At 37.7% G+C, this 144,179-nt stretch overlaps 3 protein-coding genes across 7 annotated transcripts; 2 read left to right on the forward strand and 1 right to left on the reverse strand.

The window, feature by feature from the left end:
- Window positions 1-851: 851 nt before the first annotated feature.
- LOC125232704 (RNA helicase Mov10l1-like) lies at window positions 852-41,939 on the forward strand. 2 transcript variants are annotated; one of them, XM_048138461.1, is made up of 20 exons: window positions 852-938; window positions 1,307-1,424; window positions 5,981-6,095; window positions 7,118-7,277; window positions 8,327-8,454; window positions 9,034-9,140; window positions 9,371-9,490; window positions 9,997-10,093; window positions 10,452-10,554; window positions 11,097-11,202; window positions 11,529-11,699; window positions 29,523-29,670; window positions 30,632-30,777; window positions 31,569-31,703; window positions 34,566-34,759; window positions 37,603-37,757; window positions 39,705-39,823; window positions 40,201-40,312; window positions 40,989-41,162; window positions 41,407-41,939. In XM_048138461.1, the coding sequence occupies exons 2-20, from the start codon at window positions 1,318-1,320 to the stop codon at window positions 41,632-41,634; spliced, it is 2,625 nt and encodes an 874-aa protein (XP_047994418.1). In that variant the 5' UTR covers window positions 852-938; window positions 1,307-1,317; the 3' UTR covers window positions 41,635-41,939. The 2 variants fall into 2 exon arrangements, with proteins under 2 accessions (XP_047994418.1, XP_047994419.1); XM_048138462.1 differs by lacking the exon at window positions 852-938 and adding an exon at window positions 1,046-1,185.
- Window positions 41,940-51,688: 9,749 nt separating this feature from the next.
- LOC125232876 (dihydroxyacetone phosphate acyltransferase) lies at window positions 51,689-70,210 on the forward strand. Of its 2 annotated transcripts, none has more exons than XM_048138690.1 (11): window positions 51,689-52,104; window positions 52,419-52,595; window positions 53,164-53,293; window positions 58,347-58,550; window positions 59,249-59,400; window positions 64,380-64,869; window positions 65,660-65,797; window positions 65,927-66,006; window positions 67,091-67,255; window positions 67,724-67,737; window positions 67,946-67,992. In XM_048138690.1, the coding sequence occupies exons 1-11, from the start codon at window positions 51,922-51,924 to the stop codon at window positions 67,968-67,970; spliced, it is 1,758 nt and encodes a 585-aa protein (XP_047994647.1). In that variant the 5' UTR covers window positions 51,689-51,921; the 3' UTR covers window positions 67,971-67,992. The 2 variants fall into 2 exon arrangements, with proteins under 2 accessions (XP_047994647.1, XP_047994646.1); XM_048138689.1 differs by lacking the exon at window positions 67,946-67,992 and adding an exon at window positions 68,462-70,210 and having other exon boundaries at window positions 51,691-52,104; window positions 67,724-67,872.
- A 4,458-nt stretch (window positions 70,211-74,668) lies between these two features.
- Window positions 74,669-96,800, reverse strand: LOC125232524 (alpha-mannosidase 2). Of its 3 annotated transcripts, XM_048138229.1 has the most exons (23): window positions 96,625-96,800; window positions 93,776-93,929; window positions 92,971-93,285; window positions 91,842-91,989; window positions 90,952-91,126; window positions 89,771-90,072; window positions 89,201-89,286; window positions 88,157-88,257; window positions 87,575-87,752; window positions 86,815-86,999; window positions 86,408-86,486; window positions 85,326-85,420; window positions 84,207-84,471; window positions 83,412-83,584; window positions 82,145-82,363; window positions 81,133-81,310; window positions 78,825-78,983; window positions 77,792-77,944; window positions 77,181-77,303; window positions 76,704-76,707; window positions 76,332-76,519; window positions 75,895-76,008; window positions 74,669-75,221 (listed from the first exon to the last, which is right to left on the reverse strand). In XM_048138229.1, the coding sequence occupies exons 2-23, from the start codon at window positions 93,905-93,907 to the stop codon at window positions 75,063-75,065; spliced, it is 3,531 nt and encodes a 1,176-aa protein (XP_047994186.1). In that variant the 5' UTR covers window positions 93,908-93,929; window positions 96,625-96,800; the 3' UTR covers window positions 74,669-75,062. The 3 variants fall into 3 exon arrangements, with proteins under 3 accessions (XP_047994186.1, XP_047994185.1, XP_047994184.1); XM_048138228.1 differs by lacking the exons at window positions 74,669-75,221; window positions 75,895-76,008; window positions 76,704-76,707 and having other exon boundaries at window positions 76,332-76,525; window positions 92,977-93,285; XM_048138227.1 differs by lacking the exons at window positions 74,669-75,221; window positions 75,895-76,008; window positions 76,704-76,707 and having other exon boundaries at window positions 76,332-76,525.
- Window positions 96,801-144,179: the final 47,379 nt, after the last annotated feature.

Raw genomic sequence — 144,179 nt, forward strand, 5'->3', positions numbered from 1 at the left:
CTTGGTCAATCTATGTTTCTGGTTCCCCCACTTTCCGCTTTTTCGTTCCACTGACCCTTACGGCTCAGCCACGACATTGGTCTAAGCGCGACAGCGGCGAGCGGCGGCCATACATTGAAGCGAGACACAGCGATGGGACTTTTCATTCGCACGTATGGCCGCCGCTCGCCGCTGCCGCGCTTAGACCAATGTCGTGGCTGGGCCTTTAGGGTCCTTTTTGAATAATCGTCATAGCATAATGTTAAAAATATCGTCTGTCAAACAAATTTGTCTATAGAGAAGGAAAGGCTCAATATCAATATTTTTAAGGCTGTGATTCCCAGCTTTAAAGGTACCAACAAAATTCGGAATTCAGATGCATTATACCCACATAAAGATATGCTATATGGAAAGTCACACTTTTTAGTAGTTACCTAGATTTTCTAGTTTGGTGGTATATTGGAAATATACCTATGGTTTTTAACCTACCTGCCATCCTTTTGTAGTGAGTTGAAACAAAACAAGATAGTACTATAAAAATAATTCAAATACCTCAATTGACTTTCCATCCCATTGATAATTACATCGGAAGTGTTCTCTGATTGGCTATGCGTCACGTGGCTAAGAAACTTGGCCTTGAGTCCAGTCCTACCTAGCTACATCCCCTACCTCAAGAGTTACCAATTTGCGATTTTATTTTACTTAAGGCAGAAAGATTTGGTTAAACTGAAAGCCCGCTTCTTTATAGTTCTACGTAATTTTATTGTGTTTTTTTCATGTAAATATGACAACACTAATCTCTGAATTTGGGATTTACTATATTACCAATCGATAACTTGACTCATTTCATTGAATAGTACTTATCATTCAAGCTTCAAGCGATCAGCCGTTGTCGACTTGTCGTTACTTTACTACTTCATTTGGCTTTTAGAACTGATCGTGGCGTGACGTCTGACGAGGTATTGTTTGTTTACATCTTTTGTTTTTGTTTCTTTACATCTTTTGTTTTGTAAAATAGCTGTTAAAGTTTAATGATTGTCTAATTGACATTAAAAACGGTATTCTAATTCTATGCACCACGTGTGTGTTAAAACTGCATATGTAAACAGGCGAATACGATACCTACGATAGCCGAGAGTTCCAGGAAATTAAAGTAGAAACAGTTGTTTTCCTGGTCAATACTGAACCCTATATTCTTGCAATAAGGTACACGAATTGTCCTGTTGTCATTTTAACTTACCTTCGATATTATTGCGTAATCATTCTGGACAACGCTTCGGCGCGACCGGTAGTTTGTGATTTTCTCATTTTTGTTTTTATTTTGTAGAAAGTGCCGAAATGGCTCCTCGGTGTGGGGTGTGTTTGGAAGATAACGTAGAGGCAGGCCATGAGCAATCGCAGAAGCATTTGAAGAACTTACTCTTGGATCAACTTGGGAAGATCAAGTGAGTACCTGTACCTATCTACTTACCTACTCTTAGAAATTCTTTAAGACATATTTAGCGTAAATATTTTATTCAAATCATATTCAAATGTATTTTTCGCGAGAAAAGTAGTTACCTATGTCAGTAGGTATGTGAAGTCAAGGTCATATCGTAAATCGTGTCGTAGTTTCGTGTCTAGGTACTAGGGTATGCAAACCGGTTAACCGAAAAACCGGTTAACCGAGACTTTTTGGTCTCGGTTAAAAACCGGTTTTCAAAGTCTCTAACCGGTTAATAACCGAAACTATATTTATATCCCAAAATGACCAAATTAGGCATAAAAAAGGGTCAAAAGTACGTAATTCTTCAATGTTTTGTAACAATAAAGATTTATTTATTACTTTTTATTGACAACATTACGCACCTGCAATGAATTTCTTAAAGAAATCATAGTATAATCATGATTTTATAATCTAACTAAACGTGAAGATTAAACAATAGTCCCGAGTCCACTCAAATATACATTTTATACAGTAGAGTCCGGTTAGTATTACGATTCCGCATATACCTAACGTCCAACCGCTTACAGTAACCGAATTTACCGAATAACGGAAGCACAGGTATTTGTTTGGTTTTCATATGTGATGTTATGAAAGTACATCCGTTTATTACGACTCCGGTTTTAACGACCAACCGCTTTTTACGACATAATTTTACACAAAATCCGGTTACAACGACGAGCGACAACGTTTTTACTAGTAAATTGAGGAAACAAAGCCATTTCCGCCCCAAGCACGTCCCCCTGTCTTGCCTACAAGTAGCAAGATGATATTGTGGCCATGTGACTTTTTGGAGCATTGGTTTTAATAATTTTAACCATTGGTTCGCCTGGGGTCTAATCTTATGAGCTAAATAGAACCCACTTTTTATTTTTCGATTGCGTATAAACTTTTTACTTAATAAAAAAATCGATTGTCGTATTAATTACGTAAATCGAGGTTCAAGGAATGCGACTATTTATTATTACGAAATACGACAGTAATTTGCCGGTGATGAGCAAGCACGCATACTAAAAAATGACATATCTTTAAACTGAAATGAAATTCGTTTTGTACGACGTCCAGTTAGTACGACGTAATATCAGCGGTCCCTTGGGCGTCGTTATAACCGGACTCTACTGTATATTTCTTATATACAACTGACAAATATTTAGTTCTTAAAGTGATTATCACAGTAAAGTCACGACAGTTTTAAGCGCCATATGGGCACTCAAGTCCTTTATGGCAACTTCTGCATTTTACAAAATTTCCAAAAACTGGATAAAATGATCTTCATCGTGCAAGTAATACCTGCTACGATATCATAAACAACAGAATTCTTGAAGGTAATGGTAATATTATTGCTTAGTACGGTAATTTACTAATAATCCGCAAAACCGGTTAAAACCCGGTTAACCGGTTTTGAAGGTACAGGTTCGGTTATTAACCGGTTTTTAAAGTTAACCGGTTTTTGCAAACCCTACTAGGTACCCACTTAACTTAGGTTTAAAAATGTAGGCTATATATCAATAATATGAATCCAACTATGAATATTCAATCTCACCGTGTCAGTGTTAGTCTTGATAAATGCCTGAAATAAATTACATACTCGTAGGTAGGTACACACTAGGTACCGAATTGTTATTCCTAAAGTAAATAATGTATGTATGTATGAATACATCTATATAATTGTGAATAGCTGCTTTGATTTTATAAATCTTAATGGATTTAGAGCATTAGTACCTAATTAGCTATAATACGGGTTTGTATTAATGTATGGTTTGGCTGCATTATGTAATAATGACATATTTTTCTATATTGACGTAACTTAACTTTTATACTTGTTATATAGATATGTGCCTACATTCCTTCACAAACTTCGGTTCGTAAGACTAATATGTTATTAAATTTGTTTCATATAAATATCTAGTCAGTCTAGTAAAATAAAGCCGCAATACGAGATCACAGAAAGGACTTTAGTTACATTGGATTTCCAATAATGTGACGCATCATAGGTATTATGCCAAGATGCATAGATATTGCATAGATATTATGCCAAAGCGCGATACAGGTGGAGGTGGGATTAGCTAACACTTTGTTCTAAGTACGAGTATGAATGAAGTACGTAGTTAGTTACTTTACGTACTTTGATTTGAGGTGTAGACTGTACACCTGTTAGGTAGGTATCATGAGTGATACCTCTGGAATTGCAAGCGTCCATAGTCTACGGTGACTGCTTATCATCGTTGCCGCTCATTTCTATGGAAAAGCCAAAATTTTTTTCGCGATTTTAGCATTGGTCCTATAATAAAAGTTGTTTATTTGATCTCAAAAGTTACTATGCAAAGTTTGAACGGTCCTTTATTTCACCCTGTATACCTCAAGGCGATATCGAATACGTTAGGTACCAAATATCTCATGCCACCGCTTGAATCCACTTCAGAAATGTTTATTACGGCACTGAACACAAAGGGTCGGATACTAGTTTTTATGGCAGTGTACCAATCAGGCGACCATAAAGAATGTAACTTTACTATGACATTTGACATATTTATTAACCAAAAACTATGCCTTATTCCTGGCGCGGGCTAGTGTGTGGCAAACGAGTATTCGAACAGTGGATGCTTATTGTCTTATCGAATATTTCGTTTGTTTACTCCATTGTCCTCAGACAGATGTGGGACAGTTGGGGTCAGAATGGCTACCTCGCCTTGGAACTAAGTCTTTGCGTATCTCGCTTTTCCAATATTTGAGTGACAGAGACGCAGTTAAACACTTATCGATGTGTGTGGAACGTTGGTGTGGAAGAGTCACTCTGAACCGTTTCGGGTCCAAGGGTGCATGACAGATGTTTTTAATTAATCTTTTGTTTTTACTTGACTTTAGAAAATATTAGGTCCCTATTTAATGTATATACCGTACGAACGGTATTTATGGTCCTTAAAATGTATTTCCAGGCCAATATTTAGATGAATAAGAAATTACGATTATACGCGATATAATCCGTTTCCATAGTTTTACTTCATGAGTAACTATCGCGATAACCGAAGACAATATTATGTAAGTACTTATAAGAAAAAATAGAAAAATATTTTTAAGGATAGTTAATTATATATTTTTAAATTATAAATGTCATATCAAATTCTTGAATTCTAAAGGGCACGATCTTCGTCGCATCATTTATTTTCGGCAAAGCTGACTTTTACGATTCATAAATTATTACGATAATTTTCTAATCCGTAACGCGTAGACTCCGTCTACCTATACAGAGTGTTCTAGGATTTACAAATCTTTTTGCTAAAAATATATTTCGCTGTTTACGTGTTTTTGCCTAAGTTATACTTACCCTCAAGAAATCTCAGTCATAGTAATATTCTTAGATTTTTCTTAGGTATGACAGATATCGACGTAATCTGACACGCTCGGCCCCTATACAAATAGATGAACTTGTTTCTTCTATCTAAATCTAGTTCTGTACCGTATTTGTATTTCTTGGGACACACTGTATACGAGTCGCTTTCGCTGTTATGATTATGACCCACAAAAAAAAACTTATTTAAGCATTTTTACTTTTACGATTCATTTTATTAGGATGTAGTACCACATCTGACAAAAAACATAGGAAATAACTGTATTCGAGTATGTTTTATATAATAATAGATATGTACTCCACTCGTACTAGGTAAGTAGGTAGAACATGTTTAAAACTCGTACTTCAAAAATTGCAATGGCCTTTTGGTTCGGCGAACGAATTTGTAATCTGATAAATCTGACTTCCTATACGATTTGTTTCCACGAAATAACTTGTGTAGCTGTAGACCCTATTACTCATAGTGGTGTATTCCTACCAGTAAGTAAGGTGGCCAGGCCCCGTAGCCAAATGGCATTTCTACGACGCGAAACGAAAACGAAACGCCGCGAAAGGTAGTCTGGCTCTGTCGCGCCAATATGCAAGAGCGATAGAGATAGATGTCTACGAGCCTTTCGTTTCGTGAGCGTTTGTGCATTATTGTTAGGGTCGGCAACGCACATATAACATCTTCGGATTCTCAGACGACCATAGCCTACGGAGACTGCTTACCATCAGCAAGGCCGCGTGCTTGTTTGCCACCTACGTAAAAACACACGATTAAACCATGTGCTGCGATAGAGCTTACTCAGTGGTGACGCGAGAAATCTACCCGACCCACTCTAATTAACTTAAGACCCACTCTAACTAACCTAACCACAAAATTAAATTTTTGAAAAACCCCCGACCGTGACACAGTGGACCGATTTTCATGAAACATGGCTAAGAACACTCCCGACATACTTTCAGACAAAAAAAACTAAATCTAAATCGGTTCATCCTTTCGGGAGCTACGATGCCACAGACAGACAGACACGTCAAACTTATAACACCCCGTCGTTTTTACGTCGGGGGTTAAAAACACGGGCAGTCAATCTCGCGGGTGCAATATTGTCCCTCCTACTATCATGTGATTGCCCTGCAGTAGCTACTGTTTTCAGTCACCATCATGTCTCATCAATTGTTCACAGTAAGCAATACGCAGACAACAGAAACGGCATAGTGGTCACTAGTACAGTGACCCCAGTAGCATACAACGCAGCACCGTTTCACGTGGATACAGATCAGTCTGTACTCAAAGTATCTGTAAGTACCTACATTTTCATTCATATCTGCCATTTATCGAGCATCTCTGCGAGTATCCGGGCCCATTTAAACGGTACGAGAACTCTCATACGAGTTTTATTACATTGCGGTATTTGATGGCTGTGCAAAATTGTATGTAACCTCAACAGCCCGCAATGTAACTAAAATCGCATGCGAGTTCGCACGCCGTCTAAATCAGGTCTAATTATCGCGGTCCTGAGCCAGTCTCTTCCAGAAGTGACCAGCGGGCCTATTAGCCGAAACGACAATCGTTGACGCTAGACGTCGATCGATACGCAGTCTGGCTGTGTCGCCAATACGGAAGAGCGATAGACATATTTAGCTAGCTATGATAACGATGTTATCATAAGGGTTCGTGTATTTGGCCACGTACCCTGCAATTTTCCGTGTGCGTGTGGATTGAGTGAGCACCTTCCGAAAATAAAAAAAAATATGCTGATCATTTAGTAAAAGTTCTAAAACAATTGTAAAACGAATCTCTGAATTTGTAAAAAGATAAATCAAAAGATACAGTCATTAACATGTGCTCACTCAGTTCTCACAAACTACCAACGAAAACAGTGAATGTATTCATTTAACATATAATATTTATATACTAACATTTAGTAACAAATATGCCAACTTACCTCTATAAATTTTAGATCACCTAGTGACGTATTTAATTTTTTACAAATAGTTTCTTATGCTCACTCAATCCTCACACTTTTGAAAAGCCGAATTTTGATGAAAAACTTAAGATTTAGACCGCTATTATATGTGTATAGTTTAGTAAAAGTGAAATGGGAATTTGTAAAATACAAAACGAACCACTAACGTGTCAGGTTTTTTTTATAATAAATTTTTGTAAGTGCTCACGCAGTCCACTCGTTTTGAGAAAGTTAAAAATCTAAATATCTTAAGATTACAAAGCACCACAGACACTCGAAAATACTTCAACATTTAGTAAAAAATTTTACTAAATATCCACCATCTAATATTTTAGATTCGTTGTATACTTACAGGTAAAACCGCGCGAAGGGGTCAACTTTACGTTTAAAATAAAGAACGACAATGAAGCCGACATTATCTTCAGAGGAATCTCGATTCCTAACAACAAGTTCAACTTTACCCTTCTCGACGAAAACTTAAGTTTCGGTTCTGTAAGCTGCCGTATACATCCAAGTAAGTACAAAAATGCTTGCTTTTAAAACTGTGACTTAAGAATATTTAGGGTACCTAAAGGTGTTTTTCGAACATGTTTATTTAACAGGCTATACATTTTAATTGCATAGGAGGGTGTAAACTTAAAGTCGTTTCTAAACGATGAACGGAATCAAAGAGTAATTACGAAACCTGTTTTTATTTGTGATACCTACTAAACTGGTAATAACACTAATCCGTAATCGTATTTAAATATCATCACTCATCAGACCTAAGGCATCAGACATTATTGTAATGGCAAAGTAAAGACCTATCTATTTATATTCAACTAACTTTTGCCCGCGGCTTCGTTCGCGTTAGAAAGAGACAAAAAGAAGCCTATGTCACTTTCCATCCCTTCAACTATCTCCATCTAAAAAATCACGTGAATTCGTCGCTCCGTTTTGCCGTGAAGGACGGACAAACAAACAGACACACACACACACTTTCCCATTTATAATATTAGTATGGATATACCTACTTTTACATTTGAATTTTGATTGCAAAACAAACGTTAGCCACTAGTAGCTATACGCTTTAAGGATCTGGGACTTGGGAGTCTAGTGCGATATGTAATAAGTACATATAACGGTAACGATACATAACATCCACATTGTTATACATAGTCCGATAGACATAATTATACCTATTTGCAGTGACCTGTCATGTACCCTGTACCTAATACTTCTGTTGTAATACCTACAGTATTGCATTCAGGTGGTATCGATGATATAAAAGAATAAAAAAATTATTAACGACATGAGTATGTAACTAGATTTCCCCTTAATGTATTACCTATTTTTGTGGGTGTAATCGTTTCATTTTGATCAACTGATCATATAAGTAAACACTACTATTATGTCTGTTACTATATTATTGAATTCGCGGCTCACGCTTTGTGTTAGGTACTACAACTACTACACTTGACTATACCTGTCTGCAGTGAAAATCGCTTTATCAAAGTAAGCTTATTATTGTACCTATAGCTGTATATATGTATCCATTATTTATTTCCAACTATCTTCTCCCAGGAACATTCATGGAGGAAGAAGTATGCGTGACTTTCGAGAACAGTATCAACGGCGTGTACAAGCAGCCAGTATACTTCATATTCATCCACGCGGACACTGAAGAGTACACTGTGATACTGAAGGAGATGGTACGTCAACTATTCATGTACCTATAGTATTTTGACTTCTTTGTCAGGCAAAGTGACATGTATGTCTAATTGACTACTTCGTCAGGCAAAAGTGACTTCGTAAGGTGACGTTCGGGCGTCAAAATTGTGCATTTGCACGAAAGCGAGCCAAACACTATTCTTGCCGCGCATATCACTTCACATATCACTAAATCACAACTTTCGCTTCCGAAGATAAGAACTTGAGCTCGTACCGTAAGTAAGTAGTTAAGTAGGTGGCACTTATCTATACCTACTGGACTGGAATTCGACAATCTTCGATGTTTTTTATAAGCTGTTAATGGTGGTAGGATCTAATGTAAACAGAGAGAGAAAAGTTTTAACATTTTAAGACACATGATGAGAGCAAAATGTGTGTACTTATAATTTGATGTTTTATAACAGAGAAACAAAAAATCTACAGCTGCGTTGTGATAGTAGACATAAATAATTTGTAAGATGCAGATGCAGTAGGTACTTACAACTTATGTAGTGGAGAAGTTACCATCAAGCGGGCCGTATGCTTGTGTGCCACCTTCGTAATGAGGAATGTTGTTTCAGCTGGTGTACGTGGAAGCTGTGAAGAGGAAGCATGAGAAGGTGGACAGCCCGTACACGCTGCAGCCAATATTGGCCGATAAACTGGAGAGGACCACTGCGCACAAGAAGTATTTTTTTAATGTCTTATACACCGTGGTTTTTTGTTTTCCGTTAAATTCGACACGCAGTTACATAGGTTCATCATCAGGAACCTGCATGTCGAATTTAACGGAAAAAAAAAAACACGGTGTATAACAATGTGCATCTTAAGCACCAATTGTAGACCTATTCTTTACAGTCTATAAGTTATCACTATCGTTTCTACTGTATAATTATTATTTTCTCTGTCTTTATCCAGGGGAGAAGATGACGTATTCGTGATACCATCAAAAGTTTTGAAGAAAATATTCTTCAGAGACTTGAAAGTCGACGAGGAAGATGGCACCGACGAAGAGAAGGCGCTGGTCGCTAAAGTCAAGTAAGTAGGCTTTAGTGAACCTGGATAACTATGTAACTACCTACCTACTAAAGTTTTTAGTCAGGTTGCCTATATTGCCATGCCTCGTTTGCGCCGTACTAAACGGTATATCTCTCAATCTCATGCTTCCGCGTCTTGCCAATTGCGTCAACCACAGTTACAGTCTGACCAAAAAGGGTAGAGATTAAAAAGTGGCAACATCGTAGTGTCGTCCCGTTTTCTCACACATATTTATTTGAAAGGGATGATACGACAATGTTGCCACTTTTTAATGTCTATTCATTTTGGTCAGACTGTAACAGACAAATCAACGTCACGCTGCAGAAGTCTATGGAAAATCCCATACTTGTAAACAATTTTGCGAAGGCGAATTCGGTAACTTCAGTAAATACATCGAAAGCCAAGTTCCACAAAAGGCAAAAAGTTACTTCAAAAATAAATTACTTGGAATAATGATATTTAACGAGTTCGATACAGCGGTTTTAAAAATGAAACGTTCTCCACAGGGCTATTTTCGAGGCTGGACCGCACGAATTGAACTATGTACAGTTTTTCCATAATTTATTGTGGTACGAGGAAACAGTTGTTGGAGCTAATTTGAAGGTTTGTAATTTTGAATAATGTTGTAACATTTCGAGATTCATAACAATCATAACTAAACTAAATTCATATTATGGGTCCATTTAACTTCTAATATACCTTTATCAGCAGTATTTCGGGAGCAATTTAAATATTAGAGAAACCTAATTTGACACAGCTTTACTTGTGATTTTAATGCGACCCTCTAACGGCCCGGCCAGGACATTGGTCTAAGCGCGACAGCAGTGAGCGGCGGCCATACGTTAATTGGAGCGAGACACAGCGATGGGTCTTTTCTTTCGCACGTATGGCTGCCGCACACCGCTGTCGCGCTTAGACCTATGTCGTGGCCGGGCCGTAAATTGGCAATGTATATTTCCAGAATTATAACATGTCGGGCGTGACGCTGAAGCGCAGTCACTCAGGGAAATCATACTCTCTCGTGGTACCTGGTCTGGCCGAGAAACGACCATCACTAATGCTAGGTAAAACATCAAATTCCTTAACCTCTTGAATGCCTTGTACCGTATCCGTCACAGATCATTTGGACTTTAATTAACATATGAAAGGTTATGAATTTAATAGCAAATTTATGATATCAACTTTCCAGGAGCTAAGTCAGTACCTACGAGTATACCCAATAAGTTAGTCTTATCCCCTTATCCATAAAAAGTTACTCAACTCTGATTAGTTAAAAAAATATTTTGTCCTATTCTCACAAATAGATATTTCTACATAACAGAAAGGGACAAAACACTTTTTTAACTAATCAGTTCGGTAACTTTTTTATGAATGAAGGGGGTTAGTCTCAAAATTTATAAAGTCACCCTGTGGTGACTTCTGCGGCCGAACTATGACCTATGGTCGTATATTATAAAACACCGCCATTTTATGATCTGAATAACGGTTACTACCATTTAAACCCAAGCGTTCAGCATTAATACAATAACGGCCTAAAAATTGTATGGTGAATTTTTCGATCAGCCACTTTTAACGCTGCCATATTTTATGCTGTCGTTGTTTGCAGGTGATTTGGTCTACGTCAGGCCACACAACCAAACGGAGGTGATGTATGAAGCCATCATCACTGACATCCAAGACAGTCTCGCGCAGTTCAGCAAGATATCTGACAAGTAAGTCAATTTGTTTCGAGAAAAACTGTATTGCCTCACCACTATATCAACCAAAATACCTACATAAAAAAGTAAACTTTGAAAAAAACCTCGACATAGATACATAGTGGACCAATTTTCATTACACATGGCTAAGAACACTTCCGACTAATTCAGCTTTCGAACAAACAAGCTCCCGAACTGATGAACCAATTTAGATTTCGTTTTCTTTGTTCGGAAGCTGAATAAGTCGGGAGTGTTCTTAGCCGTGTTTGATGAATATCAGACCACCATATCGGTTTTTTTTTTTTCAAAATTTATGATACTTAAAGATACTTTTGTTTTAGGTTCCACAAGCTCTATAAGAAGGAGTCAAAGTTCGACATTCGCTTCTGCATGTCCCGCATGCCTCTGGAGCGCATGCACGTGGCGGTGGACAACATGCGCCGCGAGCATATGCAGACCAAGACCTTTCCCAAGGGCAACGAGGTGGTGCCTGCCATCAAACGCATTACCAAGTGAGATATACAGAAATTCTGGTTCCGTGATTATTATCGAGGAGTTTACTGGTGAAACCCGATAAGTTGAGCAAACTGGTTTTTGAAATTCGAACTATGTGCAATTTCCACAATGTTGTTATTTCAAGGACAAATTATCTCGATTTATCGGGTTTATCGTTATGTCCATGTAACCTTAATATTAACCCTTTGACCGATGAAATGTCAACTGATGTTTGCAACCCAATAATACGAGTTTAAGCTTCAGTTTAAGGTTCATAGTTCATCATACACCGCGCGCCGCGTATGATAGCTGTGGCGTTCCGAAAGTTAAGATACGTAATACGTACAGTAGCAGGCTGACATATTCTCATTGAATTTGAATAACCCAGAAACTAGAACAGGCGGGCAACTTGTGTCCTCGCGCGTGAGTAGTAGTAGGGTACCCCCGATACGGACCCGGGTCTGGGGCCTGCTCCCAGGACCCCACCACCGCCCATCCATGGCCTTACTGAACCTAAAAAAAAAAAAAAACTAATAGCCCCCCATTTAGATTCATTGCGCTGGGTCTCGACGCTCTCAGAAGCCTCCTTCTAGTATTTACAGAATACGTTCTTTACACAATACACCTTGTGCACGACGGTCACAAAAGGATTACCGACCCTTTCTATTGTTCGATCTGGACTCGGCGCTAGACCATTGTTACCCTACCCAGCTACCTGGCAGTGTCATGCACACCTTTTCCTTGTGTGTCATACTGATAGGTATTTTATAATTATTTTTAGTATAACTTTGTGATCATATGGATTGCGATTCTAACCTAACCTAACCTAATTAAAATACCTAACTTTTCCATTCGTAACCTAACCAAATTTAATTAAAACCTACTCTTAGTTAACCTAAGTAGTCTAGACTTACCTTTATGAAACCTAACTGAGTTTCACCTACTTTTACTTTTATTTCTATAAATGTAGGTATTTATGAAATGTATTATAATTACGTTTTAACTTAAGAACTTCTGAGTTACATTTAAGTTTATCCAAATACCTAAACTTAACGATCCTATCTAGCGTATCTTTCTTTTTCTCGAATATTTATGATATCTTATACCTATTTCTATCATACATCTCTTTGTTGTATTACCAAATTTGTACATATGATTAATAAGTCAATTTTTTGATTACGTCTTAATAAAAGTTAATTTCCCATCTTATCAAACTTTTTTTTTTACATATATTTCAATGTTTTGTATCTGAATAAACCTCGGTAATTTTGTGAAGTTGCGTTTTTGCTTTATTTATTGTACCTTCTTTGAATAATTTACTTACCTATGTCTATTATTATTTTTTATGACTTGTGTATTGTTTAAGAGAATGCATACTTTCAATAAACTTGTTAAGACGTGAGAAACTGAGAACCGGTTAAAACATGTTTAAGGCTAATTCTATGTGAATAAAAATGTCTTTTGTGCATTTTTAAAGATAACATATATTTATTGTTTCCGTTTATTTGAATAATTCGGGTTTTGGGTAAAGAGATCCTTCGACGAACATGTCAAGGCATGATACTTTGTATTCATATTTAACAAAGAGCATTAACTGGTGTAAACATGTTTTAGACTAACGCACCGGTAATTCTTGTGACTTGAATTTTTTATTATAACAACTTAGTTGCTTTATTATAGATGTTTATTGTATTGTAAAATGACAAAAAGTTTATTGTTTGCGTTCAGGTATAAGATGAACTGGTTGAAACAAGATTTATGGTACGTTCCCCTGCTCTCTACCATATTACGAGTATAAAAGCCAAAGAGAGTCGAGGCTGAATAAGTATTCCTGTAGAGGCAGCCTTCTGTACCAGAGCTCCTTGTATCTAGTGTGGTATATAGAGAAGTGGTGTGCGTTCAAAAGTGAAGTGTTTATAGACAGATCCAACAATGGACGTGAGTATGTTTTTAATTACTGTATCCTAGATAGAGCTTGTGTGTACTGTGTTTATTTATTTCTCTTCTGTTGTTTGTATTTAATCCACAATATTGTAAACAGTGTATTAATTATTGTTTTATATTGTTTCAGTTCTCTGAAAATACATTCAAGAACTATTACTACCCTGAAAATAAAGATGAATCAAGCGATGAAGAAGGTACAGCTGGTTTCAAAGTAAAACAGATCCTCGCAAAGAAACGTTCAGGAAATGATATCGATAGCTTTTTCGAACGTCCTAAAAAGCAGAGTAAGATCCTGAAACGGTCTTCGATTGTAAGCAAAAGTTCGGAGGACGGTGTTGCAAACTTATCATCGGGGCAAGACGACGGAGCATATGCATCCCATTTTATTAAAATTGAGATTTATGATGCACAAAAAATTAAAAAAATACCACCCATGGAACAATGGAAGCACGCGGACATCAGATTAAAATATTTTGCGTTGGAAGATGATGCAGAACTACAAAGTACGCGAAATATTATATATAACATTACAAAACAATTAGCTTCTAAGGATAGTTGTGTGAAATATTTTATAGACAATAAGAAAATGTGATATTTATAATTGTTAATGATAGTAGTAATCTTAAGTTATAGTGTTTAGGTATTCTTATCTTTCCTTATAGTAACTTGAATTCATTTTCCTTGTAAGAGATTCTTTTAAAATGTTTTGTAATTTCCGTATGTCATAAAACAATAAAAATGTTAAGAAATAAATAATATAATAGCTTGAGAAATTCGAAAAGTAACATTTTTAAATTGTATACAAAATTATTAAGAGATAACAATAGCTTTTGTTATCTTTCCTAGTTACGAGTTAAGTAGCTCCATTTTTCTTTGTAAAAGATTATTTTGTATTATACCCAATTACAAAACGTTATAATTAGGTGAATCCCTGGTGTTATCTTTCCTGTTAATGAGTAAAGACCATTTCGCTGTAAAAGATTATCTTGCATTGTATCGCAATACAACACGTTTTAATTTTGATAATTTTTATATGGAAAGTATTGCCAAACTGTTTATGACTTAAGTAAATTTCCTTGTAAGATATTCTTTTACATTGTTTCATGTTCCAAACAAAATAAATATGAACTAAAATTGTATCAAATGTCTGTAGTTTTATTAAGGTTACTATGTGAGGCTTAAAAATAAAAAACCTTATTACCAATACACGTATTTTTATTTATTTCACAAAAAAGGTCTTAAACATATTTCGTAATACTAGATCATTACATAAAGAATTATCAGAAAACAAGTTAAGCATATGTTTCATAGATTTTCCATGAAACTTAAAATACAAATAAACTAAACAATATTCACCACAAACAGAAGTGAAATGGTTTTGAAGTGATTTATTATTGTAAAACCACCGTCTCGTATTTCTATCTAGAAATGACTTATGATAACCAGAAGGTTTCCTGCCAAAGGAGTCAAAATATTCACCTACACCATTTACATCAATGTGTATAGCAACCCAGTGGGAACCCGGTTTTGAATCAGGGTCCAAATTACTGACAATAAAGGTAGGTAGATTAACCCGAATAGGTATTTTGTTGGCAGCAAAAACATTTGAATTAAACAATGGGTTTAGTTTCCTCATACAAAATTGAATTTCTTTAGTATCCATAGTTAAGTAACATATACAAATTATTGATGATCATGCAAACAATGATGAATTCCAAATAAAATAAATTAAAGAGAACGGGGTATTTATATGTTTCTTAACTATTGTAATCTACAGATACATCACGATTTTTATTTATTTCAATTATATTATCAAATTCTGCATACACAATACAATTAATGGTACTAGTTAGAGCGGAATCAAAACGTACTTCTATCCGAACGCTACCATGTCTAACAAGATTCCAGTGTGAAGTTGAATTAGCAGATAAATCAGGAGTTAAATCAAAACACAATAAACAATAACCTTGACCAAAATCTGTTCTGCTTATTCCATTACCCTCGTTATGGAAATGAATACCAGTTCCAGAAAATAGAGTGTGATATGCTGCTGCTATTGTACCAGAACTAAATGAAGGTTGTAATGTTTTAGAAGGAACTTCATGACCATCTACGAACAAACTAAATGAATTCATATTATAATGTTGAAAATTAAACGGATTTAATGCTAAATTACCATTAAAACCTGAATTTGATATAAATCCAATAATACATCTTTTAGGAATTTGTCCGAGAAATATATTATCTAATGTTTTACCCTGAACCCCCGTCGGTATTGTGAGAACCTTAACTTCTGCCCTCGTAATGGGGTACTTCGCAGTTGTTGTGGCTAATACTTTTTGATGGGCTAACAAAACACTAGGATTGATTCTCGTTCTCCTTACAATGAGGCTGGCATCCATTATTTGTACTTTGAATTTTTTATCTTGGTGGCAAATAAGATTGAATGATTCTTTTGAGCGAACTAACTTAATACGTAGTTCTACACCATTTATTAAGAATTTCTCTTGATTAAATATATCACCATGTAAATGACCAATCATTTCTACTTCCTTACTCTCCTTGATAAATTCCAGCCTTTTGTTAAACCCTTTGTTGTTAACGTCAACAGTATCCATATAGCCTGGCGTATCTTCATACCACAATCCACAAGTAAGATGAGTTGTTTTGGCTGCTGGTCCGTAGTTGAGAAGATTTTCCATATAAGCACGGTAGGCATATGTATTGTTTGGTGGTGATATGAGTTTTTGATTTAAATATACATCAAGTTGATTAAAAAGAGAATGTAACCAGTTATTGGTGGGCCCAACTGCAGCATCTGCTTTTAATTTAGTACCATCTTGGTTCAACACTTTAGCAGTAATGTGTATCATTGTGTGTGATAGATCTATGTAGTCATCACCTGATCCAGGTACTTGAAATTCGATTGGACCGTCATCGCTTAAAGATGAAATTGGTTTATAATGAATCCACTGTCCGCTTTCAATGCTTGTTTGAGTTGATGGAAGGGCAAATATATCTAATTCAGATTTCGCACACTCACATGAATGATTATGTAAAAATGACATTATTTAGTTTGAAAATATATCGTTATTTATATATTTTTTATTTTTTTACTTCCTCTTCGTCGCGATGCTTTTAGAGCAATGAGCGGTTCCCTTCTTTTATTGAGCATTTTATACCCAGATCCTGACATAAGGGAATCAATTTTTTCATCGGCCTTTCTTTTCAGGTTTGCACTTGCTTCCTTGAATCGTGATCGTATGGAACTGTCTATAGGGCGAGCATTTACCATATCAGATAAGAGCCCAACTCCTGCTCCTAAAGTTTCTTTTCCAATGGTTTTTAAACCACTAGATAATAAAGGGAGTACGGATCTAAATAGTCCTCCCAAAAAACTGCCTATACCATGTCCTCTTTGATATGGAACTCCCTTATAGACAATTCCTACACCAGAGCCGGCTTGGTGTGAATAATAATGTTCGTAAGGACAAGAGGTTGATGATCTGTTATACATCATTTTACACGTTGAAAGTGTAGTTTCACGCAAGAAGACCCAAATTGAAATGGTACTCTTACACCGGTTGTTGTTCTTATATCTATTTCAATTGTATCAAACTCTCTTCGTAAAACTGGTACATAGTGAGCAGGTGAGAAAATATGTGTTTTATAAGCTCCATAAATGAACTTAGTTGGATCTAAAGGTATTATTCTAAGTAACGATGTTATAACATCTCCAACTACTTGTGGATGAATGATATCTGTATAAACAAATATTTGAGATGGTAAACCTAAATATAAATTTGCTGGGTTTTTTCCCAATGTGATTTGTTTAAAATTTGTTCTTGGTTTAAAACCCATTTGAAGACTTAGTATTGGGGTTGTTATGATAGAAGTGATATCTTTATTTGATGTTGTTACTCCTATCATTTTTGTTAGTTCATCATAACGAAATTTAACATTATTTTTTAACTGAGGGTTTTCATTAAACGCTTGAAGAAAGTGATCTATATTATCGTAAGTAGTGGCTGGTATATGAGTTTTTATATCCACAATTTTTGAAGTCTTGTCAGCAGGTGAAAACACTTTTTTCTTTAAATAAATTATGTTTTCATGCTCTTGTACATTATACATAGAACAAGGGTATTGAAATTCCACCAAACCAACTACCCATTCTCCATCCAATTTAATGGTCTTTGGTAATTTTGTTAAAAAATGTGCAGTCGTATTATCTGTGTAATAATCGGATGAACTATTACTTAACAAAGTTAAATAAAAGCTATTATCACTCATATTTTCTTTAAGCTTGATTCAGGTATCCAAGAATTAAATTTATTAGGATAACCTTGCCACTTCACTAGTATTTCCTTTCTGCCAGCAACTCGACGTGAACGTAATATTTTATCTATTTTATACTCGTTGGAGGGGAGGTAAGTTACTTTTTGTATTTCTTTTGAATAAAACGTTCCAATTATGCGTTCGCCTTCCAAATCCCTTAGTGTATAAACAATCCGAGGAGATCTTTTAATAATTGAATTAATTATAAATATTTCATCACTCCAATTACTTTCGTAACCTTTTTGAAATATATGTTTGTATTTAGTGATTCTAACATGATCTCCTACGTTTAGTTTTGCAGTTTCTGGTGAGCTTTGTCTATCTGTATTGCGATCATATAAATTACACCAAACAGTCATAATATTATTAGAGTTAACATCAACTGGACACATTTTTATGCTTGAATGATAGCTGTGGTTGTAAGAATAAAGAAGATCTTGTAGAACATTTATGTAATTATATGTATTCTTATGAGTGAAGTAACGCCACATTTTCGTTTTAAGAGTTCTCTGGAACCTTTCTACTATACTTGCTTTAATATCAGGGTTATTAGTGGTATAATAATTAATATGTTTACTTTTGAAATAATCTCTTACCACCTTTGAAACGAATTCCGTACCTTTATCAGATTGGATATGACGAGGAACTGAGTTGGCTTCAGTAAATATGCTTTCAAAACAATGTTTAACTGTTGCTGAATCCTTCTTCTTCATGGCTCTTGCAAAAGCATATTTACTGAATACATCGATAACACAAAGAATATATTTGTAACCATCATTAAATTGACTATATGTACTCATGTCACTCAAATCAGCTTGCCAAAGTTCATTAAAGTTAGATAGAATGTATCTATTTCTAGTAAACCGCCTATGAACAGGTTTATGTAGTGTATACGTGTCTTGAGATTGTAACCATTTTTTTACATCTTCTTTATTCATTTGACCTTTCATATCCTTTGTTAAATTATTTAAACTGCTATAACCAGCGGGATGAGAGATATCATAGTAGATTCTGTTAATATCTAATAAGGAGTCCATCTTTCCCAATTTATAGTTTTTGCAGATGATTTTTGTACTCGTGTAGTAAGAGGAGTAGATGTGTTGTTTTCTTTATCTAACGAGGCTCGTGTTCTTATAGAAGTAGAGGGGGTAAAGGACTCAATCAAAGGAGTGTCATTAATAAATGCTAAATTTGTAGGATTACCTATGCATGACTTAGGAACTTTGATATCTTTTAAAAGTAAAGCAAACACTTCCCAGCCAATTGGTTTAGGACGTTTAAGACATCTAACCGTGTCGCTCACCAAATCAGTAATATTGCTATTTTGAATAGTCTGGTTGTTTATAACAACTTCACCAGTCTGCTTCCACCAAATTTTAGGTTTACTTAAAACAATGTAATCTAATAGCGTTCTAGCTTTTTTTTCATAAGATTTAGGTAATATCTCTATTATTTTTGATGGACTGATCGGCATTGATTCTTGATTTATTTCACCAGGTGTCGTGTTAAACAAAGATGGTGCAGCTATCTCAGTTACATCACCTTTCGCTGATTCCTTATATTCTGTCTCCTCCTTTTTGGGTATCTTTGAATTTATGATATCATTACTTTCTTTGTTGAATTGATCGAAACCCTCCATTACTATAGGTATCTTAAACGGTTTTCGATCTGTTTCAATAAAATGTAGAAACCGCTGCAATGCTTGAGAATAAAGCATCCATTTTTCACGATCGTTCATTTTACTTTTGAGAATTTTTTGCATCTCTTCATCTAGCCGAGACGAGGAATTTTCAGGAGGGTTCTCATTGCGTTTTAACTTTTCAATAAAGTCCGATTCAACTAATAACATTTTTTTCGTGTTTTCCATTTTGTTTATTTATGATAAAGAGTTAACTAAGGCACTTAGAACTGCCCCTAAAATAATAGGTAAAAAGGCACCTCCTTTTTGAATTATAACAGTTTTTCTTAATTTATGTTTACCTTTTGAAACTAATTTCCTTAATATGTCTTTGTACTTTTTTAACTTTGTTTTTTCCTTTTTTTCTAAAGGAATTTTCCCATTCAGAACGTTATAAATGCACTCGCATATAATGTTGATCTCTTCATCATCACAAGATTTAAGTAATGCAGTACGATATTTGGGTTTAAGCAAGTGCAATGCTTCTAATAAATGTTTATATGTGTTTACTCTTGCATGCATCATGTAGAACTGACTAAAATTTGTTGATTTTTATCATATTTAAATCCTTTTTTGGGTACATACACTATACAATGTCCGTCAAAAGGAAATATATTAGTTTTAAAACGACATATGTCATTTGTATTTTGTTTCAAATCAATCATAAGGTAACCGTGAGCATCCTTTGTAGCATCTTTGTAGGCTTCATCTACGAATTTTGAGTTTTCAGGATAAACTTGTCGTGACAAGTGTCGTATTTGGGTTTTATCTCTGGGGTTCTTAAAAAACACAATGTAGCTTGTGTTTAGTGAAATATCACGTTGACCTCTTCCTTGATGAAATATGTTTTGTGTTATATAAAAAACACTTAAATTTCTATGATGGCTACCTTTAGTAAAAATATCAACTATTCGTCCATCCGATTCTCTCATCAAATCATCTATTATTAGAAGTTTAGGTTTTTTCCATCGAAAATCGAGAAATCTGGTATTCCTTGACTATAATTTACATTTTCTAGATTATAGAGAGGTTGCATTTCATCGTAACACCAAATAATTTCATCAAACTCTATACTACATATCTCTTTAGTATTATTCAAAAAATTTGAAACAAATTGTGTTTTACCACACCCACTGGGCCCTGCAACAATGGTAGTGAAAGGATGACAAAAATGAATCATTATTAATTTTCAGTGTTGATATGAAAACGAGTGGAGTTAGAATGATGCTATTCATAAAAACAGTAACTATTTAAACATTCTAGGTAGAATTGACTAAAGAAAAAAAAAAAAAAAAAAAAAAAACAAATTGCAGAAAAAAAACATTTATTTTTTATCTTATGTTTAAACTTTTTTTTTTTAATCGAGTACGCTACCAGTGCTTCAAAAAAAATTATTGATGAGAAGAAGCACCGTAAGAAACTCATCAATACTCTTTTTTTTTTTTTCCAATTTTGAAATTTACAAATACATATACATTTAAAGCAACTTACATTTTTAACATGCATTCTTATAAAAGATAATAAAATAAACAAACATGACATGACATTCACATATATACAATTAATATCTTGAAAATACAGTGTACAAACAATAATTTGAAATCAAATGTTCTGTAAATCTATACGTTATAATATTAAAACTATTGTGGTATTTTATAATGTCCCCATGCAAGAGTATCATAGGAGTTTTCAATCAAATACCGTTTTGTGTCATCATGGGATAGTGATATTTTATTTATTTTTTGAGTATAAATCACATGTTTTAAAGATTTAAATCTCAGCATTTGAGCACGTTGCACACTTTTATCAAATAAACACGTCTTGTAATTATCCAGAGTAAACTTTTTTGTGACACATACATTGACCCCTTTGGCTTTTGATAGAATACCATATTTGTTTGGGTTGTTGTCATTCTCATCATATTTTGCAATATCTAGAGCATACATTTTAGATCGCAAACCTACAAATTCTTTGAAAATCCTACCGTTGTTTTCATCTTTGAAAAATCCTAATCTTTTTTATTTATTAACGGGAAATTATATTTATTGTTAGGGGGATAGTCAGATGTATCAAAATATGAATTAAGATCTGATTTTATATCTGCATAATAGTTTTCTGTAAAAATTTGGTATACTAAGCTATCAGTATCAGTATAAAGAAGCTTAAGATTCTCTGGGTATTTGGTTTTCATGTAGTCGTAATGAAAGTCGTACATTAATGTTTTCGATATATCTAATATACAAAATCCTAAATAAATTGGTTTATTATAAAAGATTTGAGTTTTTTTTAACTGAACGGCTGCTAAATTTTCAGAGAATATAGATAAACTGTGGAACTCAGGTTTTGCTATCAAAGACTGTACTCCCAGTGATTTTCCCCGTTTTTCCCAGTTGTTAACTAATTTAACATTTACACGCTTTGCCACATTCTCCATAGTTTTACCAAACACTGAGTTATTCATTAATTTAAAGAAGTCTTTTTCGAAATCAGATGATGCCCGCGATCGCATGTGGGTGTTCAAATCTATGTAACTTTTTAACCACTTAGATTGTTGAAATTTAAGAATGCGATGAATCTTACTTAACTTCAAACCATTTTTCAAACACTGCTTTAGATTCCTATAATGAATAACATAATTTATTTTTTTATTTAAATTAGGAATTAATTTTTTTCTTTTGTATTACCCAAACAAACATTTTCAGGGCAGAATGGTAAATCTGAATGAGAGTCATGCAATTCATTAGGGTATTCCAAATCAACTTCCAAAATGTAACCATAATCAGCGTCATCAGATATATTGAAGTCTGTATCTACATTAACCCATTCAAATTTACCGGTAGGAAGACATTGTGACATAGCCCACCCATAAAGGTTATTCGCATCAAAGTACATAAGAAATGACGAAGGGATATTTTCATTATAATCTTCTAAAAACTTGTTATTTGCTTTCGCATGTCTATTACTACACTGCGATATACCCCCCCGAATATTTTTCGCTATGAAGGCCACTTTGTCAATATCAGTTAGTAATTCAAGTTTTATTTTTGTACTCCTTAACATTGCATCCCAACTTAACCCCGGTGCAGTGTAATAATGAGCTGGATCTAAACCATACGTATCGATGCAAAGGTTTCTAAAATTTTCAAATATATCAGCTAGTAAGAGAACATCTGTTTTTAGGTATAAATCGGAATAATCACCCATGTTTTTGCATTGAAAATGGGACCAAACGTCTTTTGCGTGATTATAATCGTTTTCTGAAATGTGACTATCAGACAAAGAACTAAAGAATTTGTCTATGGAGGGAAGACAAGTTAATTTTAAACAATCATATGACGTCATGTATTCGTACGGATATACACCTTTCCGTAGTAGTCGTTTGAAATCCTCCGCGCGAGGAAAATTTAATTTTAATTCATGAAACTGTTCAGGTAACAAGTTTTTTGCTAGTTTGTCTAGACTACTAGACATAAATTTTAGTGAGTCGAGAAATCTTAATTTGAGTGTGCGATTATTTATTCGCAAGCACTTAGAAAACGAAATATATTTCTCTTTGTTTTCTGGAATCAATTCAATGTTACCTTCAGCCAAACCAAGTCCATGCACAATAAAGTGACTGTCATAATTACTCAAATTATGGAAAAATACCGGTACAAAATTAGGGGCTCTGTATTTTTCAGAACAAAATTTATGTGCTACTCCCTCATACACTCCAGTATGATCATTGTAGGAAATAACAGAATCATCATTTAAAGGTCTATTACAAACGTAACATGCAGTACTCTGAGCAATGTGTACATTATTGGCATTGGTTAAAGGCAACGGAGTTTTTACAAAAGTATTTTTCCTGCAAATATCCTTTAAGTCTTTTTCCATGTACTTCATAAATACCTGTGTGCAATCTTTACCTTTATATGTTCTATACACTGACAACTTATCATCATACGAACACTTAATATAGTAACCAAAACTATATACCTCATGTTTTTGTATATTTGTCGTTGAAGATGGCATAGATTTAGATGATTGTGTTTCAATTGGTTTTCCAGTTGTAGTAGAATTATCTGACTGTGTTTCGATTGGGTTTAGAAAAGCCTCAAAATCAGCATAAATAACAAAAGGCACCCGCAGTTTACGCTCGTAGTTATCAAATGTGATTTGATTAGAGGGGACGATTTCATTAAACCAGTTTTTAATTGTTTTCTGTTCGGAAGGTAAATGCGTACACACATGAAAACAATCGTTTTTTTGATGATTTGTTAAATGGTCGCGAGATGTGAAATTACATAAACAACCATCACAAATATGTGCGGCGTGCTGTGTATTCGACAATTGTTTGGATACTAACCTAGATAAGTTTTTAATAAAGCAATAATGACCCTGTCTGTCTTTCGTTATGTATAATAAGTTCAAGTGCTTTTGTTTTCTACATTTTGTTAAGTGTAACGGTCCTACTACATCATGCTTTTTACTTTGTGAATTAAATTCAAGTCCAAAAACATTTATACTTATATCATTCATATTTTCAAATTTGTGGATATCCCCAATCTTAAGTGGGAAAGGTAAATTTTTAAAATTTAATTTATTTTTATGTTCTTTATAAGAATTAGTTTCATTTGCACGATGATTCGCGGGTGGATATAAACCTGACAAAATAGCCCACTTAAAACATTCATGATCTCTATTTTTAACATTGATAACCGCATTTTTGTTCTTAATATCCCGAGGCAGTTCAATAAAAGATGATCCACACAACGGATTAAATTTATTTACATTAACATCCAGGTAGTTGAATTTAACTAAACTCCACCCACTATCTTTTCTCTGAAAGTTAGATAATTTAGTTAATATATCTTGAACCACTATCTCGAATATATCATCTTTGTTACTACCAGAATCAATTATATTGTTACTTAATTGAAAATCAAAAGGCTGTTAAGGCCGTGTTGCACGTTTATGCGTCCGTGGCACACAAATGGTCTCGCCGGAAGATCAGCGCTGACCCTGTGGTTAGCATTACGCTGAGGCGGGACCATTTCGTGGTAAACAATTATATGTGTTATATTTTTCTTCGTTTTTAATTATTATTTTTTCTTTTAACCTTTGAATGTGCTTTTATTGTTTTATATGACTGTGTTGTATGTTGTTTATCACGAATAAATGATTGATTTATGATTTATGATTTATGATTTATTTATAAAAGTGTTATTTATATGTTTACACTCTTGAGTGAAATCTGCATTAAGGATAAAGTTAACTTTTAACGCAAAATGATTAGCGAGGGAACGATCTAATAAAGCGAAGACCTTACGTTTGTTATCTTGTAAAATCACCTCGGGAACATATGGTTGATGAATATTTTCCTCGAATAGAACTCTGTAGGTAGCCACCCTATTCTTAAAAGCGTTTTCTATTAACTTTACGTTATCACATTCAAGATCTGCCTTTAAAACATTATTTTTGTGAATATTACTCCTCAAATGGTTTTGGTAATATCTTTTAGAAACAAACTTATTGCACACAGAACATTTGATTTCATCATTATTATTTGTACTCACAGTAATATTAGGTGCTGGTGCGGATGAGGTCGATGCTACAGGGGCAGGTGCTGGTGCAGCGGATGAGCTCGATGCTACAGGGGCAGGTGCTGGTGCAGCGGATGAGCTCGATGCTACAGGGGCAGGTGCTGGTGCAGCGGATGAGGTCGATGCTACAGGTTCAGAAGGTGCTGGGGTGTGGCGAGGTTTCTTTGTTACGACTTTTTCCACATCCAAAACTGCAGCGGTCCTCTTAATACCACGTCCTATTTGAGAAGATCTATAACAAAAAATAATAAACATAAACATCTTAATGTTAAATAATAATAAAAATGGTTGACTGATTGATACTAACTTAAATCATTTCGACACTGTCTACAATAAGCCTGCATTATCAAAACTCCATCAATTGCATCTATCGATTGATTATTTCCTTTAGATTTTTGAATGTGACCATCACATGGTGTATAATACGGTATAATATCCGAATCTTCCAGTAAGGTGTAAGGTAATTTATTTGCCATATACCACAACCTAATATTTCTATGAAAATGCTTCAAAATAAATTCTTTGTTCAATTCTTCAATATCATCACATGGCAAAGTGAGATCAATCAGAAAGGATGAATAAACCATGTTTTCTATTTGTTTAAAAGAATGATACAAAAGTCAAAGAAAAATCACGGTATCAAAACACTGAATGACGACATTGATGGGTAAACCGTTTATATAAGGAAACGTCCCCACTCTAACAATAAATTCAAGTTAAAACAAGTCGCGTGCACAACTTTTAGTTAGACAGGTATTGATACGATGTTATAAACATGTACAGACAAGAATATTTTCAATAAAATTAGTACTTACGCCTCTCGATGAAGTTGACTGACAAGTTGGGCAGCCTCACATAGTTCTTCATCTTCTTCTATTTCTTCACAGAGTCTCATAAGTTCAGGGTCATAGACATCACAGCTCAGAGAGTCCATTATGAAATGAGGTATCGTACAAGAAGGTCTTTCACTTAAATAGTTAAGAACAGGTATAAGGGTATATATTTTTAAAAGTGGGGACAACAACCTTTCCATATAAAAATTATCAAAATTAAAACGTGTTGTATTGCGATACAATGCAAGATAATCTTTTACAGCGAAATGGTCTTTACTCATTAACAGGAAAGATAACACCAGGGATTCACCTAATTATAACGTGTTGTAATTGGGTATAATACAAAATAATCTTTTACAAAGAAAAATGGAGCTACTTAACTCGTAACTAGGAAAGATAACAAAAGCTATTGTTATCTCTTAATACTTTTGTATACAATTTAAAAATGTTACTTTTCGAATTTCTCAAGCTATTATATTATTTATTTCTTAACATTTTTATTGTTTTATGACATACGGAAATTACAAAACATTTTAAAAGAATCTCTTACAAGGAAAATGAATTCAAGTTACTATAAGGAAAGATAAGAATACCTAAACACTATAACTTAAGATTACTACTATCATTAACAATTATAAATATCACGGTTTCTTATTGTCTATAAAATATTTCACACAACTATCCTTAGAAGCTAATTGTTTTGTAATGTTATATATAATATTTCGCGTACTTTGTAGTTCTGCATCATCTTCCAACGCAAAATATTTTAATCTGATGTCCGCGTGCTTCCATTGTTCCATGGGTGGTATTTTTTTAATTTTTTGTGCATCATAAATCTCAATTTTAATAAAATGGGATGCATATGCTCCGTCGTCTTGCCCCGATGATAAGTTTGCAACACCGTCCTCCGAACTTTTGCTTACAATCGAAGACCGTTTCAGGATCTTACTCTGCTTTTTAGGACGTTCGAAAAAGCTATCGATATCATTTCCTGAACGTTTCTTTGCGAGGATCTGTTTTACTTTGAAACCAGCTGTACCTTCTTCATCGCTTGATTCATCTTTATTTTCAGGGTAGTAATAGTTCTTGAATGTATTTTCAGAGAACTGAAACAATATAAAACAATAATTAATACACTGTTTACAATATTGTGGATTAAATACAAACAACAGAAGAGAAATAAATAAACACAGTACACACAAGCTCTATCTAGGATACAGTAATTAAAAACATACTCACGTCCATTGTTGGATCTGTCTATAAACACTTCACTTTTGAACGCACACCACTTCTCTATATACCACACTAGATACAAGGAGCTCTGGTACAGAAGGCTGCCTCTACAGGAATACTTATTCAGCCTCGACTCTCTTTGGCTTTTATACTCGTAATATGGTAGAGAGCAGGGGAACGTACCATAAATCTTGTTTCAACCAGTTCATCTTATACCTGAACGCAAACAATAAACTTTTTGTCATTTTACAATACAATAAACATCTATAATAAAGCAACTAAGTTGTTATAATAAAAAATTCAAGTCACAAGAATTACCGGTGCGTTAGTCTAAAACATGTTTACACCAGTTAATGCTCTTTGTTAAATATGAATACAAAGTATCATGCCTTGACATGTTCGTCGAAGGATCTCTTTACCCAAAACCCGAATTATTCAAATAAACGGAAACAATAAATATATGTTATCTTTAAAAATGCACAAAAGACATTTTTATTCACATAGAATTAGCCTTAAACATGTTTTAACCGGTTCTCAGTTTCTCACGTCTTAACAAGTTTATTGAAAGTATGCATTCTCTTAAACAATACACAAGTCATAAAAAATAATAATAGACATAGGTAAGTAAATTATTCAAAGAAGGTACAATAAATAAAGCAAAAACGCAACTTCACAAAATTACCGAGGTTTATTCAGATACAAAACATTGAAATATATGTAAAAAAAAAAGTTTGATAAGATGGGAAATTAACTTTTATTAAGACGTAATCAAAAAATTGACTTATTAATCATATGTACAAATTTGGTAATACAACAAAGAGATGTATGATAGAAATAGGTATAAGATATCATAAATATTCGAGAAAAAGAAAGATACGCTAGATAGGATCGTTAAGTTTAGGTATTTGGATAAACTTAAATGTAACTCAGAAGTTCTTAAGTTAAAACGTAATTATAATACATTTCATAAATACCTACATTTATAGAAATAAAAGTAAAAGTAGGTGAAACTCAGTTAGGTTTCATAAAGGTAAGTCTAGACTACTTAGGTTAACTAAGAGTAGGTTTTAATTAAATTTGGTTAGGTTACGAATGGAAAAGTTAGGTATTTTAATTAGGTTAGGTTAGGTTAGAATCGCAATCCATATGATCACAAAGTTATACTAAAAATAATTATAAAATACCTATCAGTATGACACACAAGGAAAAGGTGTGCATGACACTGCCAGGTAGCTGGGTAGGGTAACAATGGTCTAGCGCCGAGTCCAGATCGAACAATAGAAAGGGTCGGTAATCCTTTTGTGACCGTCGTGCACAAGGTGTATTGTGTAAAGAACGTATTCTGTAAATACTAGAAGGAGGCTTCTGAGAGCGTCGAGACCCAGCGCAATGAATCTAAATGGGGGGCTATTAGTTTTTTTTTTTTTTTTTTTTTTTTTTTTTTTTTTTTTTTTTTTTTTTTTTTTTTTTTTTTTTAGGTTCAGTAAGGCCATGGATGGGCGGTGGTGGGGTCCTGGGAGCAGGCCCCAGACCCGGGTCCGTATCGGGGGTACCCTACTACTGTGAGTCCACACACCAAGCCCGGCTTCAAGCGTGGACTCGCGGGCGTCAGGTATTATAAGCAGAGATCGGACAGTTGGGCGTTTGTATGACTTTCTCGGAATAATCAACCTCATGTTGTTAGAAATTACGCTAAGAGTCCGATTACTGATTATAAAACACTTTGTCACTTCACAGTCACTTCAGAACCTAATGTAACGTAAGCGAAGTAAGTATAGTATGAATTTTCTGAGATGAATTTTTCGCTTTAGCCGTAATCTGTTAAACAAAAGCCTTTGTTTCTATTATTACCGGCGGCTAGCTCCCATTTCCACAGCACGTGCTAAAGTCTCAATGTAGTTAAAAAGCAACTATCATGATAGCAATAAGGTTCAAATTTATTAAACTGTTTGCAGTATGCAGGTAACTTTTTTTGAAGATGACAAAACGTGTTATCTCCGAAAGGTCTTTTTATGGATTTGAACCTTATTACTATCATGATAGTTGCTATTTAACTACACTGAGACTATAGCACGTGCCGTTTAAACGGGAGCTAGCCGCCGTGAATAATAGAAACAAAGGCCTTTGTTTAACAGATTACGGCTAAAGCGAAAAGTTCATCTCAGAAAATTCACACTATACGAAGTATGGACATGGCCGCTTCATACTGACGTATATGACGTGTTTCAGCTTCTACAACCCGTTGATAGCCAACAACGCGGAGCAACACGCAGTGGTGGAACACATCGTGGCTGGGAGCAGTGGCACCGCCCCTTATTTACTGCACGGGCCGCCTGGCACCGGCAAGACGGTCACCATCGTTGAAGCCATACTGCAGGTGAGAATTGATTTACTAGTGTGGAACAGCTTCTATAACCCACACTCGGAGCCACATGCAGTGGTGGAGCACATTGTTGCTGGGAGCAGTGGCACTGCCCCTTATTTGCTGCACGGGCCAATCTGCAGGTGTGACTTTACATAGTCTACAGTTGAATCAATTACATAGTTTCTATTTGGACCTCGGTCCCTCAACAGCATACATCGTCTTTTGAACGCATGTTTATTACTTTGTTTATTGTCAATAAATTATCAATCTATGATTTAAAATAAGGTAGGTCCAAAGATGATTAGAACTGCTAGAATAGTTTGTGTTTCTACAGTTTCCGTGTATTTTTTGTAAAAAATTCACGCACCCGAATCCTGAAGTTTGCTAAAAAGACAGCACGATTAGAATAGAAGGGCGGAAAGTGAAGGATTTTTTTTTTTTTTTTATACTACGTCGGTGGCAAACAAGTATACGGCCCGCCTGATGTAAAGCGGTCACCGTAACCTATGGACGCCTGCAACTCAAACAGTGTCACATGCGCGTTGCCACCCCATTAGAAACTTGTACATTCCCTTTTGCTGTGTTAAGTACACAGCAAAAAGGAGTGCACAAGCTCCAAGGAGGGTTCGGGTTGCCGACGACTCAAAGGACAATAAACGGAACAAGTTAGTTCCGTAAGTCCTCCCGTCATCAGCACACCGCACCCCCGTTGAGCTCTGGCAGCCTTACTCACCGACAGGAACACAACACTATGAGTAGGGTCTAGTGCTATTTGGCTGTGGTCTTCTGTAAGGCGGAGGTACTACCCCAGTTGGGCTCTGCTCTAGATTCGAGCGAGACGATATCCGCTGTGCTGTGCCCTACCACACAAAGCGGAATATCATTCGCTATGCCCTACCTCCTCTTAATTACGAACGAGAGGCGGTTTGAAGTTTACGAGCAAGTGTGATGAAAAATGTATTATTTGTTTTAGCTGGCCAAGTCCCGGTCGAACCGCATACTAGTGTGCACACACTCGAACATGGCGGCGGATCACGTGGCCACCCTGCTCATCCAGTACGCCGACAAGTTCCCCGGGGAGCAGTTCCTGCTGCGTGCCAACTCCGAGTTCAGGGTCTGGTTAGTATACTTATCTTAAATCTGCTAGGACCCTTACAGATACACTTTGACCCATCGGGATCTTTTGTGCAATTACCTCAAAGATCCTTCAGCTATCCAGAAGCTTTTCGACCATCTCCACGTATCGGATGATGAGGCAAGGCTGGTTAGTATACTACTAATAACAGTAAACACACTAGTCTTGAATAATTAATTTATTTCCACATTAAATGGAAAACAACGCTTAGACCGACGCTCTTCCGATTCCGGCCCCGTCGCCATCTTGACTTCTCATCCACTAACAGTATAGTTGCTTGACAATAGAGGGTAGTCGCTACGAAATCAGTAATCAATCAGAACGAAGTGTCGGAAGCTTCTACCTGGCTGGACCACCCGTCTACTGTATTCCGGTTTTATGGAACGCACCTGAACTTTTTACTATTTTTTTTATTTAGTATCGATCGCAGACGTTTCTGCATGATAATAACCTAACCACAAAATCAAAATTTTGAAAAACCCCCCCGACATAGTGGCCTGATTTTCATGAAACATGGCTAAGAACGCTCCCGACTAATTCAGCTTTCAAACAAAAAAAGCTGATTCTAAATCGGTTCATCCGTTCGGGAGCTACGATGCCACAGACAGACACACATACAGACAGACAGACATGTTAAACTTATATCACCTCGTCGTTTTTGCGTCGAGGGTTAAAAACTAAGTGTTTTTTTTTTCACAAGAAACTCATCTTCAGCAATCTGAACAATACGTATCCAGTTTTAAAGCACATTAATTAAAAAGAAAATCATTTTCAGGGAAACGATGCCAGAAATCCTTGGCCCCTACTCCAATGGCGTCTGTCGCGAGTCCTGGACCAGGGTGACCATCGCCAAGTTCATCTCGTACAGCATCGTCATCACTACGCTCGTGCACGCCGCCAAGTTTGCCAAGTCAGTATCAAACTGTACCAGCGATTCTTGACCTATACTCTAGCGGCACTAGTCGTCAGTCCTGGACCAGGGTGACCATCGCCAAGTTTATGACGTACACCATCGTCACCACCACCATGCCGCCATGTTTGCCAAGTGTCGGAGATCCTGCTCTGCAGCCTTACCACGATCTTTTTAAAAACGATTCAAACGCAGAGCAGTTCAGTTTAGGTGCCTAAACTGAGCGTCTCAATTTGCTACCATGACCTCCAATGTTCAGAGTCGAAACTGAACCGCGTACAAGTGAATGAAAGACCGATATTGTCTCTGGTCCGCAACTGAATCGTTTTGACAAGAAAAGGATGACTCTATAGGAATCGTATAAATCTATCTCGTTTTCCCCTTGTGACGTTTGATCGTTCGAAAACCAGGAACGATTACTAATTTTTAATTTTATTTTATTCCTAAAACTGGAAAAAGAAACATTTAAAATATTTAAATGTAAAATTCACAATAATTACAATGATTTTGTGTAAAATATCGTATCTTTTTGAACAAAACTATAAATAAATGATAAAAATATATATAATGACAGTTCGTTAAAGCTTATGTTTAGAACATCGCGCCCTTGACTAGTAGGTAATTAATAATAAAGTTTTTATTTATGTATTTGAAGTGCTGTGCTCGGCTATAGAACTCGCAGTGTTTGGATGATATTTTAACAAATACGTAAGTCATTAGTATTTGTAGGTAGCTCACTCGTGTCTAAATTTAATGTATATCGCTAAGTTATGCTAGACCTAGTTGATTCCTTAGCCATCCTAGTTCTAGGCATAGTTTGTCGCAAGTGTTAACATGACTCCTTGCATATCGACTAAAAAAGGATCAGACTTTTTCTCGCTCTTTTTGATTTGCGTTTTTGCGAAAGTTGCGAGATCATAGGGCACTCTAAAAATATAAAAACGTGTAGTTAGTTGGAATAGTTGGTCCGTAAATATTACTAAACAAAATCATAAAACTTTATATTCTATTATCGAATCGGTAAGGATCGAAAAACCAAAATAATAAATTAATCAGGTGATGAAACTAGCTTTAGTTATATTTTCCATCTCCTACTCCTTATAAAAAACACAAAACTATTTAGTATCGCTAGTGTTACAGCAAAGCGATTCAGAATAATGCGGTAAGTGAGTAACTTTTTATGAATCGCTAAATTTGACATTCCTGCGATTCAGTTTAGGCTCAAGTGGCATGTCATGGTACGAAATACACTTGAGATGAGTGAATGAAACGGCTGGGACGCTTATCGCTCGCTCGGTCGAAATTTGATCGCAATAACAACGTCGTGGTAGGAAATAGCGACGCAGTTCAGTTTAGGTCCTAAACTGAATCGCGTTAAGAGATCATGGTAAGGCCCCTGCTTCTATCGTAATTTATTTGTGGGCACATTGTGTAAATAATTGCACAAAAATCCATCGTGACTCATCTCAACTCGACATCGTTAGATTCACCGCTTTTGAAACTGGAATCCTAAACCAGTGCATAAATCTTCATCATGTCGTTCATAACGTAATATAAACATGACGACCGGTCTGGCTCAGTCGGTAGTGACCCTGCCTGCTAAGCCGCGGTCCTGGGTTCGAATCCCGGTAAGGGCATTTATTTGTGTGATGAGCACAGATATTTGTTCCTGAGTCATGGATGTTTTCTATGTATATGACGGAGGCCCGCCGGCTGGCGGCGGCGCCCGTTCGGGATGGATGGCCAAAGGATGAGCGGCATGGGCGCGTGGAGTGGTTCTTCGTGTATTGCTTACCTCACAGCTACACTCGCATGCTACCATTTCATGAAATATACTCTGGACCACAATGACCATTCCTAACCTAACCTCTATTTATTACTCAGTGCCAAAAATCAATAAGGATTACTCTAATAAAGACGGATTGCTCAGAAATAAGAAACAATATGAAAACGGTTAAGACTTTATTTTCAAATAAGCTACACCGGTTCCAAATCCTACACCACTAGCCCGAGAAGAACCGGCAAGAAACTCGCGGGACAATTCTTTTCAAGTCATTTTACAATATCTTGGTTATTACAAAAGTAAACTTCTTATTAATCACAATAACACTTGAGATAGAACATTTACTTAGTTTAACGGTTAAAGAACGATAAGATTCAATAAGCCATCGAAATAATCCTTCAGGTATAAGCCTTCAGGAACGAGGCGAATTTGGCACGAGCGTGGTCAACGTCCGTAAGCTACAACGGTCTGATCAAGAATCTACGACCTTTTTCTAGCGCGGTTCAATCAAGAATGACCAAATGAATCAATGGGGCAAATGGGCAAAACGCAAAATGGGCAGATCAAGAATCTGACAACCTTTTTATAGCATGATGAATCCCCACCATCCCCGCTCAGAGCGGTCAGGTCACATTTCCGTTTACCGTCAAAGTGACGTTAATTTCCAAGTAATCAGTTGACGTTTTAAATCTCAACAATATTGCCACCTCGTGCCGAAAACACCCAAGTTAAAACCACTTGACGTTCCAAAAGCCTTTTACCAATAATCAAAATAGAATCAATAACAACTGTCATGTATCGCGACATTATCTGCGATTGATACTAAAATGGTTTGTTTACATTCGACTACCCGCGTTAATACAAAAATAACAATATTCATTGCGAATTGGTGTCGGAGCTGCCTCACGCTACGACATATATAAGAATGTATTTATCTATTTAAGTATGTATATCGTCGCTTAGCAGCCATAGTACAAGCTTTGCTTAGTTTGGGGCTAAGTTGATCTGTGTAAGGTGTCCTCAATATTTATTTATTTATGAAACTGTCTCACCATATTTTATCTTTACTCACATTAAAGGGAGCTGAAGCAGAAGAACAAGGAACGCATGACCACTCACGTGTTCATCGACGAAGCAGCACAAGCCAGTGAGCCAGCCAGCCTGATCCCACTCTGTGGCCTCCTGAAGCCTGGCGGAGCTCTGATCTTAGCTGGAGACCCACTGCAACTGGGACCCGTTGTAATATCAAAGGAAGCTAGCAAACTGGGACTAGGTGAGCGAGTGTTGTATTTTGTATGTGTGTGGTCGACTTAGTGCGTTTTCACATTATCTGATCCGATATCGGATGGAGGACCAATATCCCATACATTCAAGCCACCACCTTTGATTTTTGCCTTTGAAATTCTTCCGACATTCGATATCAGATCGGATGATGTGAAAACGCACTTATACCGACCAGAGAACCAGCCAGTCTCATCCTACGACTGTGTGAATAATTCAAGTAGTCATCGAATAACTTTTTGAGGAATACTTACTCAGTTTCTCTGTCAGTTACTCATAGAACGTTTAATAACCAGAGGTCGGCGCGGGTGAGCTGTTTTCCTACTAATTTGACACAATTTGACATATCTGACGTCAAATTTGTATAAAAACAGCTTACCCGCGCCAGACCTCGGACACTGGCGATCAAATATATGAAAGAGGCGCGTTCCTAGCACACAGTCTAAGCTCGTGTAGGTGAACGCGTACTATGCTTGTATGAGTGAAATATGACAGGTCGACTGTTCGCGTCTTTGACAGGCGGTAACTGTGAGGTAACCGAGAGGGGGTGGGCGGCACTTTCAGCGGGGAGCAGGAGTGGCCATACTGTACGATAGTACTCTTTATTACACTGTGCCCGCGCCGACCATTGTTAATTAACTTTTCCCCTCACTAGCTCGGAAACACGTGTTTTGTCCTTCAATACCAGCGGGTAAAAACGCATTTTATCCACTAGTGGACAAAGTAATTATACCTTGAATATAAAAGCGAGTGAATCTAGTGATGACGATGATTTACCACCTGTGGAACTATTGGAAGCAGTGATAAACGCGCTTTTTGCGTTGTACTTTCCTCGCTTTAGTTAGGGGAAAAGTTTTGTGTTACACTCGGGTGCAAATTAGGGTATGCAAAAACCGGTTAACTTAAAAAACCGGTTAATAACCGAGACTTTTCCTTCAAAACCGGTTAACCGGTTAACCGGTTATTAACCGGTTTTGAGGATTTTTAGTAAATGGCCGTACTACGCAATAATTACAATTACCTTTAAGAATTCTGATGTTGATGATATCGTAGCAGGTAGAGTCTGGCTAATGAAAGTTGAACCCAGTATTTTTTTAAAACAGCAACTCTGGATGTCATATCATCGATTGTCATCTGTCAGTGTGACTGTCACTTTAACGAATTTCGGTAAAAGTTAACAGCGAAATCTATAAATAATAATGAATAACACCATAAAAATTAGTAAAGTAAGTGCTGTAAATTAATTAGAATTAATAAAAAAGAAATCATGTTATCAATGTGTTGCCAGCTTCAATTTTTTTGAAATTGCCACGTTTTTTCGGGCTCAACTTTCATTAGCCAGACTCTATTACTTGCACGATGAAGATCATTTTTATCCAGTTAATTCCAGTTTTTGGAAATTTGGTAAATGCGGATATTGCTAAAATAGGCTTGTGTGGTTTGAATGTGATTCGTCAGTTTTGCGTTTTCTAGGCATGTCTACAGCTCCCAGAGCCCCTAGTAATACAAGCAATTGATGTAAGAAAACCAAGATCTCCATTTTGCCTTTCTTTTAAAAAATATAGTTTGAAATATACGGTAGACTCCGGTTACAACAGCGCTCAAGGGACCGCTGATATTACGTCGTGTCGTACTAACCGGATGTCGTACAAAACGAATTTCATTTCTTTTAATTAAAAGTAATATCTACATCTCTATTACTAAAACATTTCAATCAATAGGTTTATTTACAGAGTATTATTATCATAGTATTAATACCTTATTTTATTGTGACTTGTTTAGTTAAAAAAGTCCTTTTTAGTATGCGTGCTTGCTCATCATTTGTAAGTAAAGCTAGTTTATACGCAATCGAAAAATGCAAATTGGGTTCTATTTAGCTTATAAGATTAGACCCGAGGCGAACAAATTGTTAAAATTTTAAAAGCAATACTTCAAAATCTTGCTACTTGTTGTAGGCAAGACAGGGGGCCGTGCTCGGGTGGAAGTAGCTTTGTTTCCTCAATTTACTAGTAAATCTAAAAACGTTGTCGCTCGTCGTTGCAACCGGACTTGACGGACGGATTCTGTGTAAAATGTGTCGTAAAAAGCGGCTGGTCGTTAAAATCGGAGTCGTAATAAACGGTTTTCGTATGTGATAGTATGAAAGTACATCCGTTTATTACGACTCCGATTTTAACGACCAGCCGCTTTTTACGACACATTCTACTCTACTCAATTATACATTTTATACAATACAGTAGAGTCCGGTTAGTATATTACGACTCCGCATAGACCTAACGTCCAACCTCTTACAACGACATAAGCACAGGTATTTATTTGGTTTTCGTATGTGATAGTATGAAAGTACATCCAAATAAATACCTGTGCTTATGTCGTTGTAAGAGGTTGGACGTTAGGTCTATGCGGAGTCGTAATATACTAACCGGACTCTACTGTATTGTATAAAATGTATAATTGAGTAGACTCGGGACTAATTTTTAAAATAAAATCATTACAGATAATAATGTTGTCAATGAAAAGTAATGAATAAATCTTTATTATTACAAAACATTAAATAAATACGTATTTTTGAACCTTTTAATGCCTAATTTTCCAAATTTTGAGAAATAAATACGGTTTCGGTTATTAACCGGTTAGAGACTATAAAAACCGGTTTTTAACAGAGGCCAAAAAGTCTCGGTTAACCGGTTTTTCGGTTAACCGGTTAACCGGTTTGCGCACCCTAGTGCAAATGTATTTTACTTCTCGTATGTTAAAAAACTCGCTTCGCTCGTGGTTCAACTATAGAATCCTTTCACTTGCTCGTTTTTCAATTCAATAAGAATATGAATATAGGTGTATCCCTCATGGAGCGTTTGAAACGGGACTGCGCTCTCTACAGCGACGAGCGCCGGGACCCCAACTACATCATGATGCTGAAGAAGAACTTCAGGTCTCACCGAGACATCCTCAGCATTCCTGACGAGCTGTTCTACCATGGACAACTGGAGGTAGGTGGTCCCTCATGGAGCGACTGAAACGGGACTGCGCTCTCTACAGCGACGAGCGCCGGGACCCCAACTACATCATGATGCTGAAGAAGAACTTCAGGTCTCACCGAGACATCCTCAGCATTCCTGACGAGCTGTTCTACCATGGACAACTGGAGGTAGGTGGTCCCTCATGGAGCGACTGAAACGGGACTGCGCTCTCTACAGCGACGAGCGCCGGGACCCCAACTACATCATGATGCTGAAGAAGAACTTCAGGTCTCACCGAGACATCCTCAGCATTCCTGACGAGCTGTTCTACCATGGACAACTGGAGGTAGGTGGTCCCTCATGGAGCGACTGAAACGGGACTGCGCTCTCTACAGCGACGAGCGCCGGGACCCCAACTACATCATGATGCTGAAGAAGAACTTCAGGTCTCACCGAGACATCCTCAGCATTCCTGACGAGCTGTTCTACCATGGACAACTGGAGGTAGGTGGTCCCTCATGGAGCGACTGAAACGGGACTGCACTCTCTACAGCGACGAGAGCCGGGACCCCAACTACATCATGATGCTGAAGAAGAACTTCAGGTCTCACCGAGACATCCTCAGCATTCCTGACGAGCTGTTCTACCATGGACAACTGGATACCTACCGGTGGTCCCTCATGGAGCGACTGAAACGGGACTGCACTCTCTACAGCGACGAGAGCCGGGACCAAAACTACATCATGATGCTGAAGAAGAACTTCAGGTTTCACCGAGACATCCTCAGCATTCCTGACGAGCTGTTCTACCATGGACAACTGGAGGTAGGTGGTCCCTCATGGAGCGACTGAAACGGGACTGCACTCTCTACAGCGACGAGAGCCGGGACCAAAACTACATCATGATGCTGAAGAAGAACTTCAGGTCTCACCGAGACATCCTCAGCATTCCTGACGTGCTGTTCTACCATGGACAACTGGAGGTAGGTGGTCCCTCATGGAGCGACTGAAACGGGACTGCGCTCTCTACAGCGACGAGCGCCGGGACCCCAACTACATCATGATGCTGAAGAGGAACTTCAGGTCTCACCGAGACATCCTCAGCATTCCTGACGAGCTGTTCTACCATGGACAACTGGAGGTAGGTGGTCCCTCATGGAGCGACTGAAACGGGACTGCACTCTCTACAGCGACGAGAGCCGGGACCAAAACTACATCATGATGCTGAAGAAGAACTTCAGGTCTCACCGAGACATCCTCAGCATTCCTGACGAGCTGTTCTACCATGGACAACTGGAGGTAGGTGGTCCCTCATGGAGCGACTGAAACGGGACTGCGCTCTCTACAGCGACGAGCGCCGGGACCCCAACTACATCATGATGCTGAAGAAGAACTTCAGGTCTCACCGAGACATCCTCAGCATTCCTGACGAGCTGTTCTACCATGGACAACTGGAGGTTGGTCCCTCAAGGAGCGACAACTGGAGGTAGGTGGTCCCTCAAGGAGCGACTGAAACGGGACTGCGCTCTCTACAGCGACGAGCGCCGGGACCCCAACTACATCATCCTCAGCATCCCTGACGAGCTGTTCTACCATGGACAACTTGAGGTAGGCGATGTAATCCCGAAGAGCTTGAATAAGTACAGAAATAGGATCACCAATTCACCATCCACCATCATCTCTCTAGCATAGTCCCTGGGTGTAGGTGTCTGGGATTCTATTAGGAACTTCAAGTATTGGCGTAGTCACTAGATTTTACGAAAGCAATAGCCACCTGATTTTTCTACTCAGAGGTAAAATCTTTATTACTTTTCTTATTAGACTATCTCTTATGCGCACGCGCAGTGACTATCGTTGGCGCTACGTGGCGATCGGATCGCAGTCTGGCTCTGTCACGCCACTGCAGAAGAGCGATAGGGAGTTAGGGAGAGAGAGATACGAAACGCTTATTTTTCTAAAAAACCCGTATATTTCTCAGGCCATGGCGCCTGTGGACTACATCAGCAGTGTGGATATCCTGGGAGAGAGGCCGACCAGTCGTGCCATCGTCTTCTACGGCGTACCGTCCCAGGAGCAGAGGATCGGGAAGTCGCCCAGGTACGATACCGTCTCGCTCTACGCTCGCTTTATACTTATTGCACTGGCTCCGTGACCCGTAGTGGATCTTGGCCTCTGACACTGACGATCAGGGGGGTTACCATGACGTACTAAAGCCGTTCAGTTTAGGTTGAGAGAAAGGGACAAAGCTATAGAAGTTACATAGCTCTGTCCCTCTCTCTCAACCTAAACTGAACGGCTTTAGCACGTCATGGTAACCCCCTGATGCCACTGGGTCACTTTAAGGTCACTCACGTCTTTATAGTTTCGATCAATTGTATACGGAGCTTCTGTGCTAAACTCTGTGCCACAATCTACAGTCTGAACTTGACTAACTTGAGCAAAAGATATTTTATATTATGTCAATTCTGTTATAGCTTCTACAACGACTCGGAGCTAGAAGTGGTACAGAACCATATTACGAAACTGCTAGAGGTGCACCGCGTGGCTGAGGCGGACATAGGCGTCGTCACACCTTACATAAGACAGGTACCCTACGAGTGTTTCTTTAATATTCGGATGACGGTGGCAGTAGACACACACCTGTATTTTCACCATCTTTTTTATTTGCATTGTTGCATTACCTATCAATGTGCCCTAATAAATGACACAAATACATGTGTTTATTATCCATACCCTGCTCTATAAGTAGTTCCTGTCAACCACAGGCCATAAAACTAGTATGAATTGCATAGAGTCAGACAAATGACTTAGGGGTCTGATTTAAAAATAAAATAAATAAATATTGGGGGACACCTTACACAGATCAACTTAGCCCCAAACTAAGCAAAGCTTGTACTATGGGTGCTAAGCGACGATATACATACTTAAATAGATAAATACATACTTATATACATAGAAAACATCCATGACTCAGGAACAAATATCTGTGCTCATCACACAAATAAATGCCCTTACCGGGATTCGAACCTGGGACCACGGCTCAGCAGGCAGGGTCACTACCAACTGAGCTAGACCGGTCGTCAAACCTTCAAATGTGTCGCTTAACTTCAAACCTGGGTAAATCCATTCTGCTTTAAGGTTGAATATATAAAAAATATAATATGATCTGAAAGATAATCAATCTTACAGCAGAACGGATTTACCCAGTTTTGAAGTTAAGCGACACAAATTTCTTGATGACAATTTAATTTTATTGTCGTAGGTGTACAAAATGAAGCAGTGGCTGAAAGAACGCGAGCTCAACATCGAAGTGGGCACTGTAGAGGGTTTCCAAGGCAAGGAGAAGCGCATCATCATCGTGTCCACTGTTCGAGCTAAATGCGAGCTGCTAGCACACGATGCCAAGTTCCGACTAGGCTTTCTTGTGGACGCAAAGGTAAGGCATTTTGTATAATTTCTTTCGCGTGACATTTGCTGCAAATAATACAAAATTTAAATTTTGAAAATCCCTCGCCATAGTGGACCGATTTCCATCAAACATTATTAAGAACACTTCCGACTAAATCGGTTCATCCGTTCGGGATCTACGATGCCACATACAGAAACATACACAGACGGCTCTGGACAGATACGTCAAACTTATAACTCTATCTACAATAATATTGTAATTACTCTTCCAGCGCTTCAACGTGGCCCTAACCCGCGCCAAAGCCAAACTGATAGTCATCGGCAACCCCGCCTGCCTCCAGAAGGACAGCAAATGGCGGCGCTACATCGCCAAGTGCCGTGAGCTCGGCACCTACTGCGGGCTCGACTTTGGAGAATCTGAGGCAGCTGAGACTGAGGCTGTAGACCAGATAGCCCAGATCCTGAGGCTGACGAGGGCGCTGGAGAATATGAGGGTGTGAAAGAGGCTTTAGGTTAACTAATAGATAAAACTCCTTTTGTGTACCTACAGTAGTGTTAGCCATGTTCAATTTATACAACTAGTAATGTAAGGTGTATCCATGTAGAATCATGATGAGACTCGGGCTATAGACCACATATTTAGCCTAGATTCTTAGGCTGACGAACGCGCTGGTAAATATGAGGGTGTGAATGTAATGTTTGGTGTGAAAGCGGGTTTAGGTTAATGACTTAGTTACGACCCCTTTTGCGCTTAGTTTTACATTTTATTATACTACATTATTAAATTGGACACTAATATTCGTAATGTCCTGACACGCTATTTTTATTTGACGTGACATGCTATTTCAGTAATATGGAATTCTAATATGGAAAGGGAAGAAATAATTGACGGATGAAATTGAAAAATTTCATAATTCCGAAATGTTATAAGCCACTTTTTAAATAAAAACACGAATAACTCTGGTTTGACCAGAAGTAACAAGGAAATAGAAACTAAAAGATTAATTTCGAGACACCATGCTGTAAAAATGTTCGAACGGAATACGCGACAACCGGTCACTTCGGCGTTCGACGAAACAATGAGGGTGGCTGGTGGCGGGTCGGGGCGCGAGGAGCCTTATGTTGCAGGTGGGGAAAACGGGACTACCAACATCGCGGCGGTGTGACGCCGGAGCGACTTACAACGAACGATGGCGCCATCTATCGGTCCGATGCGACGTCTACGACGTACTCTCTCTATAAAGACGTCGGATATACAAACGGCACAAATAATATGGAATTGAATAAATATATCTATAAACACCTGCTGAAATAAAATAGATCATTTTTTGTGTAAAGCGCGTATTGCTATTTTATTTCAGCAGGCGTTTATAGGTTTTTTTATTCAATTCCATATTACTCTTGAACGGCTCTCTGAATTAGTTTGTGCTTCATACATGTGGAAGCACATTGCGAGCACTAACCTTAGGCAGTACTTTCACCCTTGAGTAGGTAGTCATTAGCTAGAACTGGAAGTGCACCCGCCGACCTGACGTCAGAATGGCGAGTATCATTACTTTCTTAAATATCTCTGGAGTTTAAAGAGCACATTGCTTGAATTTTGGTGCACATTTGGCACATTTCTAGCACTAACTCCTGAAGTATACCGCACCAGGATTTGTTGATGTACACCCGCCATTCTGACGATCACAAAATGTGACTTTCCATTTATTTGAAGGATATAATTTCGATGTGAAATTCTGACAGAAATTCTGATGAAGGAGGGTTCCTTTGAAGGAAAGCTACAAACGGATACTTGTTTCACAGATGTTTTCATGGTCATCATGTTGATTATTAATAAGGAATTCTAATGACAAATATATTTTTTAAGAAATTAACCCACCTAACAAGGTTTAATTACTAGGTATATTTATGGTATCTAGTACAAACTGTTGGTAGGTTTATGTTTAAGAATCAAGATCAATAAAATGTTATGTAAGGATATATAATATGTACCTACCAGTACAGTACATAAAAGTACTAGTATGAACAGTCGAGTTCACAAGCACCTTTAGGGTGCGCGCCCGCGGGCAACAAAGTTTTTGTATGGAAAGTTGCGTCGCTTCGTGTGCGCACTTTCATACTAGCCCATAGACCGATGATGTGAGCGACAAAAAAGTCTCCGCCAAAAGTTGCTCGTGTGCGCGCTCTCTTACAAACCATCATTCCAAATATAGTATACACGACCTTATTGTCATTTGTCATACTTATAGAGACGTGGAAATATATTTTTGGCATGTTGGCTTGTAAAAGCCCGCTCCAAAGTATGTGCGCGAATCACGGCGCGACGCCGCGAACGAGAGTGTGGAACTTTCTGCGTATCGAATCCACACTCGCGTTCGCAGCGTCGTGCCGTGATTCGTGCGCATAGTCTGGAGCGGGCTTAAGATTTTTTTGTACTCCACCGTACATATGACTCTTATATTATATGTACCTAGGTATAAGTATTTTTAAGAAATATAAGGTATTTTTCTAAACAGGGAAGTATTTCCCCATTACCACGTCTTTTAGTGTTGCCATAAAAATAAATGTTTGCTTATTTTTTAATAAATATTTTTTTCATAACTCTCGTTTCCGTTCTTTTGTTTTACTCAGCATAAAATTTCAGTTAGATTGTACTATATTCAGCAGCATAATAGATACTGTATTTTCAATAAATCAACATACTGGGCGTTATAAAACGTCCTCAAGTTCCTCAACATCGTAATGGGCGGGCATACCTTATAAATTTTATTTCACATAAACAAAGAAACACAATAGACATGACATGACGAAAATTTCTTAATAGACCCAGAGCCCAGGCCCGCCAGACCTTCCTCAAATTCTCAAGGATGAAACTTTGGGACAATGTAGAGTTCATATCGGCGGTTAATGTGTGCATATTTTCTAGTTCGGCCCATCGGCCAATTTTTTGCTATCAAGTGATGAAGGTGAAAAAAAAAAGTGCTTACTTTCCTTAAATTCTCAAGGCTGATTTTTATATATGTGTTAGAGCACGTTGTTAGGAATTGGTTATCATCAATGCCAGACCGTTTCCGCCGGCCATAACTTTTACCAGGCGCGACAAAGTTGGCAAAAAACGACTCTAACTTACCTCATTTTCTCAAGCCTGATTTTGATATATGATACGCAGGGACCTGTAACTAGACCGTTTGTAAGCAGCCAGACCAATCGGATGGACCCAACCATCCGCCAGACCGACTTAAAGTTTCGATATGAGCATTAGTAGAATTGAAATATTCCGGGTCTATAAAAGCTAAAAACTTGAATTTTATACATTAAGCTACGTGTATATTGTATACTTGACGTAATAAGCGACTTTCAAAAATTTTACTTCTAAGGAAATAAAAAAATTAAAATAAATTTTTGAAAGTCGCTTATTACGTCAAGTATATACACGTAGCTTAATGTAGAAAATTCAAGTTTTTAGCTTTTATAGACCCGGAATATTTCAATTCTACTAATGCTCATATCGAAACTTTAAATCGGTCTGGCTGCTTACAAACGGTCTGGTTACAGGTCCCTGCGTATCATATACCAAAATCAGGCTTGAGAAAATGAGGTAAGTTAGAGTCGTTTTTTGCCAACTTTGTCGCGTCTGGTAAAAGTTATATTTATAATAAAATACACATGTACTTACGCAGTGTAAATAAAATTCATAGCTTAAAATTAATCTTGCACCACATATAAACTTTCATATTTTTATTTCCTTAGAAGTAAAATTTTTGAAAGTCGCTTATTACGTCAAGTATACAATATACACGTAGCTTAATGTAGAAAATTCAAGTTTTTAGCTTTTATAGACCCGGAATATTTCAATTCTACTAATGCTCATATCGAAACTTTAAGTCGGTCTGGCGGATGGTTGGGTCCATCCGATTGGTCTGGCTGCTTACAAACGGTCTAGTTACAGGTCCCTGCGTATCATATATATCAAAATCAGGCTTGAGGAAATTTATGAGGTAAGTTAGAGTCGTTTTTTGCCAACTTTGTCGCGTCTGGTAAAAGTTATATTTATAATAAAATACACATGTACTTACGCAGTGTAAATAAAATTCATAGCTTAAAATTAATCTTGCACCACATATAAACTTTAATTTTTTTATTTCCTTAGAAGTAAAATTTTTGACAGTCGCTTAATTCAATTCAATTCAATTCAATTCAATTTATTGTTCGAATGTGAGTGGTTATAAATGATGATAGGGTTAGTATTTTGTAACATCACAATCTGCCAGAATTTGGCGTACAATACTCTTGACTCTCGATATGCATGTCATTAAACCAATTAAAAATGAAAGTAGATATCGCAATGTCAGATTTGAAATACATAATAAGAAAATAAAAATTGTAAAGAACATAATAATGATAGGTAAATGTCATGCATACAGAAAAGTGGCTCATATAGAATTTTCATAATGTCAAAAAAAGTAATTACAATAGGATACAATAATAATAATAAAAAAAAAATATTACATATTAGTGGATACAAAGTGTTCACCAACTGAATAGAACATTTTTTGTAAACACCACTTAAATAATTTGGTTTTGAAACCTTGACAATCTATGGATTTTAAATCATTTGGCAAGTGGTTAAAGATTTTGACAGACATGAAAAGAATCGATTTTTCAAAATGAACTGAGTTGTGGACTGGATAACTGATATTGAGTCCATGGAATTTAGAAGTTGACCTAGGGTTAGATTTCATGATTTTATATTGACTGATATGAGTTTTCACAAAAAGACATGTTTCATAAATGTATAATGTTGGTAACGGAAGAATTTTTAATTTTTTGAACAACGGTCTACATGAATCCATTGTTTTGGCACCGCAGATTGCTCTAACGCATTTTTTTTGTAGGAGGAACGCTTCTTGGGCATATGTTGAATTACCCCACAAAATCAGCCCGTAACGAAGGTTGGACATAATGTGACCATGGAACGCCAGGAGGGCAGATTCTTGGGACACCACCTGTGATATTCTACGCAGAGCAAACACAAATCTGTTCAGCTTATCGACCAGATATTCAATATGCGCTCGCCAGTCACAATGGCAATCCAGCATTACCCCGAGAAATTTTATAGTTTCGACGCTTTCAATGGCTTCCTGATTATGTTTGATTATTAGGTTTTTAGCGTTACTCTGGGGAGCGTAGAATTCCATGTATTTGGTTTTACTTATGTTGGCTTTCAGTTTGTTTCTCAACAACCAGGTGTTAATATTATTAAACACTACATTTGCCTCTAATTGGTAAGTTACGGGGTCGTTACCAGGAATAATGACGGAGCAGTCGTCAGCAAAGAGAAGGACCTTGTTATGTGTGACATTGGGGAGGTCATTAATGTAAACTAGGAATAATAACGGCCCAAGTATGCTCCCCTGCGGTACTCCCATGTTAACATTTGACTGGCTGGACAATGTTTTAGATAGGGATTTGGTCTTCGGACAGTATGACGTAATTTCAGTTCTTTGTGTCCTATCTGTCAAGTACGTCCGTAGCCAGTCATTGCAGTTCCCTCGTATGCCGTAGTGGTAGAGTTTATTTAATAGTATACTATGCGAGACGCAATCGAAAGCCTTGGACATATCCATGAAGATCGTTGTTATTGGTGTCCTATTATCTCTAGATATAGTAAGATCCTTAATTAACTCATATATAGCCAAAGTAGTAGATTTTTGTCGTCTAAATCCAAATTGATTATTATTCAAAATTTCATGTCTGTCAAGGAAGTGAAGCAATCGTCTGTATAGAACCTTTTCGTATACTTTAGACAGTATTGGTATAATGGCAATAGGTCTATAATTATCACAAATTTCCTTATCCCCTTTTTTAAGTAAAGGTTTAATAACACTATGCTTTAGCCGATCTGGGAAAACGCCCTCAATCATTGATAAATTTACAACATGACTCAAAGGTCCTGCAAGTGTATTAATATTATTTTTGATTAATAGCGTGGAAAGGTCATCATATCCGGCCGATTTAGTGTTTCTAAGGGATTTTATGATTTTAATTATTTCAACATAGTCAGTCGGGTTTAAGTATATCGAGGAACAGTTAGAACTACCTAATGTTTTCATTAACTCCGTGTCACGAGTAGAGTTGTCGTTAGTAGGATCCCTAGATTGTGTAAAGAAGTTATTAAAAGTATTGGCGATATCCTCACCCTTTGTAATAACATTTCCATTTATGTTGATTCGATCAATCGTTTGTTTTGGAAATGATTTGCCAGTGTTTTCGTTTATAATATTCCATGTAGCTGTGACTACGTTATCTGCATTATTTATTGCTTTAATATTAGTGATTTTTTGAGCTTCTTTTAAACATTTTTTAAATAAATTTGAATATGTTTTATGTTTCTGCTTTAGATACATTTTAGTGTTTATATCTCTTTCACGAGTATATTGAAAGAAAATTTGTCTTTTAGCTCGAGAAGATATTTTTATACCTCTTGTAATCCAACTTGCCTTTCTATTTGCTTGTATTCTTACTCTTGTGACAGGAAAACATAATTTAAAGAAAAGTTGCAAATAATCATGTAGTGTATTAAATGCTTCGTTTGCATTGTTACATGAAAACACATCGTTAAATGATAAGCTAGCCAACGCTTCCTGATATTTCTTGCGGTTAGAGGCCGAAAAGTCGTGTCTTTCAATGTACCAAAATGTGGGGCAATATCTTGATTTCAAAGGAATATTAATCATTTGAGCCGAATGATCGGACAGGTTTAAATGATGTACTACTGCTTTTTCTGTAGTTCTAAAGTTTATACCAATATTGTCTATGCATGTTTTTGAGAGACTAGTTATCCTCGTTGGTTCAGTAACTTGCAAATTAAAATTATACATTTCCAAAATACGCTCAAACTCCTTAGTTATTTCTAGTTGAGGCTTCAAGCGATCTATATTAAAATCACCGCATATTACAATTCGCCTTTTAGGCTTTTTTTTGGTTATGAAAGTAAGTATTTCGTGTAGCCTCTGAAAGAAAACCTCTATGTCTGCGCGCGGTATTCTGTATATACATATTATTGACAAGTTCTGCTCAGGGATGTCTACACCACAGCATTCAAAAATATTCTCTATACAGTATTCATCTATCCAGTGGAACGGGTTACACTCAAAAGTATTTGACTTGGCAAGAATACAAACACCACCTCTCCTAGTTTTGGATCTACTGTACGAACTTATTAGTTTATAGTTTCTCAAAGATAGGTTTGTCTCCTCTCCTAATTTAATAAAAGTTTCCGATAGACAAATTATATCAACAGGGTGATCTTCATCCTCTAGTTGGTTAATGGCTATTTCAAGTGCATCCTGCTTATGTAAAATACCTGCAATGTTTTGATGTAGGACTGAAAGACGTTTATTGGGGACGAAAAAAGTTATCCTCTAACTCCACTGATAGGTCTGCAAGACTGGAGTTTTGCTCCACAGAATTATTATCATCAATGCTGTGGATAGTTACACTACTATTGAAGGGAATGTGCATTTCGTTAGGTACCTGTGACTCTCTCTTTGTATAAAGTTGATCAAGGTATGAATTAATATTTATGCATAATTTATTCAAGTAAGCAGGTTTGGATTTAGTATTGAACTCACATTGAATGAATTTACAATTTGCATAATTGCTGACTAATTTACGAAGATTAGTATTTAATTTTCTAGTATCTAAGTATGGGTTCCGTCTCACTGGAAGAATTAGTACTTTTAATTTAGTTGCTGATAGTTTATGTAAAGCTACACTAATGTTTGTTAACACAGCGAAGGGGTTCGCGTCGTTGCTCCCTGCACATAATATCACAACGTCGTTACTAGATGCTGATTTTTGTAAGTGATTGCAGTAATCAAGGACGTGATGAGATGCAGCATTTCTCTTGATTATAGCTGTTGGAATATATTGGTCGTTCAGCTTTCTTGCGCGAGACATTAGGATGGCTTTTGATAAACCGGATACCTGCTCATCTCCTAATATAAATATTGTGTTTTTTCTGCTAAAATTATTGGTAGTAGGTTCTTTTGTTGTCAGGGTACAGGGATCTAAATAAGGTGTAGTACCATTTTCTGGTGGGGCTTTAAGGCTTGATTTCGGTAATGTCGATGAGGTCCTCTGCTTGCCGACAAGTTTTTCTGGTCGTCCAACATTAGCATGTACAGTGGATTTACGCTTCTTCTTTCGTTTCGTGGTTCGTATATTTGTTTTAGGTGTCGAGTTATTAATACTATTATTAATAGTTATATCGTCGATTCCTATGGACTTGTAAATTTTTATTTTATTTTCAAAATATATTATTTGTTTTTTTAAGTCTATGATTGCCAAACTTAACTTCTCTATTTCGTCGTGGGCGATACGAAGTTCCGTTTCCAGCCGGCTAATTTTTTCTTCAAGTTCGGCATTTTGCGTCGAAATGTCGTATGACGATAAATCAGGTGGTAAACTATTTAATGTTTTGCTTGGTGAATCTTCTGTTGTACCTGATATATTTATGTTATTTAACGAATAATTTCTGAGTGATAGGTTATTTGATGGTGTACTGGGTAGATCTGAGCATTTGCATTGCATTGTAGTGTTAGCAACATCGTTGTGGTGCTCTAAAGATATGGCAGATTTTGGTTTGAAAGATGGGTTACTCTGTGTCGTAGATACATCGTCTTGAAGCGTATTTTCAGGCTCTGCCGTCGAGTGAAAGTTATTATTCTGTGTTAAAGGGGTGCTTTGTATGACTTTGTGCTGTTGTGCCGGGGACGATGAATCACTTAGAGCGATGGAGGTTTCCGAGATGGCGGTTTCCGGTTCTATATCAGCCATCGAGTGGGAGCTGTCATTGTGCCTGAGGGAAGTGCTTTGCACTCCTGAAGACTGTTGCGTCACGGATGAGGAGGGATCGATTTTAGTGATAGGAGACTCCGAGCCTATGGCGTTTTCTGGTTCCTGTGTAATTAATGTAATGGAGCCCTGTCTTAGTCCGGTATCAGAGCAACAACTGTTATTTGGATTCGGTCTTGATGATGATTGAGAGGGGTCTGTGTTATAATTGTTGTCATTGGACAAGTACTCGAAAGAGTTTTCAATATGAACGTCCACTACGATTTTTTCACATGACGTACCTGATGCCAGTTTTGCTGTCTTAGCTTGTTTGGTAATTTCATCGGCTTCAGTTTTAGAATGGGTGCTAATCGACTTTGTTTTTGTTTCTTCGAGGCACAATGGACACCGGAAGTCTTTTTTATTTTCCGGGGTCATTGAAATAAAATGTTTTGTAGGAGCTTTAGAGCATTCAAAATGGTAGTGGCGTTTGCACTGGTTGCATACGAGTGCTCGCCGACTGGTAATATTTTTGTCGCACTTTACACATTTTTGTACCATTGTTTTTTTTTTTTTTGTTTCAATCGGCAGCTTATCAAGTTACAGAATCGAGTAAATAATCGATTCTAAAAATCGATTAAAATTTCTGAACGAACACTTTTTTTTTGTTCTGGCAACATTAGTTTTGCTTTTTAGGTTGGTAGTCGTGCACGTCTGTCAAGTGTGTCGTCCAATCAGAGGTCGTTTTGACACATACGTAAGCTTTGTTTACAAACTTCAAAGTAAAACGGTCAGCTGTTGAATCTTACCAGGATCTAATTCTGTTTTCAATCCGTATCCAGAAGATGTATTATCTATATATATTGAAGTCCTTAGGTTGTCAAAACTATCAGATTCCAAAACACTGATTTTTATACGATTTTACACATTAAAATTAATTAAAAATTCGTCGAGCTCCGAACTCTTTGTGTTTGCTAGCCCGGGGTTGCCAGCTATCATTACGTCAGCTTATTACGTCAAGTATACAATATACACGTAGCTTAATGTAGAAAATTCAAGTTTTTAGCTTTTATAGACCCGGAATATTTCAATTCTACTAATGCTCATATCGAAACTTTAAGTCGGTCTGGCGGATGGTTGGGTCCATCCGATTGGTCTGGCTGCTTACAAACGGTCTAGTTATAGGTCCCTGCGTATCATATATCAAAATCAGGCTTGAGAAAATGAGGTAAGTTAGAGTCGTTTTTTGCCAACTTTGTCGCGTCTGGTAAAAGTTATGGCCGGCGGAAACGGTCTGGCATTGATGATAACCAATTTCTAACAACGTGCTCTAACACATATATAAAAATCAGCCTTGAGAATTTAAGGAAAGTAAGCACTTTTTTTTTTCACCTTCATCACTTGATAGCAAAAAATTGGCCGATGGGCCGAACTAGAAAATATGCACACATTAAACGCCGATGTGAACTCTACATTGTCCCAAAGTTTCATGCTTGAGAATTTGAGGAAGGTCTGGCGGGCCTGGGCTCTTGATCTATAACGTTTAGTCATAGAAACACGCGGCTAATTTAGAAAATGTAAGTTTACACCTGACATCCTAATAGAGATTTCACCAAACGTAGTGATTCAATGCTCTTTGGATGTAATGTATGTAGAGCGTTTGACTAAAAGACTCGATGCCAGTGCTTTGTAAAAAAAAATGCTGTCAGTATGATTTCATCTGTCAGTGTCAACCAGTTGTCAATAAGTCGTGCTTCGCGTCAGGCGTTTGTTCAATGTGCTCCGCTTGCGAACCGCTTATAATAAAATAAAATAATTGTTAGTTATGAAATGAACATTTTAAAAACTGATGTGACATGCGTTCAACGTGAGAAGATTTCTAATTTGAACTTTGGGAACGATTACTTAATGTTATTGGGCATTATTGAAAAGTGAAAAATAGGAAAATGAGTGACAACGTGAATTTCAAAGATATTTTGGAGCCGCGGAGGACCGAGAGTGGGATATTCAGGTTCATGTCGCGAGCGTGGTACCCTCAGAGGACGCTGGTGAGGGACCGGTACCTCAGCCCGCAGGATCTGAAGGATGCCGCCGCTAATTCGATCTTCTTGGAAACCGTAATTGAAGCGGTCAGTATTTATATTAAGACTTATTTTTGTAACAAAACGTAAACTTGTTTTTTATGTTAAATTTGGCATTGGGCAGTGGGGGTTTTCCGGATAGATTTTCGACTTTTACAAGATTATTTTTTGTGGCCTCGATTGATGTTTCTGTTGCTGCTAATGAAAAAGTTAAAATCTTACAAGAGTTCAAAAAAAAAAATAACTACCTTTATTTACAGAAACGAAGAAGAGTTGCACATTATATCTCTATTATATCCCATCTTTTATATTCTTTACCTGCTGGCACTTATTTTAGGAATCTTAATTTTTTCCATGTGCAGGAGAGCCTCCGAATGGGCATTCCGAAAGCGAAGTTAAAAGAAGAAGTAGAACAATACCTAGAAGAGATGGGCCTGGAAAGGAAGCTGCACGTGATCCGATGGATGGGGATTGTCTTCCTCAAGATCGCTTTCATGATGAAGATTGGGATCTATGTCAATGAACCTTCAGTGTTAAAGGTAATCTATACAAGACACTTGGGAAGTTTTGTAGTACCATCGGCAACACTGTTAGCTGTAAATATGTAATCCTTATTACAAGGGCATAAAGTCTACCAATGGTTAGTTAAGAGTGTTGTTGTTAGTACACAGTGTTTTTGTGTTATTAAAATAATTTATTAGTATATATTCCCAGCAGTGGGACACTCTAGGCTCATATAAATAAATAAATAAGTATATATTGGATGGACAAATAATATTTAATTTATTAGTATTTTTTCTTTCATTAGATTAAACCTAGGACACCAATTATATTTTTAGTGTTTGTTACTTATTCACAGTAAATTGTGATTAATGGACCAAAGTATGGCACAAGGCATCATAACGCAGTTACTAATATTAAACTCACATGCGTAGTTAAGTTCTATATTGTAAACCCTAGTTATAGGGACTTTGCCATACCCCACTGGGGTCCATGTGAACCTTTATATACATATTGTAACACCAATTGTACATACCACGGTTCGCAATGAATATTTACATTGTTTTTTTTGTTGGCAGCAGTAAGAAACAGTGATATTAATTTCAGCTCAAAGCGGTGATGGGATCAAACCCAGTCCTCTTTCTGCCGACTCACCGCAGCTACGCAGACTTCTGTGTGATGCAGTACCTCTGCTACCACTACGATATAGAGCTCCCGGCTGTTGCTGCAGGAATGGGTAAAGTCTTTGAATAACCTATATTTCATTTAATTTTAGTTATGCCTCAGGGACCCTCATTAGACTTAGATTTTTAGTTTTCTTTTTAATTGCATAGTTTATGATATTTATTGTATGGAATTTTTATTTAAGTGTTATTAATAAATAAAGTTATATTTTGTCTATGTTAAAAAAAAAAGTTTTAAGTTATGTTAGGTAGTATCTGCAGACACAGGTGCTGCAAATAAATTTGTTAAGGTTTTCTTTTAAACTGATTGGAATATGTGACGTGATCTGAGTAAAGGGACCTAATTGTCGATGGCGCTTACGTCCCGCGGCGTCGTATTTGTACACGAACATGTCGAACATCGCTCATAACGCCGTAAGCGCCATCGACAATAAGGGCCGGGACCTTATGTCCCTCTACCCAGATAACGATGTTTGTTAATCAAGTCGGTTAAAGTGAGATAAATATAACAAAACAATGTATGGTGGGATTGGGCCTCTCATATAGTTTTACAAAAAGGTTTGCTATGGCATATGATATATCAATTTTTTACAATTTCCTATCACCTTTTTTATAATGCGCACATAGCCGTGGCACAGCCGCTAGTTATATTATAGTTACTATGTATAATATAAATACCGTCTTATTACAGATTACAAATTGTATATTAATTCTGAGAATTGTTGAGTGTAATCTTAATTATAGATTACCCACGAATCAATTATTTGTATTTTTATACAATACGAATATCGTTTCTGACAACAATCCAACCTTCAAGCAAACAGTTGCATTATTGTAATCATTTGATTTTGAACTTTATTCTCTCGACTCGACGAATAGCTTCTCAATGACGTTTGTAACTTTGTACTACGTTATTACTGTTATTAGATAGCTAGCTTTTGCCGCGCGGCTTCGCTCGCGTTATATTTGAAAACTGCGGAATGCTCCATATAAACTTTCGCCCCCCCTCCCTCCCCCCATTCTAGGGAAGTGGGGGGTTAGTAAGAGACAAAAAAGTAGCATATGTCACTCTCCATCCCTTCAACTATCTCCACTTAAAAAATCACGTCAATACGTCCTTCCGTTTTGCCGTGAAAGACGGACAAACAAACAGACACACACTTTCCCATTTTATAATATTAGTATGGATGGATTGTTATAATAACTAACAATTAGTGACTAACTAGTAGTCGTAGGTAAGGTATATAATGTAAGTATGCACCTAGGTACATTTCAATTTGGCATAAATCACTTGTAACCACCCTATTCATAAACGCTCACTAAATTTATCAAGCCGATAGTTTGTTTGTACCTTTATCGACGTATTGGTGTCATAGAAAACGACAAACGAACTTTTCACCACACCAACTGATAAAGGCTTTCTTTGCTATTCGAAAACTTGCATTTTATCCACAAGAGTGCAAAGTTTCATACAAATTTTAACTTGATGTCTAAAGCTGGGTGTTGGAATTTTTTTTTTATATACTACGTCGGTGGCAAACAAGTATACGGTCCGCCTGATGTAAAGCGGTCACCGTAACCTATGGACGCCTGCAACTCAAACAGTGTCACATGCGCGTTGCCACCCCATTAGAAACTTGTACACTCCCTTTTGCTGTGTTAAGTACACAGCAAAAAGGAGTGTACAAGTTCCAAGGAGGGTTCGGGTTGCCGACGACTCAAAGGACAATAGACGGAACAAGTTAGTTCCGTAAGTCCATCAGCACACCGCACCCTCGTTGAGCTCTGGCAGCCTTACTCACCGGCAGGAACACAACACTATGAGTAGGGTCTAGTGCTATTTGGCTGCGGTCTTCTGTAAGGCGGAGGTACTTCCCCAGTTGGGCTCTGCTCTAGATTCGAGCGAGACGATATCCGCTGTGCTGTGCCCTACCACACAAAGCGGAATATCATTCGCTATGCCCTACCTCCTACTAAGGAGGTAGGGCATAGCGAAAATTCTCGTATAAATGATGATTTTGAATCATAAATTGATGGATTTGATTTAGTTTGATGTTTTACAGTTCATATTTTCAGTGTTGGTGTGGTGAAAAATGTTGTGTTTCACTCGGCGGAAAAGTTTGTTTAACCTTCGTGCCTTGATACCCTCGCAACGCTCAAGATTCCACTTTTTGAACCACTCGCTACGCTCGCGGTTCAATATTGGAATCTTTCGCTTGCTCGGTTATCAATATTGGCCCGTGCGGTTAAACAACAACTTTGCCCCCTTGTGAAACAAATAACTATTGTCGGCTCGATAACTTTAGTGAACGTTTATGAATAAGGGGATAAGTATTTACCTACATTTTTAATACATGCTTTACGTATTGTCCCAGAGCTGTAAGAACCTCTTTTTGACAGCGTCCACAAAACGTAAACTCGCGCAACATAATGAAATTTTAAATAAAATCCTGTAATAATATTAAAAAAAAATCAAGTACCTACTTAAAAACAATATTTCGCTTACTTTAAACATAATCTAACACATGTTACATTTTTGCGGATCTTCGTTAGTGAGTATTTTACGATATTAATTTATTACGCAGGATTTACATATCATTTAATCATTCATTTTTGTTTTTAAACTAGTGCTGTGGCAGAGTCTGTCATTTCGATTCAAATGACATTTCAGTAAGTTGACAGAAATCGTATATTTGTTTACGCGCCTCCTTGTACATAGGGCCTAATCGATTCAACCAATTCGAAATTAATCGTTAGATTTAGCCACATCGCAACATACTTCAAAACAAATGTGTCTAAAATGTGAACTTACAAATCCGGGACAATAATTGAGTATGTATGCATTTAACCGATTTCCAAAACCGAAATGATCCCATAGCTGCTTTGTGCGAATCACTAAAGTGTCTATTAGAGGTCGCATAGCATACAATAAATAAGTACCGAAACATACAAAGAAGTGCCTGGTCTCAGAGGTATCTAACAGTTAGACAATTAGACATACAGACTTACAGAGTCAGAGAGAGACTTACAGAGTAGTACGAAAAGTACAATATACGATGGGAATGGCGACATATCAGAGAAAAGTAAATGTTTACCTACTCTTAACGTAGCCTTGTACCTAAACAGTCGATTTGTCCAGCACGCATCAAGTTTCACTTTTAACTATTTTACACAACTTAACGCCCAGCAGGGCAGACTAAGGGCCGGTTGCATCAAACCGTCTGTCACCGTTAAAGCGTTCGTTAAATTTTATTGTATGGGAAGTTCCATAGACGTATGCAGCGTGACGATGATGTGTCTGTCAAATGTGGTTGATGCAACTGGCCCTAAGACCTTAAGCTCTTACACACTCTAATTAATATAGTGAGAAAAGGACGGATAGTATCTCACGGCCGATATATTGTCGAACCCATCATATTCTTATTTTAGCTGGAAACCACTTCGTCCGTTCGTGTATTCGCCTCTCTTTCACTTATATATGGAAGTGAATGAAGTGATAGAAGTAGCTAAAAAGATTCGATTTTCGCACCTGTTTTTCTTAAAGTTATAATAAACAGATCTTAAACCGATCACTTAAAGTCTGTTTTATACCTGCACCGAATGAAAACCGGCTTGAATGATTAAAGCTAGGAACACACTACGCGGACGTCCGTCGTAAATCGACCGCGGACGGGAATCTGGACAATGGAAATACACATAACCGTGCAAACTATCGGTCGACGGACGTGGACGTGGCCTTGAGCGCATGGACATCCGATCGAAATCTGGCTCGCTGGATGTTTTGTTCCGTGCACACTGATCGGTCGCGGTCGCGGTCGATTTACGACGGACGTCCGCGTAGTATGTTCCTAGCTATATCGTCACTACTTTAAAAAAAACTTGTATCTTCGTCTGTCAATGAAAAGGAGATTGTAGTATGTATGGAATGCATATAGATTTACTGCGTTTTAACTTTGAGGAACAGCATGAGATACGAGATTTTTTAAAAGTAGTGATGATATGTGAGTGTGTTTAGTAAAACGCCCCACTTTGTCGGTTACCATTAAGGCGAGATTTACTTGTATCTTTATATGAATAAACTGACGAAGCGGCTTTATAGCAATCGACAAAGTGGGACGATTTCCCGTGCACACTCACATATCTATCCAAATATAAATAAGGTATCTAAATAAAGGTTAAGTTAAGGCTAAATAAGACGTAGGTATATTAGCTATTCGTTTGACGCAAACAATTTAATTTAAATACCATTTGTTTAAAGCTAAAGATGTATGAATATAATTGTAAAATACAGCTGGTATTATAAGCAAAGGCAAACTGGTAAATGTTATACATTAAAAATTCGCCTACCACCAGTTTACCTTGATTATGAAAAGTTAACATAACAAATTAAGAACAATGACATTGCCAATACGTACGACTCACATAAATATGTTAGCCAAATAGGTACCTACAGATATCCTCTAATTGTTTAGTTAACAAGTAGTAAACAGTTACTTAACAACTAGTAAATTATTGTTTGCAATCACATTAGTTGTCAACGAATCTTTGATTAGGTGTCCTGACTAAAGGGCCAATTTAATTTGTCCACAATTTGTAATCGAATTGAAACTGCCATGATTCATATATTCTTATAACCACACCTCGGACACTGGCAATCAAAAATATGAAAGAGGCGCGTTCCTAGCGCACAGTCTAAGCTCGTGTAGGTGAATGCGTACTATGCTTGTATTATGAGTGAAATATGATAGGTCGACTGATCGCGTTTTTGACAGGCGGTAACTGTGGGGGTGGGCGGAACTTTCAGCGGGGAGCGGGAGTGGCCATACTGTACGATAGTACTCTTTAATACTGTGTTATAACGTGTTACAAGAACTCTTTTAACGCCTTAACGATTTCGTTGAAATTGTATGCCATTGGACCGTAGAATCGGTACAATACAGGTACATGTGACGTAACGACTTTGGGTGACCATGTCAAACTTGCAGACTTAAGAACTCGCTTGAGCAATTTTAAATGAATCAATTGTTCACACCCATTTAGGTGCACTGATCTAATCCCTGTTGGTCGAAGCAATATTTATTTAAATTGTAATAATTTGGCGAACAGATTTCTACTCCATGGCGGTGGTGGGTCGGCGCATGCGCGAGACGTGCGCATTCTACATTCGACGTACACTGGCCGGAGCTCCGCTATACGCCGCCACGCTCAAGCAATACGTGCGGACGCTGGTGGCAAAACACTGCTCACCTATTGAGTTCTTCCTCGAAGGAACGAGAAGTAGAAGTAACAAAAGTCTACCACCAAAGTATGGTAAGTGTGTAGGTAATAGGTATTTATTTATCTAGTTTTTTTTTATTTTTTTTTTATTATAAATGGGCTTACTCTTGACCACAGACTAGCCAAAGGCAAAGACGTGGCCTACGATGGAGTTCTAGACTTTAAGGCTGACGTAACTGTACGTAAGTTTAAGGACCGCTATAATTATGTTGCTATGCTCAAGCAATATGTACGAACCCTAGTGACGAAAAACTGCTCGCCTATTAAGATCTTCCTCGAAAGAACGAAGACAAGGAGTGACAAAAGTCTGCCTCCTAAATCTATTAACGTATTTAGATAGTTACTTAAAGCAATAGATGTCTCATAAGTCAGAGTTAGACTCGACAGAGCAATGGACACATCAATGCCATTGTCAATCTTTATTTATAGGGCGAAATAAGCCCATCAGTAACAATAAATTACAACTTTTAGCACAGCTCTACGATCCAAAGAGGATCTTGGCCTCCAAAACGAGAGCTCGCCACTTATCCCGATCCTGCGCAGCTTCTTACCAATTATCGGCTTGTAGCTGGCGCAGATCCGCCACCACACTGTCTCAGCGGTATCTGGGCCGACCCGCCGGGCGGCCGCCAGTTTGTCTTCCCAGATACGTCATAGCAGCCCGATCCTCTCCCATTTTCTTATGAACTAACAACTTTTTTAAATTATTCATATTATAATTATTTGACCAGGTATGCTCTCAATGAGCCTGGTGCCGTGGTTCGCCCGCGAAGTGAGCGACATCACCATAATCCCCGTGAACATCAGCTACGACCGTCTTATGGAGCACGGGCTCTTCGCTTACGAGCACCTCGGCGTGCCCAAACCGAAGGAGTCCACCGGGGTGAGTGTGATTATAGGCTGTATTAGAGCGTTTTCACACTATCCGACCCGACATCGGGTGTAGGACCGATATCCCATATATTCAAGGCGCCATCTTTGACGTCTCCCTGACAGCATTCCTACATCTGATATTGGATCGGATGATGTGAAAACGCTGTTACAAAGAGCTGGTCGTTGTTACGTTCTAAAGTTCTGGAATAAAATTGCACTCCGCCACTGTCCCGATACATTGAAAAATTACGTTAGAAACTAATTTCTAGTTTCATAACGATTTGTCTAAATATTATAAAATAGATTAGAAACGTGATAAGTTACTGATTAGGTATGATTTAGGTGCGAACAATGGCCTAATTTTATCAGATATTACGTTATGCAAAATGTTATGATAAACATTATCAAAAATTAGCTATGTTATTAGATTTTATAGGTAGTTGATTTGTTTGATAACGACTTTACTGACTCTAACAAACGAGAATTATGAAAGTTTGATAATTTTAACAAATATTTGCGCTTGTGTATCAGTTAAAACATTTGAAAGGACATTTTGTTTTAGTATGTACAATATGCAGTGCACGAAATAAAGCACCACATAGTTAAAAGAAAAATATAGACAGTAGTTATGTTTAAACATAATTTCTATTTAATAAGTCAAAGAGAAAGATATAAAGTACCTAAATGAATTGACCGTGATGTCACTCCTCAATATTTCATAGTAATTCCATATTAGCAAATCGTTTTGACAGTTCTTAAAAAGAAGCTGATTTGACTAGTAGGAAACTAGCCTATTTAACTATAATTTTTGTTGTCAATTTATTATCGGGTGCATTATGTGAGAAATAATGTTTAAAGTAAATATTAATGCGCGCGTAGAGGTAGCGAGGATAAATTCTGAACTCTTAAATTACAAAACTCACTCAAAAATAAATAATAAAAAGCCAAACAAAATTATCTACTTGTATTATACATATTAGGATTGTTATAAGTAGGTACTATTGACAGGAAATACCGACACTAACTGATTGAAAAGTACCATTAAGATATTATCAGTTTACTTATTACCTTGTTAACACACTGATGTAACATAGTAAACAATAACTAGCGTGTTGACCTCCGTTTTCGCGCACATGCGATAAGTATACGCACGCGTACTGTAAACATGCTTCACTCTCAAATACTATTTACACTCTAAGATCTATACAGTGCAGGTATAGTGCTAGTGAGCCGCGGCTAAGGTATGATATGTCTATTAATAGGCTCCTAATTTCGTGTCAAAATCAATGCACATCACAAAATACAAAATCACTAATAAATGCAAAATACAATGAATACTTAAAACCTAAGAAACATAATATCTAAAACTAAACCATATCTCCCTATTAGTCCTCGAATAGCCCCCCCACGAGTCATTCCCGGCGCAAAGGTACCCAACACACTCGCATCGCAGTGTTGTTCCCCCGTAGAATTGCGATTTCGTGTTCTAGTTTCGAATTCAGAATCAATATAAAAACAAAACGCACTAGACATGTTCAGGGACGTATGTATACATATATAACCTCTACACGGTTATGAAAATGAAAATGAAAATAAATTCTACAAGTAGATTTTCGGTTACTATGTAAGTAACTTTGGTAGGAAGAGCGGGATCTCCTTCTACAAGTATAATTTTTTACTTGGAGATTCCAACCATATCTTGTATAACACGTTTATATTGTAACCAATAAATTCATTTTCATTTTCATGACCGTGTAGTCAGGGGGTTCAAACTTTCAGCTAAGTCACCAATCCCTATGCAATTCTGATAGAAAATGTTCCATTTCTTCTCTGTATAAAATCCTCAAATCCTGTCTATTGTTTATTAAATAGCATTATTACACTTATTACTATCGAAATCCATGCCACTTTCGTCATCCACGTGCCTGTACCGTCACCAGAAATAACATTTCACAAAAAGAAGGCTGTATAAGGGTGAATCAACTTTTTCTTGCCTGTTATTGCCGTGGTTACGGTCCCCTGAGTCACGCTGGTTTTATGCAAAATTATGCTACTTAAACTATGCAACATGCATTTTTCTTGTTTACAAGTTTTTTTCTTTAATTTGCCACCAATAAACATGGACATGTAGTCCATGCATGCTTGCATAATTTTAGTAGCATAAAACTAGCGTGACTCAGGGGACCGTAAGTCCGTAACCATGGCAATAACAGGCAAGAAAAGTTGATTCACCCATAAACAATTAAACATCTGGCACGCTCTTGAGGGTCTACAAATAAGATATTTTTGCGGTCTTTTTTATTGCTCGTGGCTGCCACGTGACTAGCCTTTTCATTTCAATATCCACAAATCCTCATTATTTGAAGTGCGTTTAACTGACGCAAACACTTAGGTATTTAAATGGATATTAATTTGTATTAAATATCAAATATATTTTACGTAAGGTTATTGGCTGATATTATTCACGTTATTGAATAGCTGATACTTTGACTTCTTGAACGTTGACAGCACTAAATCGATAGAAATTCGTATTCTACGTATGTGCTTTGTTCTCTGAGTAAAGTAAAAGGTGCAAAGTTAATCTTTGTTTATTTACAATAATTTTACCATTGAGATCTAAAAATAACTCCAGTAAAAAATACATGTGACATACCTAGTCATTCGATTATTGGTATAATACGAGTACATATAAACAACTTAGCGGAGCGGCGATATTGGCTACGTGCACGACAATTACGCCCACTACCATGTGAACCTGAAGTGGAAAATGTCAAAAAATGACATGTAAACAAACATTATATTTTAACGATTTTTCGTTAATTTTAAATAAATCGAATAACAAGAGCTACTTTTTCAAGTGTAATATTGGTAGATAGATTATAAAGACATGGATATAATACCAAAAATCAGTTTCCAAAGCATTACTCACGGTATAAACTTCCAACCCCAGACTACAGAAAGAGTCAATAAATTGGAGCTGGCAGGGCATATAAGGAATCTTGAAGAACATAGGAGTAATGGTACAAGTTCTTCGAGCTAATGATATGGTATTCGCAAGGTATTCGCTAAACCTCCGTCCCGTTAATGCTATATAAAACAAATCTAAACGTAAGTACCTAGTAATGTCCGCGGCCGCAGAAATATCCGACACGGGCCTATTCCCAGGCTAGGCCTGAATCTTTAAGCATAATCTTTTACGGTAGGAAAAATAGAATAAATATTAGGTAAACAAAGCTTAAATATAATTTATTATAATGTTTTTTTGTTTTGACATGTCACTTACGTTTTCTTTTCACCGTAGCTATCCATTTAGTTCTTTGGTCCAATTTCCTGTGTGCTCTGAGAAACGCATAGAACGTGCAACGACTATTTATGCCATTATTTGTACAATTAACAACGAAACAACATTGATGCCCCATATCAAACATTACACATTGTATTATATTTTATGAGTTTTGATTGATGACAACCACAATCAGTGTCGATTTTGACCACCGCAAGCACTACGATCGCTTTGCTTACCCCCTCCACGTACTTCGCACGAAGCCAATAGGAATACGAATATTACGAATGTTAGAAACGTGCTTTTGTTTGTTTTACATTCATAAAGCACTGAAACCTGAGTAGTTTCATGTGCTCTGCCCACCCCTTCATGGGACACAGGCGTGATTGTTTGTATGTATGTACATTCATAAATTATCACGCCATGGTATCGATTGCATCGAAATCGATTTAATGACAAATATTAACATAACAGCTATACATACATACATACATACAATCACGCCTGTGTCCCATGAAGGGGTAGGCAGAGCACATGAAACTACTCAAGTTTCAGTGCCACTCTTGGCAAATAAGGGGTTGACTGAAAACGAAACTGACTGCTATACGTAGATATAGAGGGTATAGAGGTATATTTAGCTAAATACCTAATGTATACCTTGGTCTGCCAACAAACGGAACAAACCATAATCTGGTTTAGCGAAAGAGCTGGTGGCCTAGCGGTAAGAGCGTGCGACTTTCGATCCGGAGGTCGCGGGTTCAAACCCCGGCTCGTACCAATGAGTTTTTCGGAACTTATGTGCGAAATGTCATCTGATATTTGCCAGTCGCTTTTCGGTGAAGGAGAACATCGTGAGGAAACCGGACTAATTCCAATAAGGCCTAGTTACCCTTCGGGTTGGAAGATCAGATGGCGGTCGCTTTCGTAAATAAACTAGTGCCTAACCCAATCTTAGGATTAGTTGTCAAAGCGGACCCCAGACTGCCATGGGCCGTGGCAAATGCCGGGATAACGCAAGGGGGATGATGACGACTCTGGTTTAGCAAAAGTTGTGATTTAGTTCTAGATTTGCTTCTGAATAAACATTTATTTTAACATGTTCAACATTTCTACAATACGTCGGTCTTTTGCATCGAATTTCTTTCGACGCATTTATTTTGTGAACATTTTTTACTGAAATCTTTTTGCAAAATTCTGACTAACTGAAATTTGTAGACTAATCTGGTTCAGGTGATGCCATTCGCGGCTGGGTTCTGATAATGGCTTATAATAAGAGTTTTGGATGATTCACTGTTATTTTCATTATACTTATATTGACCGGGATATGGAACGCGATTACCTTTTTGATTTGTGTCGAGCTCCCGATATTTTGACGCAGTTGCATGCATCATGATCACGGAAAACTAACGAAGGCGGGTGGATGTCAAAGTTGCGTAGACAGCGCGCGATCTATCCTCCTTCGCGCGCGACGGCTGCGTTCGCTTTCAGCGTTACCACTGGTCACATTTCACACCAATGACCAAACTAGTCCAAACACACTACACTCACAGTGTCACTACGTTTGTTCAATTTAAAAAAAATATAAGGTAATCACGATCCATATCCCGGTTAATAGAAATCTAAATGGCTTATAAATTGATAAGCTCTGAATCGAAATTGAATGGGTTATCAAGAATTCTTCTAATATTCCAATCCTCCTCTTCCAGGGTCTGCTGAAGGTCCTCCACCGCCTAAACGACCACTTCGGCAACATGTACATCAACCTCGGCGCCCCCCTCTCCGTGCGCGAGTACCTCAACGCGCCCACCGAAAGCTCCGAGCGCCTCAAACCCGTAGACCTTCAGCAACTCACACCATCGCAGTTCGAAAACGTACAAGATCTTGCGAACTACGTTATAACATTACAGCAGAAGAATACCGTAGTGACAATTTCGAATTTGCTAGCTTTAGTTCTCATGCAAGGTCTAATGAAAAGTGAAGTTTTGAGTATCTCAGAAGTGTTAAAAGAAGTGGAGTGGATGGTAGGAGTGTTAAGGCGGCTAGGGGCGTCGGTGTTTGAGAATGATGTGAAGAGGAGCGTGGAGCGGGTGCTGGTGGTGCATCGGAGCATGATGCGGGTGGACCAGCACGACCGGCTCCGGCTGGTGTCCAGTGAGATCATGGAGGTGTCGGCGGATGTGCAGAAGAAGATGAAAGGTGGGTTTGATTTCAGATTAAATTGTTTTATTTTTGAAAAGTCAAAGTTGCGATATTAAAAATATCTTATGGTGAGAGTCCGTCCGTCTGTCTGTCGGTCACATTACAAAATATTTAAAGAACTATTTATGCTATCGATTTGAAATAATTATGAACATTATTAACCTACAACTTAACAAATCAAATTATTTTATTGAATATTTTTTGATTTGTTCTTCTTTCAAGTAGTCACACTACTATATATAAATTATAAATTGAAATAGATATGATACACGAATGAAAAAACGACAAGGCCCACTAGTGGCCGAGCCGGGAACCAGTGGCCACGGCCAGGCCACCAGTGGGCCTTGTCGTTTTTTCTTTCGCGTGTGAAATCTATTTCAATTTATCATTATTAACCTCATATTATTAAATGAAAACGGGATTTAATCGCGGAAAACTTACATTTATATTTAACCGTTTTAATTTAATAATATGAGTGTAGATCGTGTTAGTTTAAATCAATATATTATCAACCTCTACAAATTGAAAGTGTTATTTCTATGAGAATTTCAAGATGTATTCAATAGTCGAGTAATTTTTTGTATCGTGAAACTTGTCCCCTACTGAAAGGTCAGTTACCTAGCGATAGTTTTATGATAATCCTTCCATTTGTACATTCACATATTCCAAAAAACATAGCAATGAATCCAGTCCGCAACAGATTACTTTGAGACTTACAAGTCCTTTTGTTTCGGCTCGGATTTCCATACACTTGAAGCATAATTTATCTTTTAATATTTTCTTTCAGGTCACATTATTAAAGCAGAGACGATGGTGAACGCCGTGCCCATAATCCAGCTACAACTATACGTGAACCCAGTCCTACACTACCTCGTGCCGCCGGCTGTACTGTGTGTCATAGTCGCTAGGGAACCAACCAGTAGAGGTACTTTGAATTATTTCATGTAAATATTATTTTTAATTAAGAAGGACTATTATGGCTGGGGGTAGTGGGGGTTAACATTTACCCTCCAAAGGAAACTCAAGTTAATTATACTTGTCTTCTTATTTTCAGAACAATTGGTGGCAGACTATAACGAAATCAGGACGATGCTTAGGCACGAATTCTTCCATCTCGAAAAGACTGAAGAGGCGGTAAGTTGAGTCCTATTTTCAAATTTGAGGTTGTGTCGACGGATGTTAGGCTCCAGTACACAATTTTCAGGCCAATTGTGTTTAAAGTCAACAATAGGTTGTGTTTTTTATTATCGACGGATGTTAGTGTTCACACAATCGACCGTTTAGTTTGTAGGACCGGGATAGTGCTTTTTTGTTGGTTTTTTGCCCAAAATATCAGTATCTGACTTTTGTGAATGATGATTTATAATTTACTAGTGGTTTTTGAGACATTTTGAACACCAAGTGATCGTGGCCTACAATTGGCATTTCATCACAGGCCATTGTGTACTGGAGCCTTTAGGAAATGTTAAACTTGACCCTCTAGAAATTGCGGAATGCTCCGTATAAATTTCCACCTTCCATTTTAGGGAAATGGAGGGTTAGAAAGAGACAAAAAGTAGCTTAATGTCACTCTCCGGCGTACTAGAAGAGAGGCTTATGCTGAGCAGTGGGCGATGAAGGACTGATATGATGATGATGAATTTCACTCTCCATCCCTTCAACTATTTCCACTTAAAAATCACGTCAATTCGTCGCTCCGTTTTGCCGTGAAAGACGGACAAACAAAGACACACACACTTTCCCATTTATATATTAGAGAATATTAATATGGGGTTTAATCTTATTGGTTACCACATAAACTATAGCCTGTCAACCAAATGTTGGCAGTAGCAATGTACATCGAACTAAAGTATGGTATCCCTATAAAACGAACAAAAACCAGCAATGTACGTCGAACAGCCACAGATATTTTTTTTCAAGGGGCTCGTTGGGCCTGCAGCATTGGAATGCCTCCCTAATAAAAAAAGCATATATACTCATCCTTTACTTCCTTACGAATTAGATAATGTATTAAAAAGGGACGGATATATGCTAGTTATTTCTCTTTTTCGTAGGGTGAAGGTTTCCACAGATAAGATACAAATGACACGCGAATATCCACTGATTTTCAAAACTAGTGTTGCTAGCCCGCGATTTTTCAAATTTGCCGCCGTTTTCTAGTGACAAGATTTGGTTGACGGTCTATATGTTAATCGTGCGTCATTTCCTTCAATTTCAGACATTCTCTCAAGCGCTAGAGTACTGCCTGCAGAGTGGAGTACTCGCGACGGCAGACGGGCTCACGTTCACACCGGGCTCGGACGAGAAGCTGTCGTACTTGCTCAAGTGGGCCATCTGGCCTGCCCTCTCGACACTGCTCATCTGTGCCGATGTTATGACACAGGTAAAATTATTATTAGTTAAAATTACACTGGAAATGCCCAAAAGTTCACTTAAATTACATTTTGAGCTTGTTTGACTTAGAATACCGATGTGTAAAAAACATTGATATTTTCGTATTCTGGGTGAATCCACGTAAAAGTAACGTTGGTTACGACTTCATTGCGTGTTTATTTGAACTACCGCTGCAAATGACAGGATCTATGCATATATCGGGAAAGTAACACTTATTTAGAGATAGATTACCACTTGAACTTGCATCGTGAATAAGTAGAACATGCCATAAAATCGTGACTCGTGTTACTTTTGCCGCGGATTGGCCCTTCTAATCAGAAATAGATACGATTGTACGGGCTAAAATTCCTACAGGGTATAAGGAATCTTACAATGACTTATCAAAATACAATTTGTATCGGATTGATTCTCCATTCTAAGGCACCCATATGTTTTCAACCCACGTTTAATATTTCAGCAAACAAGCTGCACGCACAAGCAAGCGTTAAAGCTCATCCAAGCAACGGCCGAGTCTCAGCGACGGCATCCTTACTGCCTCAGCCTCGACGCCGGCGCCAACTGCTGCAACGGTCTATTACTGACCGGGGCGCTAGACAAGGACAAGAGGTCAGTTGTAATTGTAACACTAGGCTCTATAAGACATCTCCTCTTAGCTGTCCCTTCATCAAACAAGCGACGTACACAAGCAAGCGCTCAAGTTATAATACAAGCTGAAACCGAAGCGAAGCGGCGACATCCCTACTGCTTCTATTACTGGCCGGGGCGCTAGACAACGACAAGAGGTAAGTGGGATATTATAGTTTTATTATCAAAGGAAATTTGCAAGAGTTAAAATTTTCAAGTCCTCACCTGATGTAGTTCTTTTTGCACACTTCAAATAATACACGGTGAAATTAAAAAGAGCATTCAAACTTTGCATAGCGACTTTTGAGATCATAATGAACATCTTTTATTATGGGACCAATGCTGAAATCGCGAAAAAAATGTCTTTTTCATACATTTCGACTATGATGATGCGGCTCATTTCTATGGAACAGCCATTTTTTTTTCGCTATTTTAGCGTTAGCTTTGGTCCCATAATAAAAGTTGTTGTCTCAAAATTCACTGTGCAAAGTTTGAACGGTCCTTTTTATTTCACCCTGTATATTTCATGTATATTAGATCTGGAATTAAATCATTAATATTTTCCTTGTAGCGCCACGGAACAAACGTACACCGTCTCTCCAGCGACACTGTCAGACTGCCGCCGCCTCATCGGCTCCGTGATACCCGAGTTCCAAGTGGACTTCACCGCCACTAACCCTGTCATCTTGGATCAGAAACTCGCTTCTAGACTGTAGATTACTTTTAAAAGATTATTGGTTGCCATAAGCGTGCTGTTCAGAGGGGGCCCACTCCGCGCTTCTTACGTACATCCGGTTGCGGTGCCGGCGCACTTCATACAGTTTGACGACTTTGCCGCCACTCAATAGAACTCAACGTCGGCTGATCGCGTGCGGTCCGTTGACAGATCCATTGACAGTGAGCCTTCTGTACTTGTATTGTACTATGATACGTGTTACATTTTGCCATACAATCAGTCCCGCGGTATATGTAGATATTTGTTTTACAGAGGGGCACAAGTGTTAGCCTCTCGATACCCGAGCAAGCGACTGATTTCAAAATTGAAACAAAAGCGTGTTTCACCTAAGCTTGTCTGTCAAAGACATGATTAATATTGAAGCCATAAACATTATGGTGCCATAAGCGCGCTATCTAATGCAGTGTAGCGGTATAAAAATTAAGTACAATTTATGGGGCGAATTGTGCCTATATTAGATTATGTGGACATAGGTGATATTCAGAAATTAGGATACATTGTCCTTAATTTTTGGAACTAGAAACAATTTTTGTTTTTCTCTTTGTATGATCTAGTTCGCATTTTTATAAATAAACAGTAGAGTATAGAGGTATTTTTCTGTTGTTGTGTAAATTGAGAATGACTTGCTCGAAAATTAAGGCTTGTAACGTAAATATTGGTGATATTTTTTAAGTACTAGCTTTAAACCTGTTATAAAATTGAGTTGCCGTATTATGTTTATAAAAAATGTAGGTATTATGAATTATTTGTGATTTAAGTATTAATAGTACAAGTTGTGTATTTAACTTACAGGGCGACTAATCAAAGCTGGCAAAAACTACTATTATATTAGTGTTCGCCAAAGTCTGTTAAAATCTGCAGTTGTCAGCCAGTTTATTCCATTTACGCTATTATTTGGTCTTTACAAAATGTCATTCCAAAACGTTATAGTATTAAATGAACTCCCGTAACCCGTAAGATTCAGCCATTAAAATGTATTGATAATGAATTACTAAAAATGTGACTGTGACTGAAATCTACTAAATTACGAAAATAATGTGTGTAAATGTATTTCAGTGGGATTCAAGCAGAGAAAATAATGTTTTTCTCGCCATGTAACGTGACAATTAGAAATTGATATTTTGTAGGTTTAAGTTTATACACTGTTGACCTGCCATCGAAATTGACAAAACGTATTATCCAAAATGTACCATTCTTCTGTCTTTTCAACTGTTTTTAGGTACAGTCAACAAGCAAAGATTGTGGCACGGTTGACATGGTGGGGATAGATGGTGGCTTGAGCCACTGTACCTGCTATTCTACCGAGCCACTGTTTCCTCCTTGACCCTTAGTATAATTATGTTATAGCTGCCAGTCAACGTATTATTTAAATTATAATTCAGTATTTTAACAAGTTGATGCCGTAATATGCATTGTAATAGAAACGATAATGTTCTCTCGAACAAATATAATAGATTTGATTTATTAACAACAGTGCTTCGTCACTGTGCCAACTTGCCTAGTCACGTAATATATTTAACGGTTTATGTTGTTTTAAATATAATGGTGTTGATAATTTATTATTTCAATAAACATATAAACAAGTTTTGCGTTTTAATTTTCATCATATGTTCGGTCCGGTTAATAATGTAAGTGACCAACAAATAATAATGTGTTTTTTTTTTAATTTTACAACAGTAACTGCCAAATGTTGGTATTTCGGATACAAATAAACCCCGGGGTATGAATAAAATATCAGCCAAAAATCGCTCTGCAGTATTAAATCTTTAAACGTATTCATAGAGAAAAATTACTTGGTATGAAAATAAAACTAATTAATCGTTTTATACATCAGCTATTTATACACCGTGTTTCACTTAACACTAAAAACCTGAAAACAGTTTGTTCAGAATCGAGAGTAGAATCGATTGAGCTATATCTTGATGGGGGTAATATTTTTATTTAAATTAGTATTATTAGTTATTTTTTACGTGCCCATTCTATTGTACTCGTAATACAACATTGTGTATATCGCATTGCTAGAGGTTGTTTACCTTAATTTTATCAGTATTTAGGGGTATTAATACTGGCCGGTTACTTGGACGATTATTTTTTCCGCTACTAGTTTGACGTTGTTTGTCAGTTTAATCTTAATGTTTATCATAAGTCATAACAAATTGAACTCGTACCTAATTACAACCTTGTCATTTTGAATATTGAGTTTATTTGCTTACTGCGATTACCTGTCCAATTTGAAGTTTACTGTGACAAAGCTTTAAAGTGTTTTACAGTGACATCTTAGCTGTCTATTGGTAAACCTTATGTCGTTGCAGTAACGTACACAAATAAATAGTCTTATGGTTTATGATGGTAGTTAGCAATTATTTTATTGAGTGTAGAGCTAAAAGTCAAGTAGAGCTGTACAGAAAATTAAAAATTCAATTTAAAAAAAAGTAACGATCAGATTAAAAGATGAATACTCTAGATGAGTTTAAAAAAATAAAAATCTGTTGGGGTGTCTGAGGTTTTGAGTCATACCGGAAACACGTTGTATGAACAAAGTTTATTGATTAAAATATACAAGTCAGATTATTTCACAATAATAGAAGAAAAAAACAACAATTATATGTAATTAATGTAAATAAACTATTTAATCAGGATGGACATATGATTATTAAAATCCAGCTATGCATTTCGGCTATAGAATATTTATTACCAGGGCCCGTAACTTTCATGCCGATGACATAAATTTGACGTCACGCTGCATATAGATGATTCAAGAGTTTTGTTTAATAATTTATCATTATTCATAAATCATTTTAATCGTGACTTCAAAACTAATCTATTCATATGTGAAATAATTAAAACCTACTTGATACTTGAAAAGTAACTTAAATTATTTGTTTACATACATACATTTTATTAAACAATTTTGTTACCATATTTCAATAAATTATAAAAACAAAACAAATTGTTTCCTTTTCGTTTCACGTATCGAGTAGGTATTAATTATTCCAAATATGAATAGCTTACTTTTGAAGTCATTTGTAATCGATTAAATTGAATAATGATTAATTGTGTCGCTTAACTTCAAAATCCATTCTGCTTTAAGGTTGAATATATGAAAAATATAGTATGATCTGAAAGATAATCAACCTTATAGCAGAATGGATTTATCCAGTTTTGAAGTTAAGCGACACAATTATTACAATAGAACTATTTGAATCATCCGGTATGTAGCGTGACGTCAAATTGATGTCATCGGCATGAAAGTTACGGGCCCTGTTTATTACTAAAGATTGCTGAGATCGTTTCTCACTATACATACAAATTCATTTTATTTTACATGTTTGTGGGATAATTTTCCAATATAAAAATAATACAATCAGAAAACATCAAATAATATCTATAACCTAATGGACATATAAATATGTGCCTCTCTATATAAAAAGGCTATCGTGGGGCGAATATTGCACAACTTATTATATTTTAACTCAATGCAAATGCCCCCTGACCCTGACACATATTTACAAAAACATTTTAAGTTCTCGCGTTTTGTACACATATTGAAAGTCACTTACAAGGTCGGAAAAAGGGTAAAACAATGATATTTAATAGCGTTCGACCTGTAAGTGACTCTAAATACACGTATAATATTTACAACTAAAAATTCCCACCCTAAAAGCAAACATAAAAACAATCTAAATACAAGTCATTACACATAATTATAGCCTTAGAGACATATAGTACAGTCAGCAACACAGATACCAATACAGCCAAAATGCAAAATATGTATACACGAGCCTAAAGTGCAGATTATTCTGTTCTGTATACATTTTTATGGCTCTTCAAACTTTTTATTTCTGACTGTAGAACTAAAAACCTTTTAAACGCCCAGAACCGCACGGTTGTTCTACATATACGATAGACACAGCGTTGAAATGATAGAAGATAAATGAAATTGAGCGCTGCGTTGATCGCATATAAAAACAACTTGCTTAACGGCGTCGTACTTTAGTCATGACTACGTTAAGGCTGTACGTTGTCAAATAACGTCCACACTTTTAAAGGTATTCCACCTGTCCAATACCTTGGTAGGTATTAAAGATTTGCAAATTAACGATTCGCAAGAGTGGAAAGTAGGCTTTTTTGAACCAGTGTAGGTGAAAGTTAGATTTCAACACGTATATCATACCTACAACATTTTACAATGTATTACACGAGGAAACAAATAATTATTATTAACGGTAGGTATATAACTGTCTAACAGAAAAGTACTATGCATTCAATTCAAGTAACTTTTCATGAATATTACACTCACAATGAGCAGTTTCTGAGCATGTGCATTGTAAAGTACTTTAGCCTTCATAGTCGTCATTTACCTTTGTGCGATTAGCTACCACAAGGAAAGGGGTTGACCGCTTCTCCAAACAACCATATATAATCCGAAATAATAATATTTTACATAATTTCATTTATTAACTACCTATAGCCAAAATGCCTACTTTTAACGCTTTTTCAATTTTGTAAAAATTTGGAGCGAAAAACGGAATACAGATGCAGTGCGTTACAGTTTTTCATCGTCTTTCTCGGGAACGTTCGTTTTGTCATGCTACTTCGTAGTTCAGTCAACGTCAGTACTTCTCGTACTGAGATCGACTGAAATAGCATGTCGTCTTCGTGCGTAAATGCGATGGAAAAACATTATGCACTACATCTGTACGTACATAGTTATACATACAAATAACAAAATGAAAAGACTGAAATTACTAGCCCTAACATTATACTATTAAAAAAAAATGGTGGGACCAATAATTTCAGTCATTCAGTACTTAGGTACGCTACGCTAACTACATACATACAAATGGTCTAGCTAGTTTTTGATTAAGGATAACAATTATGTATGCACCTATCTCAAGAATTAATAATATGTGCACGCTTTAAAACAAGGTTGTCGCCATGACAATGAAATATTAGTCTCATCAACGCAATTTAAATAATTGCAGGTCAACAACCCGAATAGTTTATATAAAATCAATGTTGGCGAAAAGGATGAATCTTATTTTGAAACGTGCACAACAGTAAGTAGTCTAGGAGGAAATCACATATATTAACTTACATTCAGTCGTTGTGAGACCCAAATCACAATGTCATTACTCACTTTTCCCATTTTAACAAATTATAAGCATTACGTCGGGAATAGAACGATATGTCTAAGTCTCTCTGAAATTTAGTTAATTAAAAAACATAATGAAACATTAAAATTAAAAGGGAGACAATAATAAAGTCGCAATGGCTTCCTTAGAGGACGAGTTACATTTGGTTTTAGCTGAAAATATGCATATTGGAATCTTATATCTGCAGTCAGCAGAAGCAGCTATTTTAAGAAAAAAATAAAATAATTTGCAGAGATAACTGACCCCACGCAAAGAAGTTACTAAACAGGGGGTTACATGGCTAATAAAAGCCATACCTATTTTGATGCGAACCTATATCAAACACTGTAGATTGTAAATAGGATATCATTTGCATATCATAATGGTTGGTTTGTCGACTCAACGTCAATACCATACATATTTTTGTATAGTATTCAATCGAGAGTGAAATGTGAATAAGGTAACCAACTTATTGTAAAGATTTTAAACAATATGAAGTTGCAAATATGACACAAAATATCCCTTCAACTGTGCAGGAAATCCCGACAGGCTTGGCCGATTTTGGTATATCATGTGCAGGGAGCGTACTTTTCGTGCCGATGACATCAATTTGACGTCACGCTCCATATAGGGTGATCACAAATTGTTTTATTGTAAATTGTTAATCATTAGTCATTAATCATTTTAAGTTATGAATTTATTTGCATGGTAATGAATGCAAGAAGGATGGTGTGCTTTACGTTAGAGATGAATTCTCTTTTCTACGTATTTATTGTAATGTGTTGTTAACAATACTATTTAATTAAATTTATGTATAAAAACAAATCAAATAATTTTATTCACGTTTCACATTTCAAGTAGGTATTATTTATGCCACATATAAATGGACTACTGTATTTGAAGTAATTTGTACACGATTAAAATGATTGACGACTAATGATTAATAATTTACAATAAAACTATTTGGGATCACCTATACGGAGCGTGACGTCAGATTAATGTCATCGGCATGAAAAGTACGCTCCCTGATCATGTGTATTTGTAACATAATAAAATTCATAATCGGTCGGTTCTTTCGCTTTGGATAATATGATAGGTTTTTATATCAAAATAAAAGAGTTTGTGCGCACCGCGTATACATTAGACGAGCACGTAAGTTGTAATATACATATCCTTATAAAAGACACTCCGCTTGCGTGACGTGTAAACTTTTTAGCACACGCAGCCTATTTGCTGTAAACTTAAGGGAGACTATGCCTCTTATTCACCTGTTATTTATCTCGTTATTTCTGTAGTTGTGTTCAGCCATGTTTGAGCGTCTTGTTGAGGAAGACGGAGCGTATCTCCATGGGGCAGAGCGTGAGCGCGCCGTCGGGCACGGCGCCGCGCACGCGCGTGAACGTCAGCGAGCTGTCCAACACCTGCTCGGGCGCACAGTCCACCAGCTCGGACAGCTGGATCTGGAAGATTATTCACATTACAATATACTCGCATTATATAGTACCGTGATATTAGAGATGTTTTAAATTAAGAACAAGCGAAAACTTGACATGAAAAATTGTTGAGACAAAATAAACCTCAAAAATTGTCGTCTAAGGCCGACAGTCCACTATTATATGTTTATCATAGAAATATGGTCACAGGTCTGTATGCCTCTCTTTTTCTCCAACGTGAAGAAAAAGGACAGCATGTTGCCTATGATCATATTTCTATGATAAACATATGATAGTGGACTATTGTCCTAAAGGTAATTGCCTCCTGACCATTAAACCCTCGTATGTTTAAACACGGATCCGTGCGTGGGAATTATAATCGATTGTTTAAATGTCAAGGTCACTATTTCAATGATCAAAATTGACAGGCCGCATACGAGGGGTTAAATGTAAGAATGTTTTCATATCAAGCAGTGCAGTCTTTGAGATTTTGGGTTCCTCCTGGGAATATTTGGACTAGTTTTTGCACACAGTTCAAACGTTAAAGAGAAGGCACATGCTATTTTTTTACCTTTCGGTTAGGTTACAAATTTTAACTTCCCAACTAAGACAGACGGACTGTTCCGTTTATGAAATTTTGACAACAAAATACTAAATCTCTAAAATAAAACGATGTTGTATAAATATGTTGGAAACTTACGATGCCGTCGCTGGTCGGGTACCACTTGCTGATCTCGGGGTTTCCGTAGCAAGTGTCTAAGTGCACTCTCTGGAAGGTCATGCCCATACCGTGGACTGTGTTGCCGTCTTTCTTCTGCAAATATTTAAAAAATGATGCAGGTAACCCAATTAAACAGTTGTACCATGAGGTACATGAGTTAGCATTTGATATTTACTTAAGTACCTACGCGAATTCTAGCGGACCATTCGGAACGCACTAATACTGATGCGTGAATAATAAATGTCAACTCATGGTAACCGTAATCTAGCATAAGATTTGTATATGGGGCGCCAACATGTATCGTTTGCCCTAGACTAGAGTACAAGGCTGCCAGCGACTGCACGCGTTTGTACGAGTATACAGGCGTCGAAGACGGTCAGCCCACTCGGAATAGTTAGTGTGTAGTGTGTACCGACCTTGGCGGAGACATGCGCGCTGAAGCCGGCCAGCACGACGTCCGCCGCGCCGGTGCGCGCGCGCCGGTAGGCGGGCAGCGCGGCGCCGGCGCGCGCGGAGTAGTGCAAGCCCACGAGCGGGTGCAGAAGAGTTTGCGATGAGATGTGGGCGCCCAGGGTTAGCTGACCGCTGGGATGGTCGGGGAAAGCTTTTGCTGCAAAAAAAAAGATGCAAGTTAAGACGGTTATCCGTGACACCCACAAATACATACATACATACATACATATACATACATACAATCACGCCTGTTTCCCAGAGGGGTAGGCAGAGATCACGGATTTCCATTTACTACGATCCTGACAAATCACTTTCGCTTCACACACTTTCATAACGTTTCTCATACACGCTCGTCGGTTTCGAGTACTTGACCTGGCCTTTTTGCAATATTTCCCCGATTTGAACAAGAAAAGTTCGCCTAGGTCTTCCACTTCCAACTGACCCTTCCACTCTTTTTTCATATACTATACTATACCCACAAATGAACCATGATATGACGAAATGACACTACGACCTTGCCATTTTTTATTTCTAGTCTTTTTACCAGGCTGTACATGCAACAAAGTTTCACAAAATAACTACAGAACATGTGCATTAAAAGTGTAAAAAGATACTGAGGTACTTCAAACCATAATCACTAGATCGAGTGCTCTTCCGACAATTGACCTTGAATGATTCGGTGAGACTACACAGCAAATCACTTCTTGAATGAAACAGGATTGTAAGTTGTCGTCCTTACTTAACTATAGGTTTTGCGTAATCCGGTTAAGGCAAACTAAGACTGTGTGAGGATGATATAACTGCTAGTTTACCTGGCAGGGGTTGTTGGCCTTCTCATATATAAGCCGGAAGGTGTGCCTCGTTCGCACGTTGTCGAGCACACCCTGGCCCATCCCGCGGTTGTCGTCCTTGCTTAGACGTCGATCCTGCATCACCTAAACAAAACAGAAAAAAAGTACAGTAAAAAGCATTAAAATGAAAATTGATTCTGTGAAGATTACTAAGCCATGGAAAATATAATCATCATTCTCCTTTCGTAACCCAGCATTAGCCACATGCCGGGGCCCACTTTGACAATTAAGCCCAAGATTTGGAGTAGGCACTAGTTTTACGAAAGCGACTGCCATCTAACTCTCCAACCCGAAGGGTAACTAGGCTTATTGGGATTTGTCCGGTTTTCTCAAGATGTTTTTCTTCACGAAAACCATGGACAATATCTAAACTGAAAAAAAACATAATTTTCCTTGTTCCTGCTTTTAGCCATGGCTTATGGGAGCTAGGGCATTGAGATATATGACTACAATATCGCATTGGGTTCATCCTGTAATGATATTTGTATGTGTGAAATAAATAAATAAATAAATAAATAAATATATGCCTGTATAATTCTATCATATAATCTTGTACAGCCAATGATTGCTACCTCAAGTTGTCCTGGCTGTAACGCCGCCATGCCAAGCGGTGTTGACGTCAGGAGAGTCAAGCGTGCGTCGGAATCTTCGATGTATGTGGCAGCTGGTAGAGGGTAGAAGTTTGCTTGGAGGGGTAGCTTCTCGAAATAGCGGCGTTTTATCATCTGTAAGAAACAGTAGGTAACAATGTAAGATAACATTTAAAAATCGACAGGAGCTAGCTGGCTTTGTGTATTATTAGGACTATTAAAAAAAATGGCACCCTGTGTCTCTTCATAAAATGACTTGAATAGAATTTTACTCAGAAACTTTAAAATCGACTGTCATGTCAACCCAACACAGGCACTTTTCACTTTTCACTTTCCAACATTTGAAGTAACAAAACCTCAATCACGGGCAAAGGTTAAATGTATGCTAAAATTTTAATAGATTTTCAAACGAACTATTAAATTCGTTGGAGGGACGAACGAATTCAGGTAAGAAATATTTTAAAGTAAAATTTTTTAATTTAAATAGTTAACGACGCCAATAATGAATGAAACCCTCAAATATGTAAAAGTGCATGATTGCAATCATTATATAATTATACCATAAAAGACAGAAGAAAGATAAAGAATCTTTATTAGATAGATTAGTAGTTAAAAAAAACATGTTATTTGGAAATAAAACAGTTTAATTTTTTTTTTAACTTCTCAGGGTGCGTTCCACACATATAAGTTTATAAATTAGATAACAACGCACAACATATAAAGCAAAAATCAGTTGACACAATTTTATGTCTAGAGCTATAACTATATGTGACGTGAATCGATTTGACAGTTCGTCCCGCGGCGTCGTATTTGTACACGAACATCGCTCATTTCGACAATAGGAGGCACCCAGATAGCCATATCTAGGCATAAGAGTTTGTTAGTAGCACTTTTTGTGCTTTTTGTCGGTCACTGAACTCTGAGAATATTAGTGATGGCCATATTTGTGGAGGCAGAAAAAAAGTTCCAAGCATTCTTATTTGATTATTAGAAAAGTTTAATCTTCAGCACAAACCTGCATGCCATTAAGGTCCGTATAGAAGGTGTCTTTGTTCTTGATGGAGGTGGAGAAGCGCATGGCCAGCTCGAGGTCGTTGACCTGCGGGTCGATGAGGAAAGTGTTCGAGATCTCCACTTCCGTCTGCAGCAGCGACGGGTTGTCGAACACCGACATCTGATGCCAAACATATAAATAAATTTACTATCATGATTTTGCTTTTTAACTACACTGAGACTTTAGTGCGTGCCGTTGAGACGGGAGCTAACCGCTGTGAATAATAGAAGATTGCGGCAAATGCCAAAAAACCATTCAGAAAATTCATACTATAAAAGGTTACATACTAATGGTTCATAAAATGGCATCTTGACATTTGCGAGGGTTCCAAGGCACGAGGGTTAAACTGGATTTTGACCCTTTAGCTAAAAACAAAAAAAAAATACTATACCGACCCCAGGAAAATAGCTAGATATAAATCATCATTACAAAGTAAATTTTGACCGCCAACATAAGAAAACAATTCGAAAGTTGCATCCAATTTGCACCACATGTATATTGCAACACATCAGTCTTTAATAGTATATTATATAACGGTAACGTTATGAAGGCTATAAAAGTTGAGTACCGCGGTTAGGCCACGATGGCTTGCCGAGTGGCCTAAGTAAGGTACGAGACTTTTATAGCCTTCATAATGTTACGATTGTATACTATACTTTTTCTACGACAGCCAAATACATACCTATTCGAGAATAATATAAAATGGGTTGCTTACCTACTTCATATAATGAAAGGGAATATTTGTGTGGATCTTAACTATTATATTCTGTCCACAATGTTTATGGCGAGAACTTGTTGCACAATTCTTCAAAATATGCCAACAACAGAGAAAGTCGAAACATATTTTTGCAATTTCCATTGCAAAACAATCATAATTCATAACATTTTTGGTACGCTTTATCGACTTTTCAGGTAACAAATTGTCAGTCTCTTTGAGCGCCATAGCCTTGATTTCTTCGGAAGTATATTGTTCACCAGAATCACTCACAATTACTTAAGTTTTTGCACAATAACGTCGAATTAAAACAAACTACACAACACCGAAATAGTTAAAATACTTCCGTCAAAAGTTTACAAATGTCAAACATACCATAGACAAGAGAAATAGAAAATAAGCCGGTTTTCAATTACGAAAAATGTGGTTGCGTTCAAGAATATTTAAATGTGGAATGGAACATTATTGGATAAACTTATGATTTTAACCTTTGTTTTGCAATATCTAATATGTAAAACGCATTTCAGTTTATTTTTTCATCTTGATTTAAATTATGAACCTAAATATTATATTATTTATTAAAAGTTACTTATTACTGCAAATGAAAACATACCTGATAAATGGAAGTTGTGCTTTTAAAAAAAAATTAACAGAACTCCTATATTCATATGAATACTGCTCAGCAGTTATCATATGAACCTATAGACAAATAGACTTTCTTATCGTTACTCAAATGAACTTAATTTGGATACCGCTGACAATAATCTAATTGACAGATTTAAGTGCTGGAGTAGAAAAACAATAAAGTGAAACTCTAATTGGTGCCGTAAGAGGGCGTCCATTAATCACGCCATACTGTATAGGGGGGAGGGGGTCATGGAAAAATCACCAAATATCACCATTGGGGGGGGGGGGGGCTTCTAAAATAAGCCAAAAACGTATGACGTGATTAATGGACGCCCCATGAAATAATTTCTCCTACGTGTACGTTGGTAACATATATACCACTAACACGATCTCAGTCTCAGCTGAGTTAGGTCCATTAGTATAGTGTAGCCTTAAGAGGTCCTTCAGTGATGACCAGCTTAGAGGAGTCTGGACCGAACACAGTTACCGGCTTCGACGGAATTAATAGATACGCCCCGCTGTTGTTGTCTCCCTCTTACATAGAGTGATATCTCTATAAACTTACTGCCAACACGATCTCAGCTGATTTAGGCCCATTCAGACCAGTGCATAGGGTGACCTTGAAGGGCCCTTCAGCGATGACCAGTTCAGGAAACGCGTCTGGGCGAAACAGACGCTGGCTTCGAGAGGATGAATAGATACGCCCCTGAAGTGTACGGCCTTAGCGACACGGGCTGCATCGAGCAGGTGGCTACTGCTCGAGCAGCCCTACTGGCAGGGTCGCCATGAAGTGTACGGTGCTGCTGCCAGTGGGGCTGCTCGAGCAGTAGCCACTTGCTCGATGCAGCCCAAGTGTCGCAGCACCGCACACTTCACCCCGCTGTTGTTTTCTCCGTCCCACACAGAGTGATATCTCTATAAACTTACTGCCAACACGATCTCAGCAGAGTTAGGCCCAATCAAGCCGGTGTATAAGGTAGCTTTGAAAGGTCCTTCAGTGATGACCAGCTCAGGGAACGCGTCGGGACGGAACACAGTCGCCGGCTTCGAGGGGATGAAGAGATACGCCCCGCTATTGTTGTCTGCAGCTTGCATGGAGTCGTACCTGTAAGAAAGGGATTTTTGTATTTTTCCAAAATCATTCATAAACACACAGCCCGTTCATATTGGCATCCACTCTGGTCTTGTTCCAAGCTTGGAAAGATACTTTCTTATGAAGACGCTGTGAGAATTCTTAATTAGACTATAACATAATACTTACTGCACGAAGTCCATATGGACCGGCATAGTTTCCCCACTAGGCGTCACTGTCGCTTTGATCATTCCATTCATATTGGCAACCACCCTAGTCCCGTTGCCAGCCTGGAAATCAACGTCTTCTCTATGATTCGCTGCTGTCATATACACTGTACTATAATCAGTATTACACTTACTGTATAAAGTCCATATGGACCGGCATAGTTTCCCCACTAGGCGTCACTATCGCCTTGATCAGTCCGTTCATATTGGCCACCACCCTAGTCCCGTGGCCAGCCTGGAAAGCGACATCCTCGCTAAGACCCGGGATAACTATAGGCTGTATTAAGTAATGTCTTACTGTACAACGTCCATATGAACTGGCATAGTTTCCCCACTAGGCGTCACTATGGCCTTGATAAGTCTGTTCATATTGGCCACCACTCTGGTCGCGTTGCCCGCCTGGAAACCGACGCCTTTATTGAGGCGCCCGACGGCCCGACTAATATACATAAATACTGTATTAAGTAATGACTTACTGCACTAAGTCCATATAGACCGGCATGATTTCCCCACTGGCGTCACTACAGCCTTGATCAGTCCATTCATGTTAGCAACCCTCGTCCCGTTCCCTGCCTGGAAAGCGATGTCCTCGCTAAGGCCTGCGATTACTATAGACTCTATTAAGTAGGATAGAACTTACTGTACAAAGTCCATATGAACCGGCACAGTTTCGCCACCAGGCGTCACTATGGCCTTGATAAGTCCGTTCATATTGGCCACCAGTCTCGTCCCGTTGCCGGCCTGGAAGGCGACGTCCTCACTGAGGCGCGCGGCGGGCTGGTCCACGGCGAACATGTTGGGCAGCTCGATGTTCCAGTAGTCTGCGTTGTAGACGCGCACGCGGGAGAACGCGGTGTATCTGGAAGTTATTGTTCATTTTATATTTGGGAATCGGTCATACTTATACACACTTATACAACTGAGTATTCCTACAGTACAAGCTTTGCTAAGTTTGGGCAAGGATTATTTATATAGGATTTACATACTTCATACTAAGAATCGTACCTCGATTTTTTAGCGCCACCTATTAAATACTATCATAACTACTCTGATGCTGCCTACAAATTTATTTTTTTCAAAATGTGATATCATAATTTTAAAATAAAGAAATATGTCATTTGTTCTTATAAAAAATAAAAACACGCAAAAATATTTGGGGAAAATATGATTTTGGTCCCTTCCAGGCTGCGAATATGTTATATAATTAATGCGTACAATATTATTTTTAAGTTCATAATTTTGCCTTTTTGTTTTAAGCCTGTGTGGTGACGGGTTAAGAATTTCACCACCCCCTTTCTTCTCGTGGGTGTCGTAGAAGGCGACTATGGGATATGGGTTAAATTGTGGTGTAGGCGAGAGGCTGGCAACCTGTCACTGCAATGCCACAGTTTCGTTTTCTTTTAACCCCTTATTTGCCAAGAGTGGCCCTGAAGCTTTAGTAGTTTCATGTGCTCTGCCTTCCCCTTTATGGGATACAGGCGTGATTGTATGTATGTATGTCATAATTTTGTACACCGGCAAAAAAGCTACAAGTCTAATGTCGCCAAGACATAAACAGACATCAGAAAAACTATAAGTCTAATATCTGCCCTGTTCTAAAATTAGTTTAAATTTAATTCAAATCGTGTTGTGCACCGTGTGGATTACAAGGGTTAATTTTACGTGGTATATTGTGACGGCAGACCGCGAAGGAGATGGCGACACGATCTTGACGTCTTTCGAAAAGACTGTACCTACTTACCTGTTCATACAAGTGGTATCCCGTAGAGTGTAAGTAGTGATGGCTAAAAACTCCACAGTGATTGAGAAGGTCAGTTAGTACTTATTCGCAGCGAATGCAAGCAGCTTTTCACCTTGTAACTCCGGTGACAGGGCCATTATTGGTTTCCCTTCTGGATTACACTCACTTGTTAATGCTGGAGGTGTCCCGTAACGACACAGTGTAGGTAGTGATGGCCAAAGGCTCCACAGTGACAGGGAAGGACAGTTGGAACTTGTTCGCGGCGAATGCTAGCCGCTTTTGCCCTGACACCGCCGGTGACACTTGGGACATTATTGGTTTTCCTTCTGGATCGAAAACCTGTAACAAAATTAGTATTTTATTAGAACCATTATTTGAGCTTTAACCTAGACGTGACATAAACTTTTTACTGATAAAGACGTCAACTGAAGACGGCTTAAGCACAATATTAACCTCAAGCGGGTCCAAACTCCTAGTGATCCGAGACAAAATCTCATCTTTTGCCGCCAGGTGTCGTCGACGTCGAAAAAGACGTCTTCTTGGGTTTGGTCAAAGACATATATAACTCCGTACAGAAAAAGGTACGGTGGCCTAGATGGCATTACACCTTTGGGGTACGCTCAGCTAGATGGCGCTAATATTAATATTTGACATTTTAAAACATATCAAGCTAAGAATATGGGCCAAATTGTCAAAACTGAGGTTTAAAAGTTTTAAGCCTGTGTCAAGAGATGGCAGTCTATGCACTGTGATTACACATTTTACTTCGACAGTAACTCTCTATAATCCTCGATCCTCTTAGGTGTGGTCGAGAATGTCGGGCTTTTTTTAAAGTTACGACGAAAGCAAAAAAGCTTCCCGACTAATAGTAAGCGTCAGAAGTGTATATCTTCCGATTCCAGGAGTGTTACTTGCCTTTAGAGACTGATTTTAAGAATAAATAAAACAAACTTTAACTCACCTCGACATGTGGCGTAGAAATGAACAAAGTCAATATCTGTTGACGCCTAAACGTCAGCGAGTTATATAGAATCACCCTTCTAGAAGATGCCAATGGGTCCAAAGTCATAGTGATTCTCGAGGGGATTTCATCTTTCTGCCGCCAGATGTCGTCGACGTCGAAAAAGACGTCTTCTTGGGTCTGGTCGAGGATGTCCGGCTGTTTGAGGAGGAAGTACGCCGCTTGCTGGATGGCGGACTGGCTGTGTTTGATGGCTTTTAGCATTCTGGAAAAAATATGGCCAGTTTATATTCTGTTCGCTGCCATAATATGCTGTGACATCAAAATTGTTCACAAGAAAACACCGATATTTTCATGTGATATCGAGGGCGTATTGAAGAATAGAAAACACACTTGTACATATTTAAATTTTCAGTGCTAGTATGGCTTTTTAACAGGTTCGATAATTACGATACAAGTGCGAAAAAAAGGAAGTTCGAAACGAGTGGCGTTCGGTCGTGTTTTAAATCGACACGAGTTACGAATTTCCTTTTCGCACGTGTATCGAACGACGTTTTACAGTACAGATGGCCATTCGAAGTTTCGACCTGGGGCCCGTTTCTCGAAAGGTACAAGCCTTGTATTACAAGTGCGCGAACTGTCAAATCGTATGGGTTGTCATGGAAACACACTTGTAATACAGAAACGGGCCACCTTTCGAGAAACGGGCCACTGGCATATAATGAACCACTTCTCGCACTAGTGCGTAAAAAAACACCATCTGTAGTGAAAAAATACTATAATACCACTTCAGTTTCTTCTGATTTATTCATTTAATTTGAAGTTTTATACTCGAGACGTATACAGCTCACAGAACCACTAGTTTATTGCCATGAAAACGAAGGGCAAGCCATTCATCTGTTAAACAAATGGGCGAGCTCACTCCGCCACGTCTTTACCTTTGGCTAGTCTGTGGCCAAGAGTAAGCCCATTTATTAAAAAAAAAAAACAAAGACAGGACGAAAGAGAAGGAAGAGCAAACCAAAACTATAAAGAAATTAAAAGATGCATTGTGTATCAGAATATGTTCGCTAGGGAGAAATACTTCAACAAGAGGAGACTTAAATTGAAGATAGTTACTTGTCAGCGTAGTCAGCTCGCACGTCGTTCCTCGAAGTCCCGGTGACTCCGTCGTGGTGCTGGAACAGAGCCAGCGAGCGCCTCGCTGCCTCCACCTGGGATATTAAGTAAGTAAATATTCTTTATTGCACTATTTTAGCATTTTACATGCAAAAAATATACAGAATGTTGAGTGAGAGTATAACTAGATAACAACAGGCGGTCTTATCGCTAAAAAGCGATCTCTTCCAGACAACCTTAGGGTAGCTGGAAAAACGGACCAATACTTGTATTAATAGATGCTGCTATAAAATGAATATAGAACTAGCCTTTTCTACAGAATTGTAGCAAACGTGACGAAAACATTCATAGTATGTGATGCAAAATTGAATATCCTCTGATGACGTTAAAAATATAGGACACTCAAACACAGTAAATCCATTCTGCTTTACAAGGTTGAATATATGGCAAAAATATAATATGATCTAAAAGATAATCAACCTTATAGCAGAATGGATTACCTCACAGTTTTCAAAAAGAAGAACAGTCCATGTCATATTTCACTCAAACAAGCATTGTCGTTAACACGTAATTTACCGACTTTTCGCATTACTAGTAATTTTATTGTCTGTGATCATATTTGACATTTCATTTAAAATGATAGGACACTTAGGTGTGAATACAGTATACATAGTAAGTGAATTTTAACTCTAAAACTTAGGCAAGAAAATTTTTTACACCCATAGACAACTGATATAACATCAGCACCGATAGCATGATGGCGCGATAAACGATAAAAACATCAGGCCGTCCCCATTGCACTTACAAATGTGCGAAAGGGACACCTGATGAAATAAAATATTTCATTTCATTTATATCATATATCGCGCGACCATGCTTGACTGCCTGGTTTTGACAATTTGAGCTATATCCTTTACCAGGAATGTATTAAAATTGTTAAATATGTATAATCAGTGTCGCCATCTAAGTGCGTAAGTGTAAGTAAGTGTGTGTAAGTGTCTAGTATAAATGTGTGTAGGTAGCTTTTGTTTTAGAATGCCATTTAGTAATAGTACCTTTGCTTATAATATGTTTTAAGTTACCTTGTCTCTCAACGTCAGCGAAGTGATATAGGGCACTGAGTTGGATGATGTCGCTTGAGCCGTGATTATATCAGCTGCTCTGTAGGCAAAAATACACATTTTACGATTGCTTACACTAGAAATAAATACAAAATAATTCTAATCGTACCTTAAAATAAAAACAATTCGCTTTTAAATTTATTTTCTTTCATAATATTTACATATTTTTCCTTGACAACTTATGATTTTCATCCTCTCTATTCTCCTAATAGAGGTATATTAATAATTGCATTATGCTTATAATAAATTCAGAGTTCACAAGTTCAAATCTCATTTAAGGAGTTTCTGATTATTAAATATTAATTATCACATTCATTGCATGCACATTAAGTTCACAATAAAAATATTTTTTATAATTTCTTATTTACCTGACGTAGGCTAACAGAACGCGGTCCATGTTCTTGTAAAAGGGCCTCGACGTGTAGTACCCGCTCCAGTAGTGCTCGTTCCTGTCCGAGTAGGTGAAAAAATCTCCGGAGAGCACGGGGAAGTCGGACAGCTTCATCTCTTCGTGCAACGCCTTGAAGTAGTCTTGGAGAGTTCCGAATTGGACCTGGAAACAAATATTTATTTAAATAAAATAAATAAGTCTATGCCAAGCGTTGACAGTCTAAGTGCGTGTTCACATTATCCGATCCGATATCAGATGTCGCGATCGTAGCGGAAGTCGCCGCCAAGTGGTAAGTTAACTTTAGACTAGTAGTACCTCCGCCTTACAGAAGACCGCAGCCAAATAGCACTAGACCCTACTCATAGTGTTGTGTTCCTGCCGGTGAGTAAGGCTGCCAGAGCTCAACGAGGGTGCGGTGTGCTGATGACGGGAGGACTTACGGAACTAACTTGTTCCGTCTATTGTCCTTTGAGTCGTCGGCAACCCAAACCCTCCTTAGAACTTGTGCACTCCTTTTTGCTGTGTACTTAACACAGCAAAAGGGAATGTACAACAAGTTTCTAATGGGGTGACTGATTGAGTTGCAGGCGTCCATGGGTTGCGGTGACCGCTTTACATCAGGCGGGCCGTATGCTTGTTTGCCACCGACGTAGTATTAAAAAAAAAAGTAGAGTTTGAGATGTCTTCTACTTATGATGTAACGGTAAACATTTCTTTTACACTAGTGTATAACTTACCTCAGCGTTCCAAAGATCGTTGTTGTTGATATAGTCTATGATCATCTCGTAGTTCTGGTACTGGTTGTCCCACTCGTTGGCGCGGTCGAACCGGAAGTCGTCACCAAGCGGAAATAAAACTACGTTGGAGCGGTACAGCTGGGCTTTCTTACGCCACTGGTCAAGGATCAGTTGCGACCTAGAAGGAGTAGTATATTCTAAATTTTACCTGTGAGTACAATAGTCAATTTTTACAAGAGGGCAAAGTTATTTTTTACCGCTCGTGCTAATATTAATATGTACCTGAGCAAGAGAAATATTCTAATATTGATTCGAGAGTACCGAGTGGTTCGAAAATTTGCATCTTGAGCGTCACGAGGGATTCGATCCACGTGGGTCAAACAAATTCAAGTCACCAAGTGAAACACAAAATATTTCACCTTACCAACATGAAAGAAATACTGTAAAACATCAAACTAAATCCAATCAATTCTATTATTCCAGCCAACTTAGGACATCAAGTTAAAATTTTGTCTATGGACAGGAATAGAGGGGTTAATACAGACTAATCTGATATGAAAAGGACAATTATAGTTTGCATACCTCTCATGGACGTTCTTTTGAATTATCTTTCTGGGCGCTACGCCCCACGGGCAAGTGACGCCATTTCCTGGCAGCCGCTTGAAATCGAACTGACAGCAAATCTATAAACAACAAACAATTTCTGTAGTAAATTAAAATACGATAACAATCATAAATGGAATGCCAGATTAGCTAGGCCCACGCTGACCGAGCAGCCTCGCGAGGCAAGTGCGAGGCAACCGAGAGCGCACGAGCACGGACGGTTCCCCGCGAGACAAAAGCCGATGTGTGGTGTGGACCCAGCTATTAACGGATTCATAATAGTATTTTATACAATCGTGATATAATACAAAGCTTTTCAGTCGAGTACCATGTTTAGGCCACGAAGCTTTGCTGAGTGGCCTAATAGTACGTTACGAGAGTGAAAAGTTTAATTATATCACTATTGTATACAATACTTTTTCTACGTGTCATCATCTTCATCATCAATGGACGGAAATATCATCATTCATGCAAGTTAAAATTAATGTTAATAGCGTCGTTCACCGTTGTATCAACATCGAATTACCTAGCAACCAATTGTTTGTAATAACCGTCTCTGATTGGCCGATAACGCGACAGATAAAAAAAAATGTGTTTCAGATGCCGACAAATTTGCCAGGTATCGCAAATTAGTATAGAAATTGTATGAAGTTCTATTTTTGAAATTATTACAGTTAACTAAAGTCAACTATAATGAGATTATTATAGTTGAGTCGGAACTGCCATAGAGTATCCAACACTGAAAAGTTAGCACTTATAGTTTAGTCTGTGGTATCCTAATTGACAGATTACAGTCGACGAGTAGAAAAATATAATTTAGAAATAATGCGATTGTGTTCAAACACACATTTACCTCAAAGTAACCTTTACAATGTCAACTTTAAAGCATGGATTACATTTACATCGGATCGCTGGCACCCGTGACCTTGGCGTATAATTGACCCTTTTGTTTGACAAAGTGTTCATTTGTATATTCTGCTGCATCTCTTTGTACGGTTCAATAGGAATAAAAATATATAATACCTTGGGATCGGGTCCGCACGAATGAGGAACGTCATAGGAGTAGAAAGGCATCATGTGAGTAAACATGTCAGTCTTGCCGATGCTATCTGAAAGGCAGTAAACGTTTATCCATTATACCGTGTACATACCAAATTTATTTACATAACACCATCATAGTGCGACTTTTAAGGGTCATTGCACCTCACCAGAAAATAAATGGATTACCTACTCCAATCAATGATCTGATGATGATTTCGTTGGGACGAGTGCGTAAAAGCCTGAATTACGAAATGTTGGCTTCGTGTATTATTTTGATATGTGGGCATTATATCTTAAACATTAACATAATAAATAAGGTATAATGAGAAAAAAAATAATGAACTTGGAGGCACGATTACTTTTCTTATTGTTAGATCTGTTAGAACCGTTTCTTCTGAATTCTTCGCGGTGTATAGTTAAGGTGGTCGAGCAAGCATTGGTGACCAGTCGTCAGTTGTTGGATGATGGAGAGCCAGTAGGAGTTGGCTTCAACGTTCAGCCGCCGATCATACTTAATGTAGCAAAAATTACAGTTTAATAATTAAAACTTACCCCATAACTGTCTCCATTTAAACTCCAGCTGCCTATTCAACGCCAACTCCTTCTTCACTCTATAATGTACCCTCTGTATAATCGAATTCTCAAACCCAGCCAACTTCAATAGATATGGCTGCGAGCTCGAATACCCGAACGGGTCAATAGACCACGCGTTTCTCGGTGTATAGTTGAGGTGGTCAAGCAACCATTGGTGGCCGGTCGTCAGTTGTTGGATGATGGACAACCAGTGGGAGTTGGCTTCGTCGTTCATCACCCAGCCGCCGGTCACGATCTCGATTTGACCGGAGTTTAGGAGGCTACAAGAAAAGAGATAGTTAATTTAATACCTAATAGAGGGACGAGGAATAGAGAATTGTACATATTTTTCAGTGTTATGGTTTTTAGAGTAATAAATTGAAAAACGCGCCAGTATGAATGAATTAAGAAAAATGTTAAACTATGGAATAAGAGTTCAGTCTTAGCAATGTTGGCAACCATTATTATATGCTAAGTAAACGTCATAATTTCATGTAAATTTGAGGTTTCAAATAACCCTTGTGCCTCGTGATATTTAAAAGTTGCCGAATTCGTTTGGTCTAACTGTAATACTTTTACAATCAAATTAAATATTTTTCAAACAATTCATTCCTACAGAAAGAATAAACTGTAAATTGTTTATATACCATCATATGTTTCTAAATGCTCATGTAAATCGCGTTTCTTTATTATTTAGTATGACCTAAGAATAACCTCAATAAATATAGCTCATACAGCTGGTCAAACAAATTTATCACACAATAATGCGCGATACTGAAATTATATAGGTACGAGTCGCTAAGTCATCACCGCTTTTTTTTACTTAGCCTATTTGAGTATCCTACGGCTGGATAAAGGCTTCTCCCCTGGCTCTTCATGACTCCCGATTCTCCGTTTCCTCCGGCAAGTTGTTCATTGTTCCTTTACGCCTACATTTTTAAATTTGCCGGTTTCTAGTGACGGAAATAGCTTACCAGACTATATATCTCACCACCACGCTCACTAGGCGAGAGGCTGGCAACCTGTCACTGCAATGTCATAATTTTGGAATTCTTTCAACCCCTTTTTGCCAAGAGTGGCACTGAAACTTAGTAGTTCATGTGCTCTGCCTACCCCTTTATGGGATACAGGCGTGATATATGTATGTATGTATATCTCACCCTTTAAATATGTCCTTCTCCTTGTCCGAGGCGTCGTTGTCCCACCAGAGCGCCAGGAAGCTGATCTCCGCCCAGATGAACTTGCGCCCGACGCCGGCCACCATCTTGTCCAACATGTTGGTGAATATCGCGCGCGTCTGCGTCTTGTAGTAGTTCTCGAAGGTTTTCAGCCATCCTGTAACATTTAAAGCTTTAGGGCCAGTTGCATCAACCACAGTTGACAGACACATCGTCACGCAGCAGACGTCTATGGAACTTCCCATACAATAAAATTTGACGAACGCTTTAACGGTGACAGACGGTTTGATGCAACCGGCCGTTAGTAATAATTTTAATGATAAATCTTTAACGAAGGTCCCTGTTTTAACTTGGGTAGAATTTTCTTATGTCCAGGTATTCTCCTCTAGGTCGCGATACTTAACCGATTCTCATGAAATGTTATGACTAGATTCTATGTTTTTTTTGGCACTGGAAATTGGCATAAACGACTTACGCACTCTGACACGTAAGATTATTTGAGTTTACTGTAATTATGGCTGAACAGCCGGGTCCGCACAAAGCGAGGCACGCTGCGGGGCAATGCACTAGCGCGGCGAACATTCTGTATAGACGTGCCTCTGCCGAGGCAGCACGCATGTTCTGAGGCACGAAGCACGTCCTCATAGAACATTTCGTCACTACTTTGAAAAAATCTAGTATCTCACACTGCTCCTCAAAGTTAAAACGCAGTAAGTCTGTGTGCATTTCATATACATACTTACTACAATTTTATTTGTTAAAGAAAAATGGAAACTATGGGTCTAGATTAAGAGAAGAAACTGTATAAATATTTTTGTTAGACCGTTTGTTTCATATCCAAATAAATAAAATAAATAACTGTGAATACACACCCGGGTCGTTATGAGAATGCGGGACAATGAACACCTTGAGCTTGTTCTTCTGACTCCATTGTTTGTCGTCGTATTCAATCTTCCATCCCTGCTTCCACACGCCGCCGTCCTCGTTGTCGAATATTATTCTATCGTACATTGATAACATCTGAAAAGATTTCAATTGTTCAGGTTGGTCTCAGCATATTGAATTAAATGAACTGTACTCTTAATTTTTAGAACTGAATGGGACTTAACCGTGTAACACTTTAACGTTTATATTTGGCCCACACCACACATCTTAGGCCGGCAACAGACAGTCTTAAATTTCATAATCTTAAAAAATCATAATCTTATGAAATCAGATTGAGTGCACGGCTTCCCATACAATTTCGCAACTGTCCACACACAGTCTTATTTTTTAAGATTATGATTTTTTTCAGATTGATCTGACAGATTGCGAATAATAATTTTAAGAATGTGTGTGCCAAGGCAGTCAAACTTATTTTACACGAATTATTTCCCGCGAGATAGGCTTCATTGAGTGTGCTATTAATGATTGTTATTATAATGTGTTAAGTTTTTAAATATGTGACATATTCAAGTAAAAGGTATCACATTGTTTTAAGGACGAAACGTGCTCGTATAACTCGTATCTTTATGCCTACGAACTAAGGGCCCATTTACACGGTCCGAGAACACATTTACATTACGGTTTTTAATGGAGTGCTGAATTGTATGAAACAGTTCGGAACGTATTAAAATACGTTGCGATAACGCCGTCCAAATCAGCCTTAATAGATTACATCTACACTTTATGATCATAGTAAATTAAATGTAAATAATCTCAAATGACGTTGACCAATGTGCTGGCAAATATGACAGCAAAATAAACCAGAATTCCGGTGATTTGATATCTTCAGTGGCATGTTGATTAAACAAATCCGTATCTAAAAGATACTCCTTTTCCTGATAAATGATACTAAAACTAATCAAATCAAGATGCTCGTGATATTAACATATTTAATAATTAAGGCACATAACGATATTTCGATTTTCGCGTTAGGATGTTGCCATTGCTGCACTCTAATGGTAGAAAATTGCAGAAATACTCCCTATTACGAGAAAATCTAGAATATGAGAACCATACCTGTACATCTGTCTTTGGTGTGACATGCGTCTGCAAGGGGCACCCAGACTCATTCAGCTTCGGTCTCAACTTGGGCGGCTCAGCGACCACCGCCTTAAACTCCGTTTTCTCCCGACTCTCAACCCGCTTCGGTCCTTGTGCTTCGTCCCCATGCTTGGGAACTTGTAGAACATTCTCCTGCACAAGGCCCTGGGCGCGTTCGGGATGGTCCCCGATTTGATCGATGGCTGATTTGATTTCACCAACTACAGCGTGGTGCTGATTTAATTCGTCCTCTATGTGTCGGAGCTTTGATTCGAACATTGACCATTTACTCTGGAAATAGTGGTAGAGTTAAGAAATGTCTATTAGGAAACTAATAGTCTTATACAATCAGACTATTCAGAGTTTAACATGAATAATTGAATATCGTCACTACTTTTAAAAAAACTTGTATCTTCGTCTGTCAATGAAAAGAAAATTGTAGTAAGTATGTATGGAATGCATATAGACACTGCGTTTTAACTTTGAGGAACAGCGTGAGATACGAGATTTTTTAAAAGTAGTGACGATATATTGAATATATTATAGTAAGAATCGGTAATTGCGTGTAATGAACCACGCGTACCGTTAAGGTTCCGTAGATAACTCAAAAATATTCTAATTTTTTTTTTGTATATTATTAAAATGAAAGTTCAAAGTTAGAGATGAGAGGACACAATAAATAAATAGTGCCTTAAACTTTAAAATTAAGTTAAGGATTACATAATGTCAGGCGCTCAATATGGTTCTCTTCACAGAAAAAAGGTTAAAATAGCGAACTTACATCATCAAGTTCCTGCATAGCTGGCTTGATGCTCGGCAGCTTGAAGCTCAGGTCTGTCACCACATACAGAATGAAGATAAATGCCATGATGCATGTCGCCCAGAACACTGTTGATAGCCGCCTGACACCCATGATGAATAATTTACTGACACACCTTAAAACAAATAATTTGTTATTTTAAAACATCTTTACACAGATTAACTAAGTCCCATGGTAAGCTAAAGAAATGTTGTAGGTATCCCTACTAGATGGTGTGTTCAAATTACTGCACCCATGCCAGTTAAAACTGCACAAGGCTATGCACTTGGGGAGAAATAGATAGGATGGTCTGGTTAGAATGGATAGGGAGGAGCTAGTCTTCAACAGAATTACATGATGACACAATCCTCAGCACTGACAGAATAACTGAAGAAGAAGAAGTACTCAGGCAATAAGCAAGAACATAGAACTCGTCCATGAGCAAGGAACTAATATCTGTCCTCATCACACAAATATTTTTAGCCTAATATTCTTAGTTTGTAAGGAAGACATTGCATGTACGCAATTAATATTCACATATACATAGCTTTGACATGTAGTGAACATGGAAATTTTACATGCCCTGTGGCAGAGCATATTAAGGATCTCCAATGTAATAAATACTTTATAACATCTACTGTAATGCACCATATGTTGTTGTGAATAAACTTTCATTCATTCATTCATTCAAATTCAAGTGCCCCTACCAGGATTCAAACCCAGGAACATTGGCGTAACAGGTAACAGATAGGTACACTATCTACTAGGTTAGACCTGTTGAAAAAAAAGTTATTTTTTCCTTACTCTTTTTAAACAATACTAATTGGGTATAACTTACAGCATTATTGGAAATTGTCTTAGGTTGTAGTGCTGTGCTAGTAACATTTACAAAAATACAATTATAAAACTGGCAAAACCAAAAGATTATCCATCCATCCATACTATATATATATACTATATACTATATACTATTATACTATACTATAATATTAATATATTAATATATTAATATATTAATATATTAATATTAATAATATTATAAATGCGAAAGTAACTCTGTCTGTCTGTCTGTCTGTCTGTCTGTCTGTTACGCTTTCCCGCTTAAACCACGCAGCCGATTTTGATGAAATTTGGAACAGACAATCTTTAGACCCTGAGACAGAACATAGGCTACTTTTTATTTCGAAAAAAGGGATGAAGGGGTTGAAAAAGAGGTTGAAAGTTTGTATGGGATTTCTTAATTTTAAAAGATAAAACCATGAAACTTTATATTTTAGCACTTGATAAGAAATCATTAAACATATATTTAAAGTCACATACAGGTCGAACGCGATTAATTAACATTATTTTTACCTTTAATGGGAAATAAACATTAACTAAAAGCGGGTAGATTATATTTATTTGTCTACCCCGAACATTTATATAAATTAATATCGGGTAGTTTTGTGTTGTTTACATCTCCGGTGACATTTTGCTGGAACGTCAGTCTTCCGCGACCACGGCCAGTGCAACCTGGCCGAAACGTTGGGGAAAAAGGTAAAAATAATATTAATTAATCGCGTTCGACCTGTATGTGACTTTAAATATGTTACAAAGCGCGAGAACTTAGTGTTATATCATTAAACATCTTGATAAGGGATAAGGATAGCGATAGGAACAGGGATAGGGATAGCGATAGGGATAGCGATAGGGATAGCGATAGGGATAGCGATAGGGATAGCGATAGGGATAGCGATAGGGATAGGGATAGCGATAGCGATAGCTATAGCGATAGCGATAGCGATAGCGATAGCGATATCGTTAGCGTTAGCGATAGCGTTAGCGTTAGCGTTAGCGATAGCGTTAGCGTTAGCGTTAGCGATAGCGTTAGCAATAGCGATAGCGATAGCGATAGGGATAGGGATAGGGATACGGAACGGATAATATGGGTATCGTTAGAGGGATACGGATAATCGGTTGGCGGTCTCTTACAATCAATGTGCTCTAAGACGATCATTGTTTGCTTGCTTGAAGATTACGTTTGCGATAAGTATAAGCAAAATGTAAAAAATTATAAGGGATAATAGAAAAAAGTACTTTTTACCCACCGATCATAGTGTCGAAATACGGGCTATGTGGGATGTTTATAAAGGTTTCCCCAGCGTATATAGAATTACCTACGCCGTGGTCGATGTGTAATATTTCTACAATCATTGCAAGCAAAAGTATTATGTGCAATCGAAATAATTAACTAACTGCATACATAAGATTTATAAGAACAGAGGGTTATATGAGTAACCAGAAGTACACAAGTAAAATTATGTCATAGAGTCCAAATTAATTGAAAATATTTACTGGTAAAGATGAGTCAGATAAGATTAAATACATTCGTAAAAAAATAACCTTTTAATTTTATCTATATGACCTTGGCCTACTTGATTTTTTGCTCCTCATAACTTCATTAATATAGAAGAAACATTATTCTCTACAGTCTATAGAAACTGTAAAGCAGCAATAAAAGAATCAGCATAGCAAATATTTCCAGCATACATAGCATTCTTCTTGTAACTAGTGCACATTTGTATGCATTGTTTACAGCCCCAATGAGTTAATGACACGCCGGCACCAAATTATTTACGCTTTTCAAGTCAATAACATATAAACAATAACGCGACCGACTTAACTTGTATTGATTTTAAACGACTGTGGCGACTTTTTAGAGTACACAGTAATGTATTTTTGCTAGAACGACTGAAACGTAAATTGTACAATTAAAGTTTGTAATTACAACTGATAACAAAAGCGGCTGGAACGACAAAAGTAAAAAATTGATTATCACCACGAATACTTACTCTTAAAAGATTATAAGATCGGTGCACTTAACTGCAAAAGCACATTTACATTTTAAAGGCTTAGTGTTAACGATAATTTAGACTTACACCTTAAACTATATTCTTATTTCATTGCAATAAAAATAAAGCAAGAATCGAGCGAAATAACTATCGTCCACTCGACACAACTCTGTCAATTTGAAGTTTCCCAGAGACAAAATTGTTTTGACATATATTACTTTAAAGCCTCCCATTCACGTTATGTTTATGTGGCCAAGGGGCTACTACTGCCATCTATTGTGTAACTTGTGTATTAAAAATAAAACCGTATAATAATTTTGTCAAACTTTTTATTCACAATTTTAAATTACAAATCTCGCCAATCAATTTTGTACATGTACAATATTTTAGACTTTAAAATTTAATAATAAATAAATGCCATAATAAATGCAATATCTCTATAATAATAAATGTTAGGAAGGGAAACAGAATGGAAAATATTTTCATTAATATGATATGCGGATTGCGGCTTTTTAGTACCGTAAATTGTCTGTATGTAGTCTTCTTGGCAAACGATTGATACCGGATAGGAGAGGAATCGTCTGGTATAGAATAAAAGCAAGTAAAAATTTAAAAAAAATCTCAATATATATGGGATTTTTTTCCCTTAATACTACTTTCAACCTCATGCTAGTGATTCAATACTCTTTGCTCGTGCTCATGGAGTTTTATTTTTCTAATCAAAATTCGTGCTCGACTGTACCATGTCCGTATACATGAATGCCAGACCTTACAAATTTGCCATGTATTTAATTTGTTTAATGGCCGCTGTACACATGGGGCCAACGGTTGGGACAACCCTTGGAGCAGCCCCTTGGCCAAGATAAGAGTCGCTGTTTACACATTGGTGAACCAATCACTTGGCATTAGCCCTTCATAAAAGATTGACGTAGAATGAAAAAGGCTAGGAATTCTAGGTCATTCACGTTGTCAGCAAAATTTAATTAATAAATAATAACCTCGTGATAAAATTAAATTATCTGAAATATTAACAATTTTTTGAATATTCTGATAAGCACATTTATCTTTTTTAGGCATTGCATTAAAATTTTGCAAGAATATTGTATTTCCTAAAATCAACACTGTTATTGGCATAGATAAACTTATTGTTTTCGAAAATCTTTCACTACTGTCCTCTCTGACGGCTGACGACAAACTGAATGAGGCGCCAACGTGTGGACGCAGGTGGCCATTGGCGCCAAGATCCTTTGATGTGTGGACAAAAAACCGACACCAGTCGGTTGGCCGGCCAGCGCTAGCGCCAACTGCCAACATACATAAGTAGCCAAGTATCTTCTTAGTAGCCCTCTACACGCTTGGCCAAGGAGTTCCATCAAGGGTTGGCCCAACCGTTGGCCCCATGTGTACAGCGGCCATATAACAAAAAGATCTTTGAACCTCTGTAAAATATGTTTGTACAATAATTAACAGAAATTACAATGGCAAACAGATTAAAATTTTTCCGCCAATTTTCGATAGCATAAAATTGAAGAGCAAAACGAAATCAAAACGCACTGTGCTTTGTTATCGATTTTGATTCAAACGTCAAATTGTTTGTGAAAGATGGCGTCGAAGGAGTCTCTTGACGTGAGTACTGAATATTTCTTAGTTTTTTCCTTATTTCCTTTTTATAACTATCTTGAATGTTGGTGCATTTTATGCAATGTAATATGTTTTGTATGAAAACTTTTTTCCTAGGACTTTGTAGCTCTTTTATAATGTATCTTAATAGAAATGGCCACGCCCTGGTAGGTGTCCAGTTGGAATTGAATTATTTGACCATTATCACACAAAGATTGAATTATCCGACGTTAAACAGATAGGCCATTTAACAACGCACCTCTGTGTCACATAATTTTGTCCATATCAATTACTTTATAGTGAATTTTAATTCACAAAGTAGGCATTATAATATGGTCGGCCGGTATTTGAATTTAACTTATTCGCATGATAAGTTTCTTGTAAATATGCCTCTTCTACTCTTTAAATAGAGTTTACTGATTAGCTGCTCGAAGAACTTTAATAGTATGCCAGAAAAAATTTCTATTTGATTATAGAATTTAAAATAACTTTAATATTTAGAACTCTACCTATGTCCATGAGCTATTTTACCTCCTGCATGAATAATAATTTTGAAATTCTGTGATAAGTCACCATAATTGATCATTTTCAGTGTTTTATATACGGATTTATGAGCCATAATATTACTTGGCGAAGAAGGGATTTTTCATGGGGACGGATTATAAAAAAAATCACAAACAAGTCATAGATAGTTTATATTTACATTTTCATTTTAATAATCTAATCTACATGAATCACAGGGTTACATAATAATATTGTAAGCCAAATATACAACACAAACTTCATTTCTATGCAATTTATTTAATGCAGTTAAAATGAAAATATCGAAGTTGGTCTATCAACAACATGAGAACATGAGATCAGGAATTTCGTTCTTTCATGTCATAGAAAAAAGGGCTACTAATGCCACCCAAGAGGCAGGAGTCTGGCCGTGGCTCTTCCCTTTTTAAAACTAAACAGCAACAAAACATCAAAAAAATTGATGCACATAGTATAGAGAATATAAATTTTTCAAAGTTAATTCTTGAAAACTGATAAAATGCACTTGCTTATATCATTTTATAAACTATGAGTATAAATATATTATCTCTTTTACCAAGCACTTTTTACCTATTATAAGGTATATTATGTTGATTATCTTTTACTAGATTAGTTGTCAGAGCGGACCCCAGGCTCCCATGAGCCATGGCAAATGCTGGGATAATGCAAGGAGGATGACGATCTTCCACTGGACCACTAACCCGCTTAACTACTGCTGCAAAGCCTCGGATGCTTTGTTCCGAACTAAAATTTGTGACATGGAACATCAGATTTAGTGACATTAGCATCTCAGGAACCAACAGAACCTCAAGGATGACATCAGAGGGCAGCACTATGGTCTAGGAATGTTACGGCTCAGCCTTTAGGAACAGCCCCTCTGTCTGTGTAAAGCACATTGCATAAATACATGAGGCATTTTGAATATTTTGATGCTCTAACTAGATTCGAGAAATGCCTTGAAAACATATGTCAGCATAAGTTTAGTGAGACGCTAACCGCTGTAGATGTTACTAAATTTTTTAACTGTAACATGCCTAAAATGTGGATGTGATTGTTGAATCCTAAAGTCTTGCTCAACGGAGGAATAGTTTTCGGAATGATCAGTGCTTGATTGATCCTGCCCATAGCATTCCCCTTGTTCCTCATAGATAACCAAGATTGATAACTGGTTTTGTATGAGAAAAAATAATTCTTCTTAGCTAACTGGGTTATGAAACAGGATTTTTTTTTCTTCATAGAAAACCATTATTTTTTTGCAGTTTTCTACGAAGAATATTTTTTCTTCTTTGCCTACCCAGTTATGAAATGGGATTTTCTTTCCTCATAGAAAACCATTATTGTATGCAGTTTTCTATGAAGAACTTTAAAGAGCTAAAGAGCTCCTTAAAATCCTAGGATTCTAGGCAAGGCAATAGAATTCAAGCCTTAAATTGCCATAATATGTATGATTCTCGCAGTCTACATTTAAAAGTCTTGGGCTAAACTGAATTGCAACAATAAAATGAACTTGTTGTTTCATAGAGATTTCCTATTCTTCTTCTTCCTAGCGTTACCCTGGCATTTTATGCCATGGCTGAGATGAGAGCCATGGTGCACTTTGGCAACTACATAACAGGGATTTAGGAATTATTCGATAAATCAATTTTCAAGCTTTATTCTACACATTTACGGTCGCAATGGTCTACGGGGCCCTTGGCATTTGCTACTTTTGCCCTACGGTTAATCTACCACTGGTATTGATCGGATTTGATCTAGTATCACAGGTGTCTTGAAGACCTGCAATTGCAAAGAGACCCCTTGGCTAGACTCGTTCGGAAGACCCTAGCGCAGCCTTGCGCCGTGTTTAGCGCGGTTCGATAACGGGCGGGCCAATTGGCCACATCCGCATTTGTGTCAAAGGACGGAGCGCCAAGAACCGCTCATCGTCGTCAAGGTTAGCGCGGCATCCGTAACTGAGACGTTGTAAGTTTATAGGCAACTGGAATCTTTTCTATAAACTGGAGTTCTGAACATCGAGTACTAGAAAACGGTTGGTTATAATAAAAAACACATCCCCTAACTTAATTTCAATCGAGAACATAACGTGTCGTAAATGCAAGCCTCATCTTGTATGAGATTTTGATCAGCGCGCCAAGCGGGAAGTTTTTGAAACAATTCATCCGAATTCAGGATTGAATTCGAGAACGAAATGTAACGTTTTAGTATGTAAGGGCGTGCCAGGATAAGCTAAGTGATTCTGCCCCCGACGAATTTGGGCTTTAAATTTTTATGGTTGGTGTGGCTCTACACCAGTAATTAATGTGCAAAATTTGAGCACCCTAAACTTTATAGTTTTTGTAAAAAAAAAAACGAAAAATCGTTTTCCTTTGATAACTTTTTTTCTAGTTAACCAATTTTAGTATAATTTACATATGTTGTACATTGAGTCAAGATAATTATATCACATAATAATATTTTAATTGCGTCATAGCAAAAAAAAAAGCTGATTACACTTTTTTTTTAATTACTTACAGGTTAGAGACCGCTCTAGTTTTTTCGCCAATAGTACACCCACTAATAACCTACTACGTATATTTTTTTCAAAATTTTATCTGAGGGAGAACATAAAGATATCTTTACATAAATTACTTTACATACATTTCCTAGACTCGGCTTAATTTAACATAGTATGAAATGTGTGCAACCTCTTTAGAGAAACGTGCAGATTGCATACCTACATAATACTGGCCACTTACATTTCGTTACGTTAAATTAAAAAAAAGTTCAAATATAAAAAATATAAAAAACAAAGTGTTTCTCCTAACTCCTTTCGATTATAATACGTTAATAAAAAAGCAACAATATGAGTTTTTTTTTATTTATGTAACGTTACGTTAAATTAAAAAAAAGTTTAAAAGTAAAAAATATAAAAAACAAAATGTTTCATACTACTCTTAACTACTTTCGATTATAATACGTTAATAAAAAGCAACAATATGAGTTTCTTTTTAATTTAACGTAGGTAACGGGTAGCGGTTCTAGCGACAGATTGGTGCAATGGTGTCATGGAGCATCTGGTTTTGTACCCTTGTATACCCTTCAACGGCCAAGTCACACAACCTTAACTATAATAATAAAGAAATCGCAGTAAGGAATATTTTAAGCGGGTTACTCACGTAGTAAGTCAATATAACGCCCGATATGTTAATATTTTTATGTGAATATCTTTAAATATGTCTGAGTCTCACGAGAGTTTTATAATTAAAAATCGCAGTAAGGAACCTTAGACTTGGCAGGACTTTGTCTAGATTTCATTACTTTTTAGAGATAAACAAGCAGCTCCATCGAGACTTGGCTAGTTTTTTACAGAATGTTTTTGGTGGGATATAGTTTTCTTGTTTCCAGAAATGTACCTGTATCAAATTTAAAACTTTAGATATCATTGCGAAGATCAACTTTAGCCACTTTCCTTTACCAATGGGTATATCTTTTACACTAGCTACATATTTTTTAAGTCAGCGACACATGAAATCGAAACTGGTACTTACAGTTGAGTGGATTATACGCACTAGAACTACCGAGGCAACAATGTCAATAATTGGTGTAGTAGGCAATCAATCAACATCACTATCGTACATATATAACGGGTCACAAAACCCTCCATTTGCAAACGTAAGGTCAGATATGATTCGAATTGATGAATATACTAGTCAATGGTTGAATGGTCCGTCCTCGCCCATCCCAACATTGTGGGTCCACATTATGCATGGATTTAATGAATGGCGCGCGCTGAATAACCTTCTCGTTTTTCAGCCGTTAGTATATGTACAAAGGAATTCGTATCTATATATACTTGCCGGTTTCTAAAGGCACTCAGTTTCTGTTGAGGTTTCCTTGTTTTTCGCGTCATTAAACAAATTCTTAAAAAAGATCGGCGTTCAATTTTGGAGGAACCCAACTTTGAAAGAAGGAAAGACTACTATATTTTGCTTAGTAGTTATTAGCTGTTCATTATTTATTTATTTATCGTATGGCATATATACATTCAACGTCACTGGATTACAATTGTAAAATGGAGACTTAAATTAAATTAAATTTTTGCCGTTGCCAGGTACGCTACTGCTTCGTCCGACAAGGTTTTAAAGTCGTCTATATTTTAGAGTCGTCTATGTAGCTGTTCATTGACTAATTATATTATTTCGCAAAGTTTTACGAGCGGTATGAAGTGAGCCAGTATGTTGGTTCGCAAATCGCTCCAGCACCAATGTGAGCTATAGTCGTGGAGTCTTGACACAACTAGGAACATAAAATCCTTTATACATTTTTCACTTCGTATTGCCCTTAAGGGACCATCCACACTCATAAGACGCATGTCTTGCGGCGCGCAACGGACCAGCCAACGGCGCGCGCCACGCCGCCGCCACGCCGCCACGGGGCGCGTCTTACGTCCTTCCTATACAAAATGTACTGAGGAGGCGTTTTTTGAATTATATTCAGGCGGCGTGGCGGAGACGTCCGTTCCGCGCCGCAAGACATGCGTCTCATGAGTGTGGACGCTGCATAAGGCCCGTCTTTACGAAGTAATATAAGTCGAAGGGTTGTGTTCCTGAAAACAAGCAAAAACTTATGATTTATGAGCGTATGGTGGTGTGTAATAATAATTTAATAAAAGTATGCGGGATACTTAGGTACTCCTTTTTGAGAGACTGGCCAGTTGTCGCTCAAAACCGAGAGAAATGGAAGAAGAGGGGGGAGGCCTTTGCCCAGCAGTGGGACACCAGCAATAGGCTCATAATAATAATACAGTCGTATAAGAGTTACCTAGGGAGATAGGTATCACTGCTCCTTAATAAATCGGAATGAATAGAATTAGAGCCGGTTGCATCAAATCGTCTGTCACCGTTAAAGCGTTCGTTAAATTTTATTGTATGGGAAGTTCCATAGACTTCTGCTGCGTGACGATGATGTGTCTGTCAAATGTGGTTGATGCAACTGGCCCTTAGTGTAATGAATAGTCTTCTAAATCGTCTTGAATTCTATAAGACCATTTTGAACGCGCTGTAAATGTCACAACGAAGTATTTGGGCAAGCTCTCTTTGTCCGGACGGACAGTAGATGAGTTGAAAAAGCTTCCCTAATTTTCCGAACCAATTAACCGCCCTAAATACCGAATTTCCGTCGTAATGACGGACATGACACAACAATAGTTAATCCGCTCGTCAATTTCGGACTCCGACCGCGTGTGAAATTCCTCAAATTAGGATACGTGAAGCCATGAGTGAAATGGCCGAGCGAATGGAGCCCTTTCAGGAAATTATGTGGATAAGTTTGCGAGTCTGGTGGAAGAGTATTCGTTTTTAGCGGAGTCATTAAATAATGTTGCTCCTTCGCCGTTGAGGCAATTCCTCTCTGACATTTCGCTCCCTTATCTCAGTTCAGTTTTTAAAATTAAATGGCTTCAGTCCATTGGGACTATTTCGCCAGTGTCAAGGTGATATGAGCTAATATTAGTAATTTTTGTACAGTAAGTACGACATTGTACGGTGACTTAGCACTTGTAAATTGATAGCTAGATTTTACAAGAGCACGTGGACTACCGGCCGTTTACGACAAAAAAGAGGCTAAACGCGTTTCGAGAACAATTCTTCATCAGCTTCTCACTACACCATTAGTTTACTGCATAATAAGCTATCAATATTACACTTTAAACAACATTAATGAGTAAAAGAAAAATAAATTATTCACGACACGAAACCGCTAAGATGGCGTCCCAACCGGAAGTCCCCCCTTATCTCAATCTATTCGGGCGTTTGGCAGGCTCGAGAAAACCTGTTTTTTAGCGACTACCTACATCACAAATTCACATGTATCTTTTGCACAGAACACCCCACTAGAAGCCAAATGCAAGCGATATTGTTCGAGACGCAAATCACCAATCCTTGCGGGGTGAGGCGGGCGCGCACGGTGCTGCCATTGGTCGTTTCAAATAATGGCGCGCCTTTATGATTAGCAGTAGGGATGGGAATGGGACATGTCTATTATAGACAATGGTACCGGTACCAGTACTGTGGTGAATTTGTTTTGCAACAAATTATAATATTATAATTAAATTATAATAAGGCCTAGTTACCCTTCGGGTTGGAAGGTCAGATGGCAGTCGCTTTCATAAAACTAGTGCCTACGCCAAATCTTGATAGTAGTTTCCAAAGCGGACCCCAGGCTCCCATGAGCCGTGGCGAATGCCGATGCCGAGATAACGCAAGGAGGATGATAATTGTGATAGCATCTCAATAAAAATCATTCTAGTAACTAATAACTAAACTGTGCATTTTTACTTACGTTTACTAAGTTAACTAACCAACTAAATATTCTAAACTAATCAATGAACTAAATACCACTACAGACTCTACAGATTCTAAATAATTATTCACTATTACAAATCTGCTTTCTTTTATATTTCATAAAATGGTAGCACATGGTACGAACGGCAGTACGAAGTTCCCGCAACAGACATAAACTAACATGGCCCCATGCCTAGTCGTTTACGTGAAAGGGATAGCATATCACATTGTTAACTCGGTAAAGAGGGATGGACGCGCCTCGGCGCCGCTCAGCACAACCATATTGACCAGTATAAATGAACTCCGCGGACAATAAACAATATTCAACAAAATAATTAATTTGACTTAACTGTGGAATGTTGTTCCATCTTTTTTACATGTAGAAGTGTTAGAAGACTTGCCACACCACTGTAAAATCATGAAGTGATTTTACCAAGAAGTTAAGGGGAGAACTGTAGCCTATCCAACCTAAGTGCCCTAGCACCCTAAACAACCCTACACATCCCTACAGCCCTAGCCCTAACTATAAATTAATAATACATATATTTAATAAGTACAGGATATCTGCACCATGAGACCTAAGGTACAGACGGATAGGGAAGGAAATGGGTAATGGAAAGGATTTCCTCACTGCTACCAACAGTGAGAGGAAAACCTTATACTCAAATGATACAGCCACGATGTCCAGGATCAAAGAGATTTATTTACACTTTTTACAAGCTATTTATACTAAATTATTCTATGTTTGCGTAATACCACGCTGCAGTTTCTTCATATTTTAAGTGCAAACGTAGTTTTTGCAAGCACGTGAGCCGATGCAGTTTCTTGTCCCAGATTGATGCTGCTGATGTTAGTAGGTATGTTCACTGCACGTGAACATTCTGGCGCCTCTCAGAAGGGCTGGGTGTAGACGGTGTAGTCCTCAATTGGTAAAGTTGTGGAGTGGGCTGCACGATCAGTCTGGGCGCGCTCCCCTGCGTAACTGGCAGCGCGCAGACGTGTGGTTGGTCAGCTGTGTGGGAGGCCGGCGCTGAGGTGCAGGCGATCCACTTGCTGGCGGTTGGTCTGGTGTGCCGCTGGTCCCTGGTTCCGGCTCCCATGTTTGTCTGTCGTATTTTTCTTGCAATCTGTGGACAATCTGCAGTATTTTCATTTATAGTTATGAGTCTAACAATGCAATTGTAGTTTAATTGCATGTTCTTCACGGCCACAGGAAAACCAAATGAAACTGTTAAGTGTGTAATCAATTTTTGTAGTCTATTCCTATAAATGTCTGTGGCATGTCATAACCTTGTAATCCGTATTTAGTTTCGTATTTAGTATTGGAGTAAATAGTAATATGAAATTTGCAATTGTGAATTTTGTCTGATGATTTGCCGAGTCACTTAGTTTTTGTTATGGTTCGGTGTCACTGTAAAGGTCGGTTTACACTGTGGTATATTTTACTCTAAGCTCTTGAATCTCGTTTTCAAAAACTTCATCATGTTACTGAATATTTCTATCTTGTTTGGCTCGTCTAACTCTCGTCGTCGTCGTCGTCGTCGTCGCCTCGTCGTCGAGTCCCATTTTAGATGGCTTAGTATGGGATCCTCTAAATGCATGTCGCGTAACATTCTTCCATTCGCTTGTCGATATTTTGTCAATTCTAATAACTTGTCAATAAAATATGTCTGAGTCAGAAGTCGCTCGACCACTTTATGCTGTAAGAGACCATTGTTTGCAACCAAAATTGATTATTTAAGATTTTTTCCCGAGCGGACACGGACACTGTTAGCGGGTCGTATACTTGGGCGTTACTGATCGGTGTCGCACGCGTTCAAACTTTTATAAACCTGATTTGTCGTATGCTTGGTGACCGCGAGTCGCCCTGTAAGGGCCATCTTGTTGTATTGATCTGTGATCTTTTGTCAAAAGGTTTACTAACGTATCAAACATTTACATTCAATATTATATTTTACACTTATTTTCTCCATTTATTGTAAGTTTACATACATTTATTAATGTGTACAGTTTAAATTTGTTTTCTTGTTTACCCGTGTCTTCTCGTTTATTAAAGAAAACAAATACAAACATCCATCAATATTAAAGTATATTTATATCATAGATTGTAAAGAGGGTTCCCTCAATCCTTAGCTCAATCAAACAATATTTCATACTAAAATCGACCATATATTTCCTATGACTTATGTCTTGAGGTCGTCACTATCATAAATTCATAAAAAAGGTTAAGGTCGCCGTCACCAAAATTGACGAGGAGTCCTATACAGATCTAGCATATAAATAAACCGATAGTTGTCTAGAAGGTCAGCTGTCTCGGGCAAATTGCAGTGGATTTATCGCTGCAAACCCTTCATCGCCGAGGTGACAAAGTACCAGACCATATATCTCGTGGCGAGCGTCTGACAGATCGTCTGTGAGGACCAGACTGCAGCGAGTAAAGCAACGTGACAGAGACACCGTTTAACATTATTCTGTAAGATAGGTTTTAAAGTATACAGTCGAGCGCATGCATTCGGACATGAAGCCTCATGAAGGCGGTCACAACATCACTAAGCATAAGCAACAAGATCTTACAAAAGGTAACATAACATCCTTGAAGTATAATTATTGTTGCTTCGTAATCAAGGATGAGTTAAGTACATGTGTAACTTTAAAATACTTAAGTATTGTTAAATGAAGAAGCTTTTTAGAAAATAACTCATTACCTCTCCTGCCTATTCACTTTTGATCCTTCCGTTCTGTTGTCTACAAGGGCAAGCATTTACAAAACTAAAAACTAAGAGATATTCTACGCGCTTCGTAAAATTAAGCACTGTTGGAAAGAAACGGAAGATGCCACAGAAGTAACAGAACAGTACCTCTTCCGATGTCAGAAAAAGAACAGCTATACCCAGATTATTCTTTCAGCAAGGCGCCGTCACTCTGCCACGTTTCTCCACTCGAGCCCGAGGTCCTCTGACGCAAGTGACCACGCTTCCCCAGGATGTGTGGAATGAGAGCGTGTCCTAATAACGCTGGTCGTGGGTGGCGACCGTCGCGGGTTGTGTAACGCGGCTAATGAGGATATTACTAACGTCTTTTGTTCTTTAAGTGCGGTTGCTGGCCATGTTTGTTATTTAATTGTTGGACCTGATGTATTTTTCAGCCGGGTACTAGCTATTATGAGTTGTATATTTTTGGACCCTTGGCTAAAGCCCCACGAAAAAAATTTCACAGAAAAGTAACAAAGCATTTTGGTTTTATTGTGTTAAGTCCAGTACCAAAATAATTCAGCTATAAGTTCGGCACATCGGCAGTCAATAGTTTTGGCTATTTTATTTTGCAATAAAAAAATAATATACTTCATCATACAACCAAATCTTCATGTCAAGAAAAACTCTCGCACGAATATAACCATTCTGAAGGTTACAAACTTTTTGAACAAAGGATGACTCATATTCTCGTTTTCCTTATGTATGTTAGGCCTTTTCTTCTACTACACTCTTATGAACCAAACCAAGAGTAATAAAAGTCTAATCCAAGATAGCTCATCTATACTGTAACTAGATACTGTAATTAGACACGACACGCGAATACCAACATTAACCCGAGATCTAATTGAAAGACAACTGTATTAAAAGTATAATAGAATCCTTGATCATTATCTTGTCAAATTAGTGTCATGACAATTCCCAGTGGAGCGCGATGAAATGAAATAAGCACTCATTGGAGCTGACACTGCCCTTTAAAAAGTTCACTGGAGTTATGTGCGTTTGTAGGAAAATAACAGACAAAAAACATAATATAATATCCGAAGAACTGAAATTAATGACTGATTAATGAAAAGTATTACCTAATCTAATTCTATTTTTATATGTTATAACGTAGTAGAGTAGATGATGGTGTAAAACAAACACTTACATTATTATTACCATTGCTTCTGTAACGCCACTAAAGTGTAGGTATAATTGTAATAAGGAGTTAATCCTAGAGTTTTATCCCAACAACTGTTGAGACACTTGAGACTCCCTATTTTTATTATTCAAGAAAAAGGCACTATGGCAGTATTTCGGGTATAAAATAGTCATCAGGACCCAGAAAACATCCTTGGGAAATACAAGTCTCAGACGTAGCACTTTTGCCGCGACCTTCGGGAAAGATTTGTAGAGACCATTATAATGAAATAGGCTCGGCATACAGCCTCTTATACAAAAATGAACCCTAAACAAGAAACATTCGTATCTCAATGGCTTACCGGGCTTTCTATGGCTCCGAAAAAAAACGAGTAAGGTTTTTTGCGAAGAAAATTCTTTAACAAATAACAGTTGTATGAATTGGAAATGCAATTGTGTTAAGGGTACAGAGAAATTCTCATCTGCACCGAGGAGAAACACAGGGGCGTTTTCCAGTTATGTGTCAGATACATGACCCACCTTATTAACACTTCTGAAAGCGTTCAGCGGTTATATAATACAAATTTCTGTAAGCTGTGGAAATTGCTGCAATACGCGTCCTCACATCACGATAGCACTAAGTAGTCCTTTTTGTAAGACATTAAAAACCTTACACTCGCTTAAGAAATTTCCCCTAGCCTCCACGAAATTTTATTATAAAATATTTTAACTACATTTATCTTTGAAAGTTTAATACACCTAAAAGATTTAGATTAATGCGTTTATTCTTTCATACTTATTTTAATTATTGTACAGTATTTAATCTTAAAATCCGCGCTGTCAGCAACATCCTTTAATGTCGCGCCCTCCATCACGTAACAGCGTCGAAGGATCATCGAAAGATGGAGTGTTTCTGCTAAGGCTACGCTGCGCAGTTTAGCTGAAAGCTTTTATTTCATACTTTTTGTAATTAATGCATTTAACTAAGCCAAAGGATATTTTGAAGAGGACTGATAGAGAACATGAATAAAACCATTGACAAATGGAAATACAAATCTTGATTAAACGAGTAAATCTATAATTCTAGTGTTTGTGGTTTATCGGACTACTATAGCTTTTAATGGTCACAATAGTTCCTCATAAAATATGGGTTTATTACCTTCTTTTGTGGTCGCTTTCGTTTCCAGTAGCTATTATTTTATTTGTCGATCGTATAACAAATGCTACAGCCTACTGGGCTTGTTTGAACGTCATTAAGCTTAGACATTCTTTCTGAGCGCCTAAATAATTATCTTAACCCATTACAAATAGCGATGGCTGTATAACATGAATACTTGCTGTTAAAACTGCTGAAGTTGGGTATATGATGAAGTTGCTGAACCTTGAGGATATTGATCAGCCAGTAATGCCAGTATATTTGTTGCCGACGGCCTAACTAAACATATATGTTGAAGCGCCAGAATCGATGTACCTCTACCTACCACTTGAGCAGTTAACCTTGTTACAGCAACCCAAGCAATGTTTCGATCGTTCCAGTGATTTGAGGTCATCAAATCCCTCGGGAGGAAATGCCAGAGAACACGTATAACGTGGGCACACCAAGATAAATTGCGAAGCCGGAAAAAGGCAAAGATTACAGGTAGATGTGGGTTGCCAATGTTGCCAAGTTACGACACAGATAAAAGGTGGAACAAAGAGAATCGCAAACAGGATGAATTTTGTACAGATACAAGCTTTTGCCCTTCATAATTCCGTGTTCCAGGAAAAAGGCTACCAATGAGCATATTTGAGATATAGGTGGAATATTTCATTCCGGCGTTGCAAATTAAAAATATCTTTAGAACTCACAAATCTCACAATCATATTAAGTTAGGAGAAGTTCAACGTATACCTTACACTTTGGCTCTATTTAGAATCTCTGTTAATTCGGCCTATATCCCTCCTATAAAAATATGAATCAATATCATCCCTCGTATAAAAATAATCTTACGGATGAACGGAACATATACGGCGGCTGTAAATCCGCCCTTCCACTGTCAGTAATTGAAAATCAATATTGGTTAATGAATAAAGGAGGTGAGAAAACAAATATATGTAGGTACGTCCCATTTGTAATCTATTCAATTCACCTGTGTTGAATGACGTGTTTAATAAATGATCTGACATTTATCAAATATTGAGGCTGCCTGAGGCTTAATACAAAATATTGGCACACCTGTAACAAATTTGCTTCAATCCTCGAGAATCTCGAGATAAACCAGGTATTGAATATCTAATCGAATTTTTCTGGTTTCCTGTAATCTCAATTTTAATAAGCCTTATATATTATAGTTATTATATAAAGCTCTTTTTATGTAGCACCAACCTTTTCACGCATTTCTGCCGTTGGGGTAGCTTATCTCTGCGAGACTGGCGCACGCAATGTCGTCGCCTCAACCAATTTCACGGAAATGTACAGGTCTCTAATATCGAACCCTGGGAAGTTACGTAACACTACAAGCTGCTGCCTGACAATCATGAGCTCCGGTGACCTTGATGTGCCCTCTGCGAGGTATAAAAAGTTAAATGTGTCTGGCGAAAGAAAATATTGAGATAAGAAAAACCTTTAACTGCCAAACGACTTACTAATTGGTCCCTCGACGGAGACAATTTGTCGTAATCGGCAGGCATTATGATAACACAGCTGTCGGGACCAAGGCCGTATTGTAGATACTATAAAAAATACATACATAATAAAAGAAGACAGTTTTTAAAAACTTTATTGCACTAAATGTAGACATCCAGGTCTAAGTGGAAACGGAGAAAGGTTAAATAGGTCAAAAGATGATAGAATTTTGGTAAGAAGATTTCGGTAATTTGCTGGTCCATTTCATTCACGTATTGTTAACGAGGTAAACTCAAACCAGCTTTTCCTAGGAAGGGTCGTGATGCACATTGAGCATGTTCTTTAGGCATAGAATAGAACGTTACGTACTCGTACCTATTCTCCGTACCCGACAGTCTGTTGAAAAAGATTTCTGGCTCAGTATCGGAATTATGACGCATGTTACTGAATAAATTCTGCCAGTAATAAGGGCTCATCTTTAAAGATGAATGATGATACAGACATGATGGGCGTCTAACTGTACATATTTCCCCTCTTTTTGCCGATATCGGATTTTCCTTTACTTTGTAAAACGGTCCTTCATCTACCCAGTGCTGTATAGGATTACTGAGATAAAAGTCTTTCGGGAAATATTTCTTCCCGGCTTGCGTTTCAGCTATCAACTGTCTGCAAACGATATTGTTTCCGACTGCGTTTACTTTATAACTACTCTGCTAATTTAATTGCATAAAGTTTGCTATTTCCATTAATTATGTGAGTTGCTAACATTTTTGAAAGGAATAAAAGACTGCGTTTCATATCTGTACATATACAGACACAGCTACGTTTGTTATACGGTTGCATCTAAAATTCAAAATAGGTTGGTTTTGATATTTTTTGTGTTCTGAAAACACAAAACTTTATCACATTTTAAACGTGTCTATTTTATAAATACAACTATAGAGATGGGCCGAATATTTGTTAAATATTCGGTATTCGGCATATTCGGCAAGATTTTCAATATACGTATTCGGCCGAATAGTTCGGTTATATTGCTGAATATTTACCGAATAAATAAATAGCGTAAATTGTTTCGTTTTTCATCGGATAATGACATCCTATTTCAGCATACTTAGGAACCACCAAAGGGAGTTAAAATGCGTTAAAGTATAAGTACCTATTACAATAGTTACATAAAACTCTAAGCCAGGATTCAAAATATGGCGGAACCGAATATTCGGCTGAATGTTCGGTTCGGTAACAGCTGAACCGAATGTTCGGCCGAATATTCATATTCGGCTAAGTCCGTATTCGGCCCATCTCTAAATACAACCGTCTACGTTTTCATTCTATTTTATTGTTTTCCCCTCTTTATATAATTCAATAAATACACCAAGGATAGTAATGAAATGGTGCCAGTTCCCTATAATCCGACATAAATCACTCGCGAATGTTGTGTATAGGTGATATACTCCCCTCCTGGCTTACCCACAGCCACCGCTGTGTTGACGGCGTAAGCCATTTTTCCTCCCTCCCCCATCTGGTAACGTGTAATATATATATTGCCTATTCGACTAAGTATTCTAAAGTGTTGTTTTTATAAGGACCGGGGGTCCCTTTATTGTAATTATTGTAAACCCATTAAATTAGAATTTTAAACTCATCGATCAAACGCGAGTCAACCCTAACCTGTCTATAGTGCCGAAAACTTTGAAGAAACAGTCAACCTGAATAAAACTAAGAACATGTAAAATTTTCACAGGTGTTTAGGTAGATGGCGACATCTGTTTAATAAAATAAGTCCTAAGCTCTTCCCACCGCCTAAGTACCTAATACTTCAGGTCCCGACTGTTCTGTAGGCATTATCTAACGCTGTATACAATCCTGGTACGCTCCGGGTCGCTATCTGTAATCGACTAACCTACTTCCAATACTGAATAAGATAAAAGGGAAGCTAACATCTCCAGTTTTTCAATTATAGAATGCAAAGCGTATTTCAATATTGTACAAAATATACCAAATACAAAATCATTTATTCAGCAAATAGGCCACGGGGGCACTTTTACATGTCAACATTACAGAGTATTCATTAAAGTTAAACAAATTAAATTAATATATAGAAATATTAACTAAAAATATTAATCATAAGCAAAGTAGCTATACACTGATATAGAATTAGAGATGTATAAAGTCTCTAAATGTCATATTATTACTAACTATAATCAATACATAAAGAAAGTGCAAACAGATACAAAGATAAAAGAAATCTATAATACTTCAATAGTTGTAAAAGACTGAATAATACAAGTAAAAATATTATACTTAATCAAATAATCCATGGAGATGTATAGAGTCCCAAGAGTCAAATTTTATAAAATTAAAATATTTAAAAGTAAAAACCTTTGTCAAATCATACAAAAAAAAACACAGAAAATGAACAGCTGAATTACACATTTCAAGAGATGTACAAGTCTCTAGTTGTCAATTATTAAAGAACAAATCAAGTTTACAAATAAGGGCCAATCAAGGTTACAAATTAAGTTTAAAAATATAATCAAAATCTCAGAGATGTATAAGGTCTCTAAGTGTCCAAAAAACTAACATTAACTTAATCAAACGACAACAAGGTCATTAAAGTAAGGAATCTATTTTAAAATAAAATATAATCAAAATCTCAGAGATGTATAAAGTCTCTAAGTGTCCAAAAGCTAAAATTAACTAAATTAAACGACAACGTGATGGTCTCTAGTGTCATCCTTAAGACATTACTTACTTAAGTTTAATTCTTAGGGTCCCCCCACATCTAGCGTCTTGCGAGCGTCGCGTCGGGCCAACTGTATGGGCAAAGCATTCATTCAACCTGCTGAAATATTTTCTTTTCGGCTTTTGTGCATTGTAATCATAGGGTGATAATACAGCAGTTATATGACATCGTCTAACAATAAGTCTGGTGTTATGGAAACCTTTGCTTGTTACATAACGTTTACGACTAATATACGCAGTGCAGTGCAGCCTCGAAAACAGTCACTTTTGTCACAGCCACAGCTCAAGACTAATAAACCCCGTACTTTTAGGAAGAGCTTTACAGATTTGGATTTTTTATTGCAAGTATGAAGTCGTGCCCTATAATAAAATGTATTAGGTACTGATAACATCGCTAGCCTTCGATAGGTTTTTTAAACCATTCACCTGGTGAAAAGATCTATCAAAGAAACATTTCAAGTTTAAGACACGCGCTATAGGTAAGGAAGCTGAGTATTTAAAATTGTAACTTGTGGTTTTCATTATATTGAAGCAAAGTAAGGAAAACTACCATTTAGTAACTTGTAAACGCGAAGAAAAGCAAATTATGCAACAGATTATTTTTTACATAACTAAAAAAACTGAAAACACCGCTTTATCACGCCACCGGTCGACAAACGCCACTTGACACCGCCTAGCTGCATCACAGCCTGCAGTAATGTGAGCCTAAAGCTGCAACAGATAAGGGTGGCGTGGAAAGCCCGGGCCCGGCCGGTGCATCGGTCGGCAAAGGGGTCGGCAACTCCATCGATCGGGCAGGTCACGCGTTATGTAACTCCGTAGGTGCATTCGAGCCAAATTGGGAACTGTTTTAGATTATGAAATCAACTATCATTTTGAAGAAGGTTTGTGTTCATGCGTATACAGACAAGGTTTGCGTTTATGTAAATTTCCGTTTTTGGTGTTTTAGGAACGGTCGTCTAGGTTCAGTTTATTGGTGACATGATTTTCGCAAAGCTCATAGGTGCATTCGAACCAAATTGGGAACTGTTTTAGATTAAGAAATCAACTGTTGTAATTTTGAAAAAGGCATGCATAAACTGCAAAGTTTGCGTTAGTATAATATTCGGTTTTTGGTGTCTTAGGTGTTGTGTTGCAATAGGTTGTCATGGTTATGTTCGTGGTGATTTGGTTTTCGCAAACCTTATAGGTGCATTAGAGCTAAATTGGAAAGAGTTTTAGATTATGAAATCATTTTCTGTAATTTTGAAAAAAGAAGGCTTTTGTTCATACATGCATACAGCCAAGACTTGCGTTTATGTAAATTTCCGTTTTTGGTGTTTAGACTGTTTAGGAACATTGTAGGTCGTCTAGGTTGTGTTTACTGGTGATTATCGCGAAGCTCATTGGCGCACTCGGGCCAAATTGGGAAATTGGGAACTGCTTTAGATCATGAAATCAACTACGGTCTTTTTGAAGAAATCTTTACAAACATGGGTCCTGTTAGTTTCAAACACCTGATATTATAATAAAATGTTACGTTGTAAAACATTTCCATGAAGTTACAAAACTACAGGTTATATTTATAGCAGGTAAGGTACTACTTCAGTTTAATTTTAATTCTACTCTTTAATGAAACGATTTCTATTCATTCCGACAACGTTGGTATTAAACGTAACTAGTTAAAATTCACAGCGAAACTTTCCTTAACGATCTTCAGCTACCATAATTAGGTCTAATAAACAATATTGCCTAGCGATCTACACTTAGAATCAACGCTGAAATAGTGCTAAAGAACATGCATACTACCTTACCTAAATACCTACTGAAACGAATAAAGTATGTGAACTTTGTATTAATACACTATAAAAACCGTTTTGTACGTATTATTCAAAAACGATAACATAAAACCGTACTATTTTATAGAATACAATTATCTTGCGAATGAATCGAATTTCTATAGCAACTACATGAATCAATGAAGGAGTTTTTACAGACGCAAGTAGGGGTGGGTAAGAAAAAAGCCATATATCTTCGTTATTTTCTCCCTTCTGATTTTTCAAAACGGTTACGGACACCGACCGCTCAGCTGAAAAATATTCTACAACCTTTCACTTGCCAACCTCAAGCTCTGTGATTTACTGCAAATTGACTATTTTCAGTCGTCTCGCTTGCATTTCTGAGCACGTAAGCACATTTTCAACTTCACGAACTTTCAAAAGTTTATGACATGCGGTTTCCATAACTGGTTTGACGAAAATATGTTTGTGTCAATGTCAACATATATGCTCCATTACAAGGTTTAATTAAACCCCCAATGGGATTATGAACTTCTGACAATACAAATGTGAGTCGATTTTTTAATGATGATTATATTTACAAAAGTGAAGTTATGAACACAAAACAAGTAAAATAAGTAGGATTTTTAGCTTTCACATTATATGCCAGTATATTAGGTACAGTTCAAATGTCAAAATCCGTCTTTTGTGAGTGCTTTTATACCGGGTACACTATATTAATACGAAAGCCGTGACTTCGTGGCAAAGGAGGCGGCAGTGTTTGCGGTAGGCTGTCTGGAATAGGGGCAAAGGAGTTGACATTTCGCTTCCCCGGACCTTACTCCAAAGTGCACGTAACGTGTCTGCAAACCATGTTAGGCTAGTTCGGGGTTACATCGAATTAAATTAAATGTCACAGCATTTGATCTTTGACATTTGTAAACGCTGGATATAGAGCTCCAGTTTTAGCCGAAGGGTCATGGAGCTACCTACAGAAATAGACGGTTATTTCGCCCGAAAGGTCAACTTTGTGTTCTAAACAGTTTAGTGCACTATGGAATTATTTTTAATGTAGGGCTGCTATTCTGCCCCAATTAATGTTCGTCGTTTTAATAGTGCAACAGAGCATTTGAAAATTTATATTATAATATAACACTTTTATATTGGAAGGACAAAATGATACAATTGTACAATTGATTAGCATTACAATTTACGTCCATTAAAGTCATCTGCTTTTTTCCGGGTGCTTTTAGATTGCCATTTGTCGATCAATAATAGTAATCTTGGCGACAGCCAACTTAGGGGCCGTCCATAAATTACGTCATTCTAAATTAGGGGGGGGTTTGGTCTGCGGATGACGGTAAATGATAGATGGGGGGGGGGGGGGGGGGGGGGGTGTTTCGAAATTGACGTCATTCTTATTTATTTATTTATAGTTTATTTTTCACGTACAAAAAGATTATTTCTAAAAAGAAATTTCTTCCAGCACACCTAGTAAGTGAGACTGCAAATGTGAGAGGCGGCTAAGGCGCATACAATACTAAAATAACTCATAATAAACATACATAAGTAATGCAACATAGATGTACACAAATACAGTAATTACATATAAACCTTCTTTAAGAATCAGTCTATCTATTTAAAAAAAACGCATCAAAATCCGTTGCGTAGTTTTAAAGATCTAAGCATACATAGGGACAGACAGCGAAAGCGACTTTGTTTTATACTATGTATTTATATTATATTATAAGTAGTTATATTATATCAATGATTATTGCCAAAGTAAAAATAATAAAAGATGATTCTATAACCAAGTGTTTTAATCATATAATACCCTATTTTTCTCAAATCTGCAATGTTTTATTTTGTCAAACTGGTAATGACGTCAATTTTGGGAGAAGGGGGGGGGGGGTCATTAAGATATGACGATAGGATGATTATAGGGGGGGGGGGTCTAAAATCTGAAAAAATCGATGACGTAATTTATGGACAGCCCCTTATCAAACAAACGATCATGCGCGACATTCGGTCCCATAGTAAGGTTTTCCTTACCTCCATTTTCATTTTCTAAGCCATTACTCCTTCATCAGCCGTATAATGAAATGTCCGCATCCTCTATAGCCGCCTCACGAGTTGTTTGCTAGGTGTAACCCATAGTGGACGAACCAATTAAGTCGAAGGCCAGTTTACTTTCCTGATTAATTTCAAGGGAGCGCCTCTATCGAAATAAGGCTTACTACGTCATTTGGTTGGGACTAGGAAGATTTTAGAGGCTAATCTTTATGAAACTTCCTGTTTTATATGATGAAAATGTTGGTACATTATGTATGTAGCGAAAGTTACGTAATCACATAGTCGGACTGAGCTATCTTTAATAATAATGATGATGATGATGATCCTGATGTTTTCGCTTACTTTCCTGATTAATTTCTAGCGAGTGCCTCTATCGAAATAAGGCTTACTACGTCATTTGCTAGAGACGAAGGGGATTATAAGGGTAGTTTATCTTTATTAAACTACTTTTGATGAAAATGTTGCTACAGTCCACCATCCTCCTTGCGTTATCCTGGCATTAGCTACGGCTCATGGGAGCCGGGGGTCCGCTTTGCCAACAAATTCCACGATTATGCGTAGGCACTAGGTTTGACGGAAGCGACTGCCAGCTGATCTTCTAACCCGAAGGTTCTGTTCAGTTTCCTCACGATGATTTCATTCACCGAAAAGTGACTGGGATAGGTATATAAAATGAAAATTCTACTACAGCTGTAATGCATACTATTTTTCGATCGTATTTTCTCGGAAAAATTAGTATTTGTCATGCTAGTTTAGACAATGTCAGTGCTTCTTGCACCGAGATCGACTGAAATAGCATTAAACGTACTTTTCCATAAAAATAACATTAAGTAGCCTGAAGTCGGGCAAAGTTATCTTTAATAATAACGATATTGATAATAAATGCTATTTGCAATTTTATTGCTATAGAAAACTCGGATGGTGAAGGTCTGAAGGTACTTCCTTCGAATGGACGACTACCACTTGCCTAAAGCTGTTCCTTTTAAGCTGTACACTTTCCTATTATAAATTGTAGTTTGAAAGAGACGACAAAATTTTCAGTAGTTCCCTCGTAGATTAACTTGGCCGTCAATTAGACAAGAAAGATTGTCTACCCTGTAAGTGATCACTTCTAATTGACTCCGGCGAATTGTTTTCCGATGTTACATTAAAGCGAAAGCTGGACGATTAATTGCTAATTTATTCCAGCCGGTTAATTAAGGGACCGTTAAATTTGACGGATTTTATTGTAGACTTATTGGTAATTGGTATTATTCTGCCGAATTATTTGAAAATTATTGGCTTATTATTATGGCTTATAATTGGTACAATAAAATCTTTGGGAACTTTGAAAACGTTTTATACATTTTAAAGAAGCTACATGAGTTCATGACACATATTGACAATGTTATGTATGAAAATACTACTGTCAATGTATGACAAATGAATGGATTTAATCGAGCTGTCAACAATCAAACAATCAAGTATCAGATTTAGCTTTTTACTTTTCAAAATAGGAAGTCAAAATCACAAACCAAAAAAAAGAAACGGAATCCTTTTTCTCGTTTCGTTTATTTGTGACAAGCTACAGTCGCCTTTCTTTACAACGGTACAACGGATCGGGAAGTGAGAAATATCCTGTCGGCCCTACAAAGGTGCGTTATTTTTGTTGACGTTCATACAATACACGGAGTGGCATAGAGGCGTTGCGTGTTCGATACTACGTCTAGGTCTAGTATACTTCATATCGAAGGCTGGTTAAGTACAGCGATATAATCACGCCTGAAAACGGGTATAACTGTCGTATATATGAAAGGCCACCAAGGCCAAAGCGTCCTCTGCAATCGCGGCAGATGCCTAAACTCGCCCACAGGGGTCTCAGCGGCATGAGTCAAAATTTTATCACATAATTGGCATAATTGCAATTCCATTAGAAACTTCTCAAATCATATATCCAAGTTCTGTCTACACAAGAGTTTGTAAATAAAGCAAGTTATTAATATACCACAACGTATTACTAGTACGCTTGTAGCCAGGCAGATGCAATCTGTAGCGCAGCGTCACACTAATTGCTCCTGCATGTCGATATATTCAGTAATACGCGTCTAAAATGGGTTCCGAATGCTTGTGATTGTCAATAGGCGCGATGCTCGCTATGCATCACGCAAATTGGTATAAACGCTATCAATAAATACCGCCGCCGTAACCATGCAGTCGTGCGTTCCAGAAATTATATCCACTGTTCCACTCCTAAAGGGCCCTTATACGCCTTGTTATTAAGGATCTTTGGGCATGAAACGGCTCCAACGTCTATGCGTAACCCTAAAGCCGGTAACAACCTTGAAAAAACTATAAAGAAAACCCTCCAGACTATTGCCTTTTCGTGCGTGCTTGTCATTGACACTGCTACCTTTATGAATTTGGGCCAGACTTGTTACGTAATATAAATTGCGATTCTTTGTTCATAGCAATTTGTGATTTCCGATAGGAATTGAGAATCAATTATAAACCACTCTAATTGACACTTGAGATGTCAATGTCGTTACTTTTATTCATCACCGTCGCTTAAGAGTTTGGCTCTTGTCGGAGTAAGCGCCTTTTCTCGTAGTCTTACGCCAATTTTTACAAGTGCTACACGACAAGAACATCTTTGTATTTGAATGACCTTTTAGTATTCTTCTTATTTGATTGGTTAGTTGGGGATAATTGCATACCGCATATAAATTATATACGCATTATACGCATAGTTTTTATACGCATAGTTTCACTGGCTGTCGATTTTTGCAGTTAACAAATTTCAGAGCCTTCTCATATTTTTGTATGTGAAAAGAGACTTGGAGTTTCGTAAATGAATGTTTCCTTGTCAATTCTTTTGATGCTCTAAATATTCAATCTTAATAACCTTGCATAACTTGCACGTTTGTAACATTTAGTTTAGATGCTCTACAATTCCCTTGAATGGAATCTTCTATTTACTATTATAATTTATGAATATTTTTTCTGATAATCAGTTTTTTCAAGTACTCAAGGCCACAGACTAGCCGAGCCGCGTGGCCTACGATGGAGCGAGCTTATTGACCTACTCGTACAAGAAATTTAGCATCTAAAATCTGACGATAAACTGATCCTTATCCGAACAAAAAATCCGATCCCGAAACAAGGCTTCACTTTGCATATTGCGTAATACTGTTACATAATTCAGTATTCGCCAGTCTTTACATACATTAGTATATTTTCGCTATGTTTCCTATTATTTTTGGGGTACAGAAGAAAGTTTTGTATTACATTATCTTCAATACACCTTTGTTTTCTGTGATATGTTTCAAATGTCTTTCAAAGTTTTCGGAAAACATACTTTGTCTCTCCGATACCTTTTTGTTTTTGCTTCAAACTTTACTTAAACGATGTTATTTAGTTCTCCGTTTGTGAGTTAAAAACATGTTTTTTCATTTCTTGAAATGGGGGCAATTCTTTCAATAAAGTGCAGGTACAGAGTTGAACTATGACACAACACAACGGCACGCTAAACTATCTTTCATCGTACATTGCCCTGTCATACTTTGGTGTTTCGTGTTATATTTTAAAGTGCCCTGGTATAAAGCTGTATTGTCTGTTTACAACGGTGCAATGAGTCGACTATGTCAGTTACTCGTTGTTGCCAAGGGGAAACAGCCAACATACCCATGATGTCTATATAACCTAGGCGCCACCACGGCACGCTAGACTGTCCCGCCATACATTGGCCTGTTATTCCATGAAGTCGGTATTGATTGGCCAGGACGGGCTAAAAGTTACGTAACCAGCCAACGAGAATTCGCGACGCTCGCGTCCAGACTGGGAGACTGCATTGGAATACGTACTTAGATTCGGAAAGTGCTTTGACTTTTGCTTGCGTTGTTCTTTTGTTCTCTTAGTGATTCCTATTCGGGTCAATAAGCCGGAAAACTTACTTTTTCCAATATGCGGATGCAAAATACATCTGAAACAAAAAAATGTACGTTGCCTTTATGAGAATTCTAACTTACCGTGCACGGTAATTGTAATTCCAGAGAGGGTCAGAGGTTAACTCACTGACCTCAACATATTTTACGTAAAATTCTTCTGTCCTAAATTTGTCTACTACATTGACTTTGGTAAAATTGTTAGCAATTTCTCACATCAGTTGGTACATAACAATCTACAGATTTTGCCCTTCAAAAGCCATTAGTGTAAATCCTCATTTCGAGGGTCCAAAGTCCCGACCGCTTTACCCCCGGGTACGATCGTCTGTTAAATTCTCGCAGCTCTTGCCATCTTGGCGGCAATGGACTACTTTAGCATTAATTGGGAGATGGTTTCGATAATTTGGACGTTTTGTGCGAAATTCAATTTGGTTCCTGATTATAATTGAAATTGGGTACTAATTGAATACGTCTGATGGCATTGTGAAAGATGTAAGAAAACAGATAGATGAGTAATTTTTTGCTTTCGCTTTATCAAAAAGACGTCTGTTCTATTATTAAATGAAGTGTCCTTCCTTAGTCTTCATTTCAAAAGGACTTTGTCAGTCTTCACCTAATTTCTTAAAAACAAGGTGGAACTTATTAAGTGCCATTCAATTCACTTGTAATTTGGGCCAATAAGGAAGTGGATTGAAAAAGATCGCTTTAAGTGCTCATAATAATTATGTACCTGTTAGTAGCTTAAATTGAATATAGGGGTTTGGGATGGACATAGACTGCATATATTTGAAAGATACTTACTTACCTACTACCTAATTAAGGTTTAAAAATACGTTAACCGTTTGAAACCTTAGCTCAACTGAGTTACTGAAAATATACTTAAATGAAGTAAACATCTTTAAAATAGTAAATCACAAGTTATTGAAGATAACTCATTTATTATTGGAGCTGCAGACATTAATCAATAGTTCGCTCAACACAATCTTAGTTCAAATACAGTAATGGATTTCTCTCGAACCATATTTCCAGATTTATTATAGGATGAATAATAGACTCAAGATCAAGAATATTAATATCAATTAGATAACTCGAGGTTGAAATACTCGCACCTCTTTCGAGGATTAGAGCAGACGAGTGCTATCTAAATTACAAATGCTTACCTATAGAGTTTGGGCGAGATGAATGGTCAGGATCTAGTACCAAATTGTACACTGTTTATAATTATTCCATGCGATTATAAGGATAGTACTATCCATGCTAACTGACAATTCGTATTCTAATTGCATCGACGCAAATGACGAGATTAGAATTTTGCTGTTACACACAGCTGTTACTCACATACATTGCTTTGCTTTCGCTTAGACCGGTACGGCAAACCAATATTGACCTGACCCCAAGCACCATACCACTAACTGCGTAATCAGAAAATACTACCTACCTACACTAAACATGCTCTCATAAAGGATGTCGGACAAAAAAGGGATCAAGTGGAACAGAAAACGATTGAAAACTGACCCCGGGGTCCGAAAACCGAAAGCTGAGTATTTGACCACGATGAACGCTGAAATGAGAGAGACAGTACAGTATACAACAGCATTACTATTCCTCTCAAGTCGTTTCCTCAGCTAAGGGAACAGTATTGGCCCAAATGGGATGTTTCACGAACAATAAGGCGAGACCTTGAGAAGCCCTCGAAGCTTCCTTTGTGTCCTTACCCTCCCCATTCGGGTTACTTTATGCATATCCTTTCACTATTTCTTGTATTGTGCTCCAAATAAGTTATTCAGAGTCAGATGTAATATAATGAGATGTACTCCATATTAGATATCATTCTTATGTGTACATATTTGTTACGTCAGTAACCAGTAAGACGTAAAACTTAAACATAGGTGAAAATATACATTTGGTTTTTGACTATGGACGTATGAAACGAAGTGAAATGTACAAAGAAATTCAACGCAATGTCAGCAACTTTCGTTCTGAAGAATTTTCTAGATTTTACCGAATTTTCAATGCCAGCTGAAATTCCCTAGTCGATTGAGTTTCCTTAAGGTCGTAATTCTAAACGTTCACAGATCGCCATCTGCTTGGTATTGGCTTCACGAATAATTTAGCGCCGCCCGATTACAGTAAAAACCGGCCAAGTGCGAGTCGGGCTCGCGCACAAAGGGTTCCGTAGCAGCAAACCAAAATTACAGTTAAATCAACCTATCTCAAAAACTATAAGAGATACTTTGATCAAACCAAAAATCGTTGAAAGAGTTAATTAGCATGCATCACCTCTATTTTTTTTAGAATTTTATACCCCGTAGTTATAAAAATAGAGGGGGGGGACATACTTTTTACGACTTTGAGAGCTGATATCTCAAAAACCGTTCACTTTAAGAAAAATGTTTTTTAGAAAACTTTATATCATTTTAAAAGACCTTTCCATTGATACCCCACACGGGTATGTACATCGAAAAAAAAAATTTTCATCCCTCAGTTACATGTATGGGGGCCCCACCCCCAATTCTTTTTTTTTTACTATTTAGTGTCATAATTTTGTAGCGGTTCATACAACACATAGTCCCATCAAATTTCATCACTGTAGTACTTATAGTTTCCGAGTAAATCGGCTGTGACAGACGGACAGACGGACAGACGGACAGACGGACATGACGAAACTATAAGGGTTCCGTTTTTGCCATTTTGGCTACGGAACCCTAAAAAGGCATTAGGTTGGCAATCATGCCGTTACGAGTACAATAAATTAGCAACGTGGCTAGTGGTGGGACGTTGGGACTCAGGGAATATTATACAAGGTGCTCGCGAGGAACCCATATAACTTTAACGGCTTTAGGACGGTGACCGAATCCCATATAACTTTAACGGTATATTCTTGGTCACATTTTAAGATTAAAATGTCATATAAACTTTTCTAGATTTCGTCTAGTTTCAGAGTTATTGCCAATTAAAAAAAAACATTTCCGTATTGTTACTCAGTAGAAAAGGTTTCTTAACGGCGCTGATGCGCAATTGTGGAGCATAGTCTCACAGTAGTCATTGATAATGTCAAAATGTGACAAGAAAAACTTCCAAATAATTTGGTTTTTAGAAAAATAAATGAAGGAACTCATTTTAATTGTCAACTTTATAGATAAAAAAAAAAATTATGTGAAAATACGTCCAAAAAAGTAAAAAAAAAAACAAAAAAAATTTTTTTTTTGGCGAAAAATTTTAAAATTCATATAACATTTTTTCTTTCTTTTTGCCTCAGAAACGCGTGGTTCAAGTTATGCGGGTTCCTCGCGAGCACCTTGTATATGTAATTACAGGAAAGAAAACTTGGGATTGGGTTTGGGACGACATAAGGTCCTTAATCCATGAATTTTGTGTAAAGGATCAAATTCAAATAGACTTAGAGATTAATATTACAATATTTATAATAAACGGAGGCTTGTGGAAGGAGTTGTTTTCTTAAGTGAACTGAAAAAATTCCGCTTGCAAGACTTCAGTGCTCTGATTTCACAAGAGCTCCACGAACAGTTGCGGAGCTTTCAAAATCAAGCTTTATCTAAGTAATTATCTTAGCATGTTAAAACTCTGTTTTTGCCTTTGGACAGCCACTCTTGATATCCCGATTATATGGTGTTTTAGTTTTATTCCATTTATATAAATGCCTTTTATTGAGCACGTTAGATAATCGTCATAAAACATCGAACACACTTTTACCATGACTCGTGTTATCCCTGCAACAGGAGGAGAATAACAACTCAAAAAATAATTAACAGCAAACTGATAGGTACATTAGTACATACATAGGTATGATATACACGGATGAAATGTGTTTAAAAACAGCTCAATAATCGGCCACATCACTAAATGAGCAGCACCGGACGCAATCACTAATTCTCTTAATGCTCCAATCTTTGTACGAACGTATTCAAAACATTGGAGTTAGTTTCGTCTAGATTCCACTGCACCGCGCGGGTGATATTCAATCTCCTTTGAGTTGCATTCACGGCGTTATTGCTGCCTCCGCCGTTTGACGTATGACAGTTTATTCACGTACATGTATTCACGTACCTTTACGTTCACGTGAACGCTTCTGTTGAGTTTTCCTCTAGAGACTACAGCCTGAAAAGGTTCCTAGAGGTTTTCAAAGCGTTGGCAACACACATGTTTTGCCTTAAGTTGAGGCCATATTTTCTTAACATTTCCATTTCTTCTATTTACCCATTCATTCCATTTGGAAACATACAATATGAACCGTACAAGAACTGAAGACCCTGAAGTAAATCGCTAAACGTCACAGTCTACAAAAATAAATACTGAAATAGTTACTTGTCTATTTTAATTCCGACCACTGAGATGATTCAGATAATATTTGATGAGTTGTTGAATCGGGGAAAGCTTTTCTCTAATTTACTGTTATTTAAATATAACTTGAACTTGTCCGCGATTTCGTGGGCGTATTAACACTTTAATTTAAATGGCGGATGATTTTCGAAGTAAATTTTTCCGAATGTCAGCGTTCTATCTATACAGTGATATTGTGAGTATGGATGAACAAAGTAGAATATGGATGCAGCTATCCCAAAGCACGCTCAATTTAATTCAGCATTTGAACGACAAAATATATTTTTCGTGAGTGACTCACTAACTGGACCCGAGCGAGTCAAAGCCCGAAGAAAGAACATCAAATCCAGCTTTAACTGCAAACCACTCTGACTAATCCCGTAATGGCGTCAATTTCGTTGGAATTACTCCCGTGCTGTACTAATACAATTACTGCGAACGAGACGCGTGTCTGAAATATGAGTTGAGGCTTCCGTCCTGTGGAATCTTCCGACCAATTTTTCGTAGGGAACTACACATTATATATTCAGGAGCAGTTCATATCGTCACTACTTTAAAAAAAAACTTGTATCTTCGTCTGTCAATGAAAAGAAAATTGTAGTAAGTATGTATGGAATACATAAAGACTTACTGCGTTTTAACTTTGAGGAGCAGCGTGAGATACGAGATTTTTTCAAAGTAGTGACGATATCTTAGAAGGTAAGTTCTTGATCACACGGAGGTTGCCTGTATTTTGGCTACAAAAGATTTACTCGTCAGTGCATTCCTCTTTAGTGCACGACGTGTATCTATTACAATCGCCTCTCTAATCTAAGATTTGTTTAGCAAAATTCTATTTTGGCGCTAGCTTCCGATCTGTTTTCACATGATTAATGATTTGTTCTATCTTTAATCGGCTTGCGTAAAAAGTGAAGAGGCTGACGGAAGCAATTTATAAAAGTCATGGTGGTATTTATGTTGGGTGAAATCTACAAATTTCACATTACATTTTCACTCGAAAGCTTCTCCTATTTAGTTGTACTAACCAATTTTTTATCGACAAAAACCAGAACGTAGCGTTACAAGTTCTTCGATTTTGGCAAAGAAAATAATTTTATATGGTAATCCTCCGAAATATAACCAAATTAAGCTAACTGCTATCAGAAAGTAGGTTAGGTTAGGTAATAATATGGGCAACAATTAATATGGCAATAATTGCTTATGGCGTTTGAATATTCTATGCAGAGCGCTGCAGATAAGTCCGCAGCACTTTGCTATTAAACTCCCACGCGATAGCCCCGCTGTGGTCCAGAAACTAAAGCGTTGCCTTATCTAGGGGTACTTACAATGCAAACCTTCAAGCTAGAAAATGTTGTCAAAAATCAAATTTAAAAGGTTTCTACCTAACCATTGTAACGCCAAGTTGCAGTTCAGACCCTCTGGAGATAGCAATTAAATTTCGTGCGGGTTTGTTGTCATTTCATTATTACATTTTCAACTTCTCATCATGATTTTTACTTAAGCAATCTAAACTTAGGCACATTTTAATGAGAACCCTAAATATAATCCTCCGTCACGTTGCCTATCACTGTTGTATTTATTCGTATCGTATTGCATTATACTCGTAAATGAATGGCGTTTTAAATTTCAATTAGGGCATACTACTTAATTTGCAAGATAGAGTTTAAATTTTGTAAATACACCGTCACACTGGCGGGCGAGGCAATCAATTTTCCTCCGCGAGCTTTTGCAAATTTCATTTCCACCACAACTCTGCAATTCGTTTATGTGGACCGCTTTTCAATTCTGCTAAAGAGGCGTTTAATAGTTTCTCCCAACTAACCTTAATTTGGTCCCCTTTGATAAAGTTTTAATCCAATTTAATATGTGACCAGCAGAACTAAAACACTTATTAGGTTTACAGTATACCCAGATTAATATAATAAATCAATTTAATTGTGTGTAGCAGCAAGCGGTGTTATGTTCCCCGTTGAAAAACATGAAAACGATGCCAACGTTGGAAATAAAATCCACTATGATGCGGCGTTGCAGCGAAGCTTTCATAATTTTCATTTGAGTGTGTGCCCGCAGGAATACGAGTCGCAGTTACATAACCGAGTTTACTCGTTATTATGTATGTAGAAAGTAAACCAAGTTTACCTTAGCTCCGTCTTGCTGTCAGTTTGCACTTTCTTTGAAGTTTTACATCAAATCAAATAGTAAATTCTGCTCTCATTCTTTATTAGTATCGTTACTTTTCTGGGCTCTTGTATCAATGAGATATTCATTTTTGTTACTACGTCATGTCTTCTTCTTCATCCGTTATATAAAAAAATATCCCATATCCAGGGAATAAAAAGCGTTCCCTTTTCGACCGGTGTAATAAATTGGTCCTTGGCAAATATCTTTGAAAAAGGGATTCGAATTTAATAGAGTCAGAAGTCGGCCAAGGACTAATATTGATCAGAATCAAGGTCGGGTATTCTAATGAGGATTACTACGAGTAATGCAGGTAATCCAATTGGATCTATACAGTATTGTACCATGGCGGCCGTGCGCGAATTTCATTCATACGCCACACCCACTGGCAATTTGTCCATCATTCTCGGATTACGGTTTAATCAGGAAAGAGGACATAGGTAGCGTTTTCGCAGACAAACTACCGCAAATTACCTTGCTTAGGCAAATTTACTTGACAACCCGCAATGATGAATTATCCTTTGTAATAGTGAGCCCTAGCGGATCGTTGGCACTGACATTAAGTGACGTGATTGTATAAATTGTGTTGTCGCTGAAGGGTAAGGCAGCTAGTTAAATATTTAGGCCAATGGGGTATTCTTGCAGTGTTCGGGAGAGTTTTATCGAAGCAATCAAAGCGGTTTATTGCTTGGGGTGTTTTTATCTTACTTATTAATTATACCGAACTCTGGGTTAGCTCTGATACATAATAATATATGATGGACTATTAATAGGTAATTGGATTAACAAAGTTAGTATAGTTTGTGCGGAGAACTGTATCACGCTCACATAAAATGGAAAGAGTGAATAGAGTGATTCGTCATCTATGGTATGATGAAACAGAGATAATTTCGCTCATGAAGCGTTGAGTTCTATTCACAATTTATTGCGTATGATCTAATAATATTCCATTACCCCGCTACATTTTATATCTTTCTATTTGTAAAGTTGTAAAGTGGTCCGTTGAACCGCCTTTGGGAGCGGAAACGCTGGTGGCCCGGCTCCGGCGCACACCGCTCGCACTGGTTACCACCGGCGACGGCTAGATCCACCGCCCGTTTAGGCCGCACAAACCTACGCGGCGATTCATCATAATTCACTATTATTTAATAATGTACACCAATTCTGAAAACTGACAGGCCAGAGTCGGTGTTACGGTTGACAGTTTTAACCAAAAAAATAGGTGTAGCGGTGAAGCATTCATCAGTAACAAGAGGACCAAAACTGCGTTCAAGAGAAGATAATAACAGTTACTATTGTCTTTTTAAGCTATTGTATTTTTTTCCAAATATTCCACAATTATTCATAGCTTCTAATTTAAGCTTCTTAGCTTTCAAAAAGCACGTGGCAAGTTATTTTACTATAAGGATGTAAAAGTACTTATCAACGAAAGTTCTTCGAAGTTCGAAGCTAAATAAAAATCCTCCCAAAACCCTTAAAATAGGTTATCAAACGTAAGTCAGTGACTTGAGAAATACATTTATTTTATTAGCTCTCTGCCTTGGAAGCGAAACACGTATTGATTTGTATCCGAGTTGAATTGCTCGCAATAAAGCTAGATACCGCTCATGAATAGGCCGCTAAAAATACTGTTTATCGAGTAATTGTGCTTCTTATTCCTCGTTTGTATTGATGTTATCATTCATTAGTATCTATTGAGTTGTACAGTTGAGTTTACGGATGATAAATTCATAAAGGCAATAATGGGGTCTTATGAATTGTTTCAGTATCGACTACTGATTTTTTAACATTTCGAAGTTCTTGTTTTGGAGGAGAATCTACCTATCTACTTAGTATGTTTTTGTAGGAGAACTCGCTAACTGATCTCTTTTAAAAGGACCGACCTTATCTGCTCAAATGCATTTTTGTAGCGTCGCTATGAGAAGCGCCATCAAGCTCTTAATTGAATTATGTGGAGCTCGGCAATTTTCGCGTGCACTTAACGCCGCTGATTCACGGCTAGATTTACGTAACAGAGTACCCTGGGGACTGTTTAGCGGCAGGACACTTGACAGACGACCCTGGCAGCCTGGCACCGAAATGAGGCTAATCATAATCATAGTAATCATTAAAGGTTTTTAGACGCACTTTATACCAAGCTTTTGCATACGGACATGCTCGGCGGCATCGCTAGAAATATTTGAGATATGATGTTTCTACTGTTGCTTGAAACAGTTTTTAGTTTTCACGCAAATCCAAACTGCCGAGCGTAGTTCTAAGCTCTAGATCAACTTTCTCGTAGAGTTCATAATCACAGGAAGCTTAGCATTAAACACAGTATACAATTCATTAAATCGTTTCCACATGTAGACTAAACGACAACTATGCACAACATAAGTGCGGCTCCGGGGCCAGGCGACCTCTTTTTCTCTTTTTCTAGTGCACTAATCAATAGCATGAAGAGCATTCAACTTTAGTCTGGCTTATTTTTGCACATCGCGGCTGCGCCATGATACGATAACCGTTCTTGTCAGAACCTCGCGTGCTTTTCCATTTCTCATACTTTAAATATTCATTCGCAAAGGGTTTATACCTTCGATGAACCGCAAACTTAGCTCTTCAAATCACTGCAGAGTTTCTAAGCGTAAATAATTGAGCAGCTAAATAAGAGCGAAAAAGAAACTTATAACAACCCTTGTACATTTTTGAAATATTCCACTTCGATAAAAGCGTTGGAAGTAACATTTCGGAGTTACAGTTTAATTAAGAAGTCTGGAATAACGAATTAAGTAGTTTCCCGATGTTGATCGGGCTTCGTACCACGCCCGGCGCGGGGGTCTCGGCAATTTCCTAGCAATTGCCCTCAGCAAACCACTAGGGCAAGGCCTCGGATACACCTACCTATCTTCATATGTCGGGTTCTGCACGCAATTTTCTTTTACAACGACTTTAACCTTCGCTACAAGACGGGACGAGTTGTTCGAGTTATAGTCTTTATTGCTGGGTTAGGAGTGGAATGAGGTAATCGTTTAGGAAATATAGCCCTACTCGCAACCGTTTATAGGGTTAGCATAGCAACTGCTCAAATAGCTCGAAGGCAAAATGTTTGAAAACATGAGTCTGGAATGGCAGAATGAAATCGTCCTGGGCAATTGGGGATCTATGTCAATGTAATCGATTTAAGAGTGACTGCAACGACTTTGCACTTTGAAAAACATATTCTTCAACAAATTATGATATTTAAACGAAAATCAGGAGCGTGGTATACAGTTTTAGACAGAACAATATCATGTAATTCCGATATGATAAACTTGAATGTGTTTGCTACGTATGATATTTCTTATGATCACACTACCGCACGAAATTGTGTCACATTTAAAATGTCCCATTAGCCTTTGCTTGTGGTTTAGGAAAGGGCTTTACGGGGATTATTACCCCAATAATCCGCTTTGTACGTTTCGTTGCACCCTCTCGGGTAACGCCCAAATGTCACAGTTACACCATTTACTTCTTGATGGTTTTCCACAACTACATAGCAGCCATGACTCTTATAGGAAGTGTTATATATCCATACTAATATTATAAATGGGAAAGTGTGTGTGTTTGTTTGTTTGTCCATCTTTTACGGCAAAACGGAGCGACTAATTGACGTGGAGATAGTTGAAGGGATGGAGACTTGGAGAGTGATATAGGCAACTTTTTGTATCTTTCTAACGCGAGCGAAGCCGCGGGCAAAAGCTAGTTCATAATAATTTAAACGTTTAAACTAATTTAATGCCTATTATGGATATAATACACCTAATTATATTAGGATTAGGATGTTCTCAAAAATCTGAACACATCTTTTGTTGTCAATGGTTGCTTTGCCTAATACTTTATCGACTGTGTTTTTTTTTCATTTACACGGTTACGCCTCATACAGCTTACAATAGGTACTTATTGTAAGATTATCATCATATAGCATATTATAGTCGTCGTGTATGTGTGTCGATACGACCTTCAAATCTTCAAGAAAAGAGCGTACACCCATCTTAAAGGCCGGCAACGCACCTCCAACACCTCTGGTGTTTCAGGTGTCCGTGGGCGGCGGTGATCGCTTACCATCAGGCGACCTGTCTGCTCGTTTGCCTCCTATCCAGTAAAAAAAAATGTGACATTTCATTATTGATGTCAAAAATTAGCATCGTATCATGGAGTTATGATTTATCGCTATATCAGTCACTAGGGGGAAACTTTAATTTTATAATAATAGTAAACAGGTGAAGGGCAGAACTTTCCCTGTGGAGTAATGCTCTATTTACTGTTTCCTTTGTCCAACTGGACAAACACGTGATGGACAATTGGACACACGCGCACTACGCGTGGTGCTTAGGCAAAGTATGGATCGTATCATTCACAATGTCGGGGTAGATTTGTCAATCGTTCACTCTCTGTAGCTTATCGTATCGGAGTTATCTCTCTGTCGCTCTTACGAATTAGTTAGAATGAGAGAAAACTACGCTATGGGGCGTAAACGATTGGCTACTTTTTTACGCACTTACCTTACCTTAAAAAATACTACATGATGGCTAACAATATAGAAAAATAGAAAATGATTTTCTTCACCAAATAAAACTATATATGTACTTACCTTACCTAATGCTTACTTATAACATTAATACTAATGAATTAAATTTACTCTCGAAAGTTCTTTAGTTTCCTTAATTGGCATTGTGACGCCGCTAAGCCATTGTTCGTGTACTCTGGCTAGCGTTAATTTGATTATAGGGACCTATCCAGTTTCCACCTGCTCTACTTTTATTGGATTGCCCTATTTAACAAGGCCTTAAACTTGTATTTATGTGCGTCCCGTTTAAATTAGTTTTCTTCACATACTGTAGACTGCGGCACTGAAATTTCAGCTATAGTTGAAGCACTCGTAACTTCTATCTCGTGAGGCATTCATTTTTTATGGTCAACACGAATCCAAACTATTCCTAAAATACTGACATACATTCAATATGAATAGTTTAGTGTTTCCAGTTTCGCAACGTAAGAGCATAGCTCTGTTTCATGCAATAAATAAAGCGCTAAATATTGGATGGCTTTGATCTGCATAAGTAGCCACATCGGCATGAAGTTTGGACAATTTTCGAGGAGCAAAATTTCATGAAAAAGGCTTCTCAATCTGAACTTCCATGAACTGCGCCGTTATAGTGTTCCGGCTGCTTGAGTAATATATTGAAATTATATTCTATCTACACAAATTTGTAGGGAGACGTGTGCAATTTTTAGAACGTTACTGAGAACCATAAATCTTATCTGTATGTATTCCAATAAACTTCCTCCATATTCACCTTCGGATCATGCTCCGAAAGCGGTGAATCAACAGTATCGGCGTAGCAACGGCCGTGACGTATGTTTATATTCGCTCATATACTGTTTACTCTATAATAATTTCATTGACTGAAATGTTTCACGAAACGTCGGCGCGGTGTAAATCCTTGTTGTAAGTAGACGGAGACCGTCTGACCCGAGCTAAATGCGATACAAATCCTCTTTCGATATTTAGGTCGATTATCTTTTACACAATACTTCAAAACAATATGCTCTTTATTTAAGTAGTCACAGCTGCTGCGAGTATACTGTTTTAGGTAAAGGACACATTATTAAATTCATTTCCGTTCGATAGCTACACGCTTCTCGTATTCAATGGTAAGGGGATCCTGATTGAATTGAACGCTCCCTTAGGCGGAACGGAAAGCTACATATATAGTAGAAACCGTTTTTATGTAGCAAACATTTCCAAATGGAATAAATATTCGACATTGATCAGTTACACGTCGGTTCTATTTTGTAGAGATAAAACAGGACATCTCGTTATGGCTGCCCCACTTCTGCCTGTAGGCAAATCTAATATCGGAAATTGACTCGAGTCGACGGTTTGTTCACTTTGACCTCTCGCTTCAGCCGGAGGTGAGGTAAAACTATTATCTTCAATTTCATTACCCGATAAATCGAAAGCTGCGTCGCCACAAATTTGCATTTACAATAATTCTATTAAATTTTCTCTCTGGCCTGCGGAAATTCTTCAGTACCTTTGATTGAATCCGTCTACAATTGGATTTAACGGCTTCATCAAAGTTAGATTTTTAATGCTAACGTTATGATTGAAAAGCGTCAACAATTTGAACAAACAATTGTCGAAGTTCAGTGATCTGACTAGATCACACATTTGTCGAACCAAAGACTACCGTGTGCCTACAGAATATGATCTCGGCACTCGGAAGGTTTCTTACAGAAACATAATACTGAAATATCGAAGCTAGGAGCGGTTTACAGTATCGATTACTCAGCTTCAGATCCAAGCGGTTCGAACTGACCAGACACGAGGCCTGTCTGGCCTGTCTTTATAATTAATTATATAAAGAACTATAATTCTATTATACTTGCATGACGCAAATGCTCAGCCATAAAGACTATTCTTTATACTTTGAATGTCGCATGTCGAATAAACTAATATATTCAGTAGGTTCAGTTTTTGTCAAATTGGTATACAGAAAATTGCGACACGAAAGTTCAGAAAGTTGGCAGAAGGGAACGGAAGAATGACCGTTTTATTACTAATTTCATTCCACTGTGCTGCGTTTTGCCTACAGTCTAAGTCTACAGACATAGTAACCGTCTGTAGAGCAAAAATAATCTAGCAGGGACCACATGAAAAGGCTTTTAAAAAATTGTAACTCGCTTAGGAAATTTGTCATCTGAATGGAATTTAAATTTCTGATTGTAAATGTCATTGACGGAAATATTTATAGAGTTTTAGATGTTTTAATTTGGTTTTCCTCAATCGGCCTAAATTATCTTTTCTTTCCCAAACCTGTTCATATCCTTGAAGTTTTCCGTAAACTGAAGTGGTTTGCAATAAGTAAACCAGTTTTATGGGCACGTTTTGGCACCGCATTTGTTAGACGAACACGTCATCCCGGCATGCTTACCTTCTATTTCGCCGTGGTAGGTACTCACCGGCTATTTCTGAAATGCGAATTGCGGTCTAGGTGCCTATACGTAACAATACGTGTGTGGTATCGACAAAATGAGGTAATCCCGCGTTCTTGAAGCTCCGAATAAATTGTACAAATTTATCCTCGTGCAGAAACCGACATGACCTTGACTGTTCCTCCCTTTTATGATAGGTTTGTATCCCAGCGGGTCCCCTGGCGCGGTCGGTCCCTCCGTTGAACGTGTACCTATTCATTTATTGAGCTGTTACTTGTAACGACTAATAATCCCATTCAGCAGACATTCACTCAAAGGAAGGGCATGCATAATTATTAATTAACAATCTTTCCAGTCTTCCCACAAATTCGGGTGAAGTTTAATTTCATGCATGCTTTTAATTTGTGTTTGGCTTTAGCCAATGTTTGCATTGTTCATGTTTGAGCGACGAACGTGTTTTTGCACACCTTTTCCAGTGAATTTCCACAATTCCAAGTTGCTTGCGATATGTATTAGAAAATTCAATATATTCCCGAAGTTTCTCACGGATTTAGCCTAATGTTAAAAGTTTTCTGTACTTGATACAGTAATGCAAATCTCCACGATTCTGTGCCACCAAATATGCACGCTTATATAATTTTGCGCGAAGTGTTATTCCGTATGTTCAGTTAAAAAAATACTAATAAATTCCATGAGTGTTCCTGTTAAATCCACCATCTACAAAAATAATTCAGTTTGAAAGCTGAAACTTTTCCGAGGCAGTTAGCGCTATGAGCTTGCCTACAGATCATATTTATGAGTCCACTCGAGTACCCCACTCGCCGGAACGCCTCATTATGAGATTTCAGCGTGCTTCTCTGAGTATGAATCGCCCGCGAAATGCTGGCCTATTTGCTGAATACCCTTATTAAATATTTATCCAGAATATACATATTATTTCTACAATATGTTACCATTGCAAAGCTGCTCACCAGTCAGAAATGTACATTCGATTCTATTGTTCTGTATTACGTAAGTTTTACGACGATCGTGTAAAGGAAAAAGCCAGACAGTGGCGGTGGTTCCTACACACACCCACACCTGCCTATAACCTCGCACCACAGCGCTCGGAAACTTAATGAACGCTCGGGTTTTAGTCACGATAAGACTATAGTTCTTAATTTAAAGTCTAAATAGCTCATATAGACCGATTTAGAGAATAATTAATGTCGGTGGGGCAGTGTGCGAGACGCGTTAGGTAACAGCGAAGCGGGAGCGAGCGAGAGGGCGGCGCGCGCCGCTCGGCTATTGATCGTGGGGGATGACGCCCCGGGTGACCCAAATAGAGCCTCCGCGCCTCCGGCCCCACACCAGCGTCTCCACCGCCGCCCTCGGCCGCCGACTGCTCGACGACGAATTTTCATATCAGCCGGCTCTCCGCGGCGAAGGAATGGCACTGCTGCTGCCCCTACTGATAAATGATAATATACCTTTCGTTTAACACACCGAAAACGTCCATTCGAATGCTGAACGCCCTTAAACATTTACATGTCTCAACCGACTGAATCCCTACATTTTTTCTTCCTCGCTTACGTGAGCCATGAAAGTTTTATAAGCAAGACTGAAAAGTTTCGAGGTAACTTTCATTGCCAAATAAATACTTGGTGACAGTAAGACGTTCCGATCAACCGATAGATATTCGTGGACACGCGTAGGCCTGTATAATCTTGTTTATTAAAGTTTGATAATTAATATTCACGCTAGGGTATCATAACTTTGCATATTAATCTAAGCTGAAAGCTCGTTACATTTGGCGCCCGAATGCATAATAACTGACCTATGAAATGGCTCACGTGAATGCACCGCTGACTGTCCTGATGGCGCTGACATATTGAATCTATATTGATCGGGTAAGTTGCCTAGGGTTTTCCCAGGTTTTCACGTATTTCCCGGCCCGCGCTGCGTTGGGGGAGCGCGTAGCTTATGACAAATGAAGGCTTTTAATATTTATACTGTTCGGGAGTGTCGCTTGTTTATGGTCTTTGACGGCTTTGATTTTATGATGGATGGGATGTACGGGTTTAACGTGCCGTTTTATGCGGTTTCCGATACTTTGTACAACTTTGTAGAGTGCTTTCGACCGCGAATATTCTGATGTGTTTTTTTTGATCTATTAAACAAATTGAACGTAGCTGTATTTGTGTACCACATTTTTCTTCCACAATATCTGAATTAGGGTTAGTTGGGAACTATTTGGAACACAGTTTGAGTTTGGGTTTCGTAGATCAAATTGACACGTTCTTTGCTTAAGGTACGGCACTCGTAGCCTGTATGTAGCTCGCTACGAGCGAAACTGATAAAACGACTTTTCCATTTGTAGCCTCAAGCGCCTACGAAGATAATAAATAGCGCTAGTATGAGAGTTGATAGATAATTACGATACGTTATCAACTTATCACCTACCATTTCACCCCTTGTCAGTGTCACTCGACCTGTGATCGCATTTAGAGGGTCGCTGGGGGTAATAGTGTTAAAAGAAGTAAATTGCACATCAGATTAGAGAGAAACATTATATGTATCAAAATTCACAAATCATTAAAACATCTGCAGTAAAAATACGAGTATGAATAAGTAACATTACGGAGCAACCACGAATGATTGAAACAATGAGGGAGATCCTTTTGTTTAGTCGTCCAGGGAGGCTCGTTGAGATGAAAAATAGCGGCCGCCGCAGCCTCGACGCTCAAATTGAAAAGCGTGCAGTTGGTTTTATTGTTGTAGGCCAGGAGATTGCAGGCGAAATGTCACGCTCCGTCCGCTTTTACGATCTGCCACTTTGGCGACATTTTCTCAAAATGTTGTACATTGATACGAATTTAGAGGCAGTTCCGGCAGGAATTGTATACAATTTTGTAATTGTACAACCTTAAATGGAACTAATTGACAGGGCAAGGTCTATTGATGCTACCAATTTAGAATGAATAATTAAAAATGTGTACAAGACTTTATTGACATAGGCATTGTTGATGTTAAAGGTCGACAGATATACCATTAAAGTTCGATTTACTATACCAACATTTGAAAATACTTTCGGGTTAAGTGCATTTTAGACCGTTTTCATAATTCTCCAATTCTTACTGGAAAATGCAGTCACGGTAGAAGAATATCTAGAACTGCCCGCAGATAGATTAATAGACGATACTCCGTATCCAATACCCACTGAGTTCCATAGTTTTATTTCATGTTGTTGTATTTTAAATAAAATTTATAAAACATACTTTAAATATTAAAAATCTCATAAAAACTCACGCTACAGCGATCGCATAATCTACTTAAGTTGAAACAAATTCCATTTATGGCTTGTTTGTGAATACAAATACGAACATTGGTTCGGATGAACACGAGAAAACTTTTGATTATTATATTTCCCGCCCTCCCCGTTAATCAATGCGTAGTTCCGCCCCTCATGATGTAACCAGTCTGGAACCTTACATAACCGGACAAAAAGCTACGCTAGCCGTTCCTGTTGCCAAGCACTTAGAAATATCTAGATCATCCGGCGCCACTAGACCTCTATATGGGTAGCAACTTTGAGAGGTCTCTTATACTGGTTGCCTGAAACGAAGTATGTCATTGGAACATCCGTCCCCTAGTCTAGGTTTTCGTAGCAGTTGTACGCTTATGATGTGCGTGCGTGATTTCGTTACGATTATAAAGCCATTGTGTGAGCCTATCGCGCCAGACACTTTACTAAGTTGACAGAAATGAATTAGGATTTTTTTAACCGACTTCAAAAAAGGAGGAGGTTCTCAATTCGACTGAATGTTTTTTTTTTTTTTTTTTTTTTTTTTTTTTTTTTTTTTTTTTTTTTATTTTTTTTTTTTTTTTTTTGTATGTATGTTACTCGATATCTCCGAGAATCGTGGACCGATTTTCAAAATTTTTTTTTTGATCGAACCGGTATAACCCCGAGATGGTCCCATTGGCACCAAGTCAGGGTCTGATGATGGGATCCTGGAGAAATCGAGGGAACTCTTCAAATGTTATAGGCACATGTAATGTTTTTAGTCTATTTTTCAAAGGTACACCAGTATTTACGTCTGATGGTAATAATTTTATGTGGCTGAGCTGATGATGGAAGGTCAACTCCTCAATGGTTAGGAGTTAAAGGATAATTCTTTCACTACTGTACATGTATTCGGACTGATACATATAATATCACTAGGAACCACTAAAAATCAACTGAGCTGATGATGAAAGGTCAACTCCTCAATGGTTAGGAGTTAAAGGATAATTCTTTCACTACTGTACATGTATTCGGACTGATACATATAATATCACTAGGAACCACTAAAAATCAACAAATAAATAAACTTTTTAACAAAAAATAAAACCGCCTTCAAAAATAAGCGCGTTACAAAACACGGAGAAACTAAAAAGCCAAAAATAATAAACCTTTCAATTCAGATTTCTTATCGTATTGCAATAAGCTAAACATCCAAATTATAAACAAATCAATTATTTTTGGAGTCGGTACCAGCCTGTGTATGGTTGGGTGGGGCAAACAGGCAATAGCAAGGCGACGAACAGGTCTGGTACCGACTACAAAAATAATGATTTGTTTATAATTTGGATGTTTAGCTTATTGCAATACGATAAGAAATCTGAATTGAAAGGTTTATTATTTTTGGCTTTTTAGTTTCTCCGTGTTTTGTAACGCGCTTATTTTTGAAGGCGGTTTTATTTTTTAACGTAAACGATTTAACCTTGGTATTTACGCGACTAGACGTCTCTTTTATTTTTCATAACATAAATCTCGATATCCACTAAACGACACAACCTTAAAGTAATGTGCGTTTAGTGATCTTCCCCTTTGTTAAATTTAATCTCTAGAGCTGAAGTTCTCATACTAATAATGCCTACTTTACGGAAAACTTGATAGTTTCCAGATTGAGATAGACAGAACTTCATCAAACTCAAAGCTCTAATCCTATTTAAATTCTGTTTATTTAACTAAGTGATACACAGTAGTGACTAGTGACCTTACATCAAAGGGTTTACCAACACCAGTTAATCCTCATGAATAATTTGGACCGCCTTGCGGGGATAATTGGGAGTGTAGTTTTTGCCACACGCGGGGTAATTACGAGTAAGGCGTCAAGTACCGGAAATTAAGAGGACAGGTGGCCCTTTGGGGCCGCTTCCACGCCTGCCGGCCTAAGCCTCATGGACCGCTTAACGTTGAAGATCTTGTGAAATACACGCAAATAGGATAGCACTTCGCATAGTTGGGATGGCCTTATCTTCTGAAATAAATGATTGTGGCCTTGGCTTATACCTTGGTATTGATGGTTTGAAATTAACTGTATCGTTAGGTACACTTATATGAATATGAAATTATAGTTTAATGATACCTGATAAAGGCTGAGAAAATGAACACGGTTTAATTCTGCGTAATATGATAGAGCGTATATTTGGAACAGTTTTCGCGTAGGCACAGAATATATAATAGTACAAGTACAGAAGGCTCACTCCTTTGATGTTCACAAAATGCCGCCATTCTAAATTCTTACCTACATTAACAAACGGACCGCACGCGTGCAGACGACATTGAATTCTATTGCGCCGCGCGAAGGTCGTCGCCACTGAATGGGCCGCGAACTCGCGGCCGCCGGCATGTACTTGTAGCGCGGCGAAAGGATCGCGGAGTGAGCCGCCCCTGGCGTAGGTATACTTGTTAAAAATAAAGTTTTGCGTTTAACGTTTAACTTTCGTGTTTGCCCTGCTAGTTGCCAAGAATACACTAAGTCCCAAAAATCAAATGAACGTTTTAGAAAATGTAGGTTATCCTGCAAGCTCTACTTTTCTTTCAATGGCCTTTCTATGTACTAAATAAGTGTTATCTAGCGTGCATCGCTTTAGAATTTTACTGTCGTCCATACTGTGACTACAGTGTATTTTATTCGAGTATAAAGTATTTTTCCCCTCACTAGCTCGGAAACACGTCTTTTGTCCTTTAATACCAGCGGGTAAAAACGCATTTTATCCACTAGTGGGTAAAGTAATTTGACCTTGAATAAAGTCAAATTAACTGCTTTAAAATTGATAAAAATAGGTGAATCAAGTAATAAAGATGATTTACCACCTAGTGGAACTACTGGAAGCAGTGATAAACGCATTTTTTGCGTTGTAGTTTCCTATAGTGAGGGGAAAAGTTTTGTGTTACACTCGGGTGCAAATGTATTTACTTCTCGTGTGTTAAAAAACTCGCAAGTTCAGGATTCTATTCTCGAACCACTCGCTTCGCTCGTGGTTCAACTATAGAATCCTTTCACTTGCTCGTTTTTCAATTCCACAATCGGCGTTAAAATACAACTTTGCCCCCTTGTATAACAAATAATTATTATTACTACTCTAAGTAATCTGTATTCCTCTATAAGGCAACTGAGTTTCTCCAAGAAAATAAATCAGAAAAGCTCTAGAGTCCAGTATAATGTGTTGTAGATTTTCTCCGCAAATGTAGCCGACTGAAAAAGGTTCTATGGCTGTGCGAGGTTTTTGCCTTTTTACAACTTTCCTATTCGGTCGGTGCGTCTGATCGGACAAAGGATTTAATGGTCCAGACATAATGTGTCTAACACACCTTTTCGTTTGTAATGTGGGTTTCTTCTCCATTACTCTTGGCTATAAATTGTACGCGTGTACTTCTAATTCCACGATACGATTTAGAACTTATGTCCAAGAATTACGATCTAGTAGGTACATGAAATTTGTGGATTTAGATCAGATCGTGGCCACATCCGCGGTCTAGACGTAAAACGTTTATCGCCCCACATTTATACGATGCTTATGACATTATTATAATGCGTATGCAATAAAACCGAATCGAATATATTGCCCACTATAAAACCGCTCTACGGCCATCGAAATGTAAACCGATGTGGGCTGATCGGTCAGATTGAAGAGCGAAATTGTTTGAAAGTTAATAAGATTAGGCGAATCTATGAGCCAATCGGCAATCGAGTCCTAGCTCCTTAACTCGTTCTAAAATGTTAAGATTATTTTGTGCAGTTGAGCTTTTGATTTGTAAATAAAAGTGGTGACTATAATATATAACGCCATCATTTAAATTTATAAAAACGTACTTAACGCATACATACACAAAGTTAATCATTGCATTATTTTACTAAACTGCTTTGAATGTGTCATATAAAGTTAGGCTTGTTGTTACTCTCACGAGTAAAGTCAAAAATTAATGTAGTCAAGAAAGGGCAACTGCGTGAGTAACTTTTCCCTCCAAGAACTCGCCCTTGAGATAGGAATGTCTATCATTCTCAATGCAACATTAGGATGGGCGCGTCGCCGAGACGGCCTTCCGCCCTTCGCCCGCCCTACCGGCTCAGAATGCCTCATAAAAATTTATTAACACCGCCGCTGTAAAAGCTTTTATGGACAGTTATTAATGAAGGCCACCGTATATGATTTTAGGCCTTGTTTATTGGAAATAGATCGGCTAATGAGATAAGGTGTCGGAGGCGCGTGGAGGCAGCGTACGGCCGTCGATCAGCGGAGGCTGTCAACGTGCCGACCGGTGCGGAAGGCCGGCGTGCAGAGGGCGCCTCGCTCGGCGGCTCGGCGGCGGGCGGTGCATGCGCGCGACGCTCGCGGCGGCGGCGGCGCTGGCGTCGTGACGCAGTGTGACGTCAGTGCGCCGTCGGCTCGATACGCGCCGGCCCCGCCGTCAGTCGCCGCCCGAGCCAGGCCGCCGAACGTCGCGCCCCACGCGCCTCCTCCGCCCGCGTATCATACGGGTTTCAGTTCCGTACCACGATGACATAGCCCCGGTGCCGTGCGAAGACACTACGTAAAAGCGCACACATTTTAAGTTTTTTGTTGGAGCGAGGAAGCCGTAACGGTCCCCCGTTGTTGCAGAACTAGCGACGACCCACCCCACTCCGTTAGAGGGACCGAAGCGAGACCGAGAGGCGGCTTGCTCCTTTTTATCCGCCTTTTTCATAGAGTCTAGCGAAAATGGGCGAGGTGAGTGAGGTGTCGCTTGAAGTAGTGCTTACTAGGCTTTTATAGTAGCGAGCGCGGACCGGCGGTAGGTAAAGTGCTTTCGTGAAGATGTGAGTGCATGTCGCCGACAGTGAGTGCTGGAGTTGCGCCGGTCAGCTGGCGCCGGCCGCAGGAGTGCTTGCGAGTTGCAACCCAGGGCATGTTCGCAGTGTCTCACGCCACCATACACGTCTCATCATCTTTGTTCCACCGTGTCAATTAATCCGTGCACGTAGTTATCACCATTTTCGAAGCCTACCCGTTTCGTTTGCTAAGTGTATTCACATTCGTTTATTTCTATCATGTAAAGGGGACTATCAGTGCCTGTAGTTGTAAGCGAATAGTTGGAAAAAGCCGGAAGTAAGTGGAGTTTTCGTTGAGGGCGCCGGCCTGGTTGCGTAACTGCCAGTATCGATCGCAAGGAATGAGATATGGCTCAATGGGGTTTTCACGTGCCAATCATCCTTCCTAAGCTCCTTTTCTGAAAATCCTTGTTGTCACCTTTTTCTGACATTTCACGTTGTTCAAAGTGCTGTCAATTTGGGGACGTGCGTCTGACATTTACAACACTTGTGATCAGACGCAAAGAACAT

Source organism: Leguminivora glycinivorella, chromosome 13 (genome assembly GCF_023078275.1).
Source record: "Leguminivora glycinivorella isolate SPB_JAAS2020 chromosome 13, LegGlyc_1.1, whole genome shotgun sequence".
NCBI classification, from domain to species: domain Eukaryota; kingdom Metazoa; phylum Arthropoda; class Insecta; order Lepidoptera; family Tortricidae; genus Leguminivora; species Leguminivora glycinivorella.

Excerpts from the sequence above, each read along its gene's own strand:
- LOC125232704 (XM_048138461.1), top strand. The coding sequence starts at position 1,318 with ATGGCTCCTCGGTGTGGGGTGTGTTTGGAAGATAACGTAGAGGCAGGC. Across the intron at positions 10,555-11,096 it reads ACGACCATCACTAATGCTAG|GTGATTTGGTCTACGTCAGG; the intron begins GTAAAACATCAA and ends CGTTGTTTGCAG. Across the intron at positions 41,163-41,406 it reads GCTTTCTTGTGGACGCAAAG|CGCTTCAACGTGGCCCTAAC; the intron begins GTAAGGCATTTT and ends TTACTCTTCCAG.
- LOC125232524 (XM_048138229.1), bottom strand. The coding sequence starts at position 93,907 with ATGGGTGTCAGGCGGCTATCAACAGTGTTCTGGGCGACATGCATCATG. Across the intron at positions 87,000-87,574 it reads ACGATCTTTGGAACGCTGAG|GTCCAATTCGGAACTCTCCA; the intron begins GTAAGTTATACA and ends ATTTGTTTCCAG. Across the intron at positions 75,222-75,894 it reads ACCCGACCAGCGACGGCATC|ATCCAGCTGTCCGAGCTGGT; the intron begins GTAAGTTTCCAA and ends ATAATCTTCCAG.
- LOC125232876 (XM_048138689.1), top strand. The coding sequence starts at position 51,922 with ATGAGTGACAACGTGAATTTCAAAGATATTTTGGAGCCGCGGAGGACC. Across the intron at positions 52,105-52,418 it reads TGGAAACCGTAATTGAAGCG|GAGAGCCTCCGAATGGGCAT; the intron begins GTCAGTATTTAT and ends TTCCATGTGCAG. Across the intron at positions 53,294-58,346 it reads GGCTGTTGCTGCAGGAATGG|ATTTCTACTCCATGGCGGTG; the intron begins GTAAAGTCTTTG and ends TTTGGCGAACAG.